The 144179-nt window shown below is 41.2% G+C and overlaps 2 protein-coding genes across 3 annotated transcripts; one reads left to right on the plus strand and one right to left on the minus strand.

The window, feature by feature from the left end:
* Positions 1 to 26290: 26290 nt before the first annotated feature.
* Positions 26291 to 37584, plus strand: LOC130911338 (calcineurin B homologous protein 3-like). The gene is made up of 8 exons (XM_057829220.1): positions 26291 to 26400; positions 27409 to 27478; positions 27941 to 28021; positions 28854 to 28993; positions 32910 to 32971; positions 36329 to 36436; positions 36536 to 36583; positions 37434 to 37584. The coding sequence occupies exons 1-8, from the start codon at positions 26334 to 26336 to the stop codon at positions 37536 to 37538; spliced, it is 681 nt and encodes a 226-aa protein (XP_057685203.1). The 5' UTR covers positions 26291 to 26333; the 3' UTR covers positions 37539 to 37584.
* Positions 37585 to 46899: 9315 nt separating this feature from the next.
* On the minus strand, positions 46900 to 115694 carry LOC130911344 (F-box/WD repeat-containing protein 8-like). Of its 2 annotated transcripts, XM_057829229.1 has the most exons (11): positions 115063 to 115694; positions 112315 to 112419; positions 86515 to 86679; positions 84509 to 84597; positions 76526 to 76683; positions 75429 to 75625; positions 75121 to 75339; positions 67051 to 67181; positions 55702 to 55875; positions 55499 to 55615; positions 46900 to 52874 (listed from the first exon to the last, which is right to left on the minus strand). In XM_057829229.1, the coding sequence occupies exons 1-11, from the start codon at positions 115429 to 115431 to the stop codon at positions 52727 to 52729; spliced, it is 1872 nt and encodes a 623-aa protein (XP_057685212.1). In that variant the 5' UTR covers positions 115432 to 115694; the 3' UTR covers positions 46900 to 52726. The 2 variants fall into 2 exon arrangements, with proteins under 2 accessions (XP_057685212.1, XP_057685213.1); XM_057829230.1 differs by lacking the exons at positions 55499 to 55615; positions 55702 to 55875.
* Between the last annotated feature and the right edge of the window lie 28485 nt (positions 115695 to 144179).

The following is a 144179-nucleotide window of genomic DNA, read 5'->3' on the forward strand; positions in this document are numbered from 1 at the left end:
CTTAAAAATTAATTAATCGTAATTAATCGCAATTAATCACAATTCAAACCATCTATAAAATATGCCATATTTTTCTGTAAATTATATATATATTCTGTAAAATAAATTGTTGGAATGGAAAGATAAGACACAAGATGGATATATATACATTCAACATACGGACTGTAGTGGGCATTTCACTGTACTGTCATTTAAATCTGTCTATGCTCTCCTCACTCCGAAGCGTCTACTTTTTCCAAAGCTAGACAGCTAGTGAACGATGCCTTAATAATTAGACTTCTTCCTTTTTCATCTGATTTATTAATAAAATGGCCTCAAACCATTGTCCTCTTTAGACCGTCGTAAAACTACAAAAAAAAAAGCACACAAGCATTGCATTAGCAACAACGTTAGCTTAGCACGCTATACAGGTTCACTAAACACAAACAAAAAGCGTCTCATACAAAAAATATAACATTTCGCTTACTAACATAATATGTACATTCTTTACAACAACCATACTTACGGACAAATCTTGTCCAAGGATCATATAAGCACAACATTATCAGCCCGAGACGTCGTGCAGCCATAATGAACTGGCAAGAAAACAATAAACCATGTCGCAAAGCGACCACAAGAGTTCGCTGTTGGACAGCACAAAAAGCCTTGCTGTAAAACTTACCAAAAGGCAGAATACTTTCTGAGCGGGACATGTGCGTTAATTGCGTCGAATATTTTAACGTGATTCATTAAAAAAATTAATTACCGCGCGTTAACGCTATAATTTTGACAGCCCTAACATATATATATATATATATATATATATATATATATATATATATATATATATATATATATATATATATATATATATATGTATATATATGTATACACATATATAATTTGCCTTTCAGACCCCGCGTAATGGTCAGCTTTCTTTCTAAAAGAAAGAAGAAAAAAGTCCTGTGCTAAAGAGAAAAGCAATCCCAATGACAAAGATTTTAACATGTATTTTACAAATGAAATGCCTCACTGAAACATTTTTTTTCTTATGAACGGTTTTCAAAAGCTTTATTGGTGGATTTTCTCAAGTTAAAGCGAAACAATTCATATTGTTTAATTACAGGTGTTTTAGCTCATTTCAATTTATTTTATTTAAATGGGCTATTATTTATTTTATTATGTGTTTATATTTTACAAATGTGATGTAGTATTCATTTATATTGTATATTTTATGTAGTATAACTTTAGTTCCTATGTGAAAATTAGTTCCTACTTGTTTTGTTGTGGTAGGAGGGCTTTGTTTTCAACATGGGGCCGTGTTGGTTATTATTATAGACAGCCCTAAATCAACAAAGGCAAGTCAACTGTGCCCTGATCTACCACTCAAGAGATGTGATGGATTCATAAAGTAGGTTACGATTGCATATTAGTTTGAAAATCGACCGGATCCACCGTATTATTACACGAGTGACTCCCGGCCCGATCCTAGCTAGAAGTATTGACGCAGGAGGGCCGTGTCTGGCGTCAAGTAATAAACTCTGCCGTTCTTTCCGCGTGCGTTGCGTTGAGCCGCTTCTGGGACGCATCTAACACGCGGCTGCACTGCGACTGGTGTGCATTGGCTGATTGACTCTAACGCCCGCGTTTCACTGCATTCTCGCGGCGGCCACGTTGTCGCGCCGTTGACGTTTCTGGACTGTCCTACCATGTTGGTCCTCATTATAGTAGAGAAGACGGACTAAATATAATGTACACAAAGGAACTGTAACCCGATCGACTCACAGCCTCGAAAAGTAAGGGTTATATTACGTCAGAAACTCGTTCGGTACGCGTTCGTTCCGAAACGACTACCATGTACTGGAACGGTTCAAAACTATTACACGTACCGTACACCCTTAATATAAAAAAAAATATATATATATATATATATATATATATATATATATACACTCACCGGCCACTTTATTAGGTACACCTGTCCAGCTGCTTGTTAACACTTAATTTCTAATTATAAAAGTACTGTCTAATTCTAATTATAAAAGTACTGTCGGAGCTAGAGCCTTTAGCCACCAAGCCCCTGTTTTATGGAATCAGCTTCCAGCTAGTATTAAAGAAGCCGAGACAGTCTGCACATTTGAGATTAGATTAAAAACGTTCCTTTTCGACAAAGCTTATGGTTAGGCTAGTTGAAGTCGGAGTAGACTCATAGTTTAGTCTAAGCTGCACTAGAAGCTATAATGCTGGGGGCAGTACAGCCGCTGAGTTCTATCTCCTTTTCTTACTCTACCTACCACTTGTCTTACTTTATTTCTATTTTCCAATGTTAATGTCTAGTTGTCTAGTCTCTTCATCACTAGTCACCCGGTGTCCCCTTTCCCCCCTCCCCAGAGGGGAGGGGCTATTTTTCAGCTGCAGCCTCCTGACTGTCCGGACCCCTGGCTGGATAGACGTCATCGCTGCTACCCCCGTCTCATCTGACTAGAGGGACCTCTTCTTGCTCCTTTACTCCACTGTATTTTTACGGACTATAACTTCGCTTGCTAATTCCCATTAGCAGTTCTGGGGTTCCTGTCTATCCGTCCTGGGAGTGGATCTCTCCTGACTGTGGTACTCTGACTCTGGAGTTTTTGGAGTTTTTCCTTGCCGGCATGGAGGGTCTTAAGGATAGGGGATACCCAGGACTTGAACTGTATCTATTCATCTTTGTTGCTTGATTTGTAGTTGTGTATCATGTTGCCTCTGTAAAGCCCTTTGAGACTTCTGTTGTGATTGAGGGCTATACAAATAAAATTGAATTAATCAGCCAATCACATGGCGGCAACTCAGTGCATTTGGGCATGAAGACATGGGCTGCGTTCCAATCGCGGTTTGAGTTGCCCTCGCTGATTTGCCCTAAGCACTTGCGATGACGTCACACTGAGGCCACTTGGAGGGAAGAGGGAAAGTGGGCGGAGGGGGAGCGAAAGACGTAAATGGAACACTCCTGCCCTCGTTCACTCACAGGCAAGAAAATCTTGGAACAACCACAAGGTGTTGGAGTAGCGCTATATTGCCTATTTCAAATCAGTGGCGCCTCCAGAAATTCTTCATAGGGGTGGCCAAATGGGGCCACTTAAAACCTTGGGGTGGCACACCAAAAAATAAAAGCCATAATATCAGGTTTTTACTATGTTGTAGTATTAAACAGGCCAGTAGAAAATTGTCAGAAAGACTTCAAGACACACCTTCTGATATACTTTTGTTGATGGTGTTATATAGTATATTGTAAACTATTATATTATGTTAATGTACATAGTCCATAATAGTCCAGTCAAAATTTTGAGTTCCGCAGCTACTACAATCTGACATTATACTGGCGAGTGGGGTGACCAGTAGCGGTGCAACAGTTTGCGGTTCAAAGCCGAACCGTATGGTTCGCCCTGTACGGTTCAATACGCCTTTATGAACCGCGCCTTTTCGGTTTTGCAATTAATGTATTCCGAACGCTTGTGGAATGAATTGATCGAGCTCTGTGTGCCTGTGTGTGACGTGAAGCACCGCTGTGGAGAAATTCCTGCCCCGCAAGTAAATGTCGGATCGCTGTCAAGCACCTGTGTAATAGAAGCCGAGTAACGCCCTCGCTCGCTTACGAGCGAAGTGAAAGTGAAACAAGAAAGAAAACAAATAGCAATGGCGAGTGGAAAGACCGAATTTTGAGGAAGCACCACCTTCTTTCAAATCTGCGGTGTGGCAACATTTTGGTTTCCCCGTGGACTACAATGCGGATGGAGAGAAAATATTGAAGAAGAAAAAAATTGCAAGCATTGCTCAGCGCTTGTTCCCCATGCTAATGGCAACACTTTTATAACATGACTCCGGCACCTCAGCCGCCATCACCCACAGATATCACTTTCTAAGGGTAGGACAACCCCGAAGATGACACCAGTGAAAACACACGGCGGGCTTCGTTAATTTATTTTCACGCTTGACCCACGTTACATTGTTCCCTCGCGGACATATTTCGCCAACAACGTAATCCCCGACATTTATGAAATAGCACGCAAAGCCATCGAAGATGATTTCGCTAAAACACATAGTTTCACTCTGACCACTGATAGTTTGACGTCCCGTGCTACAGAGTGCTACTACCTGTGACGGTCCACTATAATTCATACCTGTCAAATTGTACGGCCTCGTCGTAATTTGTACAAGTGAGCACTCATTTTTAAATGTGTACGCCGTACGTTACGTTCAAAATCTGCACGTTTTTCGTGCATTACGTTTTTTTTTCGTCCGTTACGATTTGGTCACCGTTTCTGCAACGAGACAATGCGTTGGTTGAATGACGCGAGAAAAGTCAGAGAGAGGGAAGAGAGTTTGTTGAGACGCTGTACCAAACGCGATGCTAGGCTAGATGCCTCCAATATTACCTGACTTAGCTGACAACATACAATCTACGCCTAGATATCTCATTCATATAGAACTACATGCGAAATGACAGACTCGGTAGCGTTAGTAAACAGCCGCCATTTTAGAGCAGTAAACTTCTCAGAAAGGCTCTGTTGTAGTAAACCTTACGAGCAAACCTAAGCAACTTTTTATCTTAAATACTTAAATACTACTTAAATCGGCAAAATATTGACTTGAGTCTATCTTTAAAGAAAAAGTTTTTAAATTTTCACATGTCAAAAGTAGACAGAAGGGAACTAATGCAAAAACGGGAGCAATTATCAACTTTAACGGTTGATTCACATTAAATGACTTTCAAACATAGCAAAGGTGACTATGTTTTTGGGTTTGTTTGTTGTTTTTTTAATGAAAAAAAAAACATGAAAGGTATCACCAGTTACTTTGCCAAGTAACTTTTTTACTACGGTGTGTGTATTTCAGTAGTCTGTCACTACACTAGCCAAAGAGCTAAGAGGCATTTTAACAGTCGAAAATGTTTACACTTTAAGTGTTTATTTCATTTTTTAAAAAGCAAAATAAAGGCAGTTTAAAAAAAAAAAAAAAAAAAAAAAAAAAAAAAAAAGCAAAACGCAAACCAATACCGAACCGAAACCGTGATCCCAAAACCGAGGTTCAAACCGAACCGTGGGCTAACTGAACCGTTGCACCCCTAGTGACCAATGGTGTAGGCAACAAATTCATTGGGGGAAGCCGTGGCCAGGCCTCGCCACCCCCGGTGGCAGCATTAGTCCACATCGCACAAAATTTACTGCGACTCATGTCAATAAGCCAGAGAAGTATTCTGCGCTTGATGGCAATACGTTGGTACCTGGGAATTATCAGAATTATTAGTTTTGTATCAAATTTTATTTGGGATTTCATTATTAATTAATTAGCATTAATTATTAATTAATTTATTTTTTGTCTATACCTTACAATCTGTAAACAGATTGGATGTTTAAATACATTTAACCTATTTGAAGTTTAGTTTCAGTCCCTCCCAACGCCATTTGATTGACAGACCATTACTTTCGTTAAAAGCAAAATAGAAAAGGCAAGCGAAATAGAAACATCAATGACAAAAATTGTCATTCTTTTTTCCTTTTCTTTACTAACAAAAGTGAAAGTCAATAAAAAAGTAACTTTACTCTTTATTTATTCATTTATTTCTCTTTATTTTTATTTATTTATTTATTTTGGCACTCCCGTGATTCCACACGTCCTGCCATAACTGCCACATACAGTCTTAATTTTTTAAATTTTTATTTATTAACAACAATGATAAATTTTACAATTCCAAAGGCAGTGTGGTATCACATTCAAACACCGTGCTGGATCCTCCATTCATTTTCTTCTCTGGTGGTAAATAGACAGCAGCCAAAGGTAATGGTAAATGGTAAATGGTGTTATACTATTTTTCAGCTGCAGCCACCTGACTGTCCGGACCCCTGGCTGGATAGACGTCCTCGCTGCTACCTCCGTCTCATCTGACTAGAGGGACTTCTTCTTGCTCTTTTACTCCACTGTATTTTTACGGACTATAATTTCGCTTGCTAATTCCCATTAGCCGTTCTGGGGTTCCTGTCTATCCGTCCTGGGAGTGGATCTCTCCTGACTGTGGTACTCCCCAAGGTTTCTCATTTTTCTCCCAATTGACTCTGGAGTTTTTGGAGTTTTTCCTTGCCGGCATGGAGGGTCTTAAGGATAGGGGATACCCAGGACTTGAACTGCATCTATTCATCTTTGTTGCTTCATTTCTAATTGTGTATCATATTGCCTCTGTAAAGCCCTTTGAGACTTCTGTTGTGATTGAGGGCTATACAAATAAAATTGAATTGAAAATTGAATAGAGGTCAGAGGAGAATGGCCAGACTGGTTCGAGCTGATAGAAAGGCAACAGTGACTCAAATAACCACTCGTTACAACCAAGGGAGGCAGAAGAGCATCTTTGAATGCACAGTACATTGAACTTTGAGGCAGATGGGCTACAGCAACAGAAGACCACGCCGGGTGCCACTCCTTTCAGCTAAGAACAGGAAACTGAGGCTAAAATTTGCACAAGCTAATCGAAATTGGACAATAGAAGATTGGAAAAATGTTGCCTTGTCTGATGAGTCTCGATTTCTGCTGCGACATTCGGATAGTAGGGTCAGAATTTGGCGTCAACAACATGAAAGCATGGATCCATCCTGCCTTGTATCAACGGTTCAGGCTGGTGGTGGTGGTGTATTGGTGTGGGGAATATTTTCTTGGCACTCTTTGGGCCCCTTGGTACCAATTGAGCATCGTTGGAATGCCACAGTCTACCTGAGTATTGTTGCTGACCATGTCCATCCCTTTATGACCACAATGTAGCCAACTTCTGATGGCTACTTTCAGCAGGATAATGCGCCATGTCATAAAGCTGGAATCATCTCAGACTGGTTTCTTGAACATGACAATGAGTTCACTGTACTCAAATGGCCTCCACAGTCACCAAATCTCAATCCAATAGAGCATCTTAGGGATGTGGTGAAACGGGAGATTTGCATCATGGATGTGCAGCCGACAAATCTGCACCAACTGTGTGATGCCATCATGTTAATATGGACCAAACTCTCTGAGGAATGCTTCCAGCACTTTGTTGAATCTATGCCACGAAGAATTGAGGCAGTTCTGAAGGCAAAAGGGGGTCCAACCCGTTTCTAGCATGGTGTACCTAATAAAGTGGCCGGTGAGTGTATATATATTTAAAAATGTTAATTTCTATATATTAAAAATGCGATTATGCTTGATAACACACATCACTTAAGCGTTAAGTATTTTTCCCACGTGTTTCAATTGATTTTCCATTTGTGTCAAGCTATTTTTAAGTTCTAGCTAAGTTTTAAGTTAGTCTAAACTGTAAGTCCTGATAGGATTTTGAGTTTTTGCAGTGTTCAAAAGAAATGTATTGCAACATATCAGGTTACAATATGGCCGGGATACTTGCATGCGTTCCTGAATGCACCGCGTGACGTGCGGAGGTGAGGGAGGTGCGGGAGAGCGAGAAACGTGCCTTCCTGTTGTTGTCTTTCTGGCAGGTGCGTGTACGTCGGCTGCGGCAGACCGCAGTCGTGTGTTAGTTGTTCCACAAGTTCCCCCAAAATAATTCCAATCTAACTAAGCGGGTGACTCTTTGTCAACGTTACAGTATGATACCTGCTGTATTGGAACACATTAAGGACCAGTGCTACTTGGTTTTTTATCCAGCAATGACTACTGAGCTAAAATTGAAAGTTAGCATTATTAAGTTTTTATTTTACACCCTCATCACGCTACAGCGCTATGTTTTCACAGATTAAATAAAGCCTGTATGTAAGACATGTTAGCCACGCATCGACAGTGGTCATAATTAATAGAAACCTTGCCCTCCGCTGGGCTAACGTTACGTGAGCGAGTGACAGTTATTTATTAGCACTGAGAAGTCTACTGTTTCAAGATGGGGGCTGTTTACGAACGCCGCTGACTCTGTCATTTCGCATCTAGTTCAACATACATGTGATATCTATGAGACGCATCAGACGCTACCTGCTAGTGCTACCACCGTAGCATCATGCGGGCTAGTTTTTAGCAACGTCCGCGTATTTTGTAGCGGCTGTCGGATGCAGTTAGGTATTTTTTTATTGCTTTTTCCTCTACGCAGGCGACATCAGCTCGTTGTCCCACATTAAAAGTAGTCCGGGCAAAACGTGATGCTTAGAGCTGGCAAAATTGAACGATTCCTCGAGGTGAATAAAATTACTCGCATCAGTTTTTAAACTCGAGTTACTCGAGTTGCTCGAGTATTCGTTTCAGCTCTACTGGCGAGTAAACTTTAATAGATTTTTTTGCCCCAATTAGCTGCTAGGATCCAACAGACTAGGCTGTGGTTACTATTACCGTAACCGACAACTCGCAAAACGTTATTTTTCTTTTGCCATGAACTGCTCTGATTGGTCAATCGGTATATTATTGGCCTGGTGGGAATTGGTTATTTTGCCGTGACGTGACTTATGCACTGCGTTCTTGCCTCGTGACACACCATTTAGTTGTACTACCACGGTTCACAGCTAAATAAGGCTTGGAGGCGGTGACTCATGATCATAATAAGTCATGTTAAAGACGTTTTTATGAAAAAAAAACACGCAAAACACAGCTGAAATATATGAATTTCAGACAACGTTTGTCTACAGATGTTTACCTGTGCGTTTTATTTCTTTTTGGAGTTAACAGCGCCCACCAATACTCAATAACTAAATTACTTATCACATTGCGCAACAATTATTATTATGTTGGTTCGTAAAATACGAATATTTTACTTTTTTTTTTTTTTTTTTTTGCAAAACACACCTGGCATGTGCCACACCATCGGATGAGCCCGGACAGCAGCTTCCAGTTGTCGTCGTTGTCGCTCATTCTCTTCTCTCGCTCGAACAAGTTCCTCCTTGTACGACGCTATCGTTTTTTTCAAACAGGTTGCAAACTTCATCGGCGGCCGCATCAAGGCGCTCCCTCACAGCATTTTCCAATGTATTCGTTCCTTTCGGCTCCCTCACAGCATTTTCCAACATATTCGTTCCTTTCGTCTACTTCGCAGTTTTGTTTCTGACGTAATTTAGGCAACTGCGTTCACTTCCGCCTTTTTCTTCTTCGGTGTTTGTTTCAACTCCAATAGTTTATTGTATGGTAGTGAAGGAAAATAGTCGATTTATCCTTGTTACAGGTTGTTTTATTCTTATAAAGAACAGGAGATGATGACATAGAATTCGGAAATGAAAAAGAACAAAGACTTTACATTGAAAGACACACAGACAGAATAAACGAGACATGGCCCGGACGAGACGCAAGACAAAAGTGTTTCTCTCTCTGCTTGGAGTCCTTTTCTCTCTTACTTGGGGGTGGGTAAAGTTCCTTGGAATGTGCATTGTGAACCCCTATAGCTAATGTTTTCCAGATGTGCTGCTACTCGAAGGCATACACGGTCTTAAGTTGGAGAATGCAATGTCCATATATAATTATTGTGAATAAATGGAAATATAATTCTTCAATTCCCTCTTTTGGATTCTAATTGAAAATTGAATCCACCCAACTAAAAAACAAAACAACAAATCAGCAAAAGAAAAAGAACAACAACAAAACCCAAGTAGACTCAAAGAAAAATACATCACAAACCACGCGAGAGGTGACGAGACAAAACGGTAAAACAAAGAAACGAAAAACGTATAATATAAACAGTTAAAAAATAAACCATAATATCAGAGTCCAGAAAGCAAAACACATTCCCATTTCCCAAGGGTGAGCACACACGAATTCCCAGAGTCTGTCCCAAACAGGTGTGCAAAGTTAAAGTCAGCATCGCTGCAATCTCATGGCCTCTGTGTTATAAGGGATTGAGCCCATAACTTACTCCTCGGGAAAAGTGTTCGGTCCATGAAAAGGGTCAGTTCCATGTTGATATTCCATGGCTCAGGTTGAAACTAATCCTTTTTGTCAATGTGTTTTGAAAAAAAAAAAAAAAACGCAATCCTTAACGCAGTGCCCAGTAGTCGAGAATGCAGTTCAGAAAACAACACGCAATCATCAATATCTTATACTATATCAACACTGACACCGCCCTCTTTTGTGCTGTAATCTGTTCAACTAAAAAACACAGAATGCAATAGAAAAACATCAAATCATAAACAATTAAACATAAAATGAGTCAGCCTATCTAAAAAAAGCAATGTTGGTCGCTCTTGTAGGTTGTAACGTCATAGTTGCTCATAAGAAAGAAAAAATATGTATTAATACTATAAAAATGGTCGTTTAAATGTGATACAAGTTAAACATTAATCAGAACTATCACTCAATGACCTCATTTAAGTAAAATGCTCGTTGGAATTCTACAGGCAGGAAGATAACTGTCACAATTAAAATTCATTCATGTCAAGGAACCTGAAAACCTTCACGCACAGAAAGGACAACACCCTCGGCTGGGATGAAACTCGCACCAGTTAAAGCCAACGGGTGCACCCACTCTGTGTTCCTTTAATTTTTGTGAGCAGTATATACTGCACGTATATACACTATCATATACTTAAATATATTATATTACATTATATTATATTAAATATTATATAACTAAACTACTATTTCAGTATCAAGTTAACAGTTCAAAACAGTAAATAAAAAACTCCAGTCCCCATTCTGTATCAGCAGCTTTAAACTACATTCAATTAATTTAATGTTGTGAATCAACCGTTAAAGTTGTTAAGATTCATCCCGTTTTTGCATTAGTTCCCTTCTGTCTACTTTTGACATGTAAAGGTTTTAAAACTGTTTCATCATTTAAAGACAGATTCAAGTCAAGATTTTGCCGATTTAGTAGTATTTTACAAAAAAGTAATTAGGTTCGCTCGGAAGGTTCGCTACAACAGCCTTTCATAGAAGTCTACTGCTTGAGGATGGCAGCTGTTTACTAACGCCAGGGAGTCAGTCATTTCGCATCTAGTTTTCTATACATGTACTGCTAACGCCACCGAGTCTGTCATTTGGCATCTAGTTCTTTATACATGTGATATCTAGATAGCATTAGATAGCGTTAGATAGCATTATGTGGACGTAGTTTGTAGTAGCTGTTGGCAGCAGTCAGGTATTATTGTTTTATATCTAGCGGCATGATATGAGCCAGAGCCGTGAGTTGAGCATGATGTTTACTCTGGGTCTGTTCCTCATTGCGTCCCGCGCTGTGTTTTAGTTCCGCTTTATTTGACATATTTCAATAATCGGAATTTGGATGTTTGTGAATCATTCTCGAATCTTCCACAGACGAATCGCGAATAATCTAACAATCGGAAATTTCGCACACCTCTGGTCTCCAACTCAGTTTTTAAGTAGAGGTCTCTCCCCTGTCACCCTCTTTGCTCCTCTGCTCTGACTCCAACAGGTCAATAAAGGTGGTGGAGTGAATATTATTAGTGTATTATTATGACTATTCACTGATGATAATCATTCGTGAATTAGCTTAGCTCCTGTACTGAACTATGCTTTAAGTGAAAAACATAGCTGATGCTCCAAGAGGAAGTCACCCCAAAGATAATGGTAACAAGAGTGCACACTTAACACTACTAGAACCTTGACAATGCATTTCAGACTAACTAGCTAGCACCAGCTAAGTAGCAGGGTTATTTTAGAGCTGGGATGTAACTTTTGACCATAAAACAACAAAGACATGTGCCCAGAGACTGACTGCGGAAAAAAAATTAGTACCGACTAGCAATGTCACAGGGAAATGCGGACTGGATTTTCAGAGATGTGGGCGTTCTCTATATGAACAAATGAAATTGACTGGATAGCTACGCAGTTAAGAGGCACTCTACCTTTCTCTATGAAGTATGGGGAAACTGACAAATTTATGATCATAGTTAAGTTAATAATGACAGGTTATATGATTATTGATTTAAACTAATATTCTGGCAACTTTATAGTGAATATGTCAGCATTTTTGTATTTTTTTTTAACAACACCAAATTATTTAGGGGGGGGCTTGAGAATATTTTAGAGGGGCTGAAGCTCCCTTAAATAGGCCTAACTATGCCACTGCAAGAGAATATTAATTCAACATCACAAACATTAATAAGAATATTGTAGAAATCAGTAAGAAAGTGTGGCAGATTCTACTTATGACTAGTTTGCTCAAATGTGTTGACCACCACATAGGCTCCAGTTAGAGAGCACAGGAAATGAAATCAACTAATAAAAACTAAATTTTTGGGGCTCATGTGCAGGTGTGCATACATGTATACTCATTTAGTATCTGGTGAATAACATAGACATATAGTCAAAATTCAGAGACCTCTTAATGTGTTTAGCTTATGAAACATAAAAAAACATTATTTTAACTATGGCTAAACGAACTATAGTGAACATTTGCGCGCTCTCCGTTCAAACCACGACATTCGCATGAATTATTTTGATGTGATGCTAGCAGTCGTAGCCGATAAAAAAAAAAAAAAGAAGCTAACAACTAAGAAATTATGAGTGTGAACTCGTGTGAAAAACAAACTGCCACAAAAACATATTTAACACAACTATTCCTCCACCTAGCATTTTGAGGAATGTTCACGATCTATGTGCAGCACCTTTAATGCTCACATCATCATTGACGAAGCAGACGCGGGAAATGCAGAACTGGAAATAAAAGCACGAGCAGTTTCCAAAATTCAGGGTGTTCCAAAATGGTTGACCCCATTCTAAATGCCCATATGTCGGACACTACTTGATGAATCTTAATGAAACTAAATACACTTAATGTTGAAGGTCATAAGTTTTACTGGTAAGATTTACCAAGAAAAGTACAAATATTTGTTGCTTCTATGACAGATTTTCATAAATGTTCAATATGAGCGTCGCCTGTGACTGCACACGTCGAGTCGGTATTTGAGCTCGTGCCAAACTCGCTGAAATTTCTTGAAATTTTTGGTGCCAATTCCTAATTTGTTTTGCAGTTGGTGCCTTCTTTGCAAAATTTGTGAAGAAGGCACGCTGCACTGTCTGTGACAGTCTGTCGGTGACTCAGTCCGAGCATACTCTAACACGCAAAACTACCTTTTCTTTTGACGTGAACGGCATTTCTTAACCTGAAAAGATAGACATGCCAAAAGTTACACACAAAAACTTGAAACGTTTCTACACAAGCTGTGAAACTTTGAGGTCATTCCAACGAAAATTGTCAAAATTATTCGCCTACGAAATGGGGTCAAACATCTTGGAACACCCTGTAGTTTCTCCTTAATTTGGGGTTGCGTGCAGACAGTAACTGCGGTCTGCAGGGGGCGTCATTGGAACGCTAGGGGCGCCAATTATAATAGTAGAAAATCACTCGCGTACATGCATCCCTAGTGATTTGCCCCCATGGAACACCGCCCAACCAATCCCTGCCAGGAACCGCCATTGCGTATAGATCATATAAACTGGGTGAATGCTCATGTTTCCATGCCGTTGATGGTGCCATAAGTCCCAAACATGTTAACATCCGGCTGGCCGGTGTTCTGTCAATCAAATTGTGCTCTGAAGCGCTACTGAGCGTGCGCACAGCCACCACGTCTCCAAGGGTTATCACAGGTCAAATGTCCATTGATATGAACTACCATTTTGACTTTTGCTGAAAGTTAATAATATTTTTAAAGTGTATTCATTTTATACTGCCTTTTGACCATTCACCCATGTATGCACGAAAACATTGAAATAGAATATTCATGATATTGCGAGACAATGGCTGACCACGAGTTATGCTGCTGTCAACAATGGGGAGTTTACTTCAAAATCGACAAGAACACCGGCTTTGTAATGATGTATATACAGTATGTATACTTATACAATACATGTATGTATGTGTGTGTGTATATATATATATATATATATATATATATATATATATGTATATATATATATGTATATATATATATATATATATATATATATATATATATATATATACTAGTCCTTCTCAAAAAATTAGCATATTTTGATAAGGTTCATTCTTTTCTGTAATGTACTGATAAACGTTAGACTTTCATATATTTTAGATTCATTACACTTACTGAAGTAGTTCAAGCCTTTTATTGTTTTAATATTGATGATTTTGGCAAAAAAGTCAAGAAAAAACAAAAATCCCTATCTCAAAAAATTAGCATATTTCATCCGACCAATACAAAAAAGTGTTTTTAATACAAAAAAAGTCAACCTTCAATTAATGATATCAGTTATGCACTCAATACTTGGTCGGGAATCCTTTTGCAGAAATGACTGCTTCAATGCGGCGTGGCATGGAGGCAATCAGCCTGTGGCACTGCTGAGGTGTTATGGAGGCCCAGGATGCTTCGATAGCGGCCTTAAGCTCATCCACAGTGTTGGGTCTGGTGTCTCTCAACTTCCTCTTCATAATATCCCACAGACTCTCTATGGGTTCAGGTCAGGAGAGTTGGCAGGCCAATTGAGCACAGTAATTCCACGGTCAGTAAACCATTTACCAGTAGTTTTGGCACTTTGAGCAAGTGCCATGTCGTGCTGAGAAATGAAATCTTTATCTCCATAAAGTTTTTCAGCAGATGGAAGCATGAAGTGCTCCAAAATATCCTAATAGCTAGCTGCATTGACCCTGCCCTTGATAAACACAGTAGACCAACACCAGCAGCTGACATGGCATGCCAGACCATCACTGACCGTGGGTACTTGACACTGGACTTCAGATATTTTGGCATTTCCTTCTCCCCAGTCTTCCTCCAAACTCTGGCACCTTGATTTCCGAATGACATGCAAAATTTGAATCTGAAAAAAGTACATTGGACCACTGAGCAATTGTCCAGTGCTGCTTCTCTGTAGCCCAGGTCAGGCACTTCTGCCGCTGTTTCAGGTCCAAAAGTGGCTCCAGCACACGTCAGTGCATGGTGGCTCTGGATGTTTCTACTCCAGACTCAGCCCACTGTTTCTGCAGGTCCCCAAGGTCTGGAATCGGCCCTTCTCCACAACCTTTCTCAGGGTGCGGTCACCTTTTCTGGTTGTGCAGCGTTTCCTGCCACACTTTTTCCTTCCCACAGACTTCCCACTGAGGTGCCTTGATACAGCACTCTGGGAACAGCCTATTTGCTCAGAAATTTCTTTCTGTTTCTTAGCCTCTTGCTTGAGGGTGTCAATGATGGCCTTCTGGACAGCAGTCAGGTCGGCAGTCTTACCCATGATTGCGGTTTTGAGTAATAAACCAGGCTGGGAGTTTTTAAAAGCCTCAGGAATCTTTCGCAGGGGTTTTGGGTTAGTTCGTTGATTCAGATGATTAGGTTAGTAGCTTCTTTAGAGTACCTTTTCATGATATGCTATTTTATTGAGATAGGGATTTTTGTTTTTTCTCAACTTTTTTACCAAAATCATCAATATTAAAACAATAACAGGCTTGAACTATTTCAGTTGTGTGTAATGGATCTGAAATATATGAAAGTCTAATGTTTATCAGTACATTACAGAAAATAATGAACCCTATCACAATATGCTAATTTTTTGAGAAGGACTATTAGTATATACATATATACACATATATATATATATATACAGTGCTGCTCGAAAGTTTGTGAACCCCACAGCGATGGTCAGATTTTTTGTAAAAAAAACTAAAATAACCTTATTAAATGTTAAGTTATACCCAAATCCACAATACTGACATTCCAAATAATGGACTGAAACAAAAGAAATAGTTATATTGTCATTCTTTATTTAACAAAAGTGGTTGATTTAAGAAAAACTCAGATATCATGTGTGCAAAAGTATGTGAACCCCTTCAGTTAATAGGATATTGCGCCTCCTTTTGCAGAGATTACCTCAACCAAACGGTTTCTGTAGTGACTAATCAGCCTCTCACATCTACTTTGGGGGATTTTTGCCCATTCTTCCTTGCAGAACGCAGTCAGTTGAGAGAGGTTTGATGGGCGTCTGGCATGAACTGCTCGCTTCAGGTCCCGCCACAGCATTTCAATGGGATTTAGGTCAGGACTTTGACTGGGCCAGTCCAGAACACGAATCTTCTTCTTTTTCAGCCATTCCTTGGTTGTATTGCTGGAATGCTTTGGATCATTATCATGTTGCATGATCCACCTTCTGCCAAGCTTTAACTTCAAAACAGATGGCGTCAGGTTATGTTCTAGGATTTGACAATATTCCTCAGAATTCATGATTCCCTGGACTATGTGGAGTTGTCCAGGTCCTGAGGATGAAAAGCAAGCCCAGATCTTGACATTCCCACCTCCATGCTTCACTGTTGGGAGAAGGTTCTTTTGGTGGTATGCAGTGTTGACTTTTCGCCAGACATGGCGGTTTTGGTTGTGACCAAACAGTTCAATTTTGCACCTACATCAGTTGGTGAAAACTCTTTTTAATTTAGTCTCGACAACACAACTGTTAAAAAAACAAAAAAAAACTACTGAATTGATTGATTAGGAAATCAGGTTGAAATAATAGAAAATTCCAAAATGTTGAGGGGGTTCACAAACTTTTGAGCAGCACTGTATATAAACAAAAAAGGCCCCATTTTTTTTCGAGGGGATAAAATTACTGCTAGAACTAGTTTACTTAGTTATAATTTGATGCATGACGTTCTTAAATAAAAAAATTTAAAAAAAAACACACAGACATTCATAGCTAGTCTTTTTGTTACAAAAAAAAAAAAAAAAAAGACACCTGTCCAAATTTGGGGCCTGTTTTTCTAAGGTCCCCCTGTACAAGTTGTATATATGCATGCATTAATTATGCCCCCCTTAAAGGGGAACTAAACTAATTTTCCAATATGTATTTTGAATTGTAGCAGCACAGTGGCAGTCAATCCCAGGCCTTCCTGTGTGGAGTGTGCATGCTCTTCCTGTGCCTACGTGGGTTTTCTCCAGGTACTCCGGTTTCCCCCCACATCCCAAAAAACATGCATGGTAGCCTAGGTTGATTGACGACTCTACATTGTCCTTAGGTTCTACGTGTACGTGAATGGTTGTTCGTCTCCTTGTGCTCTGTGATTGGATGGCAACCGATTCAGGGTGTACCCTGCCTACCGCCCATAGTTAGCTGGGATTGGCTCCAGCACCCCTGTGACCTTCATGAGGATAAGCGGCTCGGAAAATGAATGAATGAATATTTTAAATAGTTTCATAGATATAAGGGTTTGCACTCGATGAAGTGAGTTATACGTCTATGATGTTTTTTATTTGATTGCAGAGAAGTTTACAAGTTAAATTGTTCTGCACATAATAGGTTTTGAAATTGGTCACGGTGTGGCGTCACACCGTCCCTTATTATGCAAGCACCTGTCCTCTTTGTTCTTACTTCTTCGTCCTTCCTCTGAGCACTGAGGAAAGCAGTCTGGAGTTGTTAGACTTGTGCACCGACAAAAGTTGTCCTCCTCGCTTGGTCCATGATCAACTTCCCCCATCATGAGTCAGTCACCAGCAGTGTAGTTCATCTTATTTTAAAAAGCAATTAGTTACAAATGCCTTCTCCCAAAAAGTAATGGCGTTACTCAGTTACCTCATTGTAAGAGTAATTAGTTACTAATCAAAGTAAATGACGTTACTTTTCATGTTTTACACATTATACATTCTGTAACATCTTTCCCATCGAAGATGTTTATATTAACTGATTAAACTGATTTTTTCATAAAAAACAAAAATGTAGGTCACACTTGTTTTTAATTTCACCTATATAAGAGTGTAACGGTAAAAAGACTTTAACTTTTAAATGCTGTGAGAAAAAAGCCTTTTTGTTTTTCCTGTTGTACTGAACTCGCACCAAACCGCTAACCCCGTAACAAGGTACATACTGAACCGTGACTTGTGTGTATCCTAACCTTAATATATAGATATATAGGGTACAAGGCTCATGGATACATCATTCAAGAAAAGTTTAGGGCAAGTGACTATTTTAGGTAATAGAACAAAATATTTGGCGGAAAACACTCAGGTGACTTGAAGTTCCGCTCTGACTCACCGAGTGTCGACACAGCTGTGAATGGCCACTGCCAGATTTTTTGGGGATTTTATGGGTAATATAACAAGGTCGCGATGCAGAAATCGAAGACATCAAGGAGTAGTCGAGATTTTATTTTTCGTATATTTACCCTTTTAAACTTTTTTTTTTTTCCAAATTATCTTTGTTTGGAACGATTATCATCTAACATATCGGAGAAAACGAGACAGTAACAAAAAAAAAAAAAATCAATCAATCAATCAATTAATGATTCCAAGCTAAAAATGACAGACATTTTGAATAATAAATATAATTAATTACCTTCGTTTTATGGCTGGTGTTGTGTTTTGGAATTATTACACTATTGATTTGCAATTCCACCATGCCGCCAGTGGGCGCCAGTATGTGACTGTACTTGGGTTGCGAGGAAGAAGGAGTTGAGTTGAATAAAATCGAGAAGTGTGAATGTTAAGAGAAGACGCTTGTCTCGTGTACTCCTTCGGCCTTATTCTAGTGATACAGAACAAATTGGCGTCAAGGATGGCGGTTGCAGTGCCTCTTCCTGCTTTATTTCTGCCGTGTGCGGGTCAACCTACAATTCCGTTCGCACGTGGGCTAAAATGTTCGAGAACTACCTGCTTGCTATCAACGCGGTTGGCGATGACTGGCCGGACACGAGATTACGCGCTCTCCTTCTTCATTGCTTGGGCACAGAGGGTCAGCGTTTGTTCGATACACTTGCAAATACTGGTACTACATACAAAGAAGCTATGGCTGCTCTCTGTGCGCACTTCTACCCTGCAATAAACGTCGTGGTGGAACGACACAAGTTCGGGCAAAGAATACAGAAGCCGCATGAGTCCATTGCTGAGTATCCTGCCGCACTGCGTGAGCTTGCTGCTACGTGTGGGTTTGACTACAATTGTGATGAAATGATTCGGGACCAGATAACTGAGCATGCAAACTGTTCAAAAGTGAGAGAGACTGCTGGTGCAAGATGATGCTAATTTGACACTGGAAAAGACATTACAAATTGCATGTCGAGTGGAAGCTTCTATTGGATATGCACGGACGCTGGGACCAGAATCGCAGGCCCCAATACAAACTGTAAATGATAAAACTAAGCATCTGAGGAGCAGAGGAAAGGGCAACAATGCTGTGGCTGCTACAAATGTCGGCACAAGACGGGACCGCCGCTGCTGCTTCAGGTGTGGATCTTCTAATCATCTTGCAAATTCCCAAGATTGCCCTGCTCTGAAGGTAAACTGCCGTAAATGCAACAAAGTGGGACATTTGCCAAAGTGTGCAAGTCTTCAGACAAGGAGTATGAAAGAAAAGTAGATGAAATTGTGGTGCAGAAAATTGATACAACACAACATATACAGAAAATAACATGCGACGTGAACATCACTGCTGAATCAAGGTCCTGCACAGTGGAACTGGTGGTGGATACAGGTGTTGCTGTGTCTATCATTCCTGAATCTGTCTACAAAGAACATTTCAACGGCGTGCTCCTTTCTGAACCAAAACTAAAATTAATGTCTTATACAAAGACACACATCCCTGTGCTAGGCTGCCTATCTGCTTTAGTGCAGCATTCTACGTTTTCTGTGCCAGCCCTATTGTACATCGTGAGGAAGACGGACACAGCTATATTAGGGACGGACTTATTCAAAGCACCGAGACTTTCCATTGTTAATGACACTGTGTGCTCACCTGAACTCCCAGTGAATGAGGTCAAAGCTGGACTAGCGACTGAGAAGCTAGGCTTGGCTAAAGGATTTGTTTACCGGGTGAGAGTGAAGGAAGGCAACGAAGCAGTGAAACCTGTGCAACAAAAGCTGCGGAGGCTTCCTTTTTCAGTCCGTCAAGCTGTCTCCACCGAACTACAGAGACTATTGGAGATGGACGTTATTGAGAAAATTGATGCATCACCCTGGGTCTCGCCAATTGTGGTTACACGACGCAAGAATGGTGCGGTGAGACTTTGTGTGGATTTACGTGAACCTAACAAGGCGATAGTGATGGACTGTTATCCACTTCCACATATGGATGACTTATTTTCTGAAATGAGCGGTGCTACAGTATTTTCCACTATCGACCTTGCAAATGCTTATCATCAAGTCCTCTTGGCAGAGGAAAGCCGAGACTTGACTGCATTCATAACGCACGATGGACTTTATAGGTTTAAGCGAGTACCTTATGGTCTGTCCTCAGCTCCAAGTGCGTTCTCCAAGATGATGTCACTTGTACTGAAAGGGAAAAAAGGGGTCCAGTACTATTTGGACGATGTCATTGTTTATGGCACAATGAAAAGTGACCATGATCGCAACCTGCAGGAGGTGCTTGCAGGGATCAAAGATGCCGGACTACAGCTAAATGTGGAAAAATGCCAATTCAACCAGGCCAGCCTTCGATTTCTAGGACACACAATTTCCGCAGAGGGTCTTCAACCACTTACAGAACACGTCAAAGCCATTACCGATGCTCCTGCGCCAAGTGATGCTACGACACTGCGCTCATTTCTAGGGCTCACTGCATGGTACCAGAAGTTTGTACATAACTACACTTCACTCGTGGAGCCAATGAGAGCATGTTTGCGTGACGACATGTTCCAGTGATCTACGGAAGCTCAGGAGAGTTTTGAGGATGTCAAGGACCGCATTGTGAATAGTTCTGCGCTTTCTGTTTTTTACTCCAGCCTTCCCACCATTGTGTCTACAGTTGCATCGGATTATGGTTTGGGGACGGTGCTTACACAGTTACATCCTGATGGTACCGAGCGTACTGTTGCATGTGCATCACGCACATTGAACGCTGCTGAACGGAAGTACTCCATTGTTGAAAAAGAAGCACTTGCTTGTGTGTGGGCTGCTGAAAGATGGGGCACTTTCTTGTGGGGCACAAGATTTACACTGCGCACCGATCACCAAGCGTTAACAACTTTGCTTTCTACAAAAGGATTGGGTCGCGCAGGAATTCGTATTGCACAATGGTCTGCGATACTTTTGTGTTTTACTTATGATGTGGAATATCGTCCTGGCTCACAAAACCAAGCGGCTGACTGCTTCTCCCGCTTGCCTCTCCCTGAGGAAGAGGATGCAGACCCGGTGATGGAACCAGAACTTGTTGCTCTGTTGGACACAGAATTAAATTCACTTTCTGTGAAGGAATTTGTTGAAGCATGTGAGGCGTGTCCTGAGCTCACAGTCCTTAGAGTACAGATAAATAGGGGCTGGCCTGAGACTGCAAAATATCTACCAAAAGAGCTCAAACCATACTTTGCTACAAGACATGAACTTTCAATTCAAGATGTGATCATTTACAGGGGACCTCACCGTCGACTTGTGCCAGTTGCATTGAGGAAGAAGCTGGTGGACTTGGCACATGAGACTCACCAAGGAGTTGTTCGTACCAAACAAAGACTCAGAGACTTGTACTGGTGGCCAAGCATGGACATTTGTGTGCAGGAAACTATTTGTTCATGTGAAGCTTGCCAGTTGAATGACAAAATTGCAAAGACTCATTTCGCACCACTTCAGCCTATTCCATTTCCTGATGCTCCGTGGCAAAAAGTGGGCATAGACATTGTTGGACCGTTTGAGTCTGCTAGCTGGGACTGCAGGTTTGCTGTGACACTCACGGATTACTACACAAAGTGGCCTGAGGTTGCTTTCACTCCAAGTATAACTTCTACAACGATTACCACCTTCCTTGCTTCAGTGTTTGCTCGGTTTGGAAATCTGAATGAGGTGGTCAGCGACAATGGAACTCAATTTACTTCTGCCGAGTTTGCTGAGTTTCTGGTAGCAAGGGACATTAAGCACAGAAAAGTGTGTCTTTATTATCCTCAAGCTAATGGTGCTATAGAGCGCTGGAATCGCATTCTTAAAGAAACAATACTGTCTGCCGAACAAGTGAAAATGCCATGGAAACCTTTTGTTCAAGAATTTCTACTTTCTTACCGTGCTACACCACATGCTACTAATGGGATGTCACCGTACGAACTCATTTTCAATCGACCAATGTGTACCAAAGTGGACGTTGGTTCTGCACGGAAACCTGACTCACTTCAATTGGAAGGATTATGAAGCTGCGTCACAGCTAAACAGAGTGCAACTAAAACTTACACGGATTTGAAGCGGGGTGCACGGGTGCCGAAGATCAGAGAAGGAGGCAGGTCCAAGCATGGGTCTTGCCTTGATTGTGGGTACGCTTTCAACGTCCTCGTAGAGAGAATAACAGGCCACACCAATACTGCAGAGACTGCTACAAGGCTCGACGGCACAAAAAGCGACTACTGCCGACCCCGGACAGTCATCAGGCCGCCACTAAGTCAGAACTGATCGCATTGGTCCCGGCAATTCATTCTGGGTCCCGCCCTGCCCAGCGCCGCCGGTGTAGTTGCTGCCGACTATTGTCACATGGGTATGTCGTCGGTTCCCCTCCCATTAGACTTCGATCATCATAATTTTTGTAAAGGCGAATGGAGGCGGGCCAGGCTCAGAGACCACCCCCATGTCTTCATCACCATATCCTTAGACTCTACGACTGACCCTCGGAGCAGGTCCCGCACTCAGGGCTCTCTGTAGGGGCCTAGGGTATCTGCTATCGCTGACACTGGTGAACAGTCAGACCTTTCATCTTTGGATGAATTCCTCGCTTACGGGTTCTCGTGTCGTGATCTACGCCCCGTTAATCTCAGCATGTCTGCCACCAACCGCTTCCCCCATCGCTATTGAGGGGGTGTTCTTTGCCAGACTCTTGATGGCCTGCGGTGACGTTACGATGGTGTCCTGCTGCTCCATGGTGTACATGAGAAACTCAGTACAGGCCATGGTCCTGTAGTATGATTTGCTGCTCAACCTTGGCCTCCTGCCTTCTTTCCTTCCGTCTGGCTGCGGTAGCCCCCATGCACTTATTCAGCATTCATCCATTTATGGCGAGAAGCTCCCATCTTACCCAATGTTCCTGCCCTCAGCGGTCGGTCCCCCCGGCTCGCCCTGCTGCTTTACAATTTCCTTGTGTGCCTGAGAATAATGGACGCATGAAAAGTTCTCAAGAGGTATGCATCGTCCACTTTTAATACCTGTCCTCATCCGGCGCATGGTGGGGCCATCGGTCAAGGTACATGTGGACCCCGAGGCCACCCCGAAAGCCTGCCACACTGCAGCCGCTGTGCCCCTGCACTGGCAGCAGAGAGTCTACGATGACCTCCTGCGTGACGAAGCCCTTGGTGTCATTGAGCGTGGGCAACATGGCAAACGTGTGTGTGTCTGTGACGTGGTGTCATCGTATGGTGGTCACTAGGAAGCATGACAGTTCCTCACGTAGGACTGTGGACCTCTCTCCCCTTAATAAGTTCTGCCTGCGTGAGACTTTTGCTACAGACTCGCCATTCGATCTTGCTCGGAAGGTTCCAAAAGATACCTGGAAGTCTGTTACGGATGCTTGGAATGGTACCACAGCGTGCCCCTGCATGAGTGTGATCAACATCTCACCACCTTTATCACGCTTTTTGGCCTCTGGCGTTACACGAGAGCTCCGCAAGGCTTCCTCCCGTCAGGGAATGGCTACAACCGCCGTTTTGACGCTTTCCTCTCCGACTTTGAGCGCAAGGAGCATTGCGTGGATGACACAAACCACTACGACACCGATTTGGAGTAGCATTGGTGGCAGAACGTCGACTTCCCCACCCTTGTTTGGCATGCCGGCATCGTGTTGAACCCTGACAAATTCCAATTCGCCATCTGCGACTTCCCCATCCCCGTCCGCACCACGGATATCAGGAGCTGGTTCGGCCTAGTCAACCAGGTGGACAACTATGCCCAGTTTCACGACATGATGGCCCCATTCAAGCCTTTTTCAGCCCTCGCTGCAAGTTCTCGTGGTCCCCGAAAATGGAGGAGGCCTTTCAGCGGTCCATGCTGGCAATCATAGAGGCCATCCGTCAGGGCGAGGAGATCTATGACATGTAGAAGTGCACCTGTCTCCGCCCTGACTGGTCCAGGCGTGGTATTGGATACTTCTTTCTCCAGAAACAGTGCGCCTGTGCTTCAGGTTTGCTAGACTGCTGTCCTGGTGGCTGGAGGATTACTCTTGCTGGTTCGCGCTTCCTGAACCCTGCTGAATAGCGTTACGCTGCTGTTGAGGGGGGTGACCTGGCCGTGGTCTGGAGTTTGGAGCAGACGCACTACTTCACCCAAGGGTGCGACAATCTTGTTATGGTCACCGATCATAAGCCCCTTGTGAAACTTTTTGGGGACCGTACGCTGGATGAGATTTCGAACTCGCGCCTGTTCAGGCTTCAGCAATGGACCCTACCGTGGCGCTTTGAGATCGTTCACCTGCCTTGCAAGAGCAACCATGCTGCTGATGCTGCTTCGAGGTATGCCAACCCTTTGGGCTTGGTGTGTGGCTTCTGGCTGGGGGTGCCGAGCGTTCCAGATGCCGTGGAATCGGCTCTCATGTCTTCCATCCGTGACAATACACGGGAGCTTGGGGGCCATCTCCTTTTCCTTCTTGCACTCTAGACTGACGCTTGCATGGATCACCTTTTGCGCCTTATCGAATGTGGGGGTGTGGTGGACGCACATGACCGTGCCCCGGCAGACCTATCTGCGGTCTGCTGTTCTATCTTCTTCTTCTATCTATCTCGTTCTTCGCCACCTTCGGCGTGCCAGAAGAGCTTTTGAGTGATTATGGCCTAGAGTTTACGGGTAGCCAGACTGAGGATTTCCTCTGTGTTTGGCAGGTCAGGCATCCTCTGTTGCCTTCCCTCAATCGAATGGCAGGGCTGAGGTCGCTGTGAAGACTGCCAAGCGCCTCCTCATGTCTAATACTGGCCCAACAGGATCAGGACCGTTTCTTGCGTGCAATGCTGCAGCTGTGCAACAGTCCTGACCCGGACTGCAACCTCCCACCTGCGCAGGTCATCATCGGCCATCCTCTTCGTGACTCGCTCTCCTTAGTCAAGAGACTCGAGAAGTTCTCCAACCTCTGTGGCGACAGGCATGGGGGATTCGAAGGAGGACGACTTTCGCACCCGGCTGTCTCGTACGACTGAGTCTTTGTGGTCCCACTCGAGGCCCCCTCCGCCCACTAGCACTTGGCAAGAGGGTGTTCCTTCATAACCAGCTGGGCCTGAGCCCCCAGAAGTGGGACAGATCTGACATGGTGGTGGAGTCGCTCGGCCATGGTCAGTACTGGGTCAGAGTTGACGGATCGGGTTGCTTAACTCTACGCAACTGCCACCCACCTCCCCCAGGTGTGTGTCCTTCTACGCTGTTGCCTTCCCTTGTGACCCCGGGGTTCCAGTCCTGCCGGTGGGGAGTGACCAGTGGACGGCATGCAGTCCCCATGGCTCTTCTTTGTGCACCACCCTGGCGGTGGTTACTGATGTGGTGCCCTCTGGACCCTACTTCCTCTTCGGGACGTGTGAGGAGGTCCTCTAGGCGGTATAAACCCGAGTCCGGCCGGTGGATATAGTCCTGAGCCCGTTTACCCATATTTTGTGGAAGGTTTCCAGGCTAGGATGGGATGAAGAGAATCCCTTCCGCTGCTGGGGGGCATTGCCTGCCTGCGTTAACATGACTCCCACTAGTAGGGGGAGAAGGAGTAGTTCTAAGAGACGTTTTTGCTGTTGGATTGTGTTCATAGGGTGTTCCATACACATTTCTGTGTTTATCTCCTGTTAATGTCTATTATGTGTCTTCTGTTGTATTTTGGTTCAAATGTGTACACAGAGATACAGTATATTGTATTAGTGTTGTATTAATTGTTCTACGTTCATATATTTGGTTGAATGTTAGTATTACATTCGAAGTAGTTGTGTTTCTAATGACTCAGGGTTCTGTCATCTAGGTTAATTAAAAAAAAAAAAAAAAAAAAAAATCGACACAGAGAAGTATTTCTCCACTCTTAACGCCATTATTAACAACACTGGGTGTCTGGCAGCAATGCGTACAAGCTAATGAATGACACTCCCACTCCACCGAGGGCCAATCAGAGCAAAGGGTATTGAAATGAGCTCCAGTCAGCTACATATTAACCAAAGACAGAATTTAGCAGAAGGAATAAAAAGTAAAGACGAACTAAAATGGCTTTTAAAATGACATTCTCTGCACTTTGAACACAAATGGTCATTCAAACCTGGTAAAATTGTTGTGAAAAATAATGTCAAAAACTTTTTTTCAAAAAATTAAAAGTTGAGGGCACTAAAATCTGGTGACAGGCTTGCTTCTAAACATGTCTTGAGTCAGAAAAAGTTGTTGCATACTAGTTGGCTATCAAGGAAATGGATTGAATGCTTATATAGACTTTTTATGATCTTGTCAGAGGAGATGGACTTAGGACCCTGAGGGAGGGAAGGAGGAAGGGAGGGATTTGGCGAGGGAAGGACACATCCAGCAAGTGAGCCCCCAAAGTTGACATTGTCTGTAGTAGCAATGGGGTCGTGGCAGGCACGTCCGGACCACCAGCGTCACTATGAAGAATTGGCCCAAAAAACGGGATGTACGTAAGGCAAGACTTGATTTAATAGATAAAGATTTACAGTATATTTGACTCTTGTCTTCCCCAACCCCATTAAACCATTACCTTAAGGAATTGTAGTGATTCTATTTGGATTCAAAATGTATTTACTGTTCTTAAAGTCACATTAGTGAATTATAGTTTCCATGACTGCATCTACTGTTTTGCCGACTTTAGTCTTAATTATATTAAAGAAGACTGTAATAATGTTAATTTCATGTTTACAAAATTTCAATATACATGTACTTTTTAAAGTGCAGTTTACTTCCAAATCTGGCAAAGAAATGAAACTTGACTCATCCGTAGACAATGTCAATTGAGTTGTACGTCTTAGTGCACTCTTTTTATATGGGGAAAAAAATAAATCAAAATGCAAATTTTTTTTAATCCTGTTTTTTTTGTGTGTGTGGTCATGAATTCGGGTGACTTTATTGATTGTATAAATAAAAATTGAATAAATAATTTCCTGTGGAATATATAATCATCATTTTCAGTGTTTGTCCTTTCCAATGAAAATCCAACTTTTGCAAGTTTTCTTTCTTTTTTTTTAAACAGAAATTTATTTTTCTCTGAACAATGACCAAGACTAATTGTGGATAAAAGTAAGCTTTGTAAAGAGTTTCAAAAAGTTATTTTTGCATCGAAAAATCATACTTTACTTGCATTGAAATACATACAGATGTAGATCATTTTCCAATTTATGACGTTGAAATGGGAACTGACAATCTTTTGTCAAATATTTAGGACGTGTATTAACATCTACATATGGCTATGCTTCCATTGAAATGTTTTTGCTTTGTGAGAGGAAAGTTAACATAAACGTGTACCTAATACTATGAGTGTTAGTGATCTTTTATGCGACTTTGAACTTCCTCATTGTTTGGACTTACATCTTTTCTTTAAAAAAAAAAAAAAAAAAAAATAGCCATTCCCACCACAAATGTACGACTTAAGGTACAACTTTGTAACTCTCTTTTGTGCGCTTGTCAGTTTCCACAGAACAGATCAAAAATCTCCACAAAAGATTTCAACAACTCAGCGGAAATCAGGAGACTATAAGGTAAAAATGTCAACCAGACTCTTATTTTGTAATCAAGTTTTACTTTGAAAAGCTAGCCCAGTACAGGTACAGTAACAGGTTGTCGGACTCACAAGTTGTGAGTAAACAAAGGGTGAACAGTTTGCACAAAATACATAGAATAAATCTTAAGTCTAATATTGCATCCTTGAATGAACTTTTTAGCTCTTTTTATTTGGCTTTTTGCGTTGCACATGTCAAAAGTCTAATTTCTTTTCTCATAAAGTCGTAAACAATGTCAAAGTTTGAACATCATTCATGCAACGCTCAGCCAGCGTTGAAATATTAATGTTACCAAAATGTCGATTTTTCATGTGTGTTTTTATGGTGTACAATTTTTAAAGCGATATTATTTTTGAAGGAAATCAAAATAAAAACATAGTCAAGTTAGCATTAATTGATCAACAACTGCACGTGTGTTTATGTGTGCCTATATTCTTGCAGCAGAGAAAATCTGGAGAACATTCCCGCACTGGCCAACAATCCCATCAAGAAGCAAATAATTGATGCCTTCTTTGACAAAAGGTTGGTAAATAATAATGACAATCATCACGACAAAAGTAATAACTCTGAAGTAAGGACTATGCTGTATTAATAAAGCTAGAGTTAATGTCTAAAATATTGTTTATTTTTTATTTTATATAATATTGTTTATTGTTTTGTTTTTTTTAAAGCTTTGGAGAGAATGTTCAGATTCCAACTATTGTGGGGAAATAAAACATACTCCATTAAATTAAATAAATTGGTGCATCAAAATGTCAACATCAAAAATGGTCCAATTGTACAATTTTTAATTTAAAAGTTTTGTTTTTGTACAGTAAAAAATTCAATACTTTTAGTTATTATTTGGAAAAAAAATCCCATTAAACAGGGAAAAAAATGGGTATCTCATTCGTGCATTCTCTACACCAATTTATCTATATTTTGAGTAAGAATTGTATTTTTGCTAACAACTTTTTGAGATAAAACCCTACCCCTCTAAAAGGAGAGATTTGAAATTTTAAATTACAATTTTATTTTGTGTGTGTGTGTGTGTGTGTGTGTGGGGGGGGGGGGGGGCATTTGTGTGATTAAAAAAAAAAAAACTCAAACAAATGAATAAGATTTAAGTTCAATTTTTTTTGAGAGAACATTCAGATTGAACTATTACATTGTAGGTATGCAAAAAAAAAGAAAAGAAAAAAAAGCCTCATTTCATCTTGGCACCCAACTGAAAAAAATGATTCAAAATTGTACCAGTTCTACTTATAAAAGCTTTTGGACCCTAATTTTAACAGTATTGTACATGAGCTTGTGGTTTTGTCCAATTTGTTGCTGGTTGATCTGCCCCACCTGCCGTGTGCGCTCAATCCGACAGGAATCAACAGGACGGTGAGTCGGGCTGCCTGGAGGAGATCACCTTGGGACACTTCCTGATGGTCATGAGTCATTTTCGTCCCCCCCAGCACAAAAGCAGCGAAGACGAACGCCATGCCATCAGGAGGCAGAAGTTACGCTGTGAGTTGCAAGCCAACAATAGATCCCAACTAAATTCTCACGCATCACTTTTGACATTTGATGCCTCAAATGAAGTCGAGTGAAGTTACACTGAAGTGATATATCTTTTCACTGGACTTCATGGATTTCACATGGTGACCACAAAAAAGCAATTTGGCACACAAGGAGTTTGGTGCTAGATCAATGTCAAAAGTATTGAAATCTGAAAAAAAGAAAACGATTGAAAATAATAAATTGAAACTGAATGTTTAATTATTTTCTTGAATCTTTCAAAAGGGAAAAACACGTTATATTTTTTTCAGTTACAAAGTTGATATTTTAAGGTTCAAATTTTAGCTTTTTAGTTTCGGTTATCTAATTTTCACCTTCAGATTTTTTTTCCACTTTCAGATCTTATTTTTTCAATTTCATTTTTTTTTTCACGTTCAAATACATTTTTCACTTTCAGATTTTTTTTTTATTTCTATCAGTTTAAAAACTTTTGGCCGTGTATTAACATGGGGGTGTGGCCTCGACGACAGGCGTGTTGGCTTGTGAGAGACAGCCTATCCTAGCTGTTATTGCATTATTTCCCATCCATCTACTTGTGACATGTGAAAGTTTTAAAACGGTTTCATCAAAGATATTCATGTCAAGATTTGGCCGATTTAGGAGTATTTTAGATAAAAAGTTACTCACTTTAGGTGTGCTACAACAGAGCCTTCCTGAGAAGTCTAGTGATCTAAAATGGCGGCTGTTTACTAATCCAGGCCGGTCTGTGATTTCGCATCTAGTTCTATATAGATGTGATATATATGAGACGCATCAGGCTCTACCACCTAAGTATCATGTGGGTGTCTAGGCTTGCCACCCGTCCCTTGAAATACGGAATCGTTCTGTAATTGGGAATTAAAAGTTGCGTTCCGTATTTGTTCAATACGGAACGCAATTTATTCCGTATTTCACAATTGTCCCATGGGGAGGTGATCCCGCACGACCCACGGCTCCGGCGGCACGCCCAGCCCATGCACGTCTGGCACGGACAAACACACACCTGCACTCACGAGTGAACACTGAGCCAGCAAGAATGAACAAAAACGGCAGGAGATATTAAAGACAGCAAGATAGTTATCTGCCTGCCCGCAGCTGTCTGCCCTGCACTGCGCTCCACTTCCGGGTTCGTTGCCTAGTTACCTCGCTCGCTTTGCTCAGTGCACCGCCCCACGCGTTTTCAAAACTGTCTCTTCAACATCAGAAGCTCAGGACACCCCACGTCATCTTCAAAAGGGGAAACGTCTCCAAAAAATAGACTGGAGTGAAAAAGAGGCTAAGCCGTGGCTCGATAGAGTCACTGATGATGATTATAACGCGAACTACAAGGCAGGCAGGAAAGTTTTTGCAGTGTCTCACGGAGGTGTAAAACAGCATGCTGCAGGGGACTCCACAAATGGAATATAAGATCCCAGAAGAGCCTTCGTCACAATTCTTTGTACCTGAAACATCCCCTGAGCTTGATTTGGTATGTTATTATGCTCTTGTATATGGATAACATATAGGCTATATTTTTATTTGCCTTCATACATCTTGCATTAATGGGAGTATAGCAAGGCTATTTCAGTTGCTGCTATGGTTGATTATTTTCAGGAATGTTTTTTTTTTTTTTTTAAACATGCATTTCTTATCAATCAATATGGAATGAATTTATGCACTCATAAAGAACATCTTATTTTGTTATGGTAACTAATGATCCTCATTTGGAATTATTCCAAATAGATTAACAGCAAATAAACACTGAATAGTCCTACTGCGAATATATACTATCTATTGATTGATTAATAGTGACACCAAAATTAAAGCAATAATTTGACATCATCCCACTCCTACCCTCTAAATTACTGCCGCTGAGGTGACACAGGTATAGCACACAGTAAAATGTGGCCAGAGCTACAATAGTGCTGACTGTGGACACAGGCTCAATCAGATGATTTTATGTGATTCCAAAATGGTGAAGAAAATGACTTTGGGGAGAACAAAGCAAGAGGCACTGTTGAAACAAGGCCTGGGTCCAAAGGCAGTGGGTGGTGTGCTCAAGATCTTAACATCACCCATCCCATTCTCCATACAGACTGATGCCTCGAATAGATTGAGCAGGAAGATGTTTCCCCTTGCTGTCCAGTACTTCAGTCCAGAGTCTGGGGTCATCAACAAAATGCTGGACTTCATAGAGAATGCAGACGAGTCAGCTGCTGGAAGTTAGCTTTCTTGGAACATTCCCTTAAGAAATTTGGCTTGTCAATGGGTCACTTGACCAGATTCAGTGCCGACAACACAAATGTTAATTACGATATTCTTAACTTCGCTTTCACTTACCTGCAGAAAAAAAAATAAAACAGTCTGCTGCAAGGAAACTGCCATGCCCACATAGTGCACAATACAGTTTTCTAATCTAAAAATAGATACATTTCTATGCATTTTAGGAGTTTTGGGGATGCCCCTTTTTTTTTTCGCCCGTAAGGCTTTGGGTGCGTGGGGGGCGTCCCTTATTTCTATTTCTAAAAGGTGGCAACCCTATGGGTGTCCCTACAACTAGCACAAACAAATGGCACCACTTCGGGTCCATTTTTCACTAATACCTAAAAATAAAAGCAGCACAAATGAAAAATATTACAGCACAAACCAGCAAAAAGATACTAAGCTGCGTTCGTGTTTTCTTTTGGATTTCGGACACATCGTTTCTTTAGGTAAAAGTCAACAACCTTTTCCAATTTTTAGTCATCAAAACTGAGCAAGTGGTCTAGAATGAGTTACAAAAGACAAAGCCCCCCCCCCCAGCCTTAGCATTACTTTAACTACAGGTATCAGGAAAATAAAGTGGAGAGAAAGTGGAGTCATAATTCATCAAAGTACCCACGTTACCTGAAGGCAACATCATTTGGGGTTGCTTTAATAGGCTGTCTCACAAGTCAACACGCCTCTCGTCGAGGCCACGCCCGCCCCCCGCATTAAAACATGGCCAAAAGTTTTGAAACAGGAACTAAAAAAAGATCTGAAAGCGAAAAAAATATCTGAAAGTGAAAAAAATATTTAATTGTGAAGAAAAAAAATTGAAACAAAAAATAAGATCTGAAAGTGAATAATAAATCCGAAGGTGAAAATTAGATAAACGAAACAAAAAAGTTAATATTTGAACCTGAAAATATCAACTTTGTAACTGATAAAAAATCAAATGTTTTTTTCGCTTTTGAAAGATTCAAGAAAAAAATGTAAACATTCAGTTTCATTTTTTTCCCCACTGGCATCTTTTTTTTCAGATTAGAATATTTCTGGACCATTAAGGGCAGTTATTTATTACGAACATTATTGTGTAAGTTATTGTTCTCCTGATTGCTGAAGGTTAGACAAAACTTGTGACGCAGATGGATTAGGTCTAAGCTTAGTTGAAGGCCCAATGTTACTACTCATGCTTGCAACAGAGGTTGTACATCTTCCGGAAGCGGACAACAAACAATTGAAGCTAGCATGCTTTTTTAAAGAGTGAGAAGAGCATATTACTACTTATCCAGACAACTTCGATAACGGATGTCACAACATTTGACATCATGCAAAACATCAGTTACGAGATTTTCCTGAGGCTAAACTTAGGATGCAATTACTCTAATATTTCTCATGAAAGTGGGGAATATTTTCCCTGATATCCCGATCTACAAATGTGTTACATGTACCTCTGTTAAGTTTGTTCAAAAAAAAAAAAAAAAAAAAAAAAAAAAAAAAATGTATTTCTCATTTTGAAATACAGGTACTTCCTTGGGTAAGTATATATTTGCCTCTATAGTACAGTATTTTAAAACCAAACAGAATAAAAGTCTTTAAAATATCTCTAGTATTAGATAAGTGCACGTCATTATGATGATGATGAGACTAAACTTTCTATTTGCAGTTTTGTTCAACATGCACGACACCGACAGCGATGGCACCATCACGCTAGCCGAGTACAGGAAGGTAACAACGAAAATGACAACTGAAACCAACAAAATAATAATGAATGATCATGACAAGAAATAAAACAACTACAAAGAAAATGAAAACAGTGATAACAAAATCAATTGCAATGACAATATTGATGAAATTGCAGGCAATTATAAAAAACAACAATGACAGTGGAAAAAACGATGTCAAAAATGGCAGCATCAGTGACGACAACAACAAAAAGAACAACATACGATTCTCAGGAGATTTTTTGCTGAATGTTCTTGCCGCTTTTACTTTGTTATTTTTTAATTGCTGGAATCGTCCCCCAAATTGTGTCCTTCTTTAAAATAGTGCAGATTGAAAGGTGATAGGGTAGGTTAAGTGCGCAGGCAGTGTTAGCAAGGGTAGACAACACAGGGAAATTAGCCACTAGCCCTCTGGCTTTTGAAGTTCACTGGCCCCACTATCAAAACCAGTGGCCTAGGTCAACGCCTCAGTTATTGATCCCAATAATAACGAAAAAGAAAAATTTGCTTGAATAACATTTTTTTTAGGTAGATTTAATGAAAAGTGCAGCAAAATGGCCCAAAAACATAGTGCAAATAATCTTATTCCAATTCCATAATCACTCCAGTATAGTCATTATTTTTTTCTTAGGAGCTCCAGGTAGAGGCTGGCCTGTGGGAGAGTCCCGTGCCTGGGCGAAGCTTTCCTGTCCTTCCCCTTACTGCCCTCTGGAAGTCTCCCCCAGTCAAAGAGATGACTAAGGCAATGGCATACTGCATGCAACACGTCACTCTAATAGTAAATGAGTGGAAATTTTGTACGAACGGGATGTTTACTGAGCTAAACCTACCAATTCTGTCCCTGGTGCCAAATTCACTGGTAAAGTTGTTGAAGTGTTCAGTTAAAGAGATGGGTTGAGTGTCGAAGGCTGAAAAAGAGCCGACCCGATCCAAAGTTAGCTTTTTAAATCGACACATTTTTCTTACGCCACTGACAATGACATTCTCCTGTTTCAACAATCTAGCCTTTATCACCATATGCCCTGCCTTTCTTATATATTATATCCTCTGGTTGTCTTACGTCTCTGACCGTTCTTGGGGTAATTTACATTGCTATTTTTGTGTAGCGATTGCAAATGCTACTCAGTGACAGCCATTGAACACTTTTAATTTTTTTCATTAATAACAAATCTCAATTCTATTAATTTATTTCCACTTCCCCCTTACTAATTTTTTTTTTTTTTTAATAACAGAAAAGGTAACAACTGCGGCAGTCAGATACCATTTTAATTTTTTCAGGTAATTGTCAGACAGAAGCTGCACAGCAAGACGCCATGCTATAAAATAAGTAAAAATATCAAAATGGCTTACCTCTTCGTCCTCTGTAGCACCATGGCCCCCAACAAAATGTTTACAGCATATGAAGGTGAATGGCTACACCTTGCTGGCATTTATCTGGTCTTTTAACATCCGCGCAAGTTGATCCATTCTTCACAATTTTTCCTTCGAGTTTTTGGCTTCGAGAAACGTATTAAGAAAACATCCTTCATAGTCGTAATGTCTAGGGTCATTTCCATAAGTTCCATTGCAGCAGTATTTACTCGGCATGTTATTTGAAAGATTACCGGCAGAAAACAAGTAGTAATAACATGAGTTGTATGGGAGGGCGTGTGTACAGTATAATGTCCCACTTCCGTGTTACGATGGCGACGTCACCGTCTAAAAATAGCATTCCTGCAGTACGCTATTGACAAGTCTATCTACTTCAAATGCCATATAGAGCACCTGATATCAACACTATCCAAATATGTTGGTCTATTCTTCAAAATAAGACACCATCTCCCTTTCACCTCACTTCTTACCTTGTACAAAACCTTGTTTGAGTCTCATATTAACTACTGTAATATGGTGTAACACCTTCCACAGTCACCTAAAGAAATTAGAAACCCTACAAAAGAAGATGGTATGGGCCATGTCCTGGTCCAGTTTTAATGCCCCCACCGACTCCCTATTTTATTGTTTACGCCAGGGGTTCCCAAACTTTTTCCTGCGAGGGCCCCATAACTTTCCCTTCTCTCATGAGGGGCCGGGGTCAGTTTGTAATAGAAAAGGTTCGACGATTGCAGGAGTGCCAAAATGTAAAGATTTATTGTTTTTCAGAAAGCCACAATCAAATAACCTTTTCTGGATTCTTCACGGAACAAAGTAAATAAAATAATATAATATAATAATAAATAATAATAACACTATTAATTAAATAGATAATAACCAAATAACCCTCTCTGGGTTCTTCACAGAAAAAAGCCAGGAAATAAATAACACTATTGAAAAAAAAAAAACTTTTTTTTTTCCAAATTTTGTTTTTGTTCAGGGGGTCGGACCAAATGTGGAGGCGGGCCGTAAAGTTTGGTGACCCCTGGTTTACGCCTTCTCTGGCTCACTAAGTTGAACATATTTCATAACGCATGCATAATGTTCCAAATCGTACATCATATGAATAGCGGACTGTCTGAGCTCATTCCAACCAGGACTCCTCTCCGGCGCTATTGGAAAAGTTAACTTGACAGAGGAGGTGTTAACATGGCGCAAAAATGAATTAGCGATTTTTTTTTCTTTAAAATTAATATCAAGGTCGAAAACCAAGATAATGGTCCTTTGGTGTCTTCAAATAGGTAAGACATGCTTGCATTGTAGCCATATTATTATTTGTTGTTGCTGTTGAGCGGCCGCTGTGCAGAGCGCTGTTGGATATTTGTGTGCTATTTATTTTAGTGTTGTGAAAAGAGGGCGTTAAACCGAGGCTTATTGGCCTTTTTAATTTTCAAATGAGTTCGTGGGTCATTGCAGTGTCTAGCTGCGGGGATTTGCATTATAATACACGGGCGCTTTTATTTCCAATACAAAAACTCCAACACACACTGCCGGTGAAATAGAACACTGGTTTACTAGTTTACATCCTACTACTAGTAGGATGTAAACTATCCGGCATGTGTGTGTACCATTGTGCACGCCTTGTATAGAGAAAATGCTCGAACATGACAAATTAGGACCAAAACGACTGTTTTTGTATAGGGAAAAATTAAAAAAGATCCTCAGCACCCCCTCGTGTGAGTGAGCTCCAGCGCCCCTGTCGGTGGGTATTTTTCACGTAAAATCATATATAATTCACATAAACATACACTCATTCATACATAATTCTGACATCACTCACACAAATTTCACTTTTTGTGATGCAATTTAAAAAAATATATACAAATATGTAAATCCGCAGGTCCTCAACAACTAATATGTGGGAGTCCACTCTTCGTCAATGGTGACATGTCAGCTCAAAAGAAAAGAAAACTCAAAATAGTTTTAAATTTATGTGTATGCTGGTGCGTAGGTTGTGGAGGAGCTGCTATCCAAAAGCGGTGCCATTGGGCATGAGGCAGCCAAGATCATCGCCGACGCAGCCATGTTGGAAGTGGCCAGCACCAACGTACCACACATGGTAACCACAAATCAGCATAAATCCTAAGAACAAGTGACTACAATGAGCTAACACGCACAACTCAAATATGAATCCGCATTTTTTTTTACCACCTGTCAGGCACCGGATGAATTCTACGAGGGGATTACCTTCGAGCATTTTGAGCAGGTTTGTTTTATCCAACTCATCCAGGGTTTCACAAGCACTATATAAAGCGTTACATAAGATTCTAAGCATGAGAAAAACTTATAATAGGATGTTTTATTATTCAGGAGGGTCTAGTACAATTGGCAAAATAAAACCTCTGGCATAAATGATGGAATTACCAGTTTCGGTACATGCTCACTCAGTTGTTTTGCTGTGTGGCGAAAGAAGCAAATCATAGACATGGCACAAAATGAGTCATTTGAAATGGTGACTTTCTATTTTTTAAAGAAATACTAAAAGAAATCAGGAGAAAAAAACAGTAGTGGTAACACTAGGCACTAGAGTTGTTCAATAATTACTTTTTAATCAATATCCCGATATTGTCCAACTAAAAAAAATCCAATACCTATATCAAACCGATACCGATATATGCGGTCGTGGACTTGACATATTATGGCTAATTGTTTTGTGATGTATGTAGTAAATTGGATGTATTATAAAAGCGATGTTGATATTATACGATATTTCACAATGCTTTTATGGGCCAACACGATAATATCGGACAACTCTACTAGGCATTGTCTTTAAGGTTTTGGAGTAGCCCTATTCACAATGACCAAGACACATGATCCAGCTGTCCATTTCTGACTTTGAAGATTCATGACACCGAAAGAAATAAATATATTTTCATATTTAAAAATTGTTTTGGCCATTGACATAAAACAGCTTAATCTGATTTCACAGCAAACAGTGAGAAAGGAAAATGTGCCTTTTTATATTGTGTATGTAAACTTCAGGTACCAAGTATAAATCTTTCAAAAAAACAACAACAACAAAAAAACACCTTTGTCTTTTGATTTTGGGCATGCAGATTCTGAATGGACTGGAGATGGAGTCACGCATGCACATCCGCTTTCTGGACGTGGCCACCACCACCATGCGCTGTGGAAAAGGCAGCTCCTCATCAACTTATTAATGCTTAATTAGCTATGTGCAGATTCACTGAACCAGAAAATCTGGTATCTGGGCTCAAACTGTCAACATAGCAAAAAACTGAAAAAACTTGTGTGCGTATGGGGCGGAGGTCATGCTGTATGATCATACTGTCAACACGTTGGTTTATAAAGGGACATGATCATTTTTTTTCTTCGTTTCTTCAAGTTAACTCATTGGCTACCATTGATGGCAATGGATGTCCAATCCTGTTGAACTGGGAGGAATGGCAGCAGATGAACTTTCCCTCCCTGTTCAAATGGTTTGGATGTTTACTAGTGAGAAACACATTTAAATTCACAGTGGAAGGATGAAAAGAGCCATGTGATTAGACCTCTTTCATTGTCAATGGCACAGAAAGAGTAAGTTACATTTAATAACGTAAATGCTCTTTTAAATCTATTTTGTTGTTTGGGGAAAAAATAATAATCAGGCTAACTGAGTTCGTGCACCCTGTACCCACATTTGTCTTGCTTTTGTATAACAGTGTGTTAATCTATTGTTAACTATACTCACATACTCTTTAAATCATATATTTTTATTTCGTCACTATCACCATACAACCTGTTCTGTACATCCTTTGAGTGTAAATTGGTGGGGATTTTAAAACAATTTTAAAAAGCACTCATTCAGGATGAGTGTGGAATTGTTTAGACAGGTTCCACTGTCATTAGCGATTGAGCATCGAGCATCGATGGGATCCGGGACTAACACTCCAGCTCTCCCGAAACCATTAGAATTTTTTATTTCGATTCCAAGTTTCGATGCCCTGACCGCCAAACACCACGAAGAAGAAGCCACGTGAAGACTAGCTCCGTTATGAGCAAATCATATTAAGTGGCTAATTTAGCTTAGCACAAAAACGTGTTGCTTCGATTCACGTAAATGACAACATTGTAACAGAATAAACACATCGCTGCCGCCCAACTCCCTCTGCACCCGACCCCTTTGGCCCATCCCACAGGTGGTGAGACCATGAGAAGGGGAATCCACGGTGCCTTTTCGGGCTGTCCCTGCCAGACGCTCGCCTTCGAGCACCACCTCCAGGCCTGGCTCCAGAGGGTGGCCCCGGTAACCTGCGTCCGGGAAAGGGAAACATGAGTCCATTTATTTTATTCATCATAAGGGGCCATTTTGAGCCATGCTTTGTCTGGTCCCTCACCTAGGACCTGTTTGCCATGGGTGACCATGCCAGGGGCTTAAAGCCCCAGACAACAAACCTCCTAGGATCACTGGGACATGCAAATCCCTCACCACCATGATAAGGTGATGACTCACGTCTGGCAGAATCCCCCGTCAGAAAGTGCTTCAACACCCTGGTCCCGGGGGAGGTGGGGGACATTAAGTCCGAGTGGGCCATGTTTCGCTCCTCCATTGTTGAGGCGGCCGATCGGAGCTGTGACCGTAAGGTGGTTGGTGCCTGTCGTGGCGGCAATCCCCAAACCCGCTGGTGGACACCAAAGGGAAGGAATGCCGTCAAGCTGAAGAAGGAGGCCTACCAGGCCTTTTTGGCCTGTGGGACTCCGGACGCAGCTGATTGGGATTGGTTGGGGTGAAGATCAGTACCTCCAAATCCAAGACCATGGTCCTCAGTCGTAAAAGGGTGGCGTGCCCTCTCCAGGTCGGGGATGAGATCCTGCCCCAAATGGAGGAGGTCAAGTATCTTGGGGTCTTGTTCACTAGTGAGGGTAGGAGGGATCGGGAGATCGATAGGCGGATCGGTGCAGCGTATGCAGTGATGTAAACCCTGCACCAGTCCATAATGGCGAAGAAGGAGCTGAGCCGAAAGGCGTAGCTCTCGATTTACGATTCAATCTACGTTCACATGACTGAAAGGACAAAAGTTTCCGCCGCAGGGTGTCCGGACTCCCCCTTGCTTCGAGTGGGCGGGCATATTTTTTTCCGGGCTGAGCAAGCTTGGCGGGGTCAAAGTGCATCATTCTCTTTCGCCCTGTAAATCTGCACTGCCCCCTAGGGCCTGGCATGAATACTACATCGTTTTCATGTGGAACTGCAACATTGTTTAAATTGAGACGCAAATGCAAATGCAAATTTGAAATTTTTCGTATTTTCGGAGAGTCACCATGTAAACGGCCCCTAACAATGTGAATTCTGGGCTCTAACTGTGATGCCATTTTAAGAAGTCGCCATTATTATGTTTGTTTTACTATGAGCAAAAAGTTTGAGACTTGTATAGCACTGCCATTAAGTAACTAGGAGGGGGTCTTTTGTAACTGATTGTCATTTTAAGAAGTCAACATTAGATTTGTTTTACATTGAGCAAAAAGTTTGAGACTTGCCTAGCATATACATTAAATAACTGGTTAGTACAACATATACAAAAATGAGGCATTGACAAACAACATAGTATTTAGTTTGTTTAATTATAGTTCCAAAAACCTATTTAATCATGTTATTCAGGAAAAAAATTGGCAAAATAGACAAGCCTAGATAATTTTGTTTGGACGATTATGTAAATATGATAAGGATGAAACAGTTCAAACATGGTTTATGTGTGTGTGCTTGTTTTTCTGAACGGAAACATCCTTGACTGACAGCTACAACTTCTGTGCGGCGGTCATCTGTCAAAATATTGTAGTTGTATTTTTTTTAACAGGAATAGGCAACAGAACGAAGATTGACGTCTCTCAGGACTCCGCTGCTCTTGGCACTAGTGTGTGTTCAGGACTGATAGGCATCCATACATTCACAGGTTGTGACTCTGCTAGTGCCTTTGATGGCAAAGGCAAAAAAAACATTTTCTGTTGCATGTCATAAAAAAATAATACCTGACTGGGTTTGCAAAGCTGGGCAGCAGTTTTAAACTTGACCTACAAACATTGAACACGTTGTGTAAATACGTGTGCCACCTGTATGGCCAGTCATCTGCCAAAAATTTAAATGCCAGATACAGATCTTTCTGTGTGGCCTCGTCAGCCTTGCCATAACACAATTCCCCCAACAACTGATGCTCTGTACCAACATTGCAGGAGAGCAAACTATCAAATGTGACACGGGAAGATATTCTTGTCTGTCTGCAAAACTTTCTTGTACTGATTTATGTCGGTGCCAAGCATGCGAGAATGTTTTCAAAGAAACAGAAGACACTCAGATGGGATGATGACTTTGATGAAAGTGATTTTGAGGAGTAATGTTGTCAGGTACGGTTTTACTATTTTTTATTTCTAATTTTTTTTTTACTTTGTGTCTCAATATTTGTATGTGTAATAATGTGTATTTTCATATTATTAGACACTACCATGTTTAAATAAATGTTGTATACCATACTTGTGAATGATTCCAACCTTTTGTGTATATATAGTGTGATTCAAAAAGACTGCCAAAATCATTATGCCATGTCAAAAATGAAAAACATTACAAAACTCTACCTTGGACAGATGCTGGAAGTAACTAAGTTCAATTTCATGTTTTGAAAGTTTTCAAATATGGCCATCACCAGCAGCATGGACAACATCAAGTTGACATGAGAATTCCTCCCTAATGTCGGGTTCCACTGCGTTGATTGCGTCTGTTATTCGATCTTTCATGTCATCAATATTTGCTGGAAGTGGTGGAACATACACTTAGTGTATAACATACGTTCCATACAGATGGATAATGAACTTTGTCTTTAACATACCAACACGTCGAGCAAGAACCGATGACGTAAAATATCGAACAACAGTTGCAATCAAGACAATGGACAGCGACATGCACTGCGCCACGGGGGGAAAAAAGACCGATACAAAAACGCTAATTACTAAAAATTGACTGGAAACCGTGAGTAGCACATTTTTTGGTACTAATTAGCAACGTATATATATTATAAAGTAGAGTTCATGTAGATCCATTTGAGTGGAACGTACCAACACAATTTCGCCCAGCCAATACAGCCTATAGGGTGAGAAGCTCGGTCATCCGGGAGGTACTCGGTGTCGAACCGCTACCACTTCGCGTTGAGAGGAGCCAGTTGAGGTGGCTCAGGCATCTGGTTCGGATGCCTCCTGGGCGCCTCCCTGGAGAGGCATGTCCCACCGACGGGAGGCCCCGGGGACGAACCAGGACACGCTGGAGAGACCATGTCTCTCGGCTGTCCTGGGAACGCCTTGGGGGAGCTGGTTGAAGTGGCTGGGTAGAGGGAAGTCTGGGCTTCACTGCTAAAGCTGCTGCCCACGCAACTTGACCTCGGATTAAGCGGCAGATGATGGATAGATGGATAAGCAACCCGTTGCAAACTGTGTCAGTGCTTTTTAGATATGTGGGACACTTCTGTTATTTAATTCACAGGCATATGGGCTGTGGAGATTATTTGTGTGTGGCCATAATGCTGCAACCTAGTGGGTGTGTCTAAGTGCACAGCTGGGGTAGGTGCGCCAGTAAATGAAATTTCAGCTTTTTTAACAAAAAATTATTATTTTTTAAATCAAAATTGTTTGCCTTTTTGGATACAAATAGAAAACATGAACAAAACATTGAATAATTTGTGTTTTGAATAAAATTGTACTTGTATAATGAAGGGGAAAAGATATCGTCATCGCACACACCATATAATTGTTTGCATTAGTCTAACACATATATAGTCTAACCAGAGGTTGCGCTAGACATTTTCGTTGTCTGTCATTTTGACTGAAAGGGTCATAAAAATCCGGTCATAATCTATTTTTACCCGTCACTTACATTTTTAAAATGGTAATGATGACATATTCAATAGTATTTAGTTTTAATTCCTTTTTAAATAATATTGTAACGCTTGCTTGGCGGCGAAAAATTAAGACACGGAAGTCGTATTTTTCTCCCTCTTTTTACTCTGCTTACCGCCAACAACACCAACAAAACAACAACTCCACCCCCAAAGAAAATGAGGCAACTATATAGACCCCAATCACCAACGTCACACAATGATCTTAATTGTGGTTGTCAGCCCAAAATCTTCTAAATATATATTAAATGCATCTTACCAGATATAAAATGACTACTACATAGTCTGTGGTGATCGCTTGGTGCCCAGATTTCTTGTCGAATTACAGCAGTCCATCTTGCTCTCCTTTTCGGGTCCCTCAGAATACGGTAGAACTTCAAGTCTCTCCGTCTATCTTCTCTGTTACTGCAACCAACCGCCACACACGCCTTCACCATTTTGATTATTAATGTTAACGAGCAGAAAAACACGCCGTAATAGGAGGCATGTATGTAGCGGTAATGTGTAAACACGACGAGCTGACGGACAATATGGCGGCTCCAGTCAGGGGGGCGGAGTTGTGACGTCATGTGATTGGGGTCTATACACAGGCGGCAATCTAGTCCACCAATTGGATGACGCGCTGGCACACCGGGTGCACCAATAAGAACCTCGCGTTGATGTGTCAATGACGGTGCCGCCGCCAGACCCCGGTGAAGCTACAATATTCTGACTGAATAGCCAACGACGTCATGCATTAAGAGAGACAATACCTAATTAATATGCTCACTCGACACCCTGTGGTCTGGGGTGTGAATTGCAACCTGTCAAAATGACAGACGGACTTCAGTTTTTTCCGTCACCGTTTTAAAAAACCGGTCAACGACGGAAAATATTCGGTTAACGCTACCCCTGAGTCGAACACATACATATGGTACAGGTTCTCGTAGGCACCATCTAACTGTTTGCATTACTCTAACACACGTAATATAATTAATCAGGAAATAGTATCATTTTCATATTTACGGTAGGACTACACTACTAATATAAAATAAATAGCACACCATAGTTTAATGAGAAGAAATAGAAGAGATACACCGAATGCCGTGTTATCACAAGATTGACGCACCAACTCTTGCAATCAGCTCTCCCAGCAAACTCCAAGGACAAAGCGCTTTGTCCCAAAAAAAGTACTGCCAGCCTGGACAGCGAAGTTGATAGCGGGCGTCCCAATCCACGCACGAACCTAAGCCGCCCAAAACCGGCCACCGAGGGGAAGACCCAAAAGCAACGCCCAGACACACCTTCGGACACGCTTTAGACACGGCCCGCTTCAGCAAACAGTTTAAAAAGACTGGACACTGAGATAACACAGATTTTTGCTGCTCGGAAACATGTAGCCTTGTTTTGCATCCAGAATTGTCCCTCCGTCGTCTGTTTTTGCCTTGTTTTTACCATTGTCAACGAATAAATTGTCAACCTGTTTTCGGTGAGTGTTCAAGCTTTTGAAACATGGAGTCAGTACAAAAGGTTAAAAATAAGAAGAGAATGCGCGAGGTTCGGCCTTCCCGGTCGGCGCGCGCGGGGGCAGCATCGGCAGAGCGGCACTTTGTCGCTGTCCCCGTGCGCCTTGGGGCGGATTTCAACAGTTGGCGACCCGACGTGACGGTTTGACGACGTAATAGGCCCAGACGACGGAGGGTATGGACGAGCAGCTGCGGAAGAGTCAACTGAAGCCCTTTTTAAAGGTAAAAAGACGTTTGGTCACAATTCGAGGCGGGTGAAAGTTGACTTGAAGCGACCTTCGACCATTTTGTGTTTTGTCTAACGGTGAATGTTGCATTCTGTCATATGGGGAATTAGTTTGGTAACAGTAGTCTTAACACTAGAGGGGTAGTATTATAGACTTGTGCATGAAGTACAACATCCATTTCGTAGTTTAGGCTGGGTGAAAAAGAAAAAAAAAAAAAAAAAAAAGATAAAAGGACAAGTTTAGATTAGGAAGCGTGGTGTCCCCCGGAATCCGATTAAATTGCGAGAGACAACAATTGAAAAGGGGTTGTGAGTCGCCCCCTCCCCCGCCCCCCACGCTTCCCAACCGCAGGTTGGGAAACAGCGCTTTCCTTCCCTCCCGCATGCTGGTTGGCGTCTGGGCGACACAATCACCGGATTGTTGTTGTTTCCCGATTTGATTTGGTGGGACTCACGTAATATATACATGCGCATATATGCATACATATATAAATATATTGGGGCTGTCAAAACTGTCGCGTTAACGGGCAGTCATTAATTTTAGTCAATCACGTTAAAATATTGGACGCAATTGGGGCGCGTGCCCTGCTCAAACAGATTAAAATGACAGCACAGTGCAATGTCCCCTTGTTACTTGTGTTTGTTGGGAGTTTTGTCGCCCTCTGCTGGCGCTTGGGTGCGACTGATTTAAAGGGCTTCAGCACCCATGAGCCTTGTGTAATTATGGACAACAATGGCGGGCTACTAGTTTGTTTTTCGATTGAAAATTTTACAACATTTATTAAAATGAAAGCATTCAGAGGGGTTTTAATATAAAAGCTCTATAACTTGTACTAACATTTATGTTTTAAGAACTGCAAGTCTTTCTAGCCATGGATCGCTTTAACAGAATGTTAATAATAATGCCATCTTGTTCATTTATTGTTATAATAAACAAATACAGTACTTATGTACCGTATGGTGAATGTATATATCCCTCTTGTCTTATCTTTCCATTCCAACAATAATTTACAGAAAAATCTGGCATATTTTATTGATGGTTTATAGTGCGATTAAATACGATTCATTAATTGGAAGCTGTAATTAACTCGATTAAAATTTTTAATCGTTTGACAGCCCTAAAATATATCTGCATGGGACATGAATGGGTATGTATATGTAATTGTAGATTAGGTGCGCATATATACTTGTCCATAGGAAGTGAATTGACTGGCGAGGCAGCGTCAGGCCGGGTCAAATTCACCGGGACTGGAACGTGGCGGTTCCCCACCTCGCGTCTGACGAGGCGGAGGATTGTGAGCTGGGTGGAGGAACCCTAGGGAGTGGTCACTCCTTAAAAGATAGGTGCAAGACCCGTCGGGAGGGCACACTGTGGCTCTTGGGCCACCTTTTGTGGCTCAGGACGGCCCCAAGTACAACCGACAAAACACGATAGGTTAAGGCCGCTGTTGGAGTGACGCCCAACAGCAGAGAGGGCCTCGAACGATTTTGCTGTGGTAGCAAAAACATGGCCATGAACATACATTCGCCCAGCAGAAAATATAGGTTAGGGACCCTGGATGGATGGTTGTACAAATGCACTAAACTTGACCATGACAAGAAAAGTGACAATTAAAATGGGGAAGCCGGTGTGGACTGCCACTGTTGTTGTTTCAATGTTAAGTTGCTATGGTGTCGTGTAGTCTCTTGTTAAAGTAAGTTGAGATTTTTGTTTTGCTTAGTGTTGTTCGAAATAAAGCCGAAAAAATACGAAGCACCCCTGTTAACGTTCTGGGAGACAGCCGTTGGTATGGTGCCTGGAGTTGCGCAAACTGATTAGATAAGAACACTGTGTTCAAGATAAGGAGTGCGGGCCGTCGGTGGCCCTTATTTGCAACATGAGGTCCTCGACGGCATCCGCTGGGTTTTTGCCAAAATTAATTATAAGGGGAGGCTAGAATTGAAGCTGGGAATTTTCCAGTCCTTGTTTAACTATTTAAGATAAAATTGAGAGCCAAAGAGGGAAAACAAAAAAATGTTAAATGTTAAAACAGTGAACAAAAAAAAACAGTGGATCTGATTAGAAAAGGAACACAGTGTTCAAAATGAGGTGCGCGGGCCAATGGGCGTGAGGCCCCCTTGCTCTTGTTCTGGCCAAGCAGAGCAAGGAGGGCTGGCAACATTCAAACACCAACATTCAAGCACATTTTACTATTGGTGATATCAAATTGACAGACTAATGAAAAAAAGGAATACTAAAATAGAACTCAAGATGAAAAGCTAATTAAGTGAAAAAGAGGCAGCATTAGCGGAAAATGAACCCGTGAGCTTGATTGAATATGATAGAATGCTTTAAAATTACAGAAGCCAACTAAATTGCTTAAAAACAATGAAACTGATTTTATTCGCCGGGGCTGGGTGGGGCTTGAATAATCTTTAAAAAAAAAAAAAAAAACGGAGGAGTGGAGAAAGTGTTGTTTAGTTCCATGCCTGTGCTAACTGTATTTTTCTTTTTTTTTTTTTAGAATTTTTCTAAAAATTCTATTTTTATATTGGGATTGCATTTTTTCATTTTTTATAAAATTTCTATCTTTATATTTTATATTTGCCTGTTCTGAGGACATCGTTTAATTTGTGTAAAAAAAATAATTAAAAAAAAAAACTGGTTGGCTTGCATTTATTCTATTGATCCTATTCACTGGTTTGTTATTTTGCAATTATTTTCTGGGGACCTAATTTTTTCACAAAAGGGGAGAACGATACATATTTTGAACGACATAAGGAACAAAGTAAAAGGCATCAATTTCCAAGACATAAATATTTTAATTATTGCGAAGTGGCTTTGTTTTGGATCTGAATTGGACATGAGGGGTTTGTAAACTGGAAATAATAAGACATATAAATGTTTTTGGGTTGAATGTTGCATTGGTAAACATTTATTAAGCTTATTTAAAAAAAAAATAAATAAAAAAAAAAGAAGAGTTAGAATCTCAAATAATGGTATTTAGACCACCATAGGGGATAGTTTTTGATTTTGTCTAGATAATTGGGGTATCACACAAGTTGATGTAAATTGGGAATGATAACATGGACTGGGTATTCATAATGCACTTTGAGTAGTAGCTTTGAGTGATATAGCCATGCTTACAATTGCAATTGTGGGCATGGCTAGAGGGGGTTAAGTGGGTCAAGGCAACACCAACATGATTACTAAAAGTTAATATGGATGCGGACAACTGTAAATTTTTATTGACTTGTACAGTCTGTTCAACTTTAAACATGCAGTTCTTAGGCCCAACAAACAGTAAATTATGACAAACAGAATACTTTTCATAATCTCATTTAGACTAAAGATACACGATAATATCGGTCACCGATAACTATCGGCCGATAATGGCAATTATGACGTCACACAGATAATCCAGATAATTAAAAAATTCAACCGATAATGCAATCCGATAATTATATATTTGATTTTGCCTCCAAATGTGCGCAACCAAAGAATTCAGCACGCCGCCTCCTCAACCCCTCCCCTCTCTGAAGCCCCTGAGGGAGGAGGGGTTGAGGAGGCGGAGTTACAAGACAAGAAGTAGTTGAATATTATGGCGGCTGTTACTAAAAAAAATGACGCTCTCGCCATCTGCGAAACATGTACCGTAGAAGTTCCACGAGGCAGAAAGAACGCGTCCTCATTCAAAACCACTAACCCAGCAGCCATTTAAAAATGCATCACAAAGAATTTTGGAACAAATACGAGGCTGCTGCTAGCAGGAATGCTAAAGCTATTGTAAACACTAAGTTAAACTACAGGGCTTGTGACGATACAGAGTCGGGCTGTTTGGGAATGCAGCCCAAGGCGGGTGGTAAATTCGCATCTAAGGCTAAACACCGGCACTACTGGAGACCGATAGTCGGCAAGTAGCCGTCTTCCGACGGAGCCCGCCGCTCTGGCCAGTCCGGCAGGCCGCCGCCGCCTCGCCATAGGCGGGGCGGGCCGAGCCCGGTTCCTCGGCCTCTGGACCTCCGGCGAACACCCCGGTTTCTCGAGCGTTCCCCCACGGCGTGCAAGCAGAGCCAGGACCCGAATACGCCGCGGCGAACCGGCCGGGGCGGGCGGATTATCCTGTACGAATGTAGCTGCCGCCGCCGCCGAGACGAGACACGTTTTTTTTTTTTTTTACCTTAATGACCCGAGAACCAAAGCCCTGGATAAAAGAAATAATGCAGTTTATACGACCACCATTCTTCATGAAAAAGTGATGTCCGGTAAGCAAGCTTAACATGACGGCACAGTGGTTATAAGATAATTTAAACATGGAGAAAACGAAGTCAGCCAGTCAATAATGCATTCAGAATGTGAAATGACGAGCGGTCAGATGACTTTGTAACGCTGCCTTTATTTTCGGCTTAATAAAACTCAGGCACAAAACAACATGCACGCGGATGCGAGCTCCAACTCCGTCCAAATAGTACTGTCGTGTAGCAGTTTAGCTGCTGTAACGCAAATGTCATGAAAGCCGCAAATGTAAACAAAGCGCTGCAGAATGGGTACATGACATCTCGCTCTTTTGAGGTAATCATTTTCACAGTGTGCAACAAAGCATATAACATTAGCAATCACTTTTCAAATTATTTAACTTATTTCTCTGCTCAATTACAGTCACAGTAGATAATCAAATTCTTAAATCAATATTCTGTAGCCACAAATATTATCAAAAATCTTTCCTTCAAGTTTTTTTTTTTTAGGATTAAGTATAATAATGTATTGCTTAAAACAAGGCTGTTAAGATTATTTTCAGCTAGCTATTTTTCTTCCAAGAAATCTGAGAGAAATACACTTGAAGCAATCGCAGATAATTTCACTTATTGCCAATAGATTTACACTTAAACTGACTAGTTTTAAGGAGGTGTGTTTTGCAGCGGATTAATGTTATATATGTTAGGAATGGCTTACTTTTAAACGCATTTTTGTGCAACTTAGGTATTTACTCTGTAAGTAATTGTTGCCAAAGGTTTACCATTACACAATGTCAGACAATCTGTCATTATTTAGATGTTTGAATTGACGACTTGTTCATACTGTATGTTGAAAAAAAGAGCAATAAATTATATTTTTGCACAGTAATATTTTCTTTTGTGTATACTTTAAAATTTTACATAAATCTTTTAATAGAATTATCGGCTTGACATTATCGGTTATCGGTTGGAATGAGGAGGAAATTATCGGTTATCGGTATCGGCTGAAAAATGCATTATCGTGCATCACTAATTTAGACATATGGAGTTTGACACATTGCTTTAATAACACGACACATTTTAGGAGCACGCAGAGGCCATTACCACGATCTAAAGTTTTCCCTGACCACATTGTTTCCCAAAAGATTTCAAGGTTTAAGGATAATGGTCTGCCACATCACATGTTGGAGTTTTGAGACGGGTGCTGTTGTTCATTGTTTCAGGTGGTAAGGTTCCAAATAGGCCCAGTTATGATAAGTATGACAAATCGGCTATTCTTAAGTTTATCCTTATTTCTATTTATCGATCCCCTGAAACACCAGATGTGTATGTTGACAGGATGGGAAGACATTCACTCTGAACGCTAGCTGAGCTGGAGCTGGGTGTGACATGCGGAGCCATCGCACCGGCACATGGACCACCGGTTGCGCGGGTGGGAGAAGGGATCACCAATGGTTGGAGGATCAAAGGTTTGATTCCAGACCCCACTTATTCCCTCAGGGCTGTGACATGCGACAATGTACTGCACGAGCCGTGAGCTGGTGGTTGTGAGAACAGGTGCTCTCAAAATAATGGTTCATCGCCAAGGGACAGCCGTCACGACTATCCCCACGGTTTCATACTCACCCCAGCTGACGATGCTGTGTTTCGTCGAGGTGAATGTTTTCAGGTCCTTTTGAGATTGAGAGAGTATTTAAATGTTAGAGATATTACCCTACCTTAGATGTCTCACGGGCATTAGGCAAAACTAAAACGTGATTACGTGACATATTTTAAGTACACCACATAGTCCCAGATGTATTTGATTAAGATTCTTTACTTTTATTATTTTATTTTCACTTTCTAATGATTAACTTTCCTGTAGGTACCACATTATATTTTAGACACTTTAAACTCATTGTTTGTGTTCTACACAAAGGCTAAGTCGTTCTATGCTTTAATTGGTGATTTGTTTAAAGTATGTTGGCAGCTCTGTATTCTTTTGAGTTGAACAGATTACAGCTACACTGGGATCCACTCAGAGGGGACAACCGTGACTGATCCAGACTGGGAGAAAATAGGGACCCTTTCCCATTCCCATTTGACCCATTTCCTAGGAAGCGACAATTGATTATGGAAATAAATAGGTTTAGCGTCATGGTCCCTGTCGCTATAGCGCTTTTGTTTATTTGTTCTTTTTATATTATTTTTTTCACTAAAAGGTTTGGATTTTCTTTCCTAAAGGTTTGGATTTTCTTTCCTTTTTCCCTTTTATTGATTTCACATGCGGATGTTGCTGGTAGAAATGTGGTGTGGAAAGGTGCCCCTGACGTTGTTGGTAAGTGGTGGGAATACACATTGTTTATGTAGTAGGGTTTTATTTTTTCCGTCACCTTTTTTCGATCTTTTGCAGTCACATTTGGGTTTTGTAATTCCTCGACACGAGTCATATAAGTTCACTGGGTTGTTTTATATTTCCACAATCACAATAAATTCATTTTTGTTCTTGGGATTTTTGTTCAAAGACTACTATTTTTTCGGTTCTAAATCATAGTACTCGGTAGATTTGTGCCATTTTTAAGTCCCAGTTTTTTATTCTTTAGCCTTTAGCCATTGTTTGTCATTTGGGGTGGAGAATATAACTTTTATCACTTTTATATATATTTTTTTTAATTAGGATATTTATTCATTTTTTGGTAAATGGGGCGGAATAAAGTTTTTCTTTAATTGGGGTGGAATAAAGTTTTCCTACAGGTGTCTGTGTCCATCATTTTCAACAACTGGTAAGGGGTGAAGACGTTTATTTCGAGTTTCGAGTTCATTGTGTCAAAGTTTTTCTGTATTGCAACATTCCGCTTTGGTACGGTACCGCTTTTTCACCATTCTCTAGTCAGTGGGGGAATGTTTTTTGCTGTGCTATTTGTAGATGTAGTAGTTTGTCAGTGATGTTCTTTTTCCTCCTTTAAAAACTGTTCTGAGGTGTTTGACACACTGTTGCAATACTTTTTGTTCAGGGCTGCGCACAGTTCCCTCTTACTACAGGTGGGGGTTGACCCTAACGTTACGAAAGTTGAAAAGGGGGCTACTTAAATTTTAATTTATTGGACCAAATTTAACTCAGTACGGTTCTCACTTTTCCTAATTTAAAGGTTTTTATTCAATGGACCAAATTTAGCTTAGTGTGTCTCTCATTTTTCCTAACTAAAGATTAACTTTATTTTTTATGGGGCCAAATTTAACTGAATGTATATCTCATTTTTCCTAGCGACAGGACAAACTTAATTGGTAGCCCGTCTAATTGATCATGAAAAAATCTGTCTCAATGCACCTGTACAATGAGGGCACTGTGAGCTGATGCCTATAGCCACGGGACCAAAGACAACCAAGGATTAACCCTTTGAGGCGGTATCATACTGTTTTAGAGAGTACTTAACAGGAGTCCTGAGGGGGACTTGCAAATTTCGCACATCCCTGTTTAAACTGTTCATCAATTGCTACATTTCTTCCACCACTTGATAAAGCTAAGTTCTAAGGCCACATCCATGTTTTTACGAACCCCTGTCGGGGCTCGTGAGGGGGATTGAAGGGGAAAATATATCGTCATCGCACACACCATATCATTGTTTGCATTAGTCTAACACATACAGTATATAGTCTAACACATACATATGGTACAGGTTCTCGTAGGCACCGTCTAACTGTTTGCATTAACACACGTAATATAATTAATCAGGAAATAGTATCATTTTCATATTTACGGTAGGACTACACTACTAATATAAAATAAATAGCACACCATAGTTTAATGAGAAGAAATAGAAGAGATACACAATGCCGTCTTATCACAAGATTGACGCACCAACTCTTGCAATCAGCTATTCCAGCAAACTCCAAGGACAAAGCGCTTTGTCCTAAAACAAGTACAGCCAGCCCGGACAGCAAAGTTGATAGCGGGCGTCCCACTCCGCGCACGAACCTAAGCCGCCCAAAACCGGCCACCGAGGGGAAGACCCAAAAGCAACGCCCAGACACACCTTCGGACACGCCTTCGACACGGCCCGCTTCAGCAAAGACTTTAAAAAGACTGGACACTGAGATAACACAGATTTTTGCTGCTCGGAAATATGTAGCCTTGTTTTGGATCCAGAATTGTTCCTCCGTTGTCTGTTTTTGCCTTGTTTTTACCATTGTCAACAAATAAATTGTCAACCTGTTTTCGGTGAGTGTTCTTCAAGCTTTTGAAACATGGAGTCAGTACAAAGGGTTAAAAATAAGAAAACGCGGAGGTTCGGCCTTCCCGGTCGGCGCGCGCGGGGGCAGCATCGGCAGAGCGGCACTTTGTTCGGCCGTCGCTGTCCCCGTGCGCCTTGGGGGACGGATTTCAACAATAATAAACTTTCCAAATTGCAATCCATCATAAACACCCTTTTTTGAACAAACACCTGACCGTAACTCTTCCGTTGAGTCGCGAGTGTCTCTAAAGTTGTGGCCAGCGAAAATAAACTCATGCAAAGAAGTTGTCCGATGGAAGTCCCAACTTTTGTCGGTCACCTGAGGTAGTCGTAGGGCATGGCGAGTGCGATGTTGTAGTTGTAGCCGTGAGATTGATCGTAGTCAGACCTGCAAATTGGAAGGACGCTTTCACGGGCTTCCGTGTCCTCTGAGAAGTCGTAGTGGCAGATGACTCCCCGGTGCCTGCAACATGGATTCAGAGTTACCAACTGCAGATTGCTGTGATTGACCCTTGTCCAAAAGTGACTTCCTTGTGGCTTCTGATTGACCTGATGAGCTCATCCCTGACAACAAATTCATATAGAAGCAATTCAGTTATGGCATATACAGCATGAGACTGTCCTTGTTATAGCTGGTTTGTTATTCTAGTGTTTAACTTTGCTCTTGTTATTCTTCTTATTCTATCTTCTTTGTTATTCTTTGCCAAATAGTAAAATCCCTTTTTTGTCTTTTAATAGCGCTTCTTCGGCGCACCGCACAGCCCAAGCCGTTTGACCGACCGTCACTGTACAAATATCAAAATGACCAGAATTTTTGTTCAGCGCAGGGAATTAATTTGAACGACCCCCAAAACTTTTTTGTTCACGCGTAGATGCGGGTTATTTGAAAAAAAAAAAAAAAATTTTTTTTTCAAAACGCTACATGTCAATTTTTGACAACTTTCACATAAGAAATTCCAGGACGGGAAGGGGCGTATAAGTTGCATACAGAATTAGCAAAAATGTACGGTTCCCACAAAATTCGCCAAAAACTATCCAATTCATTTTCAATGGCAGGAAAACAGGTTCTTGTGATTTTTTACCATTTACCATTAAAGCCCATTGACATTTTGTGACCTGATATCAACAGAAAGTGTCTCCTAAATGTCCCAAAATCAACAGGAAGCGACCTGACATCAACAGGAAGTGTCCCCGAAATGTCCCCAAACGAACATAATGATATCAACAGGCCGTGTCCCCAAAATGTCCCTAAATACACAGGAAGTGATCTGATATCAACAGGAAGTCTCCTTGAAATGTCCACAAATTAACAGGATGTGACCTGATAGATCTGTATTTACCACAGTAAAGCCCCATCGTAATTTCTCCAGAAATTGCAGTTTCTAGTTATGTTTGTAAATCTTATGTTCATATCTTTTGGCACTTCATATTTATATACAGTAGATACAGCAGCTTGCGTTAGCTGCAGCGTTTTATTTTTTCGGAAATACAAGTATCTAATGTAGGGTGACCAAACGTCCTCTTTTGCCCGACATTTTCACTTTTTACATCCTGTCCAGGGTGTCCGGCGGGGTTTTCAAATATTCATGAAAATGTTCCGGGACATTTTTCACGGGACCAATGAGCATATGCTGAAATTGACTGACGCTTTGCACAGAATGCGTTACTGTGTTGCCTGTAATGTGTTCCTAGTTGTTGGTTCTTCTGTGCTCAGTAACAGAGAAAACAGACGTCGGAGCAGTGTTCCATCATCGACGACGGTGTATTAGGGCCAAATAAATAAATAAAGAAAAAATCACTAGATGAAAGTTGATTCAACTATGAGTTAAACCATTGTTAAACTATTGCTACGAGAAAAACAAGTCGTATTATTACGTCGGGATAATGTAGCTGTAAGCCGCTACGCACTTTATGTACATGTACCTTAACTGGGCACTATGACGAAGCAATTATTATAAAGTCTTTTATTGATCATAATTTGATGTAGATGAGGCAAAATATTAAGGATTTCCTTATTTTTAAAACCGATTGTAAAACACAAGAGGCTTTCAATATTGTTGATTGTTGAACAGAGGCGGCAATGTTACACAAATTACGTAGCTGCTTCTTCAGCTATGTTAGCCCTACATAATGATACGATTTTTATTCTCGTGCCATTAATTCGACATTTATTCCCATAGTAATAGTTGGACTTTTTATTTGGTACTATTACTACGAGAATGAAATCCGTATTACGTAGTGCTAATGTACTGTAGCTGAACAAGCAGTGGTTCGATTTACATTTCACTGGAAAGTGAAAAGAGCTTTTTGTTAAAAGCTGGATTTCTACAGAAGAGGTATTTTTTAGAACATTGTTTCAGATTATTTATTCGTACAGTAAGAATTGAAAAGACAGCTATTATTTTCTTCAAGGATGATTCGCAAATACAGAAGCGGAATTATTATTATTATTTTTAAATCCTTATTTCATATCAGATTTTTTTAAACTTTATTATTTTTCTATTATTTAAGGAATAATAAAGTCTGTTGAATAACCTCTGAAAATTTGAATTTGTGTCTTTAGTCATATAGCTATTATTTTGTTATAAAACTGAATTTTTGATCCAGATGGAGGAGGCACACTTTAAATATATTAGTATATTATAAGTGATAAGGCATCTTTTAATGTTTTTTTTTTGTTTGTTTTTTTTAATTTTAAGTATCTCGAGGCCAAGCCGTGTGTCCTTTTTTGGAAATCAAAATAGGGTCACCCTAATATAATAAAAATGAAATACTGATAAAAGTTGGCAACTCATAAATACTGTAACTATCAGACACTGTTAGATTTTTTTGTGAAAAAAGTTAGGGAAACACAATCTATGTACCTATATAAATGAGACACCAAAATTACAAGCCAAAAAAAAAAAGTAAGAAATAAGGAAATTACAAAAACAATTATAAAACAAATTCAGAAAAAAACATTTTGCCACAAATATTCATAAATAATACCAACCATTAAATTATTTTGAAAATATTACAATTTATTGAAGGCAATTTAAAGATTTCAACTGAAATAAAAAGTTGGGATTCACATGGTCGTGGTCTTACCTACGATGAGCTGTAAGGTCGTCGTCAGTGATGCACGCCCCCCGGGGCGTCTTGTCGTCGGGGATGTTTGCAGTCAGCAGCGTGTGGCTGTCGAAACTAATGTATTTCACGGGATGTCTGTACGCAGGCACACGCGACAACAAATGAGACGAAAGATGTTCTACGACGGCTATTTAAGGCAAAAACAGAGGTCGCTTTCCAACCTGTTGTGCATCTCCCACAGCTTGCTTCCCATCCTCATCTCCCACACGCACACCAGGCCCTCACCGCCACCGCTCACCACCTTCCAGTCATCCCCACGCACCGACGTCACACCCAACTGGTGTGCGTACAAAGACGACACGCACGAACCCAATCGCAGATCAAACACACGCACCCTAAAAACAAAGACGTGACAGAATACAAATTTAAGAAAAAAAACTTGTCAATCAGTCGAAGAAACATTCATTCTTTCATGTTTGACAAAATACAGAACTAGCGGGAGCCCATGTACCACTGTTGGTACTTGTATCAGACTTTGACTTAAAAGTGCGTCTGACACCAAAAAGCATGTTTATTTCATATTTCACAGTGTTTTATGCTCCTGAATGAAATGGACCGCTTGGATGTGTGTGGAAGCGATCGTTTTATATATTCAATTTTTGAATCCCGCGCCATGAAAATGAGTTCCTTCCAGCTCCAGTCTCGGGTTTAGGACGAATGCGAATGTGACGTCACCCGGGTCAGCATCTCACAATACAGCTCTGTTTTACCGTATAGCATGCAGACGGATTTCAGCTGATTTTACAAATTAATTCATTTATTTTTCGCATCACGTCAGCCAAACAGATGCAGGCTTTTGAGGCTGCACCACAGGCGTGTGAGCCTTTTTGGGTTTCAGAAAGTTCCCATTCACCCCGAGATCGGCCAGAACAAGTGTGCGACAACTGTGGGACCATTGGACTTACTAGGAAGTGAGTAAACATCGTGTTTTGTATTATGTTAAATACTGGGATCATGGCACACGTTTGAATACGGAGGTGGCTTGTATTTTGTGGCTGACATGCTCCTTGTCCACTCGGCCGACGACTTGTCGCACATCCCCCCGCCGGGAGTGCACTATACTCGGCTTATTGCCGTCTTCGTGTGCCCGGTGTTGTGTCAAATTTTCCACCAGATCAGAAACGGCAACTTTGTGTTAACAATGGCCGCGAATACAGCAATTACAAGTAAACACTACAAACTTTCTTTAAATAAAGGACTATTTACTTACGTTTGATCATGGATGGGCATGTAGAAGAGCTTTACTCGGACACATTCTGCCATGTTAGCTGCAGAACAACTGCAGCCGCTCTTGTATGACTCTGTCACTGTTTACGTCTTTGCCGTGTAGTAAAGCATTATTTTACGGCATACACGTGTTGACCATGGGACAGCTACGCGCTCCTCTGACGCCGGCCGGTTTGCCCGGCGGTCATTGTCCAGCCGCTTCCCCGCAAACGAGCCCTCTGCCCTCAGCAGGGGAACGACGAGCTCGAACTTGGTCGCTGCCGGGCAGGTTGCCGATCGGTGAAGACAATCGATAACCACGCCGCCGTGTGAAATAATCTGGGCTAGATATGTGTGATTTTTCGCTTGGAAAACTTTGAAACATCACTCGGTTCGGGTTAACATGTCGGCTAGCTGTCACGCTTCTTGGTTTGTTTACATTCTCCGAAGCTGGGGCAGGAAAATTACAAAAGCCCGACTAACTATGGTGGCATAAAACAGAGGTGTGCATCGGTACTGCCCTCATGATTCGATTCGATTACGATTCGGAGGGCCACGATCCGATTCGATTCGATTCAGAGGGTCACGATTTAATTCGGTTCGATTCGGCAATGCATCGGGATGCATTAAAGCCTGGGATGCATTAAAATCCTAAAGCAAAGCATGTTTTTCGTGAATCATGAGGCAACACAAGCGGTCAGACATTAAACAACTTTTTCTTGGCTCTTGTGTCACTCCTGGTTGAAGTCAAATGAAAATACTTTCAGATACTGTATATATATTTCAAAAAAAAAAAAAAAAAACATCACAGCATTTAATTAGTGCTTTGAATGAGACCAGGGCTTTCTCTTTTTTTACACACAGTAGCAGCCGTTCACACAGTGCAACATCTGAACTCCTGTGCAAAATCTGTAATAACAATCACTGTATTTTAGTCACAACGACCCATCAATAAAAATATTCATGTAAATATTAAAGAAAACGACAAAGAAAATATTGTAGTGCAGCAGCATCTTTATCGCAATATCAATACAGGGATCAGTTCAGTTGCAAACAAAACCAACTAAATTGCAATGTAAAACAAAAGTAAAATGTTGGGCTAGCCCACTATATATGTGCAATAGAGGTTAGATCGGGCCTAAAAAATCAAGCCCGACCCGGCACGGCCCGCTGTTATTGAAGCCCAACCCGGCCCGAGCCCGATCAATTAACTAGATTTGCAGGCCCAGCCCGAAAAACCAGAAATTTTAATTTATTTCTTTTTGTTGGAGTGACGCAAAAAAAAAACAAAAAAAAACGCAGCAGCAGCAATTCATATTCATTTCTTCGACTTGGCAGAATTTTTTTTTTTCATAATGTTTAAATAGTCTATATATTTTTATGATCATACAAAATGGGAACGCCCATTTTTTTTTCCCAACAGGAGTGTTCTGATCTCTACCTAGAGCTGTCATGTAGGGGAAGTTCTGAATTTTTGACATTGGAATTAAACTTCGAGTTAAGCAGGGTTGTAGTTAGTCAGTGGAGTTGATTTCAACAAATTCCGCGTGTCAGTTGTTATTTGCAGGGCTCCGGAGCAGCTAAGATAGCACGAGTCAATGGTGCCCGCTTAACATACCAATAAAAAACAACATATGCACCCCCGAGACTTACCGATGGTCCATGCAATCAATTGTGTTGGCTATGTTTTCAGGATAAAATTATTAAAACTTACCTTACATGTCAATAATTGTCATATGAACAGGACCATTTGTAATACTGCAGTTCTGCAGGGAACAGGCTGCAGAGAAGAGTGATATTTTTTTCCACCAGTGTGTTTATGTCGTAGCCAGCAGCAAGTAACCAGCTTATATTGTTCCTCGTTCTTCATAGGGAGTTTGCGGAAACTTTCACTTGCCCATTACTTCTGTCTGTTTCCATAGCCTCTAAATTCACATTTCACCATGTTGGCGTTTTTCAGTCATGACTCAGTCGATTGATGATGCATTCGAGGAAGGTGGGAAGTCGGAGTTTTCCAACTTTTGATCAGGAAAAATAACTGGAATGCCACTCAAATTGGGAGGCCCTAGTTGCGAAGTTAGAAAAAAAAAAGTACACCAACTTCACGTGTCGCTTCAATCTGACGTCACTTGAAAAAAATGCCGTGCTTTTGCCAATTTGTGATCGCACTTCAGGAAATGGGGATCGTGTTGTGGCAGTTTGCATTCGTGCTTTTTTCTTTTGCGAAGCGTTTGCAATTGGGGTTCGTGCTTTTTTCTATTTGCAAAGTGTTTGGACTTTGCATTTCCCCTGACACCTCTCGGCCACCGTACAGTCTACTTTTGTGTTTGATCTCATCAAACTTCTATGGAGCAAGCAGAGACTTGGATGGCAAGGAAGAAAGAAGATATGACTGATGCACTGCAGAGAGATAGAAGTATATGGTAGTTGAGAACAAATGCAAATATTTGACAGACGGGACGAAAAGAACTGCTGAAAACCTGAAATGCTTATTAGAAAAAGTGGGTAGGAACAGATTAATGAACTACTGTGGTATATTTCTTGGAGCAAAGCAAAAAGGGCAGAAGAAAAAGAAGAACAACAATGACACCAATGGGAATTCTCATTGGTGGAAGACCATATGCAAAAGAATGTGAGGAATTGCAAGAGGACCTGCCTACAAAGGGAAAGAAACTTCAAAAGTACAGTACTAACCAACACCCAAACTCCTAACTTTATTTCTCCACCCATAGAGCCAGGCGGACATCTTTTATGATTGCTCAGCCTTGGCAGGGGTCTGGCATTAAAGTGAGGAATGAGAGTTTTCGGAACGCGGCTATTCTTCACTTTTGAACGCTTGTAAATGTCTTTCGCCAAAACAATGAATGCCTTTCATCTGCGGTCAAGCAAAATCTTTGCAACAGACACACATGAAATGTTATCAAAGAACTTATTCATTCCCTCGTAATCTCGCACACAACGCAAAAATGTCATGAGAAGCAACACAAAGTCACAAAGCAGACGTTGCACTACTTTTTGTTGCTTGTGAGACTTGTCAAATTCAGAGGAGTGAAAAAGTATTTGCACCTCTCTCAATAGCACTTTATATACACTTTTTATAGCACTTGTTTTTTAGACAAAATCCATAAATGTTTTTGATTATTTTCTGAGATGTTGCTTTTTGTCAGCCCTGTGAATGTTTCAGCTGTGACATCCAGAGGTGGGTAGTAACGCGTTACATGTACTCCGTTACATTTACTTGAGTAACTTCTTAGGAAAAATGTACTTCTAAGAGTAGTTTTACTCAGTTATACTTTGTATTTTTACTTGAGTAGATTTGTAAAGAAAAAAATGCTACTCTTACTCCGCTACTTTGTTACAATTTTTCTCTTTATTCTACAAATTAGTAGGGATGGGAATCGAAATCCGATTCCAATTCAGAACCGGTTCCGAGTGTTTCGAGGCCTCGACATCACAATGAAAAAGCCTTAACGATCCCTAAAGACGCATATTGCGTCGTGACGTGTCTTGTTGTCCAGACGCATCAAACTAGCATGGCGCCAAGAACCACTCGCTCCTAAGTTTGGCTACACTTCACCAGGAAAAAGGGTGAAAATGAAAGGTTACGATAGTTTAGCACGAGCGTTGCCGCCGTAAACATAACAATGACGTAGGTTCGAACGCTCGAAAGTGTGTCTTCACTTCACGAGGAAAAATTACAACAAAGCGACTTGCAGTCATTGCGAGATGGAAATAACTGCATCGGGAGGGAATAGACTGCACTGTCCTCACCGAGACTTTATTCAACCATCACTTGAAACTAAAAATAGAAATGAAACAAATCAATTTCGTCCCCAATAACAAACAGGTTCGCATCAACGTAAATCAGCGATGATTAGCTGCTAACACGGTCATAACAAACAGTTAGCATGCGTTCGCTAGCATTAGCACATCGTTTAAACCACTACACAACTGGATTTAAGTGTCCGATCGCGAGTGGAAACACACAACAACAACACAGAGGATGATACATACAGGCGTTGGCTCTGTGGATATTTTACAAACATTAACAAAGAACGTAGGCTCGTGGCAATGTTTCCCTTTCTCACTAACTCGCTCACTGCCTTGGATGCGGCATTTCTTCTCCTTCGCGCTCTTCTTCGCGTGAGGAAGCGCAAGGGCACCACCACTTGAGCGTGAAAGCGCCATACAAACTAAAAGGCATGCATTTCAATATACTGATAAATAAAAACAGGGGTCCCCAAACTACGGCCCGCGGCTCCATATTTGGTCCGGCCCCCTGAACAATTCCAGAGAGCATTTTGAATTTTTTTTTGTTTTTTTCTCCCTCAGTAGTGTTATTTATTTCCTGACCATTTTCAGTGAATAACTCAGAGAGGGTTACTTGGTTATTATCTATTTAATTAATAGTGCTATTATTATTTATTATTATTATATTATATTATTATTTTTATTTTATTTACTTTTGTTCCGTGAAGAATCCACAGAGGGTTATTTGATTGTGGCTTTCTGAAAAACAATAATTTTTTTACATTTCGCAGTCCTGCAATCGTCACACTTTTTCTGTTACAAACTGACCCCGGCCTCTCATCAGAGAAGGGAAAAGTTATTTGGCCCTCACAGGAAAAAGTTTGGGGACTTTGCCAAAGGCAGAACAACGACCTATATGCCAAAATATACCAATATTTTTTATTTCTATTAGAAAAATGTTTCAGTAAAATGTTACACATTCTTGTGCATTTGCCAATTATTGCCACAGTTAACATTGAGGCTTTGGGCCTCTTTTGACCTCGTGTGAGTTTGTAAGGTTGTGACTTCTGATTAAACAAACTTGATGCCAATCAAAATGTTTGTTCTTCTTTTTCCCGAAATTAGAATCGATAAGAGAATCGATAAAGAATCGAATCGTTAAGCAATATCGATAATGGAATCGGAATCGTAAAAATCGTATCAATTCCCATCCCTACATATTAGATTAATTTATTTGTTAAATTTATACTTACAATAATCACATGACTCCATTGACCCAATCAGATTTGGGCTGGTATTGGAAAAAAACTGACACCGCGACTTTTTGGGGGTTTGCGATATATTGCGATATATACATCGCAATATTAAAGCTAGAAGAATTTTCACCGGATGACTCGAATACTTCTGTTTGGGAGGATACTGTATTGCAGTCAGCATTTTATCAGATTGTTTTTCCTCAGTTTCCCTCTTGTTTTTCTCTATATCTATCTTTGTATTCTTAATTTTTTCTTTATTTTATATTATTTCAATAATTTAACATATTATTCATTATAACTAGATTTTTTTTAATTGTTGCATTATAGACTTATGGTACTTCAATGTACTGTCATTGTATTGTATTGTATTGTACTGAATTTATGCGCACATTGTGATGGTGATATTTGAAGGATATATTGTGCATCAAATGCAAGCTTGATGCATTGATGCTGTTCAATCATGTGGTGTCTTCAAAGCACCGTAAAAAATGAATTATTTGATATTGAGCGCTGCCCTCAACATGAACCGGGTATTTTAACCTCTCTCCCAGTTGTTATCTGGCACCGATCGACCACGGAAAACCTATATAAGTATAACACCATTTACCATTTACCATTTTAATTTCAAAATAGTAATTATGAAGAAAGTCTTTACTATTTAAACAAGGAACTATTTTCTCCACCAGAGGGCAGTCATGCTCTGTGGACGAACAATGCTTCATTTATGTAAAAAAAAATTTTCTCATCGGAATTCTTTTTTTTTTTTTTTTTTGTATTTCTTTGGCTTAATGTGGTTATGTAATGGGTTGCTGTACAGTATCATTATGAAAGCAGTCCATATAGGTAACTTTGTGCTTAGAAAAAAAATACCATGGTTAAAAAATAAATCCAACAAAAATATAAGAAGTTACTCACAATGTTACTCATTACTTTCGTATTCTTTTCACCAAATATCTTTTTACTTGTACTAGTACTTGCGTACATTTTTTGGATGATTACTTTTACTTGAGTAATCATATTTTGAAGTAACTCTACCCACCTCTGGTGGCATCACGCCAGTATCACAGCCAGCCTAAACTCATATTTGTTTTACATGGTGGTATTCGTTTCACTCTTGAGGTGTTTGGATAGTTTTCTTATGAAAATGCTTTGATTTTGTGGACCAACAACATATATTATTCTTTTTAATTGGTGATTTTATTCAAGAAGGAAAAATACTATTTCATAGACTTCACTATCAGTTTACGGGACAGCTCCTACAGTCATTGTGCCACGCCTTCCGGAAGGAGGCCGACGCAGGCAGGCAGAGCTGTGATAAACTCAAACACACGCTTCCTTCTAACGCCAGATTTAGTTTGAAACAGGACGAAAGTTGTACTGCGTACAAGCAGGAAGGAGTGTCCGAAGGATAATTTGGTCGAGGATTCAAGGTAATTATTATATAAAATAGCACCATGCATGCACCTTGTAACATTGTGAAAAAAAAAGAAGAAATGAATGGAAAAAAGTAGCCTAACATTAGCTTGAGATATTTACGTAAAATCAATGTTAACTGTTTTTTTTTTTTTTTTTTTTTTGCTTTTAACCAAGAATTTTACAGTGTTTTACATTCATATCTATAAAAACAATTCTGGGATTTACGCATTTAATTACAAGAATTTTCAACTTAAAAAGCTCTTTGTTTTGTTACGGCCGCCGCGTAACACAATATATATATATATATACATATATACGTATACACAATAGCCTAATAGCTTGAAATATTTACGTAAAATGAATGATAACTGCCCGGTTTTATTGCTTTTAACCAATAATCTAGACTGGTTTACGTTCATCTCTATAAAAAATATTTCGGGATTTTTGCATTTATTTCCAAGAATTTTCAACTTTAAAGTTCTGTTTTGTGACGGCCACCATGTTGGATTTTGTACCTCTAAATTGTAATTCAGACATTTCTGCTTCCGTATTAAAAAAAAAAAAAAAAAAAAAAAATCAGCTTTTACCCGTTTTATTTTATGTAACATTTCAATCTAAAAACTTTCAGTGCAGCACCATGAAAAAGAAGTGTTGGTTAGTTGGCTGCTAGATGGAGGAGGATGGAACAAAAATTAATGGACAGTGACAAGTTCACCTCCCTCGAGGACCTCAAGAAGAACAAGACAGAGATATCTACAAACCAACAGGCAAGTTTTGTCCACAACTAGCTGAAGAAATAAGAAACTTTGGCTCCGAAAATACATTTTTCTGCCGGAAATGTAATCTTTATATTTGACTTTCGTTTTGTTTCAGTCGCAGTCGGCAACTACGTTGGCTACCTGGCCAGGAAGGTACAGGTCAACTCCTCTGTGGCTGAGTGTGTCAAGCAGTAGCTTGCCCAGCAGGAGAAAATGGAGATCGCCGTGGAGCTCGAGAGGGGTGACCCGCCCTCTGTGATGTTCGACGCCCTGGTTGAGCAGGAGATGGGCCATGCGGTCCTCAAGCATGCCTACAGGTTCCAGGAAGGGCACAGCCGCACAGGCTGGCGAAAACACACTGCTGCTGAAATCCTTGCTCAGGCTGAGGTTCATTACTATCCAACCGGTTCGCAACTTCTCAGAGTAACTCTGAAAGTGACGCTACCAAATGCAGACGCCACGATCCATCCATACAATCACTTAACTGATTTTGCATGATTGATAGAAGACAATTCATTGTGTGCAAAACGACATTATGAAATAAAACGGCCATTGTGAAAAAAACGTTACGAAAAAATGGACTTTTTGAAACACACTACTTTTTATTTGGGTTGGGAATCTCTGGCATGAAGTAGATTCGATATGTATTTAGATACACAGGTTACGATTCGATTAAAAAACGATACATTCTCAAGGCCGAGCGATTCGATACGATTCGATGCAGTTTAAGAACGATACGGTTCAATACAGAGTGAAAAGGATACGATAGTAAACATTTGTTGTGTGTGTTCGTACAGTATTTTAAACATATAAAAAAAGAAAAAAGAAAACAACGAAATTTCATACCAATGTTATGTTTTATTTTTTTATGAAAAAAAATAAAGCTTACTATATGACCGTCATTTTGTTGGATGGGATTGATAAGAACTCCAGTGACAGACAACAATAAAGTGCAGTAATTCAATTAATTTAATTTCCTGGTGTTTTGAACACAATAGGTAAGGAATTTAAGTGCAAACTTTCAACGTAAACATCTACAAGCAAAAAATATTAATTATATGCTGCAGCTCTAGAAAAAAAAAAGAATTAAACCTGCTAGTAGTGCTGTCAACAATAATCGATGCGGCGATTAGGGTTGCCACCTTTCAGAAACAGAAATAAGGGACGCCCCACCCTCGCGCCCAAAGCCTTACGGGCGAAAAAAAAAGGGGCATCCCCAAAACTCCTAAAATGCATAGAAATGTATGTATTTTTAGATGAGAAAATTGTATTGTGCACTTTGTGGGCATGACAGTTTCCCTGCAGCAGATTTTTTTCCCCCTCCAGGTTAGTGAAAACGAAGTTGTGAATATCGTAATTAACATTTGTGTTGTCGGCACTGAATCCGGTCACGTGATGCATTGACAAGCCAAATTTCTTAAGGGAATGTTCCAGGATAGCTACAATTCCAGCAGCTGACTCGTCTGCATTCTCTATGAAGTCCAGCATTTTGTTGGTGAGCCCAGACTCTGGACTGAAGTACTGGACAGCAAGGGGAACATCTTCCTGCTCAATTTATTTGAGGCATCGGTCTGTATGGAGAATGGGATGGGTGACGTTAAGATCTTAAGCACATCACCCACTGCCTTTGGACCCAGGACTTGTTTCAACAGTGCCTCTTGCTTGTTCTCCCCAAAGTCATTTTCTTCACCATTTTGGAATCACATAAAAATCTTCTGATTGACCCTGTGTCCACAGTCAGCACTATTGTAGCTTTGGCTGGCTACGTTTTACTGTGTGGTATACCGTAAAATCTCATTGTGCTGAAAAATGACATTATGAAATAAAAGGATATTGTGGAAAAAGGCATTATGACATAAAAAAAAAAACCTTTGTGAAAAACACTTTTATAAAATCTTTTTTTTTTTATTATAATATTAACTTATTTTACAAATGAGGGCCGTTTTACAGAATTTGTCTGTTATTTGTAAAAGAGTATTTAAATGTTTAAATCAAAATGTTGTTTTTATTTATTTAATTGTGTCTCTTTTGGGGTTCCATAACTGAAAGTCATTTGTTGTTATTACCTTCCAATGAGATACCTTCCAGAATGAGATACAATTTTGCTGCCGACTATGGAGAAGAAATATGTTCTTTTGGTTTATTTATTATCATTACAAACAGGCATTGTTAAATGTTACCAGTTCCTTCGAGAGGACCTATATTTTGGTATGCGGTGGGTGGTTAACAGTACACTTGCTTGAAAGTTAGGAATGTAAGTCGGAGAGGCAATATGTTACAACAGTGGCAGTTTGACCCTTTTATTGTTTTTTTTAATTTTTTTTATTTATTTATTTTTTTTCTAAACTAATTTCCTTTAGGGGCAAAATGAAATTAGAAGAAAAAAGTAGACTTTTGACTGCCATTGTGTTGAACATTTTATCACTGGAAAATCCTAATGTGATTATGCTTATTGTTAACGAGCGCTCATTAGTGACAGTGGGGTAGCAACAGATGGCGCTAAAGGTCCCTAAGGCCCCTTCGAACTGCTCGTTGACCTTCGATTGGCCGTGAGATGATTAATCACACCCTTAGAAGCTTAAAACAATGCCAATGAAATTTTAATCACAAAAATGCTCATCACTATTAGCAGCGTACTTCCCTTTTCAGGGTATGAATTTTAAAATTGAAACCTGTTTCCCTGGCAGTGTGAATTTTGGCAGGTGTGCTTATTCAATAGCTGAACCACAAAAGACAAAAAAAAGGCTGGAAAAGACAAGCCAGTTTGAAGTGACAGATTTAGTGTCATTTCCACTCGCATCCCCTGGAATTTATTCAATTCAGCCTCAAAATAAAATTTGACTTCCCAACTTCAATTTTAGTTAGGCTTGTCAATTTTGTGTGGATCCACACATGAAAAGTCCAAGAAGTCGTTGCACATATATGTGGCTTGTATGTGTGATTTTCTTTGTCCAGTGTTTTTTTGTGTGATTATTTTGTGTTTTATGAGTGTGTGGATGCTTCTGTGGTTTTGTTTGCTTTGAATGTGTTTTTATATGAGCAGGCTTTATGAAGTATTTGTGCTTGTTTTATACACTCTATAAATTTTTTTGTGCTTTAGTGTATGCTAAAGCAAGACACCCACCTCCTGTCTTTGTTCCCACAAAGCATCATGTGCGGTGCGCTGACATCATCAAATTGCACACAAGTGAAGTCGCCTGGTGCATCTCCGACACACGCCAGTGCCTTGCCCGTCTCTATGTTGTACACGTGGATCTGCAAAAGGAAAGACACACATTTAGCATGTCACACTCTTATAGTGGAAAAACATCTCGATTGGTGGTGTGGTGCGGTTTTTTTTATCCACTTGAATGACGTGTTAAGACATTTTAAAATTTGATTTGAAACAATGCCTTTCCACAATGATGTAATTAGGGGTTCATATAATTATCCAGCACGGGACAGAGTCAAGCCCAATTGTCTTATCAGATTAAACTATTAAAACGCAAAAGAGATGACCAAGTGATCCCCTAACACGCTAGGAGACTAGATAAACACGTTCCACAAAAGGCAACAAAAGAGGAATGATGTAATCCTCAAAGGGAGCCACCTGAGTCTCTGTGTGTTGCTTATTCGGGCCAACAGAGCATTAAGTGCAAGTGCACACATAGCCACACACACCCCTACACACCCCCCCACACACCATTGTGTACACACGGCACTGTAGGCAACAATGATGGTCGCTAAATTTTAAAAAAGTCAACTTAAGAGTTGTAGGTTCACCATTGTGTGTTCTCAGAGTTTTTATCCTTGAATATTGGCCATCTAGTCTGCTCAGAAGACAACAGCTGTTTCTGCTCTAACAGTCAATCTTGGATTATCATTTATTCACTTAAAGCCAATGATGACACTCTTTATTTAAAGGCGTAACTCCTCACGTCTAAACAACATGAAAAAATCAGGTGAAACATGCATCAAGTGAAGTGTGCTCTCTAGGCTAGCCTAGCTTATATAGAGGCGCAAATACACATGAGCCAAGTACACTGAGGGCTGGCAGCAACCCACTGAAGGCTCAGCGCTATTCCTGGCTTTGCGCCTTGCAGCCCACCCATGAGTGCTTGGCATTACCTTTTAAAGAGGCCCCAGGGTAAGACCAGAGTAAGAACAAGCCAACAGCCCGCAGAGGTGCTTTATGTTTAGAACATGTCGAGTACCAAAGAGGTCAAACACTGATGCTACTCTTGGGAAGGGCACTTTCACATTAGACCAAGAGGACCAGGATCCGGTTGGAGAGCTATCTCGCAAAAACACTTGCAAATGAGGAATTTTACTATCTGGGGCTTTGCAAGGCAAAGGCGCACTCACTGACTGGACAAATGTAGAAGAGGAAATACCTCCCTGCTGGGAGGGGAGGCAACGTGGAGCGTCACAGAAGCTGCACGTAATGTAGCATTACCGCACCCTGGACCGCTTGCATTCACAAGCCAAGTAGCCCTTAAAGTGGACCAAGATCCACGATTTTTGAACCGGAGTTTGTTTGTTTGGTCTGAACTAGAGTTCGAATGCGCGTTCACATTTACAAAAAAAAGCCGACTATCTGAGAAAAAGAACTCTGTTTCGTTTAAAACAGACCAAACAGTGCTAGAGTGAAAGTGCCCTAAGTTACACATTGACTGTACAAAATTTGTTTTTTGCTTTAATGGGTTGCCAGAGATATTTAAGGGAAAGTACAGAAAACTAGTGTGCTCACTGGGACTCTGGAAAATGACCGAATCAGAGCCATTGCAGGTCATTCAGTTAAGATGGGTCAGCTCTCTTAAGGGGTAGCTGGGTATGAAAGGGGTATGAAAAATACCAGTACCTGTTGTGCCGTTTGCAAAGACACCGCTTCAAACTAGTATCCTACATATAAGAAAAGGTGTCTTGTTATTATTGACGCCTGCCATTTCGTCAGAAGCAGGTGAGTTTCACATAGTGGAACATTTCATTGGGAATGGTGTGACAATTCTTCTTTAACCTAATCAACATGACTCCCCGATTTTCTGATGTAAAGCATATCTGTTCTCATATTTGAGAAACGGTGCGTCGCCTTGGAGTAGAGATCAACCAATATGGGTTTTTCTGGACCGATACCGATTATTAGTAGTTACAGGGGCCGATAACCAATTTTTGGAGCAGATATTCGTTTGCAGTAAAAGTGTAAAAATTGGCGTTAAAAAATGGAATAATGCAAACGCTGAACTTCAGTGAAATGCGTAAAGTATGCTTATTGAATAAAACAAACAGAAAAAAGAGCTCCAGAAGTGCTGAATTTCCTAGACTCAGGAACATCTCTTATAAAGTTGAAAAAAAAGCTCCTGGCATCCATTCGGTCATCTACCGCCGTTGCCCCAGCCGTGCGGCTTGGCCGTTCGTTGCCGTTGAATCGGGATGCGGGTCGGGTCTTACCAAATGCGCTACTGCCCTCCAGTGGCCAGTTTTATTGCTTTAAAATGGATTTTCAGCTTTGTGCTTTGGAGCTACTGTAAATTGAATCAGAACCCAGAAAAGACACGTCTTTGGAACACTAAAACAATCAAAAATAGAACGTATTTATACGTTTTGGGGAGCAAATGAGTTAAAATTAACGATGCTGACATATGTTTGGGTTTGATCTTGCCACAGATGCTTCGGAGCCAAAGCTTCAAAGCGCTGCATGCGTCAATCATCGTTTGACTTGTTAAACAGTGGCAACTCATTGCGTGTTGAGTGAGCAGCTTCAGCGGTTTTGAGTGGACTCACTCAATTAAGCATTTAATAAAGCCACCAGGGGTCGCGTTAACCGGATATTTTCCGTCATTGACCGTTTTTTTAAAACGGTGACGGAAAAAACTGAAGTCCGTCCGTCATTTTGACAGGTTGCAATTCACACCCCAGACCACAGGGTGGCGAATTAGCATATTAATTAGCTATTGTCTCTCTTAATGCATGACGTCGTTGGCTATTCTGTCAGAATATTGTAGCGTCACCGGGGTCTGGCGGCGGCACCGTGATTGACACATCAACGCGAGGTTCTTATTGGTGCACCCGGTGTGCCAGTGCGTCATCCAATTGGTGGACTAGATTACCGCCTGTGTATAGACCCCAATCACATGACGTCACAACTCCGCCCCCCTGACCGGAGCCGCCATATTGTGTGTCAGCTCGTCGCGTTTACACATTACCGCTACGTACATGCCTCCTATTATGGCGTGTTTTTCTGCTCGTTAACATTAATAATCAAAATGGTGAAGGCGTGTGTGGCGTTCGGTTGCAGTAACAGAGAAGATAGACGGAGAGACTTGAAGTTCTACCGTATTCTGAGAGACCCGAAGATGAGAGCGAGATGGACTGCTGTAATTCGACAAGAAATCTGGGCACCAAACGATCACCACAGACTATGTAGTAGTCATTTTATATCTGGTAAGATGCATTTAAAATATATTTAGAAGATTTTGGGCTGACAACCACAATTAAGATCATTGTGTGACGTTGGTGATTGGGGTCTATTTCGTTGCCTCTTTTTCTTTGGGGGCAGAGTTGTTGGCAGTAAGCAGAGTAAAAAGGGAGAAAAATACCACGACTGCCGTGTCTAATTTTTCGCCGCCAAGTAAGCGTTACAATATTAATTAAAAATGAATGAAAACTAAATAATATTGAATATGTCATCATTATCATTTTAAAAATTTAAGTGACGGGTAAAAATAGATTATGACCGGATTTTTATGACCGTCAGTCAAAATGACAGACAACGAAAATGTCTAGCGCAACCTCTGAAAGCCACACATTTTTCTACTTCTTTATTCTTGTTTAAAAATAATTCGGTGGGACAGTAACATGTTTAAAACGTATCCTAATTATTACATTTGAAGTGCTTAACTCATTTGCTCCCAGAAACGTAGAAATACATTCTATTTTTAAAACCTTCATTATCCCAAAAACGTATTTATACGTCTTTTGCGTTTTTTTTTTTTTTTTTTTTTTTTACAAAAAGAATCTATAGCTTGCGATCTATGAACGCACAGTACGTCGAACTTTGAGGCAGATGGGCTACAGCAGCAGAAGACCACGCTGAGTGCCACTCCTTTCAGCTAAGAACAGGAAACTGAGGCTAAAATTTGCACAAGCTAATCGAAATTGGACAATAGAAGATTGGAAAAACGTTGCCTGGTCTGATGAGTCTCGATTTCTGCTGCAACATTCGGATGGTAGGGTCAGAATTTGGCGTCAACATGAAAGCATGGATCCATCCTGCCTTGTATCAACGGTTCAGGCTGGTGGTGGTTGTGTAATGGTGTGGGGAATATTTTCTTGGCACTCTTTGGGCCCCTTGGTACCAATTGAGCATCGTTGGAACACCACAGCCTACCTGAGTATTGTTGCTGACCATGTCCATCCCTTTATGACCACATTGTACCCAACTTCTGATGGCTACTTTCAGCAGGATAATGCGCCATGTCATAAAGCTGGAATCATCTCAGACTGGTTTCTTGAACATGACAATGAGTTCACTGTACTCAAATGGCCTCCACAGTCACCAGATCTCAATCCAATAGAGCATCTTTAGGATGTGGTTGAACAGAAGATTTGCATCATGGATGTGCAGCCCACAAATCTGCACCAACTGTGTGATGCCATCATGTCAATATGGAGTACTGGTGCACGATAATTATTGGTCCGATAATTATCAGTCCGATTATAGGAATTATGACGTCATCCCGATAAATCCAGTAACATTTATAATAGGACCGATAATATGTACTGTTCTGGCTTTACAGTTTCTAGTATGGGAAATCAGTTGACCATTTGCGGGCCATTGCTCCCACCTGCTGGTCAGAATGATTCACTGCATCTATTTTTTGTTACAGTAGTTTGGTTTAATCCAGTACTTCTCAAATAGTGGGGCGCGCCCCCCTGGGGGCGCAGAGCGATGCCAGGGGTGGCGCATGTGACCTCGGGGAACATGCTTTTTTCTTTTCTTTTTTTGCCATACTAGAATAAAGTGTACTTGCGCATCCACTCAGTGGGTGGCAGTGGCGCTCTCATTTTTAAAGTGCGCGCAGTATTTTTGAAGTAAGCAAGAGCACACAGACAAGAGATATGAAGAGCTTTGCGCCGTTTTCGAAAGCTGTTTTCCGGCCGGACTCACGCAGCGACCCACTGTCTTCTCCGGTTCTCACATGTCCGCCCGAGACGTGCCATTTTCGGCTTGGGATCGTCACGACGACCGCCGTCACCCACGGTTCTCCCTCGGCCGCCGAGAATGCGCTTTTTTCGGGCTGTTTGCCTTTTGGCTTTCACATTTAATACAGTGGTAGGTGAGGAAAGACCACTGTTTACTGTGTCTGAAAATGATTATAGCAGACATCCGGAAGCCAAATCAATTAAGACGCCACTTAAAGACATTAGACCCCAATCTCATTGATAAGCCGCTTGGTTGTTTTTCAGCGAAAACGTGCCGAATATTGCCAATAATCGTCCTGCTTTGTCAGTGTTATATAAGTAAACCAGTGAGCACTGTTAGCATGCTCAGTTGAAAATAACCCCACGCTATTGCAAACTGGAGGTGATACTGTGAGCGGCGAGCAGCGAAAATAAAAACTGTCTTTTTGTCCAAAGACACTCTTTTTCCCTTCTATTCGGTTTTGTTTTTTCGGTCAAATTTTTTGGCATATTGTCCTCATGAGTTAATGTTTCTAATCAATTTGAATTTGTTATTATTTACTTATTTTATTTTTCAGTATCAAATGTTAAAAATGTACCTTGAGTATTTTTACAGTTTGGACTTTTTTTTTTTTTTTTTTTTAAATCCAGGCAAATTGATGTGCGTTAAGTCTTTTCTGTTACAAACAAAAACAGTAGCCACGTTTACATGCTGACTTTTATTCATACCGATTCAAATCATTCCGAATGGAAATTTCAGATGAGCTGTTTACATGTCACTTCATGTATTCCGATCCAGCGTTTACATGTGACTGCCTTTATTCCGAAAGGACGTTTGACAACTGCCGTCTGACATGCGCAGATTAATCAAAACAAAGCGTCACGTTGCAAAACATGGAGATCGATCGTCGGAGTGCTGCTGTTTTAACTTTAACCCACTTGTTGTGTTTGTTGGGTCGTATCCACTTCTGCTGTTTTGCTCTTTTGCCTTGTAGTAGCCGGTTTTCAACCGGTTTCTAATCTGGTCAACGCTCCGGTCTATTCCGGCTTCGTGTAACCTCTCGTGAACTTTTTTAAATAGTTCACTGTTCCTCGTTTTACGCCGAGCAATTATATTCAATTCTTTTAAAGTTTGAATTAAATACAATCTTTCCGCCGGACTCCAGTTTGGTGCACTGTGCTTGGAAGCCATGTTGCAAGTGACGTTACTTACGTCACAAAGTGACGTCACCATGTCAGTACGGAGCATGTGCAGAAAGAACGCAACCAGGCACCATTCCGCTTCCCTGTTTACATGATATAATTTTACTTCTAATCGGTTTGGGAAAAGGAATATTCCACCCCTGTGAATCGGAATGAAATTCCATTCGGTTTGGGCCTGTTCATTCTGAACGAGGTGTTTATATGGAAGACATTTATTCGGTTTGAACAAATATTCCGATTGTAATTGGAATATTTGGCTCCATGTAAACGTGGCAACTGTTGAGAAAGTTATACTTTATAAGTTGATCTCTGTTATTTTCTGTAATAGAAAAAAATGACCATGTGAGGCAGAGGCGTACTTATAATAGTAATATTATAGTTGGGGGGGGCGCGAAATATTTAGGTCTTCCTTGGGGGGGCGTAACAGAAAATAATTGAGAAGCACTGGTTTAATCACTTACACATTGCGGTGTCTAGCGATAGCATTGACAGTCGTGAATGCTTTCTGTTACGTTTCCACCTCAGAAATATATGTAAGTCTTTTATGTTTACTATAACATATGGATGTGCAATATATGTTTAATTCTGTGGTGAAGGGTCATATGTACAGAACTTCATAAGTTGTGTTATAGAAGCCAGCCAATGCTTTAGTAGCTCAAGCTAGTGTGCTATGCTGTACATATAATAGTTTTGTATATAAGTTTATTGTGCAGTTTGTTGTATATTGAGTATTGAATATGTGTATTTTTCTGTTGTACTTTCACAATATTAAGACGAGTGTCTTCCCATAAAAGCAAGGAAAGACCAAGCCTTGTTGTTTATGGAAGTGCATTCATTCTTAGCTGGCTGTCGGGCAGTGCAGAAGTAACCACACTGTTTTGTTCATGTCATTATGAAAAATCGGATGAGATCAAAGACAAATCTATGTTGATTCAACCACTATGTTTTTTTTTTTTTTTTTTTTTAAACCTCCAGGTGTTCAAAAACTCAGGTTATACATTTAAAAAGTTATATATTTATCATCGGTTATTGATATCAGTATCGGCTTTGAGTAGTAGGAAGTTATCGATATCGGTTTCAAAAAATGGATATCGTGCACCCCTAATATGGACCAAACACTCTGAGGAATGCTTCCAGCACCTTGTTGAATGAAGAATTGAGGCAGTTCTGAAGGCAAAAGGGGGGTCCAACCCGTTACTAGCATGGTGTACCTAATAAAGTGGCCGGTGAGTGTGTATATATATATATATATATATATATATATATATATATATATATATATATATATATATATATATATATATATATATATATGTATATATATATGTATATATATACTTGTTTTTTAATTATACTTTGGGAAAAAAGTGAAAAAAACATGTCCTATATGTACTGGACTGTCTCAGGAAATTAGAATACACAATATTCTAATTTCCTGAGACAGTCAGGAAATTAGAATATTGTGTATTCTAATTTCCTGAGACAGTCCTGTATATATACACAGGACTGTCTCAAAAAATTAGAATATTGTGTATTCTAATTTTCTGAGACAGTCCAGTATGTCTTTCCAATGCTAAATCTGAATAAATACATCGGGGCATGGGGGGGTGCTACTTCTCAGTTTTTCACTTATCGCGGGGGGGGTTCTGGTCCCCATTAACTGCGAAAAACGAGGGATCACTGTACGTAAAATTTCCAAATATCGGCGCGGCCGATAATCGGTCCATCTTCTACATTGGAGTATACCAATAAATCTGTTTTTCTAAAATGTAATTGTTCCGTGATGTTTTTGAACTTCCAGTGGCACATTTTCCTTTGGATTTTTCCTCACCTTGTTGCCTCCATCATGCATAGTCCAGCTGCTGTGCTTGACTCCCAGCGCGACGAGCTGCTCAGAGGCATCCAAGCAAGTGACGGGGTGACCGTACACCGAGTGAAGCGTCCTCGGCTCTTCCTCTTCGTCAAGCAGGTACACGGACTCCCCAGCCGCCGCTGCGGTGAGCGCACGTCGCTGACCCCTGCTGCCGGGCACCAACACCAAATTGTAAACCTAAAAGACCAAAAATACAAACAGAAATCCTTACTAATGCGTGAGAAAATAGTAATTAGTTGTTTTTTTTTTTTTTTCCAATAACTGACGGGCTTAGGAAGGCGGATCAGGGAAAGCATCTTCCATGTGCCGCAGTCATCAGCACCGTCTAGTCTGACATCACAATCTGTGGCGGAAGCCAGGACCGAGCCATCCAGGCTGAGGACCAAGGCCTCGTGGACTCCTGCTGTTTGGTGGTGGTAAATGGGCTCACCACCCATCTGTGTGCTCCACAAATCCACACAACCTGGAACACAAACCAAGCACCGGTAGTTTAGGACATGCAACCTACTGCTTTTGAAGATAACTTAGCTATTTACTAATCCACAGACAATGTTTCTAAAATATTACTGAAAAAATATAGTCCCCGGGTTACGACGGTAATTACTATGCTTAGCTGGTATTTCATTATACTACGGTATACGATGCCCTCCATAATTATTGGCACCCCTGGTTAAGATGTGTTTTTTTAGCTTCTAATATACATATTTTTTAATTCAAATAATATGGGACCTTAATGGAAAAAAAAGAGAAAAATCCAACCTTCAATACAAGTGCATTCATTCAGAGGGGAAAAAAATCCCATATATAGAAAAAATTATTTGACATCAAATAATGTGTGTCACAATTATTAGCACCCCTAGTGTTAAAATGTCCTGGTATTTCAAAGCATTCATGATGCCATGCACCCGAACAAGGTTCCCAGGGCCTTTGGAAGTGAAACAGCCCCACAGCATCACTGACTCACCCCCATACGTCACAGTGGGTATGAGGTGCTTTTCAGCATGCGCATCTTTCGTGGCAGGCCAGACCCACTTAGAGTGTTTGTTGCCAAAAAGCTCAATCTTGGTCTCATCTGACCAAAGCTTCAACTTCAACCAGGCTTCAACTGGGACCATGTGCTATTCAAAAAGATTTATAATTTTAATACCTACTTGATATTTTTGAGGGAAAATGCTATTCCTGGTACATTATTTTGAAATGCATGTATTAACTTCTGTTATCTTTACAAACCTAGAAATATACTGTATTGGCCAGTATTATGTTTTTAGAAGATCACAATTAGAATAAGAACAAATGGTATTTTTAAAAAATTAAATACGTTCATTCATTTCTTGCGTCACAGTAGCAAAAGTAAGCAGCGTACCATCTCGGTAGGCAGCGGCCGCCACGTCGCCAGCAACCTGCACGTGTGTGACATGCGGCCTGGGTTCGCTGAGCGCTGACAGTCGGTTGGATTTGAGATAAGATGACGGCAGGTCCCAATGCGACGTGTTCCACAGCCTTGTGTCACCCGAAGAGTACCTGAGGGGTACCACAGGTGAGCGACCACATTACACGATAGCAGGGTATTGATGGACATCACACTCAATCGTTCCAATGAATTCTCGGGGACAAAATTGTATCTCATCCATTATCATGAATAATTGGGTTGTGGGCTTCCCATGGGCTCACCACCTGTGGGAGGGGCCAAAGGGGTCGGGTGCGTAGGGAGTAGAGAAGCGCCGAGCAGGTGTGGGCTTACTTATTGCCGCCCGGCTTGGCACCTGTACGTTGGGATTTACCCCGGTAGTGGAGAGGGTAGCCTCCCTCCGCCTTCGGGTGGTGGGGTGGGTCCTGACTGTTGTTTGTGCTTATGCACCAAACAGAGGATCAGGGTACCCACCCTTTTTGGAGTCCTTGGAGGGTGTGCTGGAGAACCCTCCCTCTGGGGATTCCCTAGTTCTGCTGTGGGACTTCAATGCTCACGTGGGCAACGACATTGAGACCTGGAGGGGAGTGATTGGGAGGAACAGCCGCCCCAATCAGAACCCGAGAAGTGTTCTGTTACTGAACTTCTGTGCTCGTCACGGTTTGTCTATAACAAACACCATGGGTGTCCATATGTGCGCTTGGCACCAGGACACCCTCGGCCACAGTTCGATGATCGACTTTGTTGTCATGTCATCGGATTTGCGGCCGCAAGTGTTGAACACTCGGGTAAGGAGAGAGGGCAGAGCTGTCAACTGATCACCACCTGGTGGTGTGTTGGCTCCAATGGCAGTGGAAGAGGCTGGCCTGCTCTGGCATACCCAAATGTATTGAAATGTGACTGCTGGGAACGTTTGACAGAATCCCTGTCAGAAAGATCTTCAACCACCACCTTCAGCAGAACATCTCCCTTGTCCTGGTGTGAGGTGGGAGACATTGAGTCCAAGTGGGCCATGTTCCATGCTTCTATTGTTAAGGCGGCCGATCAGACCTGTGGCTATAAGGTGGTTGGTGCCTGTAGTGGCGGCAAACCCCAAACCCGCTGGTGTAAGGAATGCCGTCAAGCTGAAGAAAGAGCCCTACCGGGCCTACCGGCTGGCCAAGCAGAATGCAACTTTGGCAGTTGCTGATGCAAAAACTCGGACATGGGAGGAGTTTGGCGAGGCCATGGAAAACGATTTCCGGACGGCTTCGAGGAAATTCTGGTCCACCATCCGGCGTGTCAGGAGAGGAAAACAGTGCACCATTAAGACTTTGTATAGTGGAGATGGGGTATTGCTGATCTCGACTCGAGACGTCACAAGTCGGTGGGGAGAATACTTCAAAGACCTCAATTCCACCGACACGCCTTCCTTTGGGGAAGCAGAGTCTTTGGACTACGAGTTGGGCTCTCCTACCTCTGGAGGCGAAGTCACTGAGGTGGTTGGAAAGCTCTTCCGTGGCAAGGTGGTGGATGAGATCTCTGCTCGGAGTTCCTAAAGGCTCTGGATGTTATGGGGCTGTTCTGGCTCACACGCCAACATCGCGTGGACAGTGCCAATGGATTGGCAGACCGGGGTGATGGTCCCCCTTTTTAAGAAGAGGGACCGGAGGGTGTGTTCCAATTACAGAGGGATCACACTCCTCAGCCTCCTTGGAAAAGTCTATTCAGGAGTGCAGGAGAGGAGGGTCCTTCGGGAAGTCGAATCTCAGATACTGTCACGTATTAATGTTTCAGCCATTAATGTATTAATGTTTCTGCCATTAATGTCTCATCTTCTTGCATGTGTAATATTTCAGCTATTAATGTTTCATCATATTGCTCCACACTCATACATCACGAAACCCTTTATTATGTCGCTTCATACTCATGCATCACAAAGTCATTTATTATGTCATAAAGAATAACTGAGAAAACTATAAAAGCCTCGAGCAGACAACATCCAGTGTCAGCTCGTACTGTCATGTACGAGACGGAGGACCCAGTTGCGTATCGCAGACACAGGATTTTATTGATTTTGACAGGTAAGGAAAAACTATCAGATCAAGCGATAATGGCAAGTTGACATGCAGACCTATGTTTATTCACCCGCTGCCTCTCAGCCTGTTCCAGTAGCTGCATCTCAGCCTGTTCCAGTTGCTACTCCCAGTCATTTAAACCAGCCTGTGCCCATGGAGATCGGCCGCGTTGCCCTAACTCCTGAAGAGCGCCAGCAACGTTTCTTCTCTAACCTGTGTCTGTACTGCGGAGGTGAGGGTCATCGAATCACAACCTGCCCAGCAAAAGCCAGAGCTCACCAGTCATCGAATCGCAACCTGCCCAGCAAAGGCCAGAGCTCACCGGACGTCGGGGAGATTCGGGTGAGCTCAACGTGTCTTCTTTCTCCCCCCATTCGTAAACCCTTGCTCCAAATTCGCCTCCTGCTGACTGACACCATCCATACCTTGACCGCTCTCGTCGACTCTGGAGCGGAGGTCAACATCATGGATGTGGATCTGGCCCAGCAGCTCGATATTCAACGTCACCAACTTTCTCCACCTGTTCCTGCACAAGCTCTGGATGGACATCTACTCGGCACAGTGACCCACATCTCAGCCCCGGTGACCATGCTTCTGTCCGGAAACCACCACGAGTCCATTCAGTTCCATCTGCTCCGCTCACCAGGTCAGTCTCTCATCCTTGGTTATCCTTGGCTGCGCCAGCACAACCCTAACATAGATTGGGAAACTGGAGTAGTACAAGAATGGGGCAGGGGATGCCACCAGACCTGCCTGAAGGAGGCGGTCATACCCACCAACCCTGAACCTATCGGTCCTGTTAACCCTGAACCTGTCAGTTCTGTGTCAGATATCTCCAACGTGCCTGCCTGCTATCATGGACTCAGTGAGGTCTTTAACAAGACCAAGGCCACGTCGCTACCCCCGCACCGACCGTATGACTGCGCCATAGATCTCCTGCCCGGCACAGTGCCACCAAAGAGCCGTCTGTATTCCTTATCTGCACCAGAAAGAAGTGCCATGGAGAAGTACATTAATGAATCACTAGCTGCCGGGTTAATCCGTCCATCGTCCTCGCCTGCTGGAGCTGGATTCTTCTTTGTACCGAAGAAGGATGGCTCTCTCCGCCCATGCATAGATTATCGTGGACTCAATGACATAACCATCAAGAACCGCTACCCCCTGCCACTCATGTCATCTGCTTTTGAACTTCTCCAAGGTGCCACTGTGTTCACTAAACTGGATTTGAGGAGCGCTTATCACCTGGTTTGAATGAAAGAAGGCGATGAGTGGAAGACGGCATTCAACACGCCCTCAGGACACTATGAGTACCTAGTCATGCCCTTTGGCTTAACCAACGCACCTGCAGTATTTCAGGCCCTGGTAAATGATATCCTGCGAGACATGCTCAATATATTTGTGTTTGTGTATTTAGATGACATACTGATATTTTCCAAAACCATGTCTGACCATATTAATCACGTCCAGCAAGTTCTGCGCCGTCTCCTGGAAAACTCCCTGTTTGTCAAAGCAGAGAAATGTGAATTCCACGCCAGATCGGTATCATTTCTGGGGCAGATAGTGGCAGAAGGAAGGCTTCAGATGGACCCTGCAAAAGTGACGGCAGTTACATCCTGGCCTGTACCGGAGAACCGCAAGAAGCTGCAGCAATTCCTGGGCTTTGCCAGCTTCTACAGACGATTCATCCGGAATTACAGCACAGTGGCATCTCCCCTCACTTCGCTTACCAGCACAAAGGTTCCGTTCAAATGGACTCCGGCAGCTGACAAGGCCTTCGAGACGCTTAAGGCACGCTTCACTTCTGCCCCGATCCTCCAAATGCCCGACCCAGAGCGACAATTTGTGGTAGAGGTGGATGCGTCCGACGTGGGGGTCGGGGCAGTGCTTTCACAGCGCGCAGTATCGGACGGCAAATTACATCCATGCGCCTTCTACTCTCGCCGACTGTCCCCGGCAGAGCGGAATTATGACATTGGGAATCGCGAGCTGCTGGCTGTAAAACTCGCTCTGGAAGAATGCCGACATTGGCTGGAAGGATCAGCCGTGCCGTTTCTGGTGTGGACTGACCACAAGAACCTTGAATACATAAGAACAGCTCGGCGGTTGAACTCGCGGCAGGCCCGTTGGTCCCTATTCTTCACACGTTTCAATTTCACCCTCTCTTACCGCCCTGGTTCCCGGAATGCAAAGCCCGATGCCCTCTCTCGAGTATTCCAGAAGGATGAAGCACCAGTGGGGGATTTTGAGTCCATTCTCCCGGATTCTTGCCTAGTTTCCACACTGACTGACCCTCCTCGCCTGGTGGGCGGGGGTCCTGTCCATGCGACGGTGTCGACCTAGAGCGCGTCGACCTAGAGCGGCTTGCTCTCAGCCCATGCCTACATCTGACTCTGTACCCAAACCTGTGCCATCGATAGTTGATTCCTCCACTGGCGAAGAGGAGATTGAGCCAATGCCCTCGGTGGATGAGGCCATGGACTCTGATTAGTAGCCCTCGATGGGCTCAATCCTTGGGACTTCTGGAGCCGTCCCTTGAGAGGGGGGTTCTGTCACGTATTAATGTTTCAGCCATTAATGTATTAATGTTTCTGCCATTAATGTCTCATCTTCTTGCATGTGTAATATGTCAGCTATTAATGTTTCATCCTATTGCTCCACACTCGTACATCACAAAACCCTTTATTATGTCGCTTCATACTCATGCATCACAAAGTCCTTTATTATGTCATAAAGAATAACTGAGAAAACTATAAAAGCCTCGAGCAGACAACATCCAGTGTCAGATCGTTAGCGAACAAACATAGGTCTGCATGTCAACTTGCCATTATCGCTTGATCTGATAGTTTTTCCTTACCGGTCAACATCAATAAAATCCTGTGTCTGTGATACGCAACTGGGTCCTCCGTCTCGTACATGACAGATACAGGAGGAGCAGTGTGTTTTTCGTCCCGGCCGTGAAACAATGGACCCCTTGTGCACCCTTGACGTAGTTCTCGAGGGTGCATGGGAATTTGCCCAACCGGTCAACATGTGTTTTGTGGATTTGGAGAAGGCGTTTGACCGTGTCCCTCTGCGAGTCCAGTAGGGGGTGCTTCGGGAGTACGGGGTACAAGCACCCTGGTAAGAGCTGTTCGGTCCCTGTACGACCAGTGACAGAGTTTTATCTGTATTGCCAGCAGCAAGTCAGATTAGTTCCCAGTGAGGGTTGGACTCCGCCAAGGATGTCCTTTGTCACAGATTCTGTTCATAACTTTGATGGACAGAATTTCTGGGCGCAGCCGAAATATTGAGGGGGTTCGGCTTGGTGGCCTCAGCATTGCATCTCTGCTTTTTGCAGATGATGTGGTGCTGTTGGCTTCATCAAGCCGTGATCTCCAACTGTTACTGGAGCAGCTTGGAGCCGAAGTGTGAAGCGGTTAGGATGATGATCAGCACTTCCTTATGCGAGACCATGGTCCTCAGTCGGAAAATTGTGGCGTGACCTCTCTGGGTCGGGAATGAAATCCTGCCCCAAGTGGAGGAGTTCAATTATCTTGGGGTCTTGTTCACGGGTCAGGGTAGGAGAGAGCTGGAGATCAACAGGCGGATCAGTGCAGCGTCTGCAGTGATGCGGACTCTGTAGCAGTCAGTAGTGGTGAAGAAGGAGCAGATCCGAAAGGCGAAGCTCTCGATTTACCAGTCAATCTATGTTCCTATGGTCACGACCTGTGGGTTGTGACTGAAAGGATAAGATCCCAGATACAAACGGCCAAAATGAGTTTCCTCCGCAGGGTGTCCGGGCTCTCCCTTAGAGATAGGGTGAGAAGCCCGGTCATCCGGGAGGGACTCGGTGTCAAGCCGCTATTCCTCCGCGTTGAGAGGAGCCAGTTAAGGTGCATCTGATTCAGATGCCTCCTGGATGCCTCCCTGGAGAGGTGTTCCGGGCATGTCCCATCGGCAGGAGGCAGGATGACCCAGGACACGCTGGATAGACTATGTCTCTCAGTTGACTTGGGAACGCCTTGGGATCCCTCCGGAGGAGCTGGTTGAAGTGGCTGGGGAGAGGGAAGTCTGGGATACCCTGCTAAAGCTGCTGCCCATGCGACCCTACTTCGGATTAAGCGGTGGATAATGGATGGATGGCATTTGACTGGGATCTTATTAAAATGGACAAAGTCGTGTCGTTGGAGAATTTTTCAAAAACAATACAGCCTTAATACAATAAAAATAAAAGGTTTCTTTCAAACAGGATAATTTGCGGGTTTTCTCAATCTTCAAATAAAAATATTCTCTTTTTCAGGAAAAAAAATTGGTGAGGAGAAAAATATATTGTGGAAAAATAATGTCGCTGTTTTTGTTTTGAGAGGGTTGTTTTACAAGAAATGAAATGTTTCAAAAAATGCCCACTGGAGTGAAAAACTACTAAGTGAACAAAATACTTGACAAGATTACGAGAAGATGAGAATTTTCTTCATGTCCTCGAAAAAAATATAATATATAAATATATAATATATATTTTATTTAAACAATATTTTCAGAGTGGGAAAAAAAATTCAATTCTGTCAAGAAGTAGTTTTTTTCCTTTACCTTTACTTTGCATTTTGAGATTCATTTACTTTTTTGTATTGTCTTTAGATACACAATATTTTCCAGGTGAAGTCACTTTATTTTAAGGGGAAAAAAGCTCATATATATTCTATATGGAAAACCGGTAATATTTGACGGCCAACATATGCAAAATTTTTATTAACTTAATTTTTCAGAAACTATAGACCCTACCCACGTGACGTCACAACTCCGCTCTCCTGAATGGTACCGCCCAATTGTCCGTCAAAACATAGTGTTAACCTGTTACGGCTACGTACATTCCTCCTATTTACGGCGTGTTTTTCTGCTCCTTAACATTAATAATCAAAATGGTGAAGGCGTGTGTGGCTGTTGGTTGCACTAACAGAGAAGATGAAAGGAGAGACTTGAAGTTTTACCGTATTCCGAGGGATCCAAAGAGGAGAGCGAAATGGACGGCTGCAATTCGACGTGAAAACTGGGCACCAAAAAATCACCACAGACTATGTAGTAGTCATTTTATATCCGGTAAGATGCATTTAAGATATACTTAGAGGGTTTTGGGCTGACAAATAACCACAATTAAGATCATTGCTAGGCTAATCGCCGACAACATACACGTATGTATGTAGTGAGAGTGCTATCGCTAAATAATATAAACATTAAAAGCCTTAACTCCATTGACAAACGACAGGAAATACATTAGACTTGACAGTGGATGTTAGCAATAACAAAAGATTTTGAATTGAAAATTTCGTAACTCACCTTTCCAAGCACAAGATAGATTCCTGCCGAATTTTCGTGGACGAGGACCTGTTTCACCCAACCAGCAACGAAGTATTTATAAGCCTCCAAGCTCTTGCAGTTTTTCAAATTTTCGTGAGAATAGGCTGATTTTGTGTGGACAAGATAATTGTAAATATCAGCGTAGCAGATGTCAGGCAGACAGGGCGAAGACAGTGGGTCGAAAAACATCGATTTGGGCATCAAATATGGATCTGGCGACTGTATAGAACGAAGCTTTTCCACATAACGCCTTTTATGCAACACATCCAGTGAGTTTACGGCATCAGAAAGCACCGGTTCTTCCATGAAATGCATTTTAAATTCCTCGATCAATTGAAACCAATGCTAATACAGAGACAAAATGACGGACAAGTGGGCGGAACCATACAGCGAGCACGTGGTTTTGTGACGTCGGTGGGTAGGGTCTATATAATCAATCTGTGTGTGGATGTGGGAATGTGGGCTTTGCAATAAATAGATTGAGAAAGACAAATATGTACAAATATGATTTTTTTCATGTTTCATATTATTGGTGAAAAACCTTCCTCACCCTGCAAGGACGTAGTTGTCACAGGAGCTGACGTCGCACAACACTTTTCCTAGCTCGAACTGAAGCTGGCTGATGCAGCCGATGCGATTCTGCACATAGAGCATAGTATTCAACAGATCAAGTTGGAAACTTTGATAAAGAAGTATGATGTTAAGATGTTCATTCATTCATTTTCTGAGCCGCTTATGCTCACTAGGGTCACGGGGGTGCTGGAGCCAATCCCAACTCACTATGGGCAGTGGGCGGGGTACACCCTGAATCGGTTGCCAGCCAATCTCAGCGCACAAGGAGACAAACAGCCATTTGCGCACACACTATACCTAGTGCCAATTTAGAGTGTTTGATCAGCCTGCCATGCATACTTTTGGGATGTGGGGGGAAACCGGAAAACCTGGAGAAACCCCACGCAGGCAAAGGGGCAACATGCAGTCTCCACACAGGAAGGCCAGAGCCCGGGATGAAACCCTTGATGTGTGGTGGACGTGCTAATCACTTTGCCACTGTGCCGCCTGTTAGGATGTTATTTTATCAAAAGTATGCTGATGACCTAATATTCCTACAGTATATGTTTGTATTATCAGACCAGCTTTATTTTTCATTCCAACAATTGCAACGAAATTCCATTTGAGATTCAGCCTGATCAGGACACTTATAAAAACACATAGTAGAACCTAGGTGGTATACAGGCCAGGCTGCCGGTCAAATCGCAAATGCTATAGAGGAAGACGTTAGTAGGCACAGCGTCCAACTATGGCGCTCTATTTTACTTTACTGTATGTGATCAAGGCAATGTTAATGTAGCATGGAGGGCTTTCTCAACCTACTGAATGTTTAATAGCGGTGCGACAATATATCGAATAGGTGATATATCGCGATACTTTGTAGCCCAAAAAGTTATCTATATGCTCACAAAAAGAATCGATATATCGTTTTAAAATGCTGTCACTATTTAAAAAAAAAAAAAAAAAAAAAAAGGGAGCCACCAGGTTGCTACCAACATCTTTCGTTAGCTCACTAGCTGCCACTGACAGCGCAAGACATCCAATTGATTTTGACTTGATTGGACGTCTAGCGCCGTCAACGTCACTGAACCCAGAGCATTCACAGCCAGTCTTTTGTAGGAATTTACAGGTCACTTCCTGTTCATTTTGGGGCATTTACAGATTCCTTCCTGTTGATTTTGAATCCCTTCCTGTTCATTTGGGGATATTCGTAAATAACCCAAAATGCACAGGAAATGACCAGTAAATGCCCCAAAAGGAAAAGGAAGTGACCCAAAATCAAAAGGATGTGAAATGCCCTGAAAAAACTCATTGCCTGGCTTTGGCTGCCACTGATGTCCAATCCGTTTGAAGTGGTAGGGATGGCGGCAAATGAACAAAATGTTCATTCATTGCCACCCTCCTAGTTCAAATGGATTGGACATCTACTAATGATAAACTCATTCCAATTCACAGCAGAAGGATGCATGTTTTTCTGTTTTAGTTTTGTAGAATATCCTAGAATAATTTCCAGACCCATGAATCGATAATTGTTGTATCACCATATTGTGAGATTATCGTTATCGCGAGCCTTGTATCCCAAATCGTATCGTATCTTGGGGTTTCCACCCCTAATGGTTAAGTGTCGCTAAAATTTCCACCTGAATGATGAAAAGAAGCCACCGCTGCCAAATCGACACCAAGCGCGACATGTCTAATGTGAAGTCGAATATACTCGCGCGGTTGTCAACTCGTTATTGCGACAACGCTGCGAGCAGTTTGCCTGAACTAAGCTTCGTACTGGCAGCCAGCATACTCACGATAACCCTGCCTGGCACCCCCCTGACATAGTTTGTGCTTCACTGGCCCTTGGTTGACCCGGCAAGGAGTTCGTGTCTGCTACATACCCACTGGAGCCAGTGCTTGATTTTTGGAAACAAAGAACCAGTGCTAACCTAAGCACAAGCCTGGACCGAGCACGAACACCAGCTGGGTGGAAAAGGGGCCCTGAGTGAAGTGGTTCACCTTCCAGTTGGCTCGCACGTTAGCTGCCGCTATACGGCAGTCTCGCAGGGTGGCCTTCCAGCAGGGCGAGTCTGACACAATGGCGTCGCGCCGGAGCCCATCCGCTGCAAACAGCCTAAACCACAACACGTCGTCCTCGGCCAGAGCTCGCCACACTCTGCTCACCTGGCAGCAGAAAAAAAGATCCACACAGTGTTCTGCTTGTTCTTTGTTTTTTGTAATCAATTAAGCAATTAACAGAATTAGGTCATTCGAGTCAAAACATCCAGCATAAGTTAACAGTTGAACTCCGCCATCTCGGATTTTGATGAAACTGCATAAATGATGCTTTTGTCTGGCAAAGCTCAAATTCCAAATTTCACCAAAATCAGTTGTCGTTGAACATTTTAACATAGTAAATAATTTGTTTGAACATGACATGTTTCATGTCTTCTGATTTTCACCTGCAGTGGTGGAATGTAACGAATACTTTGTTACTGAACTTCAGTAGATTTTTGTGTATCTGTACTTTACTTGAGCATCAATATAATAAATATGAAGTGGTACTTTTTTACTTCACTACATTACAGCACGTATCTGTACTTTTTACGCCACTACTTTTCAAATCGTCGCCTACGTTACACATTACTTTTGTTTGTTTTCTTTTATCTCACTGAACTGATAGTTTGACTTTTGTGCCTCCGGCACATTCGATAAACCCTGTGCAACTATACCGTAATTGAGCACTCGAGGAAGCAGCACGAATACAGTGGTACCTCGACTTACGATCGCTTCGACACATGATCTTTTCGACATCCGATGTAAAATTTGACTCGCCATTTGTTTCTACATCCGACGACATGCTCGAAATACTACGATTTTTGACAGCGCCGCAGTTTCTTTGTTTTGCCGCAAGACGGAAGCACGGCTGATTTTCTTGTGAAAGATATCAACACTGGATCCAAAAAGGTTAGTACAGGTGGAGAAAAAAAAAAGATGACACTTACCATTGAAATGAAGATGTAAATGATAGCAAAATATAAGCATGGTGTGTAAGCCTGTCGCAATATGCAATAATTCCATTTATCGCACGATAAATAAAAATGAAGGCGGTGTGGCGTTACTATTTACATAATTCACTCAGAGGAACGTGCAGTGAGTGAGTTCCGCCCGGACCCTTAGAGGTGTTACTCATCTCTGTTAACCTGGTGCCTCGTGCTTTGGTGTGCAAGTTCTGCTCTGTTGAGAAATAAATGTTTTCAAGTTTTGACCACGATACTCCGCCTCCTTCCTGGCACTACACTGGTGACCCCGACAGTGGACCTGCAGTCTCCAGGACCACAACGAACACGATGGCTGCGAACGCAGCGCTTAAATTGCCTGAGTACTGGGAGTCGGGACCCGAAACGTGATTTGCACAGGCCGAGGCGCTATTCGGTCTACACGGCGTTGAAGACGAGCAACAGGACAGCGTCCCAGGTGGCCCGTTTCGTCACTTCCCCTCCGGCCAGGAATAAGTATACCGCGCTAAGGGACATCCTTTTGAGGGTGCATAGACTGTCCCGACGTGAGCGTGTGCGTCGGCTGCTGGACATCAACGGGCTTGGCGAGCGCACTCCAACACAACTCATGAATGTCATGCTGAACCTGTTGGGCGACGAGGTGCCTAATTCGCTGTTCTTGGAGCTGTTCCTGCGTCAACTACTGGCCCACGCGCGCACCGCTCTCGACAATTCGGACTTCTCCGACCCACGCGTTCTCGCTGAGGAGGCCGAGAGATACTTCACCGAGATGCCACGGGCAGCTCACGAGCACTTGGCGCCGGTGCAGGCCTCGCCCGATTTCCTGGCCCAGACATTCGACCAGCAGAAGCCAGCCACCCGGCGTGGGAACCGGCAGGGTCGCTACCAACCAACGGTTGGTGTTTTTATTAGGGGTGCATGATATCCATTTTTTGAAACCGATACCGATATCGATAACTTCCTGCTCCTCAAAGCCGATACCGATATCGATAACCGATAATATATAATTTTTTGAATGTATATTCACCCAAGTTTTTGAACACCTGGAGGTTAAAAAAAAAAAAAAAAACTAGTGATGGATTCAACATAGATTTTTGCCTTTGACCTCACCAGATTTTTCATAATGACATGAACATTATTATGGACAAAACAAAGGCAAGAATAGCCTTGACTTCAAATAAAGTGCCAATATTTATTTTTTCAAATGAATATAATTTGAGTCAATCACAATCAATTAGTCAATATAATTGAAGATGTGTTTCCTGAATAATGAGCACTGAACTAAAACATAAACCCAACAGGTACGGTGCTTTGTCATGAAATAAAAATATTTGGTGCTACAGTAGAGGAGACTGTTGTGGTCTTGGTCCATGGAACAACTTTCTTAACCTGGGAGACAGGTTAGGACAGCAAGCCTATCAATAACCAAAAGGCCTCTCAATAACTTACTAACTTATAACTAACACTGTAAAATGCAAACATTATATAGTAAGGTTCATCACTCATTCCTCATAAGAAAAATATGGTAGAGCAAAAAGGATTAATGGATTTCCTTATAATAATATCAATCTTTAAAACACCATCGAAGCGATTGTCATCTTTTCAGTGGCTTATTAAGATGTGTTTCTCGCTAGCCGTGCAGCAGACTTGAGCGTGACGTCACAGAAAGGGAGCGCTTGATTTACAAACGCACACATCCCAATCCACCGGCACTGTGCCAAAAATATTACAGTACATGTACTGCCCATAAAAGTGTGTTTCACTTCTACACTGCCCGACAGCCATCTACAAATGAATGCACTTCCATAAACCACAAGGCTTGGTCTTTTCTTGCTTTTTTGGGAAGACACTTGTCTTAATACTGTGAAAGTACAACAGAAAAATAGACATATTCAATACTCAATATACAACAAACTGCACAATACATTTGTATGCACAACTATTATATGTAAAGCATAGCACACTAGCTTGAACTACTAGCCTTAAGAATTGGCTGGCTTCTATAACACAACTTATGAAGTTCTGTACATATGACCCTTCACCACAGAAGTAAATATATTTTGCACATCCATATATTATAGTAAACATAAAATACTTACAGAGGCGGAAAGCGTTCACGATTGTCAATGCTCCCGCTGGACACCGCACTGTGTAAGTGAATGAGCTTGTGAGCAAAACAAAAAATAGATGCAGCGAATTATTCTGACCAGCAGGTGGCAGCAATGCCCCGCAAATGGTCAACTGATTTCCCATACAGGTGTGTAGCGCAGCACAGTACATACAGTATTATCGGTCCGATTAATAATAATGTTATTGGATTTATTGGGATGACGTCATAATTCCTATAATAATTATCGGACCAATAATTATCGTGCACCAGTATTTTTTATCATGCCCGCTTCGGCGCCAAGGCCAAGTCGTGCCAGGCGCCTTGCACTTACGACGCGGGAAACAGCGGAGCCCGCCCCCTGTAGCCACCGGGCGCTCCAAACCAGCTGCTTTTCGTGGTGGATACACTCTCCGGTCGCAAGTTTCTGTGTGACACCGGCGCGCTGAGGAGTGTAGTTCCAGCGGTCCGCGGAGAAGCGTCTGTGGATACCACCGGTCCGGCACTGCGTTCGGCAGATGACGGGCCCATACGGACGTACGGGTTGAAGACTTTGAACTTGCGCTTGTACGCAGCGGTTCGTGTGGAAGTTCGTAGTCGCGGACGTCGCCTTTCCCCTTTTAGGGGCGGACTTTCTCTGCGCACACAACTTGTAGGTGGACGTTTTGCATGGACGCTCTGACTTTCTTTTCCATTCCCGGTGTCAGGAGTAGGGGCGAGCCCGTCTGTTCATCTAGCTGTCTCGCGGAGGACAATGTGTTTTGCCGACTTCTGAGTGAGTACCCGACCCTCACACGTCCCACCTTCTCCGCGGTCTTCTCTAAGCATGTTGTTGAGCATCGCATCGAGACGACAGGCGCTCACCGCCTCGATCCTGCTAAACTGTCTGTTGCCAAGGCTGAATTTGATAACATGGAACGGCTAGGGATTGTTAGGCGCTCTAACAGCCCTGGTCGTCTCCACTTCACATTGTTCCCAAACATTACGGTGGGTGGAGGCCGTGCGGGGATTATCGTCGGCTCAATAACATTACCACGCCCAATCGGTACCCGGTGCCTCACGTGCAGGATTTTTCTGCCCTCCTTGCCTGTTGCGTGGTTGACCTGATGCGCGGCTATCATCAGGTGCCCGTCCACCCGCAGACGTCCCCAAAACGGCTGTAGTTACCCCGTTTGGGCTGTTCGAATTTTTGAGAATGCCTTTTGGTTTGAAAAACGCTGCTCAGTCGTTCCAACGTTTAATGGACTCTGTTTTGCGCGATATGCCGTTTGTGTTTGTTTACTTGGACGACATTCTTATTGCAAGCAAAAGCGTTGAGGACCACGTGCGTCACCTCCAGGAGTTGTTCGCCAGGCTGGTAGCACACAGTCTTATTGTTAGTCCCGCGAAATGCGTTTTTGGCATTCCATCCATACAATTTCTCGGCCATCTCGTGAACAAGGATGGCGTGGTCCCGCTTCCCTCCAAGGTTGAGGGCATCACCTCTTTCACGTGTTCGCGGTCGGCTCGCGAGCTGAGAGAATTTTTGGGGATGGTGGCTTACTACCACCGCTTCGTGCGTCATGCGGCTCACGTCATGTGCCCGCTATACGAAGCGCTCAAAGGTACATCTCCCAACCACATCATTGGTTGGTCGGGAGAAAGGTTAGCTGCATTCGAAGCTACCAAGGCTGCGCTTGGTCAGGCAACGGTGCTGGCGCACCCCCTGCCCGAGGCTCCCGTTGCCCTGACTACCGATGCGTCCGATTTTGCGGTGGGAGCAGTTCATGAGCAATGGGTTAACGGTCCCTGGCAATCGCTCGCCTTTTTCAGTCGCCAATTGGTTCCTCGGGAGCGCAAGTATAGGGCTTTTGACATGGAGCTTCTGTCCCTCTGGTTAGCGGTGCGCCATTTCCATTTCTTCCTGGAGGGCCGCCCCTTCACCGCGTACACCGACCACAAACCCCTCCCGTTTAAAATGTCTCGCACGGCTGAACCATGGTCTGCACGTCAGCAGCGCCAACTTTCTTATATTTCCGAGTTCACCACCGACATCAGACATGTATCGGGGAAAACCAACGTGGTAGCTGACTGTTAGTCGCGGTGTTCGGCCATTCCTTACTACGCGGCGAAACGTCCTACACAATGCTCAGCGCGCTTGCGCAAGCATCCGCACGCATGCGCACATCGGTTAGAAGCGGCAAGAACTCACTATTTATGTTTTTATTTAGGTTTTTAGAACCTTTTTACTTCCTCAAAAATTATACTCTAATACTTTTAACCATTGTTTTTTTTTTGTGTTAGCTTTGAAGCAGTTGACCACATTAGTCACGTAGCGAATTTTAACCACCCTTATTTGATATAACTACATTTAAGTATTTTCTTCAGGCATTTTTTAGTATGTTATGCCTGTATGCATCTAAACAAAACAAGTTTAGAGCGCACGGTAGTACTTTGGGTGTCAAATTCGACTAATGTAGGACGTTTCGCCGATGTAGGAGATTTTGGCAGAACACCGGTCGTTCGCCGGCGCGGTTCAGCTCGGTTTGGATTTTGCCGCCATGGCATTTGACCAGGAGCACGACGAGAGTGTTTGCGCGCTCAAGTCTACGGTTTCGGACCTGCACTTGCAACGTGTTCCAGTGGGCGACACTGGCGTCACCTCTACCGGTATTGCCCGCCCCTTGGTTCCAGCATGCTGGCGGCGTAAGGTATTCGACGCGGTACAAGGCCTCTCTCACCCCGGTCGGAAACCGTCTGCTAAGCTGGTCTCGCAAAAATTTGTGTGGCGGGGCCTTAAGAAAGATGTGCTGGCGTGGGCCATTTCCTGCGTCGCTTGTCAACGGGCTAAAATTCAGTGCCATGTCAAAACACCCCTCGAAACTTTCATCGTCCCTGAACGGCGTTTCGACCTCATCAATGGGTACTTGGTGGGGCCTCTTCTGGTTTCTTATGGGTTCACGCACTTGCTCACCATGGTCGATAGGACTACGCGCTGGCCTGAAGCGGTTCCTTTGTCGTCCACGTCCACTGCTGATGTGGCTCGTGCATTTATTGGGACGTGGGTCGCGCGTTTTGGGACTGCGTCTGATATTTCATTGGACCATGGGGGGGGGGGGTTGGGGGCAGCGCAGCCCATCCTTCCTTCCGCAGCCCAGCAAAGGAGCCCCCCCACCCCCCCCCGGAATCCAGGGTGGTCCCCCGGGCCACCCGCGCGCCCATCTACCGGCCCTTGGGAATGGCAAGAGGGGACGCACCACCAACCCCACGCCCGTGCCCAACCCCGTCCACCCACCCGGGCCACGAGCCGCTGCCGCGGCCCCCCAGCCATCACGGCACGCCACGGGGCCCCCAGCGGCCCACCAAGACCAGTCCGAGTTGTGGGGTGCGATCGCCGATAGCTTGGAGGTTAAGCTGCACAGCACCACCGCGTATCACCCGCAAGCAAATGGCTTGTGTGAACGTTTTCACCACTCCATGAAGGCCTCCCTTCGCGCTTGTTTGAGTGATGGGGACTGGGTGGATAGGCTTCCTTGGGTGTTGCTTGGTCTTTGGTGTGCGCCCAAGGAAGACCTGCACGCTTCTTCTGTGGAGTTGGTCTATGGCTAGGTTTTGCGTGTTCCCGCTGATTTTCTTCCTGATGCGACTCCCCCGTGGTCTGCCGAAGGTCAAAGGGCAGACCTGCTAGATTTTGCCCGCAGATTTGCCCCGGTTCCGACCTCGCAGCACTGTGTGCCCGAGGTGCGTATTCCGTCCTTGTTGCGTTCCGCGAAATTCGTCTTTGTCAGACATGGTGCGCATCACGGTCTGCTGCGAACCCGTATGACGACCCTTTTAGAATTTTGGAGCATGGGGATTAGTGTTTAATTCTAGACATCGGGAGCCGAAGGGAACCTGTTTCGATCGACAGGGTTAAGGCTGCTTGCGTGCATTCCTCCATGCCATTGGAGGTCGCTCAGCCTCCCCGCCGGGGTCGCCCCCCTGGTCTTCGTAGGTGCGGGTTGCCCGTTCGTTCCGAGCTCAGGGCAGACTCTTCTGCGCCTAGTTCCTCTGTCCCGGACGCTCAGGGCACCCCTTCCCCCTCCGTTTCTGGCCCTGCCACTCCTCTCCAGCGTACAGGTCGGGGACGGGCGATCGTGCCCCCCAAGTTTAGGGATTTTTTGTATGAGTGAATTCTGGGGGGGCTTGTGTGGTGTTACTATTTACATAATTCACTCAGAGGAACGTGTAGTGAGTGAGTTCCACCCGGACCCTTAGAGGTGTTACACTCATCTCTGTTAACCTGGTGCCTCGTGCTTAGGTGTGCAAATTCTGCTCTGTTGAGAAATAAATGTTTTCAAGTTTTGACCATGACACTCCGCCTCCGACTCCTTCCTGGCACTATAGCGGTAATTTTTCCGCTGCGATTTATCACCTCGCGTGCACGTGCGCGTGCGGCAGACATGCTGTTAAAAGTTCGGATTCCTTGCTACCAACTGCGCAAAATGCATCTTCGTTCCAGGTCCGGCAAAAAATAGCGCCGGAGCCAATCATTCCCATTATATCCTATTGTTCAATGTATACCGGCCGCGTCAGTGCTCTGGATTGACTGCGGACCATCTCCGGCGTGCCGGTGTTGTCGACGTGTGGCCGCTCCCGTCAGGGGTGACATTTCCCGCGGGGCGGCTATTTTTCAGCACAACACCGGATATTTACAACGAAGTCCGCCAAAACATTGTTACCGACTTGGTTGCAACGAACAACCTCGCTTTGACAATGGACAGCTGAATGGACATGATGAACATTGAGTGGCAAATTAAAAGCGCTGTTTTTCAAACTCGTCCTGTTTATGAAAGTCGATTGTCATATGCTGGTGTTGTGCAGTAATGAGCAGACGTGACTTCTGTGGCGTTTGCTAACGTTTTTAATGCGCGCACACACTACATATCGTGAAATAGCAAACTAGATGTGCTACGTCCCATGCCATTGGCTAAGTGAGCCCGGAGTGATTTTGGGACACATAGTCCATAAACTACATCGATGAATTGTAAACCGCCATGACTGAATGCATGTTAATAAGGCCAAATCAAGCCATACCAGTTACTATAGATAATGCTGCAAATATAGTTTAATTCAGTACATGACACAAATCGATTCGGACCACAAATAGGATGTCTTGCTCATGTAGTAAACCTAGCTGTTAAGAGAGCTGTAGCAATCAACAGTGTGCCCCGCCTCACTTTACAAACAGTAAAGATTGTTCTCAGCACTTTTATACAAAATTTCTTCAGATCAGTAAGAAGTAAGCACATAAATATTATGCACTAAAATGCATGTTTATATGATAGCAATGTAATTTTTGCATGTTAGCAAAAAAAAAAAAAAAAATACAATTGTTATTTTTTTTTTCCAGAGCATTACATGTATTGAATCGGATCGAAAATTGTGTCCCCCGTATCGAAAATCGTACCGAACCGTGACTTAACTGTATTGTTGCATCCCTATGGAACACAATTGCAGAAGCTATGAGGGGGAAAGTTTTCATTTGCCTAAATGATTTAAGTCATTAAGTGCAATTTTATTTTATTTTTTTCTTGAAAACCACATTTTATTTATTCTGTGTTTCTGTGCGGCATTAATATTGTTTTTTACTTAAGAAGCAAGGTGTATTGTTTTTAGTTGTGATTCCTTACAGTATTCATGTATTTTTTAATTTAAGAGTAAATATTTATCACGTTTAAATGGGTGTACTTGATCTAATTAATATATACTGTATTCTCACTGTGCTGTTGTATTAGATAAATTATCGCACGCTAAAATTTGTTATCGTGACAGGCCTAATGGTGTGTGCATCCATAAATTGGGTCGCCAATAGGGTCGTAGAACGTCGATCTCGGTCGGCGGTCTTCCGCCGTTGGCCAGTCGTTATAAGTTAAGGTGACAATTCTTACTGTGGTAACATCGCCAAAGAAATCGCCAGCTTCGTCAGGTTTCTAATCATTTATTCCATCAACTTGTTCAACACAACATGCCAGCATCAAAACAGAAAGTAAAATAGAATCGCGCTCTCTTGCTCACTGTCACGTCAGCCCCGCAGTGTGTTCAAGTACAGCAAAGAAAGTCCGCCACATTAGAACCACATTACATTATTACAGGTATTATTATTATTATCATTAAATTATTATTCCGATTTTTATTTATCGTTCAGTTGTTCTGCTATGTGTAATTGCCATTTGTAATGGTACCAGCAGTATTTATTAAGGATTTAGTCTAGGTTTTTGGGCAGTGGAACGAATTAATGGAATTATGATGTTTTCTTATGGGAAAATCCTACTCAACATACGACCATTTCAACTTACAAACGAGGTCCTGGAACAAATTAACTTTGTATGTAGAGGTACAACTGTGTATTAATTTAAAATACAGACCTAGCTAGTAAAATGTTGTCTATGAAAGTTGTAAAGCAATAAACCGTTTTTTTGTTTTTTTTAGCTTGTTCTGTTCATCGTGCAGTAAATTTTTTCGCTTGTTTTTTTTTCCATTTTGCTCAGGTTTAAACAAAACTGAGCAGTCAATGAATTCGCTGGTTCTTTCTTTGAATGTTGACTCAGATCTCTGTACTAGTCCTTTTAAAAAAGTTAGCATATTGTGATAGAGTTCATTATTTTCTGTAATGTACTGATAAAAATTTGACTTGCATATATTTTAGATTCATTACACAGAACTGAAGTAGTTCAAGCCTGTTCAGTGTTTCCCACCAATGAACGAGACTGTGGCGGCCCGCCACAGTCTCGTTTGACCGCCCCCCTACCCCCCCCCCCCCCCCGCCGGGAAAAAAAAAAAAAGATAATAATCAGATGCGTCAGTCAGCCGATTACACAGCTGTAGCCCACTCCACTCTACTACCTGCGTGAGCGAGAGCGCGCGCGTGCGTGCACACACACAGACACTCGCACCAACAGGTCGCGCTCATAGACGGGACTACTAGCCTGGTACACCAGACTCATAGCTGTGCTATGCAGGCATGAAAATCTCTCACCTTTCGGCGAAATTCGCCGTTTTGAAGTCAAAAAGGGCGACCTACGTGAATTGCGTAGATCCGAGGAGAAATTCTTTTTGGGAGGAGGGGGGGTCGGGAGGTTTTATTTAATTATTATTATTATTATCATCATGTGATTAACTTAGTACGTAAACTGAGCACTTAAGAAATCGGTTCTTTAAAAAAGTAACACTTGGACAGTCGGCAAATCCTTCTAGATGCTTCGCTGACGAGAACCAATCATCGGCCCAAGCTGCGTTCCATTATTCCAAACGCGCGCACACTTTACGTGTACATGGAGTGCTCGGAGAGCCTTTGGTTGCATTGCAAAGCTGCGAAAACAAAAAGCAGGCCTTATCCACACCGGGGCAGACCACAGCGCAGCATACACACTTGCCTGTATTTGCCAGCAGATTGAATTTGGTGAGTAATGGTTTCAATCGTTTTCACATTTTGCGATATAAAAAAGTTACTGCCATTCGTTGCAGCTTGCGTTGAACACTGCCAGAGCTAGTCAAATCTCCCATGAAAAAACAATAGCTCCCGTTAAATTGGCATTAGCGGTAATATAAACGAAGAAACACACTGTTGAGTCAAATTAAGCAGCATGCTCTCGGATGGAGGGGGGTGCCTCGTATCGCTCCCGTCGTCCACCTGAGACGCGTTATTTTCGGCTGGGACTTGAGCTGACGGCCGGTGTCGGCACAACACCGGCCCGACGAGTGGTGGGAATGACTCTTGCTTCTTAAAGCTTTTCAGAAATACAGGGATCCCTCGTTTTTCGCGGTTAATGGGGACCAGAATCCGCCGCAATAAGTGAAAACTGCGAAGTAGCGCCCCCCCCCATTTTTTTGTGCGTGTTCAATGTATTTATTCAGATTTTACATTGGAAAAAAGATATATATATATAAGACATGCTTTTTCACTTTTTTCACCAAAGTATCATTTATAAATGGTTTTCAAGCACTTCAAAATGTAAGAATTATGATAAGTTTTAAACATGTTACTGCCCCACCAAATTATTTTTAAACAAGAATAAAGTAGTAAGAAAATGCTTGGCTTTATTAAATGCTTCATAGTGAGTCTACTCAAACTCTCTCAGGCTTTGTTCAACGGTGATTAACACATGTGCAAAGTTTTTCTTTTTATATATATTTTTTTTGTTTGAAGCAACTTATTTGATTGAATAATAAAGACACAAATGTCCTAGCCAAAATGTGGCCCAAACGCAAAACAACATTACTTCAATGGAAAAATTTGTTTCAATCAAGAAAAATAGTTTTCAAATGCTTTTTTGTCTCAAATTTATTTTTGCAATCAAAAACAATTTTTTTTATTGAAGTGACTTTTTGGGGATTAAAAGTATATACTGTATTTTGATTGAAGCAACTTTTTTTTTGATAGAAGTAACTTTGTTTTTTGATTGAATAATAAAAACACAAATCTACCTCCATTGTTATTGAGAGAGAAAGAAATTAAGAAAGCTTTAAAACTAAAAGCCACCGGGGAGTCTGATTTTTTAATTTTTTAAATATTTATATTTCATTACATAGACATGCCTCGTAGGGAAAGGAGATTGAGGGATAAAAAGAGGAGTTGGATGAGGCTGCTAAAGGCAGTGGATACCTCATCAGCTGGTTTGAAAGGATAGTCGGGTATTAAATACAATTATAAACACAATTACAATGTTATTTTTCTATAAGATTTTATGTCATTGCTTTATCAATCATTAGGTACTAGAGTTGTTAAGTATGGATAATAATGAAATAATAGTTTTGAAAAAACTGTGCTGTTGGTGGGTCAGTGACCATCTGATGTGGTTTGTTCTCAGATGAACAAGTTGAGGAAGGAAGTTTTGATGCAGAGGTTGAAGGAAGAAAAGAGACAGACAGACTGAGTCACAGCCAGAAAGTGTTGATGACAGTTTTAATTTCTATTCACTGTTGCCCCCTCCCAATTAAAGTATGTCACAGTCGCAGCCAGTTATTATCTAAAGCTGGTTAAAATTGAAGTTATGTTGTTTTAAGGTGTATTAAATACTTGTTCACGTGCCCCTTTTGATCTACGAGCACCCGCCCCTCCACCGGTCTCTGCAAGGCCCTGCTGAAACACAGTGTGGGTCGACAGAGCTCAATATTTTGTTGGGGTATACAGTGTACTGGAACATATTTCCTCCACACCCTTCTCACCTTTTTAACCCCTGACCCATTTTCATGCCTGGCTATGAGAGTATGAGTCTGGCCACCATTCAGCAGAAAAAAATTTCCAGGGCGGAGCCAGCCACAGTAAATAGACAGCGGAGCGGACCAATCAGCGACGGGCTGACGCGACGTCGGTAAAGCGACAAGAAACTAGCGAGAGACATTTCAACATATTCAACATGGCTAGCGCGAGACAGACTGTTGGTTTTAGCGACTCGATGTGTTTTTGGTCATGTAAAACCGAATTTACCGCGGATTGAGTCTGGTGCACCAGGCTACGGGACTACTGTCTGCTGCATTCTGCTGCATTTGGCGCGATCCGGCGACACCGCATACAGCAATTTATATTACATTCAGTGGTCTCAAAATGCCCTAAAGAGATACACCAGACTTGAAAATGTACACACACACCCTACCCCGAGGGTCAGAGACCCTCCCACCACAGTCTCCTAAAATCCTGTGGGAAACACTGCTGTGTTATTGTTTTAATAGTGATGATTTTGGCAAAAAAGTCAAGAAAAAACAAATATCCCCATCTCAAAAAATTACCATATCATGAAAACGTACTCTAAAGAAGCCACTAACCTAATCATCTGAATCAATGGTTTAACTCAAAACCCCTGCGAAAGATTCCCGAGGCTTTTAGAAACTCCCAGCGTGGTTCATTGCTCAAAACCGCAATCATGGGCAAGACTGCCCACCTCACTGCTGGCCATCATTGACACCCTCAAGCATGAGGCAAAGACACAGAAGGAATTTCTGAGCAAATAGGCTGTTCCAAGAGTGCTGTATCAAGGCACATCAGTGGGACGTCTGTAGAAAGGAAAAAGTGTGGCATGAAATGTTGCACAACCAGAAGAGGTGACCGCATCATGAGAAAGATTGTGGAGAAGGGCCGATTCCAGACCCTGGGGGGCCTGCAGAAACTGTGGACTGAGTCTGGAGTAGAAATATCCAGAGCCACCGTGCACAGGTGTGTGTGAAACAGTGGCAGAAGCGCTTGACCTGGGCTACAGAGAAGCAGCACTGGACTGCTGCTCAGTTGTTCAAAGTACTTTTTTCAGATGAAAGCAAATTTTGCATGTCATTCGGAAAGCAAGGTGCCAGAGTTTGAAGGAAGACTGGGGAGAAGGAAATGCCAAAATGCCTGAGGTCCAGAGTCAAGTACCCACAGTCAGTGATGGTCTGGGGTGCCATGTCAGCTGCTGGTATTGGTCTACTGTGTTTTATCAAGGGCAGGGTCAATGCAGCTAGGTATCAGGAGATTTTGGAGCACTTCATGCTTCCATCTGCTGAAAAGCTTTATGGAGATGAAGATTTTATTTTTCAGCACGACCTGGCACCTGCTCACAGTATCAAAACCACTGGTAAATGGTTTACTGACCATGGTGTTACTATGCTTAATTGGCCTGCCAACTCTCCTGACCTGAACCCCATAGAGAATCTGTGGGATATTGTGAAGAGGAAGTTGAGAGACACCAGACCTAACACTGTGGATGAGCTTAAGGCCGCTATCGAAGCATCCAGGGCCTCCATAACGCCTCAGCAGTGGCACAGGTTGATTGCTTCAATGCCACGCCTCGTTGAAGGAGTCATTTCTGCAAAAGGATTGCCAACCAAGTATTGAGTGCATAGCTGGTATAATTTATTGAAGGTTGACTTTTTTTGTATTAAAAACACTTTTTTTTTTATTGGTCGGATGAAATATGCTAATTTTTCGAGATAGGGATTTTTGTTTTTTCTTGACTTTTTTGCTTAAATCATCAATATTAAAACAACAAAAGGCTTGAACTACTTCAGTTGTGTGTAATGAATCTAAAATATATGAAAGTCTAATGTTTATCAGTACATTACAGAAAATAAATAACTATCACAATATGCTAATTTTTTGAGAACGACTAGTATGTATGTATTGTATATAAATACATATACATATACACACACACACACACACACACACACACATATATATTCATATATACAGTGGGGAGAACAAGGATTTGATACACTGCCTATGGGAAAACCCGTTGGCAGTGTATCAAATACTTGTTCTCCCCACTGTATGTATATATATTAGGGCTGTCAAACGATTAAAATTTTTAATCGAGTTAATTACAGCTTAAAAATTAATTAATCGTAATTAATCGCAATTAATCGCAATTCAAACCATCTATAAAATATGCCATATTTTTCTGTAAATTATATATATATTCTGTAAAATAAATTGTTGGAATGGAAAGATAAGACACAAAATGGATATATACATTCAACATACGGTACAAAAGGACTGTAGTGGGCATTTCACTCTACTGTCATTTAAATCTGTCTATGCTGTCCTCACTCCGAAGCGTCTACTTTTTCCAAAGTTAGACAGCTAGTGAACGACGCCTTAATAATTAGACTTCTTCCTTTTTCATCTGATTTATTAATAAAATGGCCTCAAACCATTTTCCTCTTTAGACTGTCGTAAAACTACAAAAAAAAAAGTACACAAGCATTGCATTAGCAACAAAGTTAGCTTAGCACGCTATACAGGTTCACTAAACATAAACAAAAAGCGTCTCATACAAAAAATATAACATTTCGCTTACTAACATAATATGTACATTCTTTACAACAACCATACTTACGGACAAATCTTGTCCAAGGATCATATAAGCACAACATTATCAGCCCGAGACGTCGTGCAGCCATAATGAACTGGAAAGAAAACAATAAATCATGTCGCAAAGCGACCACAAGAGTTCGCTGTTGGACAGCACAAAAAGCCTGCTGTAAAACTTACCAAAGGGCAGAATACTGTCTGAGCGGGACATGTGCGTTAATTGCGTTAAATATTTTAACGTGATTAATTAAAAAAATTAATTACCGCGCGTTAACGCGATAATTTTGACAGCCCTAATAAATATATATATATACATATATATATAGAGTAGATCGGGGCACAGTTCACTTGTCTTTGTTGATTTACAGTTGTCTTCTCGGCTATAATAATAACCAACACGGCCCCGTGTTCAATATAAAACCCTCCGACCACAACAAAACAAGTAGGAACTAATATTCACATAGGAACTAAAGTTATACAACATAAAATATACAATATAAATGAATACTACATTACATTTGTAAAAGACAAACACATAATAGAATAAATAATAGCCCATTTAAATAAAATAAATTGAGATGAGCTAAAACACCTGTAATTAAACAATATAATACACAGATCCTGCTTACACAATTAAATTTATTCATTTCTGTGTGGCGCTTTAACTTGAGAAAATCCACCAATAAAGCTTTTGAAAACCGTTTACAAGAAAAAAAAATTCATTGAGGCATTTCATTTGTAAAATACATGTTAAAATCTTTGTCATTGGGATTGCTTTTCTCTTTACCGCAGGACTTCTTTTTTCTTCATTCTTTCAGAAAGAAAGCTGACCAATACGCGGGGTCTGAAAGGCAAATTGTTGTTGGATTATCATCTTTAAATACCCGCTACTTTTTGAACAGAATTCTAGCTTTGTATAGGCTACTGTTCCTATTGTTGAAAGCACAAAAGTGTGTAATAAACTAGCACATTTATATTTTGCATTTTGTTTTCTTACTGTACCGAAAATCCACCGAACCGTGACCTCAAAACCGAGGTACGTATCCAACCGAGGACAAAATGCCAGCCACGATGAGTGAGGATGATGACCAAACTCCGTTTTAAAAAGCTGCTTAACGGAAACCTGGATAAAACCAAAGTTGTGTGCACATACTGCTGTGATGAACTGTCCATCGATCGAAGCTCAACCAACCTAAAGTACCACCTTCACGCAAAGCATATCTTCGGTAGTGTTAGCAATGACGCTAACACTGCGGCAGCCGCAGTCATCAAGCTACACTGGCAGAGTGCGGACTCGGACTTGCCAACAAAAAGAAACCAAGTAGGTTGACTACTGCTATCGGTACATGGGTAGCCAGAGACTGTAGAGTGTAGACCCATTAACATAGTCGAAGACGAGGGCCTTGAAAATCCAATGACAACAAACAACAACAACCGATGACAGACCACCAGACAGGTACAAGGCAGTGCCAGCATGGACTCATGTCCACTACAGTGGTGGTTTGCGCACAATAGTGCCCACAGTAAGCTCGCCCACCTTGCAAAAAAAGTATGTGGTCACACCTGCCACAACCGTTCCTTGCCAGAGACTGTTTTCTTTGATAGGGGCACATTGTTCAAAAGAAAAGGTATGCTCTGTTATCTGAAAATGTCAACAAGCTAGTTTGCCTGAGCAGTTGGTTAAAAAAAAATTTTTTTTAAAGTATGGCTATGGCTAACTTAAGCAGTGTTTCTAAACACCTTTACACACAGTTTAGTGTAATGTTATTCAGTTAAGTGTGTGAAAATTGACTTTTTTCTCACTATCTCACACAGCTTTCAGGCCATTTAGTGTAAAACTGCAAATGCTGCATTTTTTTGCGTGAAATGTGTTGAATCTAACAGACAAGTTGTTTACACATTTTTTGAAACACTAGCTATTGTTACTGTATTGTGCTTGTCTGCTCTTTAAATTGGCAGTTAATTTTGGGTAATATGCCAAACGGTACTTGAGCCACATTGTTAGTCTGAGGTACTTTAATGTGTTAAAACTCTTTGCTGTATAATACAGACAATTTATTTTATTTTTTGTTTTATACGAGCTGAGTTGTTAAATAAAATTTTACAACTCTATTTGGTTAATTATTAATTCATTCACACATCATACATTTCATCTTAAAACAAATTTTAAGTCAATTATAGTATTTTCCTAGATTTTTTTTCCTGAAGAGCAACTTTATTCATCCCGAGGGAAATGTGATTAATCATGATTGATCACACAATTGACATATGATTAACTAGATTAATTTTTTAAATCATTTGACATATATATATGATATATATATATATATATATATATATATATATATATATATAAAAGGGCTGTCAAACGATTAAAATATTTAATCGAGTTAATTACAGCTTAAAAATTAATTAATCGTAATTAATCGCAATTAATCGCAATTCAAACCATCTCTAAAATATGCCATATTTTATGTAAATTATTGTTGGAAGGGAAAGATAAGACACATGACGGATATATACATACAACATACTGTACATCAGTACTGTATTTGTTTATTGTAACAATAAATCCACAAATGGCATTATTAACATTCTTTCTGTTAAAGTGATCCACGGATAGAAAGACTTGTAGTTCTTAAACGATAAATGTTATAGTTACAAGTTATAGTAATTTTATATTAAAACCCCTCTTCATGTTTTCGTTTTAATAAAATTTGTAAAATTTTCAATCAAAAGTAGAGTTAATATAATAATAAGAAGAATAAAAATAACAATAATAAAAATAGAGTGAAAAGTTTTACGTGTATTTTGCATTGCTAAATTGATATGGAATGCCAGTTTATTTAGCATTGTTGTTTAACTGTGTGTCAGAATAGGGCCTCATTACTATAGACTGAAGTGCTTTTCTTTTTGAGAACATTATTTTTGTTTTGAGAGATAGGAATATTATTTTTGTTGTGCTTTCACTAAAGGATACTTATGTTTGTTGTGAAGGAGACGCTTATGCCAATAAACGGCGCGCCTGTGTCCACTCGCCTTTACTGTATAACATATACAGTGGGGAGAACAAGTATTTGATACACTGCTTGGCAGTGTATCAAATACTTGTTCTCCCCACTGTATCTGTACATATCTTACCCAGAATAAAACAAGAGACACATAATTGCCACTAAAAGAAAGAAAACTTACCGAAATATGTGTGGAGCACAAATAGCTATTTGCATTGCATTGTGAATACAGCATAAACGTCTCACAACTACTAATTCTCCCACGTTTAGAAGACATAACATGAGTATGGAACGGCGCTGCCCCCAAGCGGCCAGTGGCATTCTCTTCACTCTTAATGTCCATAAACGGCCTCATTGTAATGTGTGAGGCAATATGCCAGCGGGTGCGTTAATTGCGTCAAATATTTTAACGTGATTAATTTTAAAAAATTATTTAACGCCCGTTAACGCGATAATTTTGCCAGCCCTAATATATATATATATATATATATATATATATATATATATATATATATATATATATATATATATATATATATATATATATATATATATAAATATACACATATATACAGTGCCTTGCAAAAGTATTCGGCCCCCTTGAATCTTGCAACCTTTCTCCACATTTCAGGCTTCAAACATAAAGATATGAAATTTAATTTTTTTGTCAAGAATCAACAACAAGTGGGACACAATCGTGAAGTGGAACAACATTAATTGGATAATTTAAACTTTTTTAACAAATAAAAAACTGAAAAGTGGGGCGTGCAATATTATTCGGCCCCTTTACTTTCAGTGCAGCAAACTCACTCCAGAAGTTCAGTGAGGATCTCTGAATGATCCAATGTTGTCCTAAATGACCGATTATGATAAATAGAATCCACCTCTGTGTAATCAAGTCTCCGTATAAATGCACCTGCTCTGTGATAGTCTCAGGGTTCTGTTTAAAGTGCAGAGAGCATTATGAAAACCAAGGAACACACCAGGCAGGTCCGAGATAATGTTGTGGAAAAGTTTAAAGCCGGATTTGGATACAAAAAGATTTCCCAAGCTTTAAACATCTCAAGGAGCACTGTGCAAGCCATCATATTGAAATAGAAGGAGCATCAGACCACTGCAAATCTACCAAGACCCGGCCGTCCTTCCAAACCTTCTTCTCAAACAAGGAGAAAACTGATCAGAGATGCAGCCAAGAGGCCCATGATCACTCTGGAGGAACTGCAGAGATGTACAGCTGAGGTGGGAGAGTCTGTCCATAGGACAACAATCAGTCGTACACTGCACAAATCTGGCCTTTATGGAAGAGTGGCAAGAAGAAAGCCATTTCTCAAAGATATCCATAAAAAGTCTCGTTAAAAGTTTGCCCCAAGCCACCTGGGAGACACACCAAACAAGTGGAAGAAGGTGCTCTGGTCAGATGATACTTTTTGGCCACAATGCAAAACGATATGTTTGGCGTAAAATCAACACAGCTCATCACCCTGAACACACCATCCCCACTGTCAAACATGGTGGTGGCAGCATCATGGTTTGGGCCTGCTTTTCTTCAGCAGGGACAGGAAAGATGGTTAAAATTGACGGGAAGATGGATGCAGCCAAATACAGGAACATTCTGGAAGAAAACCTGTTGGTATCTGCACAAGACCTGAGACTGTGACGGAGATTTATCTTCCAACAGGACAATTATCCAAAACATAAAGCCAAATCTACAGTGGAATGGTTAAAAAATAAATGTATCCAGGTGTTAGAATGGCCAAGTCAAAGTCCAGACCTGAATCCAATGGAGAATCTGTGGAAAGAGCTGAAGACTGCTGTTCACAAACACACTCCATCCAACCTCACTGAGCTCGAGCTGTTTTGCAAGGAAGAATGGGCAAGAATGTCAGTCTCTCGATGCGCAAAACTGATTGAAACATACCCCAAGCGACTTGCAGCTGTAATTGGAGCAAAAGGTGGCGCTACAAAGTATTAACGCAAGGGGGCCGAATAATATTGCACGCCCCACTTTTCAGTTTTATATTTGTTAAAAAAGTTTAAATTATCCAATGAATTTTGTTCCACTTCACAATTGTGTCCCATTTGTTGTTGATTCTTGACAAAAAATTAAAATTTTATATCTTTATGTTTGAAGCCTGAAATGTGGCGAAAGGTTGCAAGGTTCAAGGGGGCCGAATACTTTTGCAAGGCACTGTATATATATATACATCAGGGATTCCCCTATATTCAACAGATTGTGGCGCACCGCCACACTAAAATGAAAGCCGCCACGCCTGGCAAATGAGATGTATTTTATTTATTTATTTAAATAAAAAAAATTTTTTTTAAGGCCGCTTCAAACTAGCGGCAGCCGAGTGGGAGGAGTTCAGCGGACACCTATTCATTGTGTATTGTAGCCTAATGTTCGTAACTATGCAGGCCCCCCCTTAAGAGACGCAAGGGGAACGAGTAGGAAGAATGGGAGAACGAGCGAGATAGCGAGAGATAGCGGTCGCATGTTGTAGCAGCCCGCTGTTATTTTGTTATTGTTTTTCTTTATTATTGTTACCACAATAAAGTGGGTAAGCAAATACAGACTTCTCTCCTTCTTGCCCATATCCGGGGCATTACAATAATTTGGATCGGACTTTTCGGCGAAAGTGAGCGGTGGACGGCCGTCTTGGACGGAAAGCAAACTTTGACAAACTTGCGCTGAGAGACTGCGGAGAGGCGGGGCCCAAAATAAAGCCTTGCTCTATTTTCAGAGCGTTGGTCACAGTAAACAATTTATCAGTTCAAGCAGAGTAAAATGATACATATTCACGGTACAAGAACGTCGTTTCTGTGTCCATCGATTGGTAAGAAAAGGCTGTTTGTACGAGTGACGTGTGGGCGCTCCCGTCAGGGGGGACATTTCACGTGGAGTGGCTATTTTTCGGCACAACACCGGCGCGCCAACTTCAGACAATTACGGCTGACGAAACTTTGATAAATGCGCCCCCCCACCCAAATTTCATGAGCTCTGGGACACTCGAAAAATGACTCTCATACCTCTCCTTGCTAAGTTAATGGTACCTCGACGTGCCTTTGTGTGGAAATTTAGTTTACGAACAACGGGGAAAAAACTATTCACCTTCTCACCGAATCAAGTAAAACTCTTTACACGGCTATTAGAATTCCCCCAGTGCTCTAAATGGGTCAGTTGACAGAAGGACTGTTATTGTTGTGGTAATGTAGTACTTATGAGGGTCAAATAAAAGGAAAAAGGAGGACTACGACGGTGGTCTGCAACCCGCGGCTCTCGGGCCGCATGCGGCTCTTTAGCGATGCTTCGGAGCTTTTTTTTTTTTTTTTTTAAATGGAAAAAGATGGGGGAGGGAAATATATTTTTTTGTTTTAATAGGATTTCTAGGAGGACAAACATGACACAAACATTCTTTCAATTCATTAATATTGTAATGAAGTTAAACTTGTGGTGGCATAGTGCAACAGAGTAGTCACGTGGTGCGTCATTCTCTATAGGATCCACTGCAGGGAAAACAAACATTTAATCATGAAGGCTAATTACGTATTTCTATAGTAGGCTAATATAGCTAGTATCGATAATTATAAGGCTTTTAAAAGGTTTTTAATTTTTTGTGGCTCCAGACATACTGTATCAGTTTTTTTTGTGTTTTTTTGGGGGTCAAATATGGCTCTTTCAACAGTTTGGGTTGCCAACCCTGAGTCACTACGAGATGTAAGTCGTACTATTGCCACGAGAAAAAAAGTCGCATCAGTACATCAGGTAACGTAGCTGTAATCAGCTACGCATTTTACATACATGTACTGTAGCTGAGAGGTACAACATTAGCCTGGCTAATGAAATATTTCAAATATATCTTTGTTATGGTTCTTCTTGGGGGAAAAAATGAAGAAAAAAAAATTCGCTGTGGCACGACATGGTGAGGCTGTCCGACTCCGATGCAGCCCACCACCACAGCTTCAAAAAATCCTAGGGGAAACACTGTACATACATACATACATACATATATATGTAGTATAAGTATATAAATACATATTAAATTTTTACACCGGGAGAAAATACTTTTACTTTTTATCTGTAAATTTTAAAGCAAGTACTTTTGTAATTTTACTTGAGTAGTTTTTTTCTCATATACTCGTACTTTTACTTAAGTTAAAACAAAAAACAAAAACGCCGTACACGATTTAAGTGATTTCGCCTCTATGACGCTGGAGTCTCCAGTCGTTTTTTTTAAATAACAGCTGTCAAGTTCCCCTGCTAATATTTGTTTCGCCAATAAGGGGAGCTGTATTCTCACTTAGGTTGAATGAAAATTTACATGATGCGCAAGTTTTTTTGTGTGTGTGTGTGTGTGTGCATCGTTTTCCTGTTCCTGTCGTCACTGTTCAATTCTTGGGACTATATTGTTACTAAAAATTTGTTAACAAGTTGAATTAAAATTGTGAAATTTATAAGTTTAATTCCAGTGAAAGCACACCCAAACAGGTCGATTTCTGTTTTATATTAAGGAAGTAGAGTGCGATGCAGCATAAGCAGCTCGACCAAGTCTAGGTTCATACTGCAGGTCTTAATGCGCGAATCCGATTTTTTTGTGTTTTTCTGACTCGAGTGAGGCTTTAACTTGACAGTCTGAACGGGACAAGTCGCATGGTAGTGGACCATTTCAAATCCGCTCTGGGTCACTTTCGTATGTGGTTTAAATCCGATCTGGGCCGAATTTTTCCAGAATGTCGCGGCGGTCTGAACTGCCAAGTCTCCCAAATCGGAAATTTATGCAGCAATTACGTCATCAAAGAGCGAGAGAGACACGGCGCTCCGGTAGCGGTGCAGCTGTGGGTTAGCGCCTAGCTTGTTTTAAACACGACTTTTGGGGAAGGGTCGGGTTTGACAACAGTTATAAATAAATAAAAATGGGTTGAGGATAAGCCTGAGAATGCTCGGTTTTCTCTTTGCTCTATATCAGCAATATTTCAAGATTGCTTACACGGCCGAGAGTCTGGGCAAACTGTCCGTATGTGTGTGTGTGTGTCACGCACGGACAGTGTGTGCATGCTATCGATCCATATAAACTTTGGATATAAGTCTAAACGGGGATTATTTATGTCTGTTATTTGTGTCCTCTTTTTGGAAATCAAAATATGATCATCCTGGAATGACGGCTGACAGCCAGCATGTGTCGTTATTTGTTTTGATGCTTCTGCGCTTGCGGGTCTTCTTGCTCAGCGCGTGTCGGACTGCAAATTAGTGCAGATGCGTAATACTTCAACAGGCTCAATGGACAAAGGCAGTCTGAACTAGGGTTGGGAATCTCTGGCATGAAGCCGATTCGATATGTATCTAGATACACAGGTTACGATTCGATTAAAAAACGATACATTTTTATGGCCAAGCGATTCGATACGATTCGATACAGTTTAAGAACGATACGGCTCGATACAGAGTGAAAACGATACGATAGTAAACATTTGTTGTATGTGTTCGTACAGTATTTTAAACATAAAAAAGACCACATTTCTAATAGCAAAATTAAAATTTCATACCAATGTTATGTTTTATTTTTTTATGAAAAAAAAAATTAAGGCTTACTATATGACCGCCATTTTGTTGGATGCGATTGATAATAAAACTCCAGTGACAGACAACAATAGAGTGCAGTAATTCAATTACTGTATTTCCTGGTGTTTTGAACACAAGAGGTAAGTAATTTAAGTGCAAACTTTCAACGTAAACATCTTGCAAGCAAAAAATATTATATGCAGCAGCTCTTGAAAAAAAGAATTAAACCTGTTAGTGTTATCATAAATAAATAATAAATTATGCTTTAACACTGGTATAACTGGGGGAATAAAAATATGGCATTTTAGACAGACAGGTCTATAATCATTACTTTAACCTTATACACAGCAAAGTCATTCACTTAAGCCTGTGCTTCCACATTTTTTTATTACTCATCACCGTCTATATCTCTTTTGAAGGGCAGAATTTTCTTGAGGAAGATCAACTGATCCACATATTCATGTTTAAGTAGACTGCGTTTTGTGGAAACAATATCTCCAGCAGATCGTGCTGCCCTTTCCACCATTGTAGTGGGTAATTTTTCAGGGTTACAAACTCACGATCTCTGTACCGCTTCACATTTCACACTAGCTCTGTCCCATGCGAACAGATCTGGCTGCCTTCATCACTTCAAAGTCCGACTTTTGTTTTCCTGGGTGCGTTGAAAATCAATCGCTGCACGTCGCTGGTGTCGGTGATCACACTGTCCATTGTTTTAGCATGTTGCTTCGTTGCTACTACTAGTTTCGTTTTGGGCTGTGAAGAAAACGCTACTGAGCGTGCGTTACAGTGGTTTCGTTTGCTCTCGCGTTGTTATGACACGCCCGTGACGATTGGGTAATGACGGCGACTACTAGCGGTTCTTCCGAAATGAATGTGAAGTTAAGGCAACCACGACGGCGTACACAATCTAAGTGCGCTGTGTGGTGAATGACACAAGTGCAGCATGTGAGGTAAAAGCTAAATTATTATCATATTAAGCAATGGATTGAACTAGGCATTAGAAGCCGATTCTTGTGCTCGCGATAGCCGAATTCTATCTCTACTATCGGTTCATTGAATATTTAATGGCTAATTACTGTCGAATGGTAACTTTACTATCGATACAGCTGTATCTCTCACCTGTAAAACCGGATATCCGGTCGTATCGGTTTATCGTTCTCAAGCTTAGTCTGAACGGGCACACCAAAAAACCAGATATGACAAAAAAAACTGATTTGTGCAGTAAGACCTGCGGTATGAACCTAGCCTAAGTTGTTGAAATCAAGCTCTAATTTACCTGTTTTTTCACAAGCAGGCCAAAGTGTTCTACAGTGTGTCTGTGGTTTTAAAGTAAAACTACAGTAAACATCAGTTGCCACGTTTACATGGAGCCAAATATTCCAATTACAATCGGAATATTTGTTCAAACCGAATAAATGTGTTCCATATAAACACCTCATTCGGAATGAACAGGCCCAAACCGAATGGAATTTCATTCCGATTCACAGGGGTGGAATATTCCTTTTCCCAAACCGATTAGAAGTAAAATTATATCATGTAAACAGGGAAGCGGAATGGTGTCTGGTTGCGTTCTTTCTGCACATGCTCCGTACTGACGTGGTGACGTAAGTAACGTCACTTGCAACATGGCTTCCAAGCACACGCACAGCGCACCCACACAACTTTTTAAATGAACGGCGTGTCATTCTGAAGTTTTGTTTCCACTCGAAAAGTTAAAACAGCAGCTGATCTGACGATCGATCTCCATGTTTTGCAACGTGACGCTTTGTTTTGATTAATCTGCGCATGTCAGACGGCAGTTGTCAAACGTCCTTTCTAAATAAAGGCAGACACATGTAAACGCTGGATCGGAATAGATGAAGTGACATGTAAACAGCTGATGTGAAATTTCCATTCGGAATGATTTGAATCGGTATGAATAAACGTCAGCATGTAAACGTGGCTAGTGAAACAAGAACTCTTGTGTTTCCACTTGTGAGCAAGCCGGCATACTATGTGTACCTTTTTCACCATCCACCAGCATTGATAATAAGCACTGTGGCTTATTTTTTTACTTTATTAATATGACAAATAATACACAGTTATTTTGAGTTAATTAAATTAATAAGTTATTAATTAATTAATCAAATTAATAAGTTATTAATGAGTTAAATTAATAATGAGCCATTAATGCCAGTTATTTTGAGGTTTAGTGGGTATTTATGGGTACTTAAAGAGTTAATTCCGACATAAGCGGAAGTTCAGGTTAAATTGCCAGCGTAGGAACAAAACTAGTCCGTAACTCGGGGACTACCTGTACTTAATCCACCACTGCTTACCTGTGCACATCGGCCAAGATCTGTGTGGTTGAGGTATTGGAATATTTTCAGGGCCAATTCATACGGCAACTCCATGTCAAAAAAAGGGATGTCATTGGCCTCATTCTGCATTAAAAAAAATACAAATAAAAAAATAAGTAAACATACGTATTGTCGCAGTCGGCGGGATGTCACGATGACGTCATCTCGCATAGCAACGTGTCGCCATTTCGAGAGGGGGGCACGCACAGGTAAATTCATATATTTCAGCTGTGTTTTGAGTCTTTTTTTCATAAAAAGGTCTTGAACATGACTAATTATTATCGAGGAGGCGATACAACTTAAAATTAGCGTGTATGGGCCTGCAAATCTGCCCATACAAAGTCGCAGCTGATAGCTGGATAAACAATCCAAAGGAACTGCCTGCAGTGGAGTTCAGAAACATCAACAACTACCTCAAAGTCACGCAGTAAGTTGACCTTTATCAATTACGTGGAATATGTACTGTGTGGAACTAAGAAAACTGGTAGTATATACGGAGTGATTATTTCTGCCGTAACCGGTAATCCGCTTCCAAAGCGTTATTTAGCCGTAAACACGTCACGGTAAAATAACCAATTCCCACCAGGCCAATAATATACCAATTGACCGATCAGAGCAGTTCACGGCAAAATAAAAATAACGCTTTGCGAGTTGTCGCTTCCGGTAATGATAACCACTGCCATATTGAATCCTAGCAGCTAAGTTGGGCAAAAAAAAAAAAAAAAAAAACGATTAAAGTTTACTCACCACTGATAAAATGTCGGCTGCAAACGTAAATTTGTCTGGTCCACGGAACCGTCTTCTTTTACTGTTCCTCGATTGATTGCTTTCAGCCAATTGCTCGTCCTTTTCTTCTCACGAGGAAGAATGAAGAACTTCAAATGTGGCTTCGAACTCTTCCATGCGTTACAACCCGCAACACAGCAACTTTTAGTCATTCCGACGGAAAAAAATACCGCAAATAAGACAAAAGTTCAACGCGTTTGTACTACAATGCACGACAGAGCAACTGCTAGTGAATCGTGTTTTGCCCCCATTTCAATATGGCGACGCTTTGTTGTGGCTGGTGACGCCATTAATGCCCGGATGTCCGACTGCGAGGATTGAGGAGGCAGTATTGTACAAACCCGATTCGGTTGAAGTTGGGAAACTGTAAAATGTAAAAACAAAATACAATGATTTGAAAGTCCTTTTCAACCTATATTCAATTGAATACACTACAAAGACAACATATTTAATGCTCAAACTCATAAACTTTATTTTTCAAATAATAATTCACTTAGAATTTCATGGCTGCAACACGTGCAGTAGAAGTTGGGACAGGGCATGTTTACCACTTCGTTACATCACCTTTCCTTTTAATAACACTCAATAAACGTTTTGAAAGAGAGGAGACTAATTCTGTTAGCTTTTCATGTGGAATTCTTTCCCATTCTTGCTTGATGAACCGCTTCAGCTGTTCAATAGTCAGGGGTCTTCTGTCGTATTTTACGCTTCATAATGCGCCACACATTTTCAATGGGAGACAGGTCTGGACACCGAGCGGGCCAGAGGAGAACCTGGACTCTATTACTTCGAAGCCACGCTGTTGTAACACGTGCAGAATGTGGCTTGGCATTATCTAGTTGAAATAGGCAGCGGCGTCCATGAAAAAGACGTCGCCTGGATGGCAGCATATTTTGCTCCAAAATCTGTATGTACTTCTCAGCATTTATGTTGCCTTCACAGAAATGTAAGTCACCCATGACTAATGCACCCTCATACCATCACAGATGCTGGCTTTTGAACTTTGCGTTGATAACAGTCCGGATGGTCCGCTTCCTCTTTGGTCCGGAGGACACGACGTCCAGTGTTTCCAAAAACAATTTGAAAAGTGGACTCATCAGACCACAAAACACTTTTCCATTGTGCATCAGTCCATTATACATGAGCTCGGGCCCAGAGAACCCGGCAGCGTTTCTGGATGTTGTTCATAAACGGCTTTTGCTTTACATGGTATAGTTTTAACCCGCACTTACTGATGTAGTGACGAACTGTATTTACTGACAGTGGTTTTCTGAAGTTTTCCTGAGCACATTTGGTGATATCCTTTACACACTCATGTCGGTTTTTAAGGCATTGCCATCTGAGGGATCGAAGGTCACGGTCATGCAGTCTTGGTTTCCGGCCGTGACGCTTACGTGCATTTATTTTACCAGATTCTCTGAACCTTTTGATATTATGGACAATAGATGTTGAAATCCCTAAATTCCTTGCCATTTTGCTTTGAGAAATGTTGTTCTTAAACTGTTCAACTATTTTCTTATGCAGTTGTAGACAAAGTGTTGAACCTCGCCCCATCCTTGCTTGTGAATGACTGAGCATGTTTGGGGAGGCTCCTTTTATGGTACCCACCTGTTCCCAATTAGCCTGATCACATGTGGGATGTTCCAAATAGGTGTTTGATGAGCTTTTCTCAGCTTTCTCAGTATTTTTTGCCACCTTTCTCAACTTCTACTGGACGTGTTGCAGCCATGAAATTCTAAGTTAATTATTATTTGGCAAAAAACAATCGAGTTTATCAATTTGAACATTAAATATGTCGTCTGTGTAGTGTATTCAATTAAATATGGGTTGAGAAGGATTGTCAAATTGTTGTATTTTGTTTTTATTTACATTTTACACAATTTCCCAACTTCAACCGAATCCGGTTTGTAGTATGTAGTGTAGTAATTAGTGTCCCCATACCAGGTCTACAATGAGTTGATCTACCAGCTGCTCATCTTTCTCGACTTTTTTCTGAGGGTACCTCAGGGACTCCCTGTAGCAATCGGTATCGTCTCGATATTTCTTCTTCCTTTTGATCCTCTCTTCCTCTAGTCGTTCCAAAAGGGGGCTAGTTCTGCCGCCCAACAAGCCCCTGGCGATGGAAACGTAGCCAGGCTCTTCCACGCCACTAGCGTTCTCGGATTTTCCCTCACTTTTACCTGGACTCGCGTCACTATTTTCGCTCCTGGAACTGGAGGACGAAGAGTGACCGAGCCGCCGCTCCACTTTTTGACACCACAATTCCCGTTTCCAGCGCTCCCTGAACGCAGCGAGCTCCTTCTCACCCATTGTGTTAAAAATTCAGGAATCAAAGGGCAACATTTAAAGTTCGAGAGTCAAAAAATGGAAACATCTTTAGTACGGAAGTAATAAAGCGAAAACAAAACAGTTCTTCAATGTGAAGAGACCGAAGAGGAACACGGGTATAGGAAATTAGTTCCTGGCAACGAATTTGAGTTTGTCTTCGCTTATTGTACCACAAATATAAAGTATAATTGTATTGCTCGAATAGCAACGCATATGCTTTAAAAACAAACAAACAAAACACACACAAAAACCAAGTATGATTCGAGTATGCTGTATCACTACCCAATCGTGAGAGTCCTTGCCTATAGACCCTACCCACGTGACGTCACGTCAAGATGCATTTAAGATATACTTAGAGGGTTTTGGGCTGACAAATAACCACAATTAAGATCATTGCTAGGCTAATCGCCGACAACATACACATATGTATGTAGTGAGAGTGCTATCGCTAAACCATATAAACATTAAAAGCCTTAACTCCATTGACAAACGACATGAAATACATTAGACTTGACAGTGGATGTTAGCAATAACAAAAGATTTTGAATTGAAAATTTCGTAACTCACCTTTCCAAGCACAAGATACATTCCTGCCGAATTTTCGTGGACGAGGACCTGTTTCACCCAACCAGCAACGAAGTATTTATAAGCCTCCAAGCTCTTGAAGTTTTTCAAATTTTCGTGAGAATAGGCTGATTTTGTGTGGACAAGATAATATCAGCGTAGCAGATGTCAGGCAGACAGGGCGAAGACAGTGGGTCGAAAAACATCGATTTGGGCATCAAATATGGATCTGGCGACTGTATAGAACAAAGCTTTTCCACATAACGCCTTTTATGCAACACATCCAGTGAGTTTACGGCATCAGAAAGCACCGGGTCTTCCATGAAATGCATTTTAAATTCCTCGATCAATTGAAACCAATGCTAATACAGAGACAAAATGACGGACAAGTGGGCGGAACCATACAGCGAGCACGTGGTTTTGTGACGTCGGTGGGTAGAGTCTATTAAATGTCCGACGGAGGACAGGGCTTGCTAAAATTCCGAGGGGTCTGGCTGCAGCCCGCCTGTCTATAGACCCTACCCACGTGACGTCACAACTCCGCTCTCCTGAATGGTACCGCCCAATTGTCCGTCAAAACATAGTGTTAACCTGTTACGGCTATGTACATTCCTCCTATTTACGGCGTGTTTTTCTGCTCCTTAACATTAATAATCAAAATGGTGAAGGCGTGTGTGGCTGTTGGTTGCACTAACAGAGAAGATGGAAGGAGAGACTTGAAGTTTTACTGTATTCCGAGGGATCCAAAGAGGAGAGCGAAATGGACGGCTGCAATTCGACGTGAAAACTGGGCACCAAAAAATCACCACAGACTATGTAGTAGTCATTTTATATCCGGTAAGATGCATTTAAGATATACTTAGAGGGTTTTGGGCTGACAAATAACCACAATTAAGATCATTGCTAGGCTAATCGCCGACAACATACACGTATGTATGTAGTGAGAGTGCTATCGCTAAACCATATAAACATTAAAAGCCTTAACTCCATTGACAAACGACATGAAATACATTAGACTTGACAGTGGATGTTAGCAATAACAAAAGATTTTGAATTGAAAATTTCGTAACTCACCTTTCCAAGCACAAGATAGATTCCTGCCGAATTTTCGTGGACGAGGACCTGTTTCACCCAACCAGCAACGAAGTATTTATAAGCCTCCAAGCTCTTGAAGTTTTTCAAATTTTCGTGAGAATAGGCTTATTTTGTGTGGACAAGATAATTGTAAATATCAGCGTAGCAAATGTCAGGCAGACAGGCCGAAGACAGTGGGTCGAAAAACATCGATTTGGGCATCAAATATGGATCTGGCGACTGTATAGAACGAAGCTTTTCCACATAACGCCTTTTATGCAACACATCCAGTGAGTTTACGGCATCAGAAAGCACCGGGTCTTCCATGAAATGCATTTTAAATTCCTCGATCAATTGACTATACAATTGACTCTATAGACCCTACCCACCGACGTCACAAAACCACGTGCTCGCTGTATGGTTCCGCCCACTTGTCCGTCATTTTGTGTCTGTATTAGCATTGGTTTCAATTGATCGAGGAATTTAAAATGCATTTCATGGAAGACCCGGTGCTTTCTGATGCCGTAAACTCACTGGATGTGTTGCATAAAAGGCGTTATGTGGAAAAGCTTCGTTCTATACAGTCGCCAGATCCATATTTGATGCCTAAATCGATGATTTTTGACCGGCTGCCTTCACCGTCTCTGCCTGACCCTGATATTTACAACTATCTTGTCCACACAAAATCAGCCTATTCTCACGAAAGTTTGAAAAACTTTAAGAGCTTGGAGGCTTATAAATGCTACATTGCTGGTTGGGTGAAACAGGTCCTCGTACACGAAAACTCGGCAGTAATCTTGTGCTCGGAAGGTGAGTTACGAAATTTTCAATTCAAAATCTTTTGTTCTTGCTAACATCCACTGTCAAGTCTAATGTATTTCATGTCATTTGTCAATGGAGCTAGGGCTTTTAATGTTTATATGGTTTAGCGATAGCACTCACTACATACATACGTGTATGTTGTCGGCGATTAGCCTAGCAATGATCTTAATTGTGGTTGTCAGCCCAAAACCCTCTAAATATATATTAAATGCATCTTACCAGATATAAAATGACTACTACATAATCTGTGGTAATCGTTTGGAGCCCAGTTTTCTCGTCGAATTGCAGCAGCCCATCTCGCTCTCTCCTCTCCGTGTCTCTCGGAATCCGGTAGAACTTCAAGTCTCTCCGTCTATCTTCTCTGTTATTGCAACCGACCGCCACACACGCCTTCACCATTTTTATTATTAATGTTAACGAGCAGAAAAACACGTCGTAAATAGGAGGAATGTACGTAGCCGTAACAGGTCAACACGATGTGTTGCCGGACAAGTGGGCGGCACCAGTCAGGAGAGCGGAGTTGTGACGTCACGTGGGTAGGGTCTATAGCTGTCCCGGAAAACCCTAATGTACAGTAAGAATTTAACCGAGTCACTTCCTTCGAGTTTTGAATCAATGAATATACACACTTTTATAAATACCTCTATTTCACTTCCATTCCTCTCTTTCCATGTCCCCCTGTTGATTGACTGTCAAAGGTTTCTGCAATTGAAGGTATAGGTTTATATTAAATACAGTAGTTAAACAATCACAAAAGTGTTTCCATGCATACACAGAGCACCAACCAGTCAGGTTTAAATGATTCATGCAAATAAAACCAGGGCAAAGGTTTGCATAGGGACGATAGGGAAATAACACAACCAACTTTTCCGGATGCTAAAGTCCCCACCAACTTTTGAGCGACCTTATTTGCATTATATTCGTCCCTACCAATGTTGACACCGAACCAACGGCCTTTAAACAAAACAATCGCCATTTTTGAGTGGCATTTTAAAATTTTGCCTCAAATGATTGGATGAATCATTTGGAGTGCAATTCTGCTTTAATTGAAGGGGCATCATAAAAAGATCGACTGGAACATACCTTTAAAACCAAACAAGGTTATTCTGGATCATAATGGAAACACTATGACAATATGAATGGATACTGAATTTCGTTAGTGATAACAATAGTTCTCTGATCTCATGATTGGATCTGTTTTTTTTCCCCACAAATAATCGGAATTTGGATCATTTATTTTGTTATGATTTGATTGTTCTTTGAAAATGAACCAAAGCTCCAAGTTGTAGTAGTTACTACTCAGCCTTACAGGCAAATGCATGTGTGGGCCACATCCTGTAGGCTTTCGCCATGTTGCAACAACATAGGGGTCAGCCACATATATGCTCCTTCCCTGAAAAATACATGATATATACACACAGACATATGTTATATAAATACAAACGTACGTACGCACACTCCTGCATGAATCCATACACGCATACCCACATTCTGTAGGCTACATAGTTAAAACAATACCCTACACATGCCCCCCAAAAATACTTTTTTGTACCTTTGAATGAGCTACTTGTTGGACAAGTTAAAAATATGCATTTCATATCTGCAAAAAAAAAAAAAGTTACATTTTACTTAATTGTACAAGTGACACTATCTTCTTTAAAGAAACTAAATCCTCAAAATTCACAGTTGATTCCATTTCATTGTTCAAGCCAAGGGTCCAAAAGTCAGCACGTGTCAGGCAAGCTTTGACAATCAACACCATTTCTGGCCTCTTAATATTCAAGATTAACATAAGCTGATTGAGAATGCTGATTGGTTAACAAAACCAAGAGTAAATAATTATGTCCAATTGTTAACTAATATAAGGAATAATAAGCCTATCCAGATTTCCAGTGAGCACAACATTTGTCTCAGACATAGAAACATACCAGCCGTTCCTGGGCAGGATGAGTTTGAACCGTCCATGAAGCTCGGCATGGTCTTATGTTGTCACCATTGGTCCTGTCTGCACAGTGGGTTTCACAGTGTTCGTTGTCTATTAAAAAGTGTTCAGCACAGTCCAAAAATTAGAGTACAGTACTACTTATGCTACTTACTTCCATTTGGATCTGTGTGACATCCCTGTATCTGTAGGGGAAGAAGGGAAGGGGAATTTGGGGGTCGTGATTCAGTTTCTTCCCATTGGGGTGGTGATCTTGGAGCTAGTGGGGGTGGGGGGGGGGGGAGAAAAAAAATGAAAAAAGATATAGCTAAGCAGAGTAACAATATCAAGAAAAAATACAACTTAATCCTATTTGGATCATAAAACAACATTCAAACTACAAAGGACCAGAAAAAAACAAATGAAGGCAAAACAACAATACCATACAACAACAAAAACAGCAAGCTGCAAATTGCAGGCATGTACATAATGAAAAATAAGAATGCAATATAATGAAAACTACACAGAGGAGACTGTTCATTGTGGAAAAAAAAATGTAAAACGCATAAGCAGCATTACCCAATTCGCTGCTTAATGTATCAGTACGTATTAAACAATATAAGTAGAGCAAAGTCACATGCAGTTAATAAAGGAAGACATTATTTCATTTACATTAAGAATACTATATAAGTACGGTCTTTTGAACTTATTTTCAGGATAAACACTTCATGTTTTCCCCGCAAGTGTTGTTTAGCTATTTAACATTTTTAAACATGCATACGTTTTTAAAAACTTTTTTTCAGTAAGGCCACTTACCGTGTTTTCTACGCGAGCGGTGAAATGACATTCCTTGTTTACGTCGCAAGGGTTGACGACATTTCCGGTCTGAGGACACTGAGAGCTGCGGTATTGCATCCTTTCCTGTCTGCGGGATGGGTACTGAGACGAGCAGCGCAGGGTATAGACCCTACCCACCGACGTCACAAAACCACGTGCTCGCTGTATGGTTCCGCCCACTTGTCCGTCATTTTGTCTCTGTATTAGCATTGGTTTCAATTGATCGAGGAATTTAAAATGCATTTCATGGAAGACCCGGTGCTTTCTGATGCCGTAAACTCACTGGATGTGTTGCATAAAAGGCGTTATGTGGAAAAGCTTCGTTCTATACAGTCGCCAGATCCATATTTGATGCCCAAATCGATGTTTTTCGACCCACTGTCTTCGCCCTGTCTGCCTGACATCTGCTACGCTGATATTTACAATTATCTTGTCCACACAAAATCAGCCTATTCTCACGAAAATTTGAAAAACTTCAAGAGCTTGGAGGCTTATAAATACTTCGTTGCTGGTTGGGTGAAACAGGTCCTCGTCCACGAAAATTCGGCAGGAATGTATCTTGTGCTTGGAAAGGTGAGTTACGAAATTTTCAATTCAAAATCTTTTGTTATTGCTAACATCCACTGTCAAGTCTAATGTATTTCATGTCGTTTGTCAATGGAGTTAAGGCTTTTAATTACCTTGGTCTTTCCAAGGGAAAGAACAAGGTTATGTTGTTGTACAACTTTATCGTACTTATTTTTATTATTTTTAATTTTATTATTACCTTGGTCTTTCCAAGGGAAAGAACAAGGTTATGTTGTTGTACAACTTTATTGTACTTCTTTATTTTTACCTTGGTCTTTCCAAGGGAAAGAACAAGGTATTGTTATTGTGCAACTTTATTATTATAATTACCTTGGTCTTTCTGAAAGAAAGAACAAGGTATTGTTATTGTGCAACTTTATTACCTTGGTCTTTCTGAAAGAAAGAACAAGGTATTGTTATTGTGCAACTTTATTACCTTGGTCTTTCTGAAAGAAAGAACAAGGTATTGTTATTGTGCAACTTTATTGTACTTATTATTTATTCATCTTATTCTCCGCGTTTTTTTGAGCCAACGCACAGCCCAAACCGTAGCACCGATCGGCACAGTTCAAGTATCGGCACGACCGGAATTTTCGCGTGACGATGGGAATTTTTCAAACCGCCACGAAAAATTTTCCGTTCGCCCGTAAACGGCAATTTTCCGAAAAATAAAAAAAGTTTCAAAATGTATCTAGTCCTACAATTTTTGACCAAATCACATAATTTGGGCATCAAAAATTCCGGGACGGTGAGGGGCATAAAAGTTGTATACAGAATTTGGCAAAAATTTACGGTTCCCCGGAAATTTGCCAAAAACTTTCCTATTCATTTTGAATGGAAAAAAACCGCGCGCTTCACAGCCCGAACCGTTAGACCGATCGGCACCGTTCAAGTATCGGCACGACCGGAATTTTCGCGTGACACAGGAAACTTTACAAATGGCCCCGAAAATTTTTCCGTTCGTCCGTAAACGGCAATTTTCCGTGAAAAAAAAAAAAGTTTCAAAATGTATCTAGTCCTACAATTTTTGACCAAATCACATAATTTGGGCATCAAAAATTCCGGGACGGTGAGGGGCATAAAAGTTGTATACAGAATTTGGAAAAAAATTACGCTTCCTCGGAAATTTGCCAAAAACTATCCCATTCATTTCGAATGGGAAAAGTCCCATTCACTTCCAGTGGGATTTCCAATGGAATTTACATTGCATTGATGCCATTGACGGCCATGCATGTCGAATCTACTGATGCCAATGTACTTGGATTCAATTGATTATATGGATGTCGATGCCATTGACTGCCATGGACGTCCAAAATTTTTCCCATTCATTTTCAATGGGGAAAAAACAAAATTACCCCAAATCAACAGAAAATGACCAGATATCAATAGGACGTGTCCCCCAAACTTCCCCAATTCCATTGACGCTTATGAAGGGTGCCGCCATTGACTTACATGGACGTCCAAAATTTTTCCCATTCATTTTCAATGGGGAAAAAACTAAATTTCTCCAAATCAACAGAAAATGACCAGATATCAATAGGACGTATATCCCAAACGTCCCCAATTCCATTGACGCTTATGGGGGGTGCTGCCATTGACGTCCATGGACGTCCAAAATTTTACCCATTCATTTTCAATGGGAATTTTTTTTTTTTCCCCAAATCAACAGAAAATGACTACATATCAATAGGACCTGTCCCCCAAATGTCCCCGATTGCATTGCTGCTTTTGGAGGGTGATGCCATTGACGTCCAGGGACGTCCAAACTTCCCATTCATTTCCAATGGCATTTCTTCATGTTTGTTCATTCTTTTGATGCCAATGTACTTGGATTCCATTGACGCTTATGTAAGTTGATACCATTGACGTCCATGGACGTCCAAAATTTTTCCCATTCATTTTCAATGGGAAATTTTTTTTTTTCCCCAAATCAACAGAAAATGACTAGATATCATTAGGACGTGTCCCCCAAATGTCCCCGATTGCATTGCCGCTTATGGGGGGTGATGCCATTGACGTTCATGGACGTCCAAACTTCCCATTCATTTCCAATGGCATTTCTTCATGTTTGTTCATTCTATTGATGCCAATGTACTTGGATTCCATTGACGCTTATGTAAGTTGATACCATTGACGTCCATGGACGTCCAAAAATTTTCCCATTCATTTTCAATGGGATTTTTTTTTTTTTCCCAAAATCAACAGAAAATGACTAGATATCATTAGGACGTGTCCCCCAAACTTCCCCGATTCCATTAACAATTATGAAAGGTGCCGCCATTGACGTCCATGGACGTCCAATTCTCCCATTCATTTCTAACGGCTTTTACTTTGTTTTTTGCCAATGACTGGCATTATGATCCATTCTATTGATAGACCTGAGTGGGGCTAAGATCTGTATCTCCACAGAGGAAAGACCAAGGTGTGTAATTTCTCCCGAAATTGCAGTTTCTAGTTATTATTATTATTATTATTATTCAATAATTCTCCGCGTTTTTTTGAGCCAACGCACAGCCCAAACCGTAGCACCGATCGGCACCGTTGAAGTATCGGCACGACCAGATTTTTCGCGTGACGATGGGAATTTTTCAAACCGCCACGAAAAATTTTCCGTTCGCCCGTAAACGGCAATTTTCCGAAAAATAAAAAAAGTTTCAAAATGTATCTAGTCCTACAATTTTTGACCAAATCACATAATTTGGGTATCAAAAATTCCGGGACGGTGAGGGGCATAAAAGTTGTATACAGAATTTGGCAAAAATTTACGGTTCCCCGGAAATTTGCCAAAAACTTTCCTATTCATTTTGAATGGAAAAAAAACGCGCGCTTCACAGCCCGAACCGTTAGACCGATCGGCACCGTTCAAGTATCGGCACGACCGGAATTTTCGCGTGACACAGGAAACTTTACAAATGGCCCCGAAAATTTTTCCATTCGTCCGTAAACGGCAATTTTCCGTGAAAAAAAAAAAAGTTTCAAAATGTATCTAGTCCTACAATTTTTGACCAAATCACATAATTTGGGCATCAAAAATTCCGGGACGGTGAGGGGCATAAAAGTTGTATACAGAATTTGGAAAAAAATTACGCTTCCTCGGAAATTTGCCAAAAACTATCCCATTCATTTCACATGGGAAAAGTTCCATTCACTTCCAATGGGATTTCCAATGGAATTTACATTGCATTGATGCCATTGACGGCCATGCATGTCAAATCTACTGATGCCAATGTACTTGGATTCAATTGATTATATGGATGTCGATGCCATTGACTGCCATGGACGTCCAAAATTTTTCCCATTCATTTTCAATGGGGAAAAAACAAAATTACCCCAAATCAACAGAAAATGACCAGATATCAATAGGACGTGTCCCCCAAACTTCCCCAATTCCATTGACGCTTATGAAGAGTGCCGCCATTGACTTACATGGACGTCCAAAATTTTTCCCATTCATTTTCAATGGGGAAAAAACTACATTTCTCCAAATCAACAGAAAATGACCAGATATCAATAGGACGTATACCCCAAACGTCCCCAACTCCATTGACGCTTATGGGGGTGCTGCCATTGACGTCCATGGACGTCCAAAATTTTTCCCATTCATTTTCAATGGGAATTTTTTTTTTTTCCCCAAATCAACAGAAAATGACTAGATATCAATAGGACGTGTCCCCCAAATGTCCCCGATTGCATTGCCGCTTATGGAGGGTGATGCCATTGACGTCCATGGACGTCCAAACTTCCCATTAATTTCCAATGGCATTTCTTCATGTTTGTTCATTCTATTGATGCCAATGTACTTGGATTCCATTGACGCTTATGTAAGTTGATACCATTGACGTCCATGGACGTCCAAAATTTTTCCCATTCATTTTCAATGGGAATTTTTTTTTTTTCCACAAATCAACAGAAAATGACTAGATATCAATAGGACGTGTCCCCCAAATGTCTCCGATTGCATTAACAATTATGAAGGGTGCCGCCATTGACGTCCATGGACGTCCAATTCTCCAGTTCATTTTTTCTAATGGCTTTTTGTTTTGTGCCAATGACTGGCATTATCATCCATTCTATTGATAGACCTGAGTGGGGCTAAGATCTGTATCTCCACAGAGGAAAGACCAAGGTGTGTAATTTCTCCCGAAATTGCAGTTTCTAGTGTTATTCTACAACTTTATTATTATTATTATGCAATGGTTTCTCCGCGTTTTTTCGGCGCGCCGCGCAGCCCGAACCATACCACCGATCGGCACCGTTCAAGTATCGACACGACCGGAATTTTCGCGCGACGATGGGAATTTTTCAAACGACCCCGAAAATTTTTTCGTTCGCCCGTAAACGGCGATTTTCCGATTTTTTACAACTTTTTCAAAACGCTACTTGTCCTACAATTTTTGACCAAATCACATAATTTGGACATCAAAAATTCCGGGACGGTGGGGGGCATAAAGATTGTATACAGAATTTGGAAAAAATTTACGGTTCCCCAGAAATTTGACAAAAACTTGCCCATTCATTTTTAATGAGAAAAATAAAATTTCAAAATGTATCTAGTCCTACAAATTTTCACCAAATCACACAATTTGGGCATCAAAAAATCCAGGATGGGGAGGGGAATAAAGGTTATTAACACAATTTGGAAAAAATATACGGTTCCCCGGAAATTTGCCAAAAACCTGCCCATTCATTTTTAATGGGAAAAAAAGACAACTTTCAAACTGTTACTAGTCCGTCAATTTTTGACGAAAACACACAAGATGGGCGTCAAAAATTCCGGGATGGTGAGGGGCATAAAAAATACCGAGAAATTTTTTTTGATAAAATGTACGGTTTCCCGGCAAATTGCCAAAAACTGGCCCATTCATTTTTAATGGGAAACAAAGAAAAGTTTCAAATTGTATCTTGTCCTTCAATTTTTGACCAAATCACACAATTTGGGCATCAAAAATTCAGTGATGGTGAGGGGCATAAAAGTTGTATACAGCATTTGTAACAAATTTACGGTTTCCCAGAAACTTGCCAAAAACTTTCCCATTCATTTCTAATGAGAACATTTCCCATTCACTTCCAATGGGATTTCCAATTGAATTTTTTTTTTTTTTTTTACATTGCAGTGATGCCATTGACGGCCATGCATGTCGAATCTATTGATGCCAATGTACTTGGATTCAATTGACTATATGGATGTCGATGCCATTGACGGCCATGGACGTCCAAAATTTTTCCCATTCATTTTAAATGGGGAAAAAACTACATTTCCCCAAATCAACAGAAAATGACCAGATATCAAGAGGACGTGTCCCCCAAACATCCCCAACTCCATTGAGGCTTATAGGGGGTGCTGCCATTGACGTCCATGGACGTCCAAAATTTTTCCCATTCATTTTCAATGGGGAAAAAACTACATTTCCCCAAATCAACAGAAAATGACCAGATATTAATAGGACGTATACCCCAAACGTCCCCAACCCTATTGACGCTTATGGGGGGTGCTGCCATTGACGTCCATGGACGTCCAAACTTCCCATTCAATTCCAATGGCATTTCTTCATGTTTGTTCATTCTATTGATGCCAATGTACTTGGATTCCATTGACGCTTATGTAAGTTGATACCATTGACGTCCATGGACGTCCAAAATTTTTCCCATTCATTTTCAATGGGAATTTTTTTTTTTTCCCCAAATCAACAGAAAATGACTAGATATCAATAGGACGTGTCGCCCAAATGTCCCCGATTGCATTGCCTCTTATGGAGGGTGATGCCATTGACGGCCATGGACGTCCAAATTTCCCATTCATTTCTAATGGCTTTTAATCATGTTTTTTCATTCTATTGATGCCAATGTACTTGGATTCCATTGACGCCTATGTAAGTTGATACCATTGACGTCCATGGACGTCCAAAATTTTTCCCATTCATTTTCAATGGGAAATTTTTTTTTTCCCCAGATCAACAGAAAATGACTAGATATCATTAGGACATGTCCCCCAAATGTCCCCGATTGCATTGCCGCTTATGGAGGGTGATGCCATTGATGTCCATGGACGTCCAAACTTCCCATTCATTTCCAATGGCATTTCTTCATGTTTGTTCATTCTATTGATGCCAATGAACTTGGATTCCATTGACGCTTATGTAAGTTGATACCATTGACGTCCATGGACGTCCAAAATTTTTCCCATTCATTTTCAATGGGAATTTTTTTTTTTCTTCCCCAAATCAACAGAAAATGACTAGATATCAATAGGACGTTTCCCCCAAATGTGCCCGATTGCATTGCTGCTTATGGAGGGTGATGCCATTGACGTCCACGGACGTCCAAACTTCCCATTAATTTCCAATGGCATTTCTTCATGTTTGTTCATTCTATTGATGCCAATGTACTTGGATTCCATTGACGCTTATGTAAGTTGACACCACTGACGTCCATGGACGTCCAAAATTTTTCCCATTCATTTTCAATGGGAAATTTTTTTTTTTTTCCAAATCAACAAAAAATGACTCGATATCATTAGGACGTGTCCCCCAAATGTCCCCGATTGCTTTGCCGCTTATGGAGGGTGATGCCATTGACGTCCATGGACGTCCAAACTTCCCATTCATTTCTAATGGCATTTCTTCATGTTTGTTCATTCTATTGATGCCAATGTACTTGGATTCTATTGACGCTTATGTAAGTTGATACCATTGACGTGCATGGACGTCCAAAATTTTTCCAATTCATTTTCAATGGTAAATTTTTTTTTCCCCCAAATCAACAGAAAATGACTAGATATCATTAGGACGTGTCCCCCAAACTTCCCCGATTCCATTAACAATTATGGAAGGTGCCGCCATTGACGTCCATGGACGTCCAATTCTCCCATTGATTTCTAATGGCTTTTACTTTGTTTTGTGCCAATGACTGGCATTATGATCCATTCTATTGATAGACCTGAGTGGGGCTAAGATCTGTATCTCCACAGAGGAAAGACCAAGGTGTGTAATTTCTCCCGAAATTGCAGTTTCTAGTTGTACTTATTATTTATTCATCTTATTCTCCGCGTTTTTTTGAGCCAACGCACAGCCCAAACCGTAGCACCGATCGGCACAGTTCAAGTATCGGCACGACCGGAATTTTCGCGTGACGATGGGAATTTTTCAAACCGCCACGAAAAATTTTCCGTTCGCCCGTAAACGGCAATTTTCCGAAAAATAAAAAAAGTTTCAAAATGTATCTAGTCCTACAATTTTTGACCAAATCACATAATTTGGCCATCAAAAATTCCGGGACGGTGAGGGGCATAAAAGTTGTATACAGAATTTGGCAAAAATTTACGGTTCCCCGGAAATTTGCCAAAAACTTTCCTATTCATTTTGAATGGAAAAAAAACGCGCGCTTCACAGCCCGAACCGTTAGACCGATCGGCACCGTTCAAGTATCGGCACGACCGGAATTTTCGCGTGACACAGGAAACTTTACAAATGGCCCCGCAAATTTTTCCGTTCGTCCGTAAACGGCAATTTTCCGTGAAAAAAAAAAAAGTTTCAAAATGTATCTAGTCCTACAATTTTTGACCAAATCAAATAATTTGGGCATCAAAAATTCCGGGACGGTGAGGGGCATAAAAGTTGTATACAGAATTTGGAAAAAAATTACGCTTCCTCGGAAATTTGCCAAAAACTATCCCATTCATTTCGAATGGGAAAAGTCCCATTCACTTCCAATGGGATTTCCAATGGAATTTACATTGCATTGATGCCATTGACGGCCATGCATGTCGAATCTACTGATGCCAATGTACTTGGATTCAATTGACTATATAGATGTCGATGCCATTGACTGCCATGGACGTCCAAAATTTTTCCCATTCATTTTCAATGGGGAAAAAACAAAATTACCCCAAATCAACAGAAAATGACCAGATATCAATAGGACGTGTCCCCCAAACTTCCCCAATTCCATTGACGCTTATGAAGGGTGCCGCCATTGACTTCCATGGACGTCCAAAATTTTTCCCATTCATTTTCAATGGGGAAAAAACTAAATTTCTCCAAATCAACAGAAAATGACCAGATATCAATAGGACGTATATCCCAAACGTCCCCAATTATATTGACGCTTATGGGGGGTGCTGCCATTGACGTCCATGGACGTCCAAAATTTTACCCATTCATTTTCAATGGGAATTTTTTTTTTTTCCCCAAATCAACAGAAAATGACTAGATATCAATAGGACCTGTCCCCCAAATGTCCCCGATTGCATTGCTGCTTATGGAGGGTGATGCCATTGACGTCCAGGGACGTCCAAACTTCCCATTCATTACCAATGGCATTTCTTCATGTTTGTTCATTCTTTTGATGCTAATGTACTTGGATTCCATTGACGCTTATGTAAGTTGATACCATTGACGTCCATGGACGTCCAAAATTTTACCCATTCATTTTCAATGGGATTTTTTTTTTTTTCCCCAAATCAACAGAAAATGACTAGATATCAATAGGACCTGTCCCCCAAATGACCCCGATTGCATTGCTGCTTATGGAGGGGGATGCCATTGACGTCCAGGGACGTCCAAACTTCCCATTCATTTCCAATGGCATTTCTTCATGTTTGTTCATTCTTTTGATGCCAATGTACTTGGATTCCATTGACGCTTATGTAAGTTGATACCATTGACGTCCATGGACGTCCAAAATTTTTCCCATTCATTTTCAATGGGAATTTTTTTTTTTTCCCAAATCAACAGAAAATGACTAGATATCATTAGGACGTGTCCCCCAAATGTCCCCGATTGCATTGCCGCTTATGGGGGGTGATGCCATTGACGTCCATGGACGTCCAAACTTCCCATTCATTTCCAAAGGCATTTCTTCATGTTTGTTCATTCTATTGATGCCAATGTACTTGGATTCCATTGACGCTTATGTAAGTTGATACCATTGACGTCCATGGACGTCCAAAATTTTTCCCATTCATTTTCAATGGGAATTTTTTTTTTTTTTCCCAAATCAACAGAAAATGACTAGATATCATTAGGACGTGTCCCCCAAACTTCCCCGATTCCATTAACAATTATGAAAGGTGCCGCCATTGACGTCCATGGACGTCCAATTCTCCCATTCATTTCTAACGGCTTTTACTTTGTTTTTTGCCAATGACTGGCATTATGATCCATTCTATTGATAGACCTAAGTGGGGCTAAGATCTGTATCTCCACAGAGGAAAGACCAAGGTGTGTAATTTCTCCCGAAATTGCAGTTTCTAGTTATTATTATTATTATTATTATTATTATTATTCAATAATTCTCCGCGTTTTTTTGAGCCAACGCACAGCCCAAACCGTAGCACCGATCGGCACCGTTGAAGTATCGGCACGACCGGATTTTTCGCGTGACGATGGGAATTTTTCAAACCGCCACGAAAAATTTTCCGTTCGCCCGTAAACGGCAATTTTCCGAAAAATAAAAAAAGTTTCAAAATGTATCTAGTCCTACAATTTTTGACCAAATCACATAATTTGGGCATCAAAAATTCCGGGACGGTGAGGGGCATAAAAGTTGTATACAGAATTTGGCAAAAATTTACGGTTCCCCGGAAATTTGCCAAAAACTTTCCTATTCATTTTGAATGGAAAAAAAACGCGCGCTTCACAGCCCGAACCGTTAGACCGATCGGCACCGTTCAAGTATCGGCACGACCGGAATTTTCGCGTGACACAGGAAACTTTACAAATGGCCCCGAAAATTTTTCCGTTCGTCCGTAAACGGCAATTTTCCGTGAAAAAAAAAAAAGTTTCAAAATGTATCTAGTCCTACAATTTTTGACCAAATCACATAATTTGGGCATCAAAAATTCCGGGACGGTGAGGGGCATAAAAGTTGTATACAGAATTTGGAAAAAAATTACGCTTCCTCGGAAATTTGCCAAAAACTATCCCATTCATTTCGAATGGGAAAAGTCCCATTCACTTCCAATGGGATTTCCAATGGAATTTACATTGCATTGATGCCATTGACGGCCATGCATGTCGAATCTACTGATGCCAATGTACTTGGATTCAATTGATTATATGGATGTCGATGCCATTGACTGCCATGGACGTCCAAAATTTTTCCAATTCATTTTCAATGGGGAAAAAACAAAATTACCCCAAATCAACAGAAAATGACCAGATATCAATAGGACGTGTCCCCCAAACTTCCCCAATTCCATTGACGCTTATGAAGGGTGCCGCCATTGACTTACATGGACGTCCAAAATTTTTCCCATTCATTTTCAATGGGGAAAAAACTACATTTCTCCAAATCAACAGAAAATGACCAGATATCAATAGGACGTATACCCCAAACGTCCCCAACTCCATTGACGCTTATGGGGGGTGCTGCCATTGACGTCCATGGACGTCCAAAATTTTACCCATTCATTTTCAATGGGAAATTTTTTTTTTTCCCCAAATCAACAGAAAATGACTAGATATCAATAGGACGTGTCCCCCAAATGTCCCCAATCGCATTGCTGCTTATGGAGGGTGATGCCATTGACGTCCAGGGACGTCCAAACTTCCCATTTATTCCAATGGCATTTCTTCATGTTTGTTCATTCTATTGATGCCAATGTACTTAGATTCCATTGACGCTTATGTAAGTTGATACCATTGACGTCCATAGACGTCCAAAATTTTTCCCATTCATTTTCAATGGCAAATTTTTTTTTTTCCCCAAATCAACAGAAAATGACTAGATATCATTAGGACGTGTCCCCCAAATGTCCCCGATTGCATTGCCGCTTATGGGGGGTGATGCCATTGACGTCCATGGACGTCCAAACTTCCCATTCATTTCCAAAGGCATTTCTTCATGTTTGTTCATTCTATTGATGCCAATGTACTTGGATTCCATTGACGCTTATGTAAGTTGATACCATTGACGTCCATGGACGTCCAAAATTTTTCCCATTCATTTTCAATGGGATTTTTTTTTTTTCCCCAAATCAACAGAAAATGACTAGATATCATTAGGACGTGTCCCCCAAATGTCCCCGATTGCATTGCCGCTTATGGAGGGTGATGCCATTGACGTTCATGGACGTCCAAACTTCCCATTCATTTCCAATGGCATTTCTTCATGTTTGTTCATTTTATTGATGCCAATGTACTTGGATTCCATTGACGCTTATTTAAGTTGATACCACTGACGTCCATGGACGTCCAAAAATTTTCCCATTCATTTTCAATGGGAATTTTTTTTTTTTTTCCCAAATCAACAGAAAATGACTAGATATCATTAGGACGTGTCCCCCAAACTTCCCCGATTCCATTAACAATTATGAAAGGTACCGCCATTGACGTCCATGGACGTCCAATTCTCCCATTCATTTCTAATGGCTTTTACTTTGTTTTGTGCCAATGACTGGCATTATGATCCATTCTATTGATAGACCTGAGTGGGGCTAAGATCTGTACCTCCACAGAGGAAAGACCAAGGTGTGTAATTTCTCCCGAAATTGCAGTTTCTAGTTTTTTATTATTATTATTCAATAATTGTTGACGTTTTTTTCGGCGCGCCGCACAGCCCGAACCGTACCACCGATCGGCACCGTTCAAGTATCGGCACGACCGGAATTTTCGCGCGACGATGGGAATTTTTCAAACCGCCACGAAAAATTTTCCGTTCGCCCGTAAACGGCAATTTTCCAAAAAATAAAAAATGTTTCAAAATGTATCTAGTCCTACAATTTTTGACCAAATCACATAATTTGGGCATCAAAAATTCCGGGACGGTGAGGGGCATAAAAGTTGTATACAGAATTTGGCAAAAATTTACGGTTCCCCGGAAATTTGCCAAAAACTTTCCTATTCATTTTGAATGGAAAAAAAACACGCGCTTCACAGCCCGAACCGTTAGACCGATCGGCACCGTTCAAGTATCGGCACGACCAGAATTTTCGCGTGACACAGGAAACTTTACAAATGGCCCCAAAAATTTTTCCATTCGTCCATAAACGGCAAATTTCCGTGAAAAAAAAAAAAGTTTCAAAATGTATCTAGTCCTACAATTTTTGACCAAATCACATAATTTGGGCATCAAAAATTCCAGGACGGTGAGGGGCATAAAAGTTGTATACAGAATTTAGAAAAAAATTACGCTTCCTCGGAAATTTGCCAAAAACTATCCCATTCATTTCGAATGGGAAAAGTTCCCATTCAATTCCAATGGGATTTCCAATGGAATTTACATTGCATTGATGCCATTGACGGCCATGCATGTCGAATCTACTGATGCCAATGTACTTGGATTCAACTGACTGTATGGATGTCGATGCCATTGACGGCCATGGACGTCCGAAATTTTTCCCATTCATTTTCAATGGGGAAAAAACAAATTTTCCCCAAATCAACAGAAAATGACCAGATATCAATAGGACGTGTCCCCCAAACTTCCCCAATTCCATTGACGCTTATGAAGGGTGCCGCCATTGACTTACATGGACGTGCAAAATTTTTCCCATTCATTTTCAATGGGGAAAAAACTAAATTTCTCCAAATCAACAGAAAATGACCAGATATCAATAGGACGTATACCCCAAACGTCCCCAACTCCATTGACGCTTATGGGGGGTGCTGCCATTGACGTCCATGGACGTCCAAAAATTTTCCCATTCATTTTCAATGGGAATTTTTTTTTTTTCCCCAAATCAACAGAAAATGACTAGATATCATTAGGACGTGTCCCCCAAATGTCCCCGATTGCATTGCCGCTTATGGAGGGTGATGCCATTGACGTTCATGGACGTCCAAACTTCCCATTAAATCCCAATGGCATTTCTTCATGTTTGTTCATTCTATTGATGCCAATGTACTTGGATACCATTGACGTCCATGGACGTCCAAAATTTTTCCCATTCATTTTCAATGGGAAATTTTTTTTTTCCCCCAAATCAACAGAAAATGACTAGATATCATTAGGACGTGTCCCCCAAATGTCCCCGATTGCATTGCCGCTTATGGGGGGTGATGCCATTGACGTCCATGGACGTCCAAACTTCCCATTCATTTCCAATGGCATTTCTTCATGTTTGTTCATTCTATTGATGCCAATGTACTTGGATTCCATTGACGCTTATGTAAGTTGATACCATTGACGTCCATGGACGTCCAAAAATTTTCCCATTCATTTTCAATGGGATTTTTTTTTTTTTCCCAAAATCAACAGAAAATGACTAGATATCATTAGGACGTGTCCCCCAAACTTCCCCGATTCCATTAACAATTATGAAAGGTGCCGCCATTGACGTCCATGGACGTCCAATTCTCCCATTCATTTCTAACGGCTTTTACTTTGTTTTTTGCCAATGACTGGCATTATGATCCATTCTATTGATAGACCTCAGTGGGGCTAAGATCTGTATCTCCACAGAGGAAAGACCAAGGTGTGTAATTTCTCCCGAAATTGCAGTTTCTAGTTATTATTCATCTTATTCTCCGCGTTTTTTCGGCGCGCCGCACAGCCCGAACCGCTGCACCGATCGGCACCGTTCGGATATCGAAACGTCCGGAATTTTTGCGCGACGATGGCTTTTTTAAAAAGGGCCCCGAAAAATTTTCCGTTTTCCCGCAAACGGCAATTTTCCAGATTTTTTTTTTTTTTTCAAAATGTATCTAGTCCTACAATTTTTGACCAAATCACATAATTTGGGTATCAAAAATTCCGGGACGGTGAGGGGCATAAAAGTTGTATACAGAATTTGGAAAAAATTTACGGTTCCCCGGAAATTTGCCAAAAACTCTCCCATTCATTTCTAATGGGAAAAGTTCCCATTCACTTACAATGGGATTTCAATGGAATTTACATTGCATTGATGCCATTGACGGCCATGCATGTCGAATCTATTGATGCCAATGTACTTGGATTCAATTGACTATATGGATGTCGATGCCATTGACGGCCATGGACGTCCAAAAATTTTCCCATTCATTTTCAATGGGGAAAAAACTACATTTCCCCAAATCAACAGAAAATGACCAGATATCAATAGGACGTGTCCCCCAAACGTCCCCAACTCCATTGACGCTTATGGGGAGTGCTGCCATTGACGTCCATGGACGTCCAAAAATTTTCCCATTCATTTTCAATGGGAATTTTTTTTTTTCCCCCAAATCAACAGAAAAGGACTAGATATCATTAGGACGTGTCCCCCAAATGTCCCCGATTGCATTGCCGCTTATGAAGGGTGATTCCATTGACGTCCATGGACGTCCAAACTTCCCATTCATTTCCAATGGCATTTCTTCATGTTTGTTCATTCTATTGATGCCAATGTACTTGGATTCCATTGACGGTTATGTAAGATGATACCATTGACGTCCATGGATGTCCAAAATTTTTCCCATTCATTTTCAATGGGAACATTTTTTTTTTCCCCCAAATCAACAGAAAATGACTAGATATCAATAGGACGTGTCCCCCAAATGTCCCCGATTGCATTCCCGCTTATGGAGGGTGATGCCATTGACGTTCATGGACGTCCAAACTTCCCATTAAATCCCAATGGCATTTCTTCATGTTTGTTCATTCTATTGATGCCAATGTACTTGGATTCCATTGACGCTTATGTAAGTTGATACCATTGACGTCCATGGACGTCCAAAAATTTTCCCATTCATTTTCAATGGGAATTTTTTTTCCCCCCCAAATCAACAGAAAATGACTAGATATCAATAGGACGTGTCCCCCAAATGTCCCCGATTGCATTGCCTCTTATGGAGGGTGATGCCATTGACGTTCATGGACGTCCAAACTTCCCATTCATTTCCAATGGCATTTCTTCATGTTAGTTCATTCTATTGATGCCAATGTACTTGGATTCCATTGACGCTTATGTAAATTGATACCATTGACGTCCATGGACGTCCAAAAATTTTCCCATTCATTTTCAATGGGAATTTTTTTTTTTTCCCCAAATCAACAGAAAATGACTAGATATCATTAGGACGTGTCCCCCAAATGTCCCCGATTGCATTCCCGCTTATGGAGGGTGATGCCATTGACATTCATTGACGTCCAAACTTCCCATTAAATCCCAATGGCATTTCTTCATGTTTGTTCATTCTATTGATGCCAATGTACTTGGATTCCATTGACGCTTATTTAAGTTGATACCACTGACGTCCATGGACGTCCCAAAATTTTCCCATTCATTTTCAATGGGAATTTTTTTTTTTTCCCCAAATCAACAGAAAATGACTAGATATCATTAGGACGTGTCCCCCAAATGTCCCCGATTGCATTCCCGCTTATGGAGGGTGATGCCATTGACATTCATTGACGTCCAAACTTCCCATTAAATCCCAATGGCATTTCTTCATGTTTGTTCATTCTATTGATGCCAATGTACTTGGATTCCATTGACGCTTATGTAAGTTGATACCATTGACGTCCATGGACGTCCAAAAATTTTCCCATTCATTTTCAATGGGAATTTTTTTTTTCCCCCAAATCAACAGAAAATGACTAGATATCAATAGGACGTGTCCCCCAAATGTCCCCGATTGCTAGCCTCTTATGGAGGGTGATGCCATTGACGTCCACGGACGTCCAAACTTCCCATTCATTTCCAATGGCATTTCTTCATGTTTGTTCATTCTATTGATGCCAATGTACTTGGTATCCATTGACGCTTATGTAAGTTTATACCATTGACGTCCATGGACGTCCAAAATTTTTCCCATTCATTTTCAATGGGAATTTTTTTTTTTTCCCCAAATCAACAAAAAATGACCAGATATCAATAGGACCTGTCCCCCAAATGTCCCCGATTGCATTGCTGCTTATGGAGGGTGATGCCATTGACGTCCAGGGACGTCCAAACTTCCCATTCATTTTCAATGGCATTTCTTCATGTTTGTTCATTCTTTTGATGCCAATGTACTTGGATTCCATTGACGCTTATGTAAGTTGATACCATTGACGTCCATGGACGTCCAAAATTTTTCCCATTCATTTTCAATGGGAAATTTTTTTTTTTCCCCAAATCAACAGAAAATGACTAGATATCATTAGGACGTGTCCCCCAAATGTCCCCGATTGCATTGCCGCTTATGGGGGGTGATGCCATTGACGTCCATGGACGTCCAAACTTCCCATTCATTTCCAAAGGCATTTCTTCATGTTTGTTCATTCTATTGATGCCAATGTACTTGGATTCCATTGACGCTTATGTAAGTTGATACCATTGACGTCCATGGACGTCCAAAATTTTTCCCATTCATTTTCAATGGGATTTTTTTTTTTTTCCCCAAATCAACAGAAAATGACTAGATATCATTAGGACGTGTCCCCCAAATGTCCCCGATTGCATTGCCGCTTATGGAGGGTGATGCCATTGACGTTCATGGACGTCCAAACTTCCCATTCATTTCCAATGGCATTTCTTCATGTTTGTTCATTTTATTGATGCCAATATACTTGGATTCCATTGACGCTTATGTAAGTTGATACCATTGACGTCCATGGACGTCCAAAATTTTTCCCATTCATTTTCAATGGGAAAATTTTTTTTTTCCCCAAATCAACAGAAAATGACTAGATATCAATAGGACGTGTCCCCCAAACTTCCCCGATTCCATTAACAATTATGGAGGGTGCTGCCATTGACGGACATGGACGTCCAATTCTCCCAATCTTTTCTAATGGCTTTAACTTTGTTTAGTGCCAATGACTGGCATTATGGTCCATTCTATTGATAGACCTGAGTGGGGCTAAGATTTGTATCTCCACAGAGGAAAGACCAAGGTGTGTAATTTCTCCCGAAATTGCAGTTTCTAGTGTTTATATGGTTTAGCGATAGCACTCTCACTACATACATACGTGCATGTTGTCGGCGATTAGCCTAGCAATGATCTTAATTGTGGTTATTTGTCAGCCCAAAACCCTCTAAGTATATCTTAAATGCATCTTACCGGATATAAAATGACTACTACATAGTCTGTGGTGATTTTTTGGTGCCCAGTTTTCACGTCGAATTGCAGCCGTCCATTTCGCTCTCCTCTTTGGATCCCTCGGAATACGGTAAAACTTCAAGTCTCTCCTTCCATCTTCTCTGTTAGTGCAACCAACAGCCACACACGCCTTCACCATTTTGATTATTAATGTTAAGGAGCAGAAAAACACGCCGTAAATAGGAGGAATGTACGTAGCCGTAACAGGTTAACACTATGTTTTGACGGACAATTGGGCGGTACCATTCAGGAGAGCAGAGTTGTGACGTCACGTGGGTAGGGTCTATAGGGGAAGGACTGTGGCATCTTCATGTTGATGGTAGGTGAGTTTAACTGTCTAACTGTTAACTGTTTTTTCCTCTGTGATATTTGTATTCCTTTATCCATTTGTAGTATGCTCTTTACTCTTTTCTGGATGCTCTTTTTGAGTTTAACCATTGTAAGTTGAAGTTTACCGAATCATTCAAATTGGGCTACAAAATATCCTTGTCGTTATTCTTTATTTACACTTGTTTTTAATTTTTGTTAGACTGATATGCCAACTCTGAGGAAGTGGTGGCGTATATTGCTAGCGGACAATTCCAAACTTGGGTGCATGGTAAGTCTTTGAAACTGTTGATATGACGTTCACAGGAAAGTAGGTGCACAGCACCTTAATTCTTTGTTGGAAATTGTGGAGTACTCATTCTTGTGTTTTTTTTTTCAACTTATGTGAGCCACAGGAAAGAGTTTGCCCATTGGACAGATAAGGCAAAAGCATCACTCCAGGGTGAAGTGACACCAGTCAGTTGAAGAAGTGGAATTTGGATATAATTGCTGAGGTCAGCTTTTAAAGACTTTGTAGTGTGCATTTCTCCGAAGCACTTTTGAACATGCCCCCCTTAATTGAGTTATTTATTTTTTAGGAAGAGGTGCAACCACAGCTTCTTCAAGTTAGTGGTGGCCCACTGCAAGAAGATGTGGCAGGAAAAAAGTGGTAAGATTGTTTATATACCTAGTTTAAAATCAAGAATAAAATTAACAAAGCATCATTTTTATTTTACTTATGTAACATTCAAATAGCTCTTTTCTCTTTTCCAAAGAACAGTTTTGGTAAAAGGATTGTGCAAGACAGCACAAAAGCCTCGGACAGGGTTAGGGGGGAAAAAATCAATGCAGTAGGAGTTCCCAAGCATCCTGCCGATGGAAGAGGATGAGCTCGGACGACAATGTCTTGGAGCCATTCAAGTTCTGTTTCAACCATCTGGAAGACGGATTTACCTTTTCTGAGGAGATTGTTGACTAAAGAAAATATCTGGTATTCTCTCAATAATAATAAAAAATTATCAAACTAAAAATTAAAGTTTACCACATCAGAACTGGTTGTATTGAGTTCATTTTTTCTGCACTTATAGATTAGTTGTTGTTTTTTCTTTTATCCCAGATGTTAGTTGTAGTTTGTTTTAATTACCTCTGATGAAGGCTGAAGTGTTGGCTGAAAATGTCAGGTAATTAAAAGAACCTACAACTATTTTATGGGATAAAAGAAAGAAAAAAAACCCCAACTATTTTGTCATTTCGGTTTGAAATAAAGCTGCCTTACCTGGAGCAGAAAGTGCTTAATATAGTTTCTGAATTAGTTAATTAGGATCTTGAAGAGTGAGCACCCACATGAATGAATTTAAGTAGCGAAATGTAAGACAAGAAAATTGGTTTGGTTGCACCATAGAGAGAATATTACTTTTTTGATACATTAAATTGTAATGAAGCTATATTAATGAGTCCGTTCATAAAGATGTAAGGATGACAGCAATTTCTAGTAATAATTCACAATAGGAGTAAATTTAACACTTGATAAATTAAAGTACACACTGTGATAGGTCACAGGCGATCTTTTAGTCACTAATTAAACCTTTATTACCTTGGTCTTTCCTATGGAAAGAACAAGGTAGTGCTGTTCTGCAACTTTATTCGTCTTTACCTTGGTCTTTCCAAGGGAAAGAACAAGGTATTGTTATTGTGCAACTTTATTATTATAATAATTATTATTACCTTGGTCTTTCCAAGGGAAAGAACAAGGTTATGTTGTTGTACAACTTTATTGTACTTCTTTATTATTATTATTCTTTATTATTATTATTATTCAATAATTGTTGACGTTTTTTTCGGCGCGCCGCGCAGCCCGAACCGTAGCACCGATCGGCACCGTTCAAGTATCGACACGACCGGAATTTTCGTGCGACGATGGGAATTTTTCAAACGACCCCGAAAATTTTTCCGTTCGGCCGTAAACGCCGATTTTCCAATTTTTAAAAAAAATTTCAAAACGCTACTTGTCCTACAATTTTTGAGCAAATCACATAATTTGGACATCAAAAATTCCGGGACGGTGGGGGGCATAAAGATTGTATACAGAATTTGGAAAAAATTTACGGTTCTCCGGATATTTGCCAAAAACTATCCCATTCATTTCTAATGGGAAAATTTCCCATTCACTTTCAATAGTATTTCCAATGGACTTTACATTGCATTGATGCCATTGACGGCCATGCATGTCGAATCTATTGATGCCAATGTACTTGGATTCATTTGACTATATGGATGTCGATGCCATTGACGGCCATGGACGTCCAAAATTTTTCCCATTCATTTTCAATGGGGAAAAAACTAAATTTCCCCAAATCAACAGAAAATGACTAGATATTAATAGGACATATACCCCAAACGTTCCCAACTCCATTGACGCTTATGGGGGGTGCTGCCATTGACGTCCATGGACGTCCAAAATTTTTCCCATTCATTTTCAATGGGGAAAAAACTAAATTTCCCCAAATCATCAGAAAATGACCAGTTATCAATAGTAGGTCTCCCCCAAACGTTCCGAACTCCATTGACGCTTATAGGGGGTGCTGCCATTGACGTCCATGGACGTCCAAAAATTTTCCCATTCATTTTCAATGGGGAAAAAACTAAATTTCCCCAAATTAACAGAAAATGACCAGATATTAATAGGACGTATACCCCAAACGTCCCCAATTCCATTTACGCTTATGGAGGGTGATGCCATTGATGTCCATGGACGTCCAAACTTCCCATTCATTTCCAATGGCATTTCTTCATGTTTGTTCATTCTATTGATGCCAATGTACTTGGATTCCATTGACGCTTATGTAAGTTGATACCATTGACGTCCATGGACGTCCAAAATTTTTCCCATTCATTTTCAATGGGAATTTTTTTTTTTTCCCCAAATCAACAGATAATGACTAGATATCAATAGGACGTGTCGCCCAAATGTCCCCGATTGCATTGCCTCTTATGGAGGGTGATGCCATTGACGTCCATGGACATCCAAACTTCCCATTCATTTCCAATGGCATTTCTTCATGTTTGTTCATTCTATTGATGCCAATGTACTTGGATTCCATTGACGCTTATGTAAGTTGATACCATTGACGTCCATGGACGTCCAAAATTTTTCCCATTCATTTTCAATGGGAATTTTTTTTTTTTCCCCAAATCAACAGAAAATGACTAGATATCAATAGGACGTGTCGCCCAAATGTCCCCGATTGCATTGCCTCTTATGGAGGGTGATGCCATTGACGTCCATGGACGTCCAAACTTCCCATTCATTTCCAATGGCATTTCTTCATGTTTGTTCATTCTATTGATGCCAATGTACTTGGATTCCATTGACGCTTATGTAAGTTGATACCATTGACGTCCATGGACGTCCAAAATTTTTCCCATTCATTTTCAATGGGAATTTTTTTTTTTTCCCCAAATCAACAGAAAATTACTAGATATCATTAGGACGTGTCCCCCAAATGTCCCTGATTGGATTGCCGCTTATGGAGGGTGATGCCATTGACGGCCATGGACGTCCAATTCTCCCAATCTTTTCTAATGGCTTTTACTTTGTTTAGTGCCATTGACTGGCATTATGGTCCATTCTATTGATAGACCTGAGTGGGGCTAAGATTTGTATCTCCACAGAGGAAAGACCAAGGTGTAATTTCTCCCGAAATTGCAGTTTCTAGTTATTATTATTATTATTATTCAATAATTCTCCGCGTTTTTTTGAGCCAACGCACAGCCCAAACCGTAGCACCGATCGGCACCGTTGAAGTATCGGCACGACCGGATTTTTCGCGTGACGATGGGAATTTTTCAAACCGCCACGAAAAATTTTCCGTTCGCCCGTAAACGGCAATTTTCCGAAAAATAAAAAAAGTTTCAAAATGTATCTAGTCCTACAATTTTTGACCAAATCACATAATTTGGGCATCAAAAATTCCGGGACGTTGAGGGGCATAAAAGTTGTATACAGAATTTGGCAAAAATTTACGGTTCCCCGGAAATTTGCCAAAAACTTTCCTATTCATTTTGAATGGAAAAAAAACGCGCGCTTCACAGCCCGAACCGTTAGACCGATCGGCACCGTTCAAGTATCGGCACGACCGGAATTTTCGCGTGACACAGGAAACTTTACAAATGGCCCCGAAAATTTTTCCGTTCGTCCGTAAACGGCAATTTTCCATGAAAAAAAAAAAAGTTTCAAAATGTATCTAGTCCTACAATTTTTGACCAAATCACATAATTTGGGCATCAAAAATTCCGGGACGGTGAGGGGCATAAAAGTTGTATACAGAATTTGGAAAAAAATTACGCTTCCTCGGAAATTTGCCAAAAACTATCCCATTCATTTCGAATGGGAAAAGTCCCATTCACTTCCAATGGGATTTCCATAGAATTTACATTGCATTGATGCCATTGACGGCCATGCATGTCGAATCTACTGATGCCAATGTACTTGGATTCAATTGACTATATGGATGTCGATGCCATTGACTGCCACGGACGTCCAAAATTTTTCCCATTCATTTTCAATGGGGAAAAAACAAAATTTCCCCAAATAAACAGAAAATGGCCAGATATCAATAGGACGTGTCCCCCAAACTTCCCCAATTCCATTGACGCTTATGGGGGGTGCTGCCATTGACTTCCATGGACGTCCAAAATTTTCCCCATTCATTTTCAATGGGGAAAAAACTAAATTTCTCCAAATCGACAGAAAATGACCAGATATCAATAGGACGTATACCCCAAACGTCCCCAACTCCATTGACGCTTATGGGGGGTGCTGCCATTGACATCCATGGACGTCCAAAATTTTTCCCATTCATTTTCAATGGGGAAAAAACTAAATTTCTCCAAATCGACAGAAAATGACCAGATATCAATAGGACGTATACCCCAAACGTCCCCAACTCCATTGACGCTTATGGGGGGTGCTGCCATTGACATCCATGGACGTCCAAAAATTTTCCCATTCATTTTCAATGGGAAATTTTTTTTTTCTCCCCCAAATCAACAGAAAATGACTAGATATCAATAGGACGTGTCCCCCAAATGTCCCCGATTGCATTGCTGCTTATGGAGGGTGATGCCATTGACGTCCAGGGACGTCCAAACTTCCCATACATTTCCAATGGCATTTCTTCATGTTTGTTCATTCTATTGATGCCAATGTACTTGGATTCCATTGACGCTTATGTAAGTTGACACCATTGACGTCCATGGACGTCCAAAATTTTTCCCATTCATTTTCAATGGGAAATTTTTTTTCTTCTCCCAAATCAAAAGAAAATGACTAAATATCAATAGGACGTGTCCCCCAAATGTCCCCGATTGTATTGCTGCTTATGGAGGGTGATGCCATTGACGTCCATGGACGTCCAAACTTCCCATTAATTTCTAATGGCATTTCTTCATGTTTGTTCATTCTATTGATGCCAATGTACTTGGTATCCATTGACGCTTATGTAAGTTGATACCATTGACGTCCATGGACGTCCAAAATTTTTCCCATTCATTTTCAATGGGAATTTTTTTTTTTTCCCCAAATCAACAGAAAATGACTAGATATCAATAGGACGTGTCCCCCAAATGTCCCCGATTGTATTGCTGCTTATGGAGGG

The sequence above is a fragment of the Corythoichthys intestinalis genome, unplaced genomic scaffold (genome assembly GCF_030265065.1).
Source record: "Corythoichthys intestinalis isolate RoL2023-P3 unplaced genomic scaffold, ASM3026506v1 HiC_scaffold_28, whole genome shotgun sequence".
Classification (NCBI taxonomy): Eukaryota; Metazoa; Chordata; class Actinopteri; order Syngnathiformes; family Syngnathidae; genus Corythoichthys; species Corythoichthys intestinalis.

What these genes read in the sequence shown, in the direction of transcription:
- LOC130911338 (XM_057829220.1), top strand. Translation starts at nt 26,334, where the DNA reads ATGGGGTCGTGGCAGGCACGTCCGGACCACCAGCGTCACTATGAAGAA. An exon ending in ATTGGCCCAAAAAACGGGAT is followed by an intron (nt 26,401 to 27,408) that starts GTACGTAAGGCA and finishes TGCGCTTGTCAG; the next exon opens with TTTCCACAGAACAGATCAAA. An exon ending in CCTTCGAGCATTTTGAGCAG is followed by an intron (nt 36,584 to 37,433) that starts GTTTGTTTTATC and finishes TTGGGCATGCAG; the next exon opens with ATTCTGAATGGACTGGAGAT.
- LOC130911344 (XM_057829229.1), bottom strand. Translation starts at nt 115,431, where the DNA reads ATGGGTGAGAAGGAGCTCGCTGCGTTCAGGGAGCGCTGGAAACGGGAA. An exon ending in ATCAACTCATTGTAGACCTG is followed by an intron (nt 112,420 to 115,062) that starts GTATGGGGACAC and finishes TTTTTAATGCAG; the next exon opens with AATGAGGCCAATGACATCCC. An exon ending in CTGTGGGAGATGCACAACAG is followed by an intron (nt 55,616 to 55,701) that starts GTTGGAAAGCGA and finishes GCCTGCGTACAG; the next exon opens with ACATCCCGTGAAATACATTA.